Source organism: Eupeodes corollae, chromosome 1 (genome assembly GCF_945859685.1).
Source record: "Eupeodes corollae chromosome 1, idEupCoro1.1, whole genome shotgun sequence".
Taxonomy (NCBI): domain Eukaryota; kingdom Metazoa; phylum Arthropoda; class Insecta; order Diptera; family Syrphidae; genus Eupeodes; species Eupeodes corollae.
The window spans coordinates 161,322,564-161,466,742 of NC_079147.1; the positions used below are offsets into that span (position 1 = coordinate 161,322,564).

Sequence of the window (144,179 nt, forward strand, 5' to 3'; positions counted from 1 at the left end):
TTTGGTAAAATAAGTGACCTTAACATACAAGGTAGTTTATTAAATAATCTAGAAGAAGCAACAGTATAAAAATTTCGAAAAGTAGTAGTCCGGAAGTTAGGAATAGATACAAGATATTGCAAGTTGTTTCGTAGGTTATGACTGTCTAAAATTCTAAAATTTAGATTTCCTGAGCGCAAAAAAATGTTTTTAGGACTTTGAAACAATAGAGGTGACGAATTGGAAGAATTTTAGTCTCACAAATAATGGAAAACTGTGATGCAGTCGTCGTTTTCTGCTTATTATTCTAATAACATACTTTTGGAGAGTAAGAATTGGTTTAACCTTGCAAAAGTGCGTTCCGCCCCAACAGGCAATTCCATATTGTAGTTTAGAGTGGAAAATCCCATAATAAATTTTTTTAAGAAGGTCGGGTGAGCAAACTTTTTGGAGAAAGAAGAAGTGCCTGAGTGTAGTACGAAAATGTTTTTGTAAATTCTCAGTTTGATTACTAAAGGTCATCTTTGAGTCTATTAGCAGTCCTAGATATTGAAAAACATCCACTTTTTCAATTTGAAAACAAAGATCACTACAAAATAGGTGGTCACAGTAAGTGATCGTGCTTGTTTCAGAAGAGCAAGAGCAATTATGTAGTTTAAACTTTTTGCACTCAGGCTCATGAAAAAAGATTTCCGGTTAAAAAACATTCTGAGAAGAAAGGCTGAAGAACATAATTTTCGTCTTAGAGCTTATTAATAATTTATGTTCAGCAAACCACGACCTAAAAAGATTCAAATCCCAATTTATATCTGCAACAAGATCAAGGGGACTATCAGCACCATAGGCACAAACAACATCATCTGCAAAAGCGGTAATTTTCGACTTGAAAGGTAATTTAAATAAAGAGTTAATGTAAATTAAGAACAATATTGGACCAAGCACAGAGCCTTGTGGTACTCCAATATTAAGAAATTTGAAGCCACTTCTAGTATTTTTAATTTTTACTCGTAATGATCTATTAACAAGGTAGGATCCAAACTAATCTCTCATAAAGCTTCGAATACCAGCATTTTCCAATTTAGTCAACATGATATCATGATCAACCATGTCAAAAGCTGTAGTGATATCGACAAACAAGCCAGCTGAACACTTTTTACTATCTAGGTTAAAGAAAATCTCGGAGCAAAATTTTAGAAGAGCGTCTTCCGTGCATTTACCTTTCTGAAACCCAAATTGCAGGGAACTAAAGAAGTTGTTTTTATTTAAGAAATCAATTAATCTGTTCTTAATACTTTTTTCAAAAATCTTACTTACAGAAGATAGAATTGAAATTGGTCTATAATTTTTCACTTCTTTCGCTGACCCTTTTTTAAAAATAGGAACAATGTCTGCACACTTCAACGCATCCGGAAATTTTCCTGAAAAGATGCTTTGGTTAAATAAATAAGCCAAAACATCAACTAAGTAACAAGCTATAGTTTTAAGCATATTGTTTGAGATACCATCAGCTCCACAAGTCTTCGAATTTTTGAGCGAACCAATACCAATACAATACCAAGTTCAAATGCAGTTATAGGTTCGAAAAAAAAATGTGTTTTGGTTCAAAGGATCACCACAAATACTGGAAGAGCTACAGATTGCACAGGTGGGACAAAAAGAAGATTGCAAGGAAACTGAAACATTGGCAAAGTAATCAATGAATTTATTAGCAATAGCTAAAGTCTTATTAATAGACATTTCATCTTCATCAATTTCTATGTTAAAATCCTTTTTGTTAGAATTTGGTTTATTAAGAAGACTGTTTACTAATTTCCATTCCTTTTTAATAACACCTTTAGCTTGCTCAAATTGATTTCCATAGTATCTGTCTTTACACAATGGAACTTCTTTTCTAAGTTGAGAGCACATATCTTTATAACGCTTCATTAAATTTCGGTTTAGCGGATGTTTGATACATTTAGTTCTTAGTTTATTTTTCAGACGAATTTTATTTAAAATATAGTTGTTTATCCAAGGCTTAAGTTTTTTTTGTTTACTCCTTAGTTTGAAAGTAACACTGGATTGGACAATATAATTTTTAAGAATATCGAAAAAAGTATCAAAAGCTTTCGAGGCATCACTTTCTAAGTAAACCGATTGCCATTCTTCAAAACAAAGCTTGCTTTTCAATTTTAAATAGTCAATTTTAGTTACTTCAAAACTTTTATCAGTAGATAATGATTCAATGCTACCAGGGGAACTCATCAAAAGACCAGTCATGGCATGATCAGTTATACCTAAATTGAATACGCCTTTTTCAATTGTGTCAAAAGAGCAATTGGAAAAACGACCATATATGTGGTCTAAACATGTTCCGGAAACCGGTCTTGTTGGTTCGGTTATAAAAGAAGCCAAACCATGGGCTGCAAGTAAGGACAAATAAGCAGAAACAGCATCAGAATCTTCCAAAATGTCGATATTTAAATCTCCCAATATTAATAAATTTTTTGCTTTTTCGGCATACAAGAGATTAGAAAATTCATACATAAACACCGTTAAACTATATTTATGCAATCTGTAAATGCAAAGCAAAACAAAATCTCTTTTATCTAATTTAAAAGTAAGTTTTAATATATCAGCGCTCACAAAATCTAACACAGTTGATACACATTCATAATTTTCCTTAACAAAACAACCTACACCTCCAGCACAATAATCATCATTTGTTTTAGCAAAAAAGTTATAACCTGGCAAAAAGTAATCATTTTTCTCAAAATTATATATGTATCCAAATCTCCGAAACACACAAAAAGTTCTGCACGCAAACTTCTAATATTCTGGTGAATCAAGAGGAATTTGTTAGAGCAATAAGGTTTAGAAGTAAAGATCTGTTCACAATTGTTACTATTAGAAATATTAAGATTAAAGGTAGGAACATCATCATTATTTAATTCAAAATTAGGATTCATAATAACAAAAATTAAGGAATATTCTCAAGGTCTTCAAAAGACCTAATTTGGATGGGATTACTACCTTCAATCTTTCTAATAAAAATTCCATTATTTTTAATCCATACATATTTATAAGATTTCTCCTTCTTTACTGCCTTTGCTTTCATCAACAATGCATGAGAAAACTTTGTAAGTGCATCGTTAATGTAAATTTGCCTCCTTCCACTGCTGCTGTTGCCGCTGCTGCTGCTGCTGCTGCTGCTGTTTACTCCCCAAGAGTTAAGCTTCTGTTTATGTAACGATTTCTCCTTCATAATTCGATGTTTAAGAGTGAGATTAGATAGTTGCAAGAAGATTATCGGTTTGCTCTCTTTATTTATATCAGTCTTTTCACTGCCTCTTTTTTGCTTCACATAACATTTGCTTATATCACTCTCTTTTACTTCAACCCCCAAGGCATCTCGGAAGATATTAAGCGCAACACTCTTCGGGTTGTTATTGTCGACATTATTTAATCCGGTGATTTCAATACAGTTAACTAAATGACTTTGTTGCTGCCAGTGCAGTTTGTTTTCCAACAATTGAACTTTTGTTTTTAAAGTTTCGTTCTCTTTTTTTAGATCTGATAGAGAAACAAGAAACTCTTTATTTATTTCTTCCAAGTAGTAGTAGCCTTGCCTTAAAGATCACTGTTGTAATTTTGCTAAGGGAGCGCAGCTGCACCATCGCTGACAGTATGATGTTCATCTTCCAAGTCTTCACTAACTGTATCTTCAGTTATGGTAACATCACCAGTCTTCAACAGTTTCATCTTCAGTAATTGTCAGATCTTCATCACACAAGTCATCAACTAGTTGATCTTCTGTTTCATCTTGGTTATAATCAGAATCGACGAGTATTAAAAACGATTGCTTATGTTTTTCAAGCCATATCGGGATCCGTTTCCATCAATTGCACCAGCCTAACAAATTGATTTGCATTTGTACTCCTTGAAAAAATATGGAATCGGAGAAGAACCGGTTACTTACCAATTGAGTCGATTAAAAATCCATTCAAAACTAAAGCTTCAATTTTTATGAATTCTGATCTTTTTGCCAGCACAACTTTATTTTCAAATAAGACAAACTTACGACTAAAACATTAAAAACAATTGAACGATTATGAAAAGTGCTTATTTAAAAAAAACTTAACAAATACATTGCTTAAATACAGTTAACTTCCACTTTTGTACTTCCAGAGTCGTTGTTTGTGTTTAAAAAGACCATGAACAAAACAATCAATGATCGAAGTTCCAAGACAAAAGATTAATCAACAACAGCTCCTTGTACAATTTGTAAAATGATTTTTCTCTTAGGATCATATGAGAATCCGTTGTTTTTGAAAATATTCGATTGATAGAAATCCTTGATGTTTTCAACATTTAATTGCCTGGCACGATCTACAAAATCACGTTCCATTATTTCGACATGAGTGGCATTGGGTCCTTCCTTGCAACGTATATAAGCCAATTGATCCAATGTCAATTGACGTAGAATAAAGAACAAAAGTTCGGAACAATCTTTTTGGAATGACAAGAACTTTTGGAATGTGTTCTGCATTTTCTTCATGACACTGAACTTCTGTGCCTCGATGAAACTCTCAAGCATCATTCGAATTGCCATATTCACATCGCACTCTTGAACATTCTCACGCAGATGCATTCGAGCATGCGCCTCAGACATTCGTATAACACTTTCGATGTGTCGTACTGTGATTGGTAGAGAGCCTGTGGCAAAAGATTCTTGACGTAATTGCGAATACATTTTAGCGATTTTATCTTCATCGATGTTCTGAAAGAAAAGTTAAATAAATAAATTGAAGAACGGAACAAATAACATCGAACTTACAGTGAGCTTAGGGCGTACATTCTCCTTGGAATATACGATATACTGACGCAGAACATCCTGTGGAATCTCATCTATGCCACTGGGCCGAGTCTCATCGTGAATCTCTTCACTCGATGGATGATGCCTTATATGGGAGTTGACGACAAACTTAGCCAAATGCTCGTCTTTCATTGGATCGAATTCATCTTTGACGACACAAAGGACATCGAAACGTGATAGAATCGGCTCCGAAAGATTCACATTCTCGGAGAACGTCAAGCTGGGATCATAACGCCCACCAATCGGATTTGCCGCAGCAATAACTGTACAGCGAGCTTGAAGAGAAGTAACTATGCCAGCCTTGGAGATTGAGATCGATTGCTGTTCCATAGCTTCATGAATCGAAGTCCGATCCTGATCGTTCATTTTGTCGAATTCATCAATGAGACAAACACCCTGATCAGCTAGCACTAATGCTCCAGCTTCAAGAGTCCATTCTTTTGACACCGGATTCCTTCGAACGTAGGCTGTCAATCCCACAGCACTGGCACCTTGACCAGTGGTGAAGACAGCTCTGGGAGCAATTTTCTCCACATATTTTAAAAACTGCGACTTGGCCGTTCCTGGATCTCCACAAATAAGTAAATTAATGTCTCCACGGACCTTGTGCTTATCTCCAGGATTCTTCGACTCTCCTCCAAACAAAGCCAATGCAAGGGCTCTCTTGATATAGTCGTGTCCATAGATAGATGGAGCGATACTGGTTATGATGCGTTCAGCGATCTTCGGATCCTTGCTTAATTTCTGGATGGTGACAATGTCTTCGTCAGTCAACGACTGCACAACCTGTTTACTATCCTTCACCACCACATGGTTGGCAATAATTACAGTAGCGAATACTGGAAATCCTTGATCGGTGTTGAGTGAACCGTCATAATTGTTGGTGTATATACCGGTGACTTCTAGCTCGTCGCCGGGTTTGCAAAGGTCGCAAAGATCAGCCAAGAGGATCACATCCTTACTTCTTGGAATACGACCAGCTGGAATCCGGCCAGGTGACTCTTGCAACGTGATTTTTTGGTAATTGCGATAGAGTGTCTGCTCCATGTTGATGGAAAAGGGACCCATACTCTGACATTCCGGACAGGAACCTGGCTTTACCTCTGAATTTTGCGACTGCACAAACGGTCCCAGGACATAGCCACACTTGACACAATCATACTTAATGACCGACAACTGTGGCATTACTCCAGTAGTTGATGTTACAACACCCAGAGTTCGCACCAATTGGTTGAGATGAAGTTTCCTGAACGTACGAAGCTCCTCAATTAACGGCAATTCCGAGATTCTTACGTGAATCTCTGTAGTTACACGCTCGTAGGTTGGGAAAATGCTAAGTACCATCTCCTTTGCCACTTTATCGAAAATTTCCAACATCTGGAATGGGGCTTCGGGCAAAAAATAAGCCAGTACATGCTCCTTATTGGCCAGATCAGTGTACGAAACTACAAAGGAAGACTTATTTTGTTCGCACATTCGGCGAATACGATCGCGATAGGTGTAAGCTCCTCGTTCATCGACAAAAGTACGCAAGAAACTCTGAAAGCGATTGGCAATTTCTGTTCTTGGTCCCAACATAGAAACCCACTCCTTAGTTGAATGCCCCTTCGTATCTTCAAGATTTTCTATCGACTCTACCATCTCGGTATCTTCTTCAACCTCACCAATGGCTGCTTTTTCACCAGCACGACGTTTGGCTCGCGGACCTGCATCATCATCTTCCTCGTCGTCGAAGACTAAGTCACGATCATCACGATGAATTCCTTGTGCTCTGTCACGTCGGCGCATTTCCGCTTCGGCCGACAAACGTTCGCCCTGAGACAAATCGTCGTAATCTTCTTCATCGTCAAGTAAATTTGCATCATAGCGATCCAACTCGGGCATTGGACGATAGTCATTTTCCATATTGTCACCGAAAAGCTCCTCTCCATCTTCTTCCTCTTCGTCCCGAATTGTGTGATCACCCAGGATTTCATCCTCATTTTCGAATGGTTCAAAATCACCAACGGGAGAGGTCATAGCTGCTCGCAAATCACGACGCTCAATGGCATCGCTAGGAGTAGCTGGTGGTGGAGAACTCAATGGATCCTAAAAATCAAAGAGGTTCCATTCATTAAAAGATACTTTTCAAAACCTTGGGATATGAACACTCTTCTTACCGACATATTAACAGGTAACCAAGATAGTCCAAGGAATGGTTATTAAAAAACAAAGGAAACAAGATTGCAAGGTTGATGGATTGAAAAATGAGTTTGAGCTTCCAAGTATTAATGCTTACTGACAAAAATAATTATTGTTGTATTTGAATTATTAAATTCAAAGTGATCAACAAATCGTGCGGCAGATGGGATCGTTGGGGTTTGCTTTTTGTTTTGGCGGCAAAACATTTGACATTCAAAACATGAATAGGAAATTGGGGCGCTAGAAGCATTTAAGAGAATGAAAGATGGTGCCAAACTATTTATATTTGTAGATAAGTCTTCATTTTGTATGGTAAGCTTACATATTTTTTATAAAATTTTGTTTTTGAATGATTAATTAAATTTAATTTAATTTAATTCAATAATTTTAAAAATTTAATAAGAATATCAAGACATTCATTTCAGAATTAAAAAAAAAAAAAAAAAACAAATAAAAAGTTAACAAGAATAAAAGTTCAGGGAAGTATTTTCTTTAAAAGTCGATAATGTAGGAATAGAAAAATTATTGGGAATTAAGAATGTTTGAACAATGGAAATAGACACATTCAAAAAATTACAAAAGCAAACAGTCGTTCGATGTGTATTGTAATGTTATAACATCAAAATACAAATAAAAAAACTACTGTCCAATTTCCAATTAAGAAACATGTGTATATGCATAAATTGACAATTGTTTATGGAATGTCAAATCTTTTTCATCTTGTAAATTAATAAATAAACTGTCATTGGCCTACTAGATATGGACTACCAGTAGCCAACTTCACGTTAGTGTCATCTATACCTAAACGCTACTTGCTCATCTGTAGGTTAAGTGACACTATGGAGAAACTTTTGAACTAATATAAAATGTCCTTACTTTCTTTGACAAAACAAGCAAAGAAACAACAGATAGCGTTTAAAAATGAATTATAAATTTTTCCGACAAAGGTGCAAGAGGGCAAGCAAGAATCACTTTCAAGGTGAGTTTTGTGTGTGAGTCCATATCTAGTATATTTTTATGTGAACTATGCTTCTCCATATTCCTGCAAATATATTCCAAATTATTTGCATCAAACAAAGTAAACTTTCCACTTATTGCTGCTAACTACATGACGGTTATATTTTTGCGCTGTGAAAATTAGATGTTAAGTAATAGACGTGTAAACCAGCTATAAATCAAAAAAGTATGGGCTTTAAGTTGGCCCTAAGTGACGAAGACATTCGTCGTATATGGCGTGGTTCTCGAACGGTTCGTTGTTCCCAAAAAAATTCGAATTTCTTGTGTGCGTTGGCTTCAATATTCGGCGTGTAAGGCCATTTTCGCGAACAAATCTCAATTTATGTGTTTTTTTTTTCTTTCAAATAAATAAACGGCTTAAGCTTTTTTATCACACTTGTTCACTTTGTCGTGTGGGGGGATAAGTCAAACGAACTTGTTTGTATTTTAAGGCTTGCTTTACCAATAATTAAAATTAAAGCTCCTTTAAATATCTAGCTGAGTTTTAAATATATCACCATAGCAATAACCATTTTTATAGCCAGGTTAAGGGCTAACTCCCAATTAATTGTGTTGTTGGAAAACTCAATTACAAAAGAACAATTAAATTAAACGTCATGATTTGGATTGTCATTTTGACAGCACAAACACAAACATTCTTTACAGATTGCAAGAATTGAGATTTCTTTTGATTGTTATGTGCTGATTGCTGGGGCAATATTTTATACAAAATAAGTGGAATAATAATTGTTTTAATATTTAATTGTGTTTTTGGCTCAAAATCACCAAGGTTGCAAATTTCAAATTCAAAATGGGTTTTATGACAAAAAAATTGCAAGCTAAAATGATGACTTTTAGCTTATACTGTTTTAAAATATGTTTATTAACACACTTTGACAGGGCAGCGCACAGAATTCTATACTTAATTATAAATATTTTTTAGTATTAAATATCTTATAGAAACCATCAATTCGGGAACGTTTTTCTGTTTGATAAAATCAACAAGAACAAAACATAGCACATAATTTAAGCTTTGATTTATAACATGGGTGTGTAATGTATCTATATTAAATAAGCAATAATGAAAACAATACAAACAAAATCTTCTACAAGGAAAATACGTCAAATCATGTCCGGGAACGTTCCCGAAATAACCGTTCACGAAATGACGATTTCAAACAAGAGCTCTCTTTGATTTAACGGCGGCCATCTTAAATTCGATCTGACTTTGTCAATAGGAACATATTTGAGGTTTCCTTGTTATTTCTAGCCGTAAAAAAGAATTTCATCAATAATTAAATGTAATAAATACGTTCACGGAATGACGGACTATTGATGTACGCTCTACAAATAATGAATAGAAAGGAACTTAAAGCTTAGATATAATTTATTTGACAAAAATACTCTGGCGCCCTGGCTGACACTGAATGGCAGAATTTACTTAAAATTAATTTTGATCGATTACCGATATGTTCACTGAAATGACTTATGCAGTATTGGACAATTTTTTTTGCATTCTTATAGTTAAAAATAAATAATCTTTTAGTATCATCTCTAAAACTACATTTTGTATACAAAATACGGTGTATTGAGTTATGACCGGGGTTAAATACCTTACATTTTTTTTTCAATTATATTTTGGAGTTGTTGTTGAGGATTGTAAATTAGGACGCGTTACCGAAATGGTTTTCTATGCATGTATATTGATTTCATTTAAAATTCACCTTATTAATAAATTATATTGTTTAATGGACACACAAAACAGGTTAGTTTTAGTATTTAATTAATTTTTTTCAATTAAGACAAGATTTAAGGCATTTAATTGCTAGCAAAGCCAATTCTGCACCTTAGTGATTTTGAGGCTTTTGTTCTTATGAATATCCATCATTTTAGAAATGGCTCAAAAACAAAAGGAAGACGTAAAAACCAAACCTATTTACCGTTCTTAAATAGCTTTATTAATTTTTTGTTACTCAAAAATTTGATTTCTTCATATTTTTTTTCTAAAATAATTCGAACTCTTTGTAGTGCGTGTTATTTTGAAAGTTATCAAAATTTCGAATTATTGAGAGTCAGTTCTAAAAAGTCAGTTTAAATTAAAAAGCAAATTTTAAATAAAATATGGGTTTGTTTTGTTATCTATTAAAATATTTTTGAATAAATATTCTGAATATTTCTATAAAAACGCACAGTTAGTATTCGTCCTTGACGTTATCGTTGACGTTATCATCATTCTGGTATAAATCATCAGGCAAAATTGTATCTGAATTGTCTAAGAAACCCACTGTTGAAAAAATGTTGTAAATAAATATATGTTCGTTTGATTTTCTTTTACTATTTACCATTTAAAGAACCCTTTAAAATGAAAATAGTAACTATCAGAGACTTGGAAGTTTCATAAGTCAGTTGAATTCCTTTAAATGAATATCGACATTTTTGAGCTGCCCAAGGAAACATTCTTTGAGTTTCGTATATGTGATTTATTGTACCGCCGTTCTGGTTCTGAGAGAATGGCAGAAACTCTAAATGGTGTCAATAATATTTTCGATCCCGGGTATCCAGAACACCAGCACCATGAACAATTTTTTTTTACTAATGCGATTTCCGAGGGCTCATTGGGGAATTTGATGAAGATTCTTGTTTTGTAGGTCATCGTTGTAACAAATTTCTTAACACAATTACTGAAGGATTGTTGCGAAATAATATGGCAATCACCTGAAGATGAACAACTTTTTAAAATATTTAATATGTATTTCATAATTTTAACGAATCAAATTTGCAAAGCTATTTAAAGTCGTCACGGTATTGACTCTATTAACTTTCGGCATGTTTGCTGGGGTATAGAATACCATTCTCTTTGAACCGCTTCCCACAATTGGTTTCCATTACGCTTAAGCTTATTCCACAAGTTCTGAATAGGATTGAGATCAGGTGATTGACTTGGCCATGGAACAACGGATACTTGTTTCTCTCGAAACCAATCTTTCACAAGACCTGCGGAATGTTTAGGATTGTTGTCTTGGTGGAAGTGCCATCGCAGGGCAAGTTTTCCTCAGAAAACGGTAACATGACATCTTGCAAAATATCAATATATCCGTATTTGGTTAAGATGTTATTCAAACGGAATATTGGACCTACGCCGTACCAGGAAAAACTGCCCCACAACATTATATTCCCTCCTGCGTGTTTAATAATTTTCGTCGCATAGGGGGTTATTGGTCAGCTTAAATTGAGCCCAGAATCCGATAAAAACAAATATACTTTTGTTTCATCGCTCCACAAGATATTTCGCCATTTTTGCACGCCCTCTGGTTCTTCTACCTGAGCGTCGAACTTGTCGAGTTGTAGAAGCTGAGTAAGGTCAATGATTCTCGGGAATTATTTCCCCAGAAGAGCCCTGAAACTAAAGGTCGCTCGCCCCTCCCCTTCCCAATCCTTACCAACTCCTACATCGGCTTTGTGCTACTATGCTGGCTGATGGCTCCTTATTCCCTGACTGTATAGTGCATCACTGTCTGTCAATACCCTGTTTCCTTCCTGGGACGCTTATGGCTCAATTGCTGTTCGTCTCTCCTTTTCCAATACATATCCCTCCCTTCAACTTCCCAATTGGGCTGGATCTAAGGTGTTATACGACCTGTGCCGATGATCAGCCAGGCTGAGGGCCCAATTTCTAAAAATAGCTCAGTCGATAACGGAGTATCCGGATACCAGGCGACCTCCGGATTAGCTAGCCTTATCTGTGTAAGCGAATCTCTGCACAGATGGACCCCCCCTTTTACTTCGCCTACTCGTGGGAATCCAAATGTACAAACTAAAACAAAAACTAAAACAAAAACAAAAAACAAACCCAAAACAAAATCGTCAAACCGGTGCCGGTACTCCAGCTACACCGGGCGGCAGTTCGGCGGCAACGTTGGCTGTCGTTGCACCTGTGCCTAACATCGGAGAAGGGATTGTGCCTAGTCACTGCCCTTCTTCGTGTGCAGTACAGGTTCTATCCACACCGGGCGGCAGTTCGGCGGCAACGTCGGCTGTCGTTACTCCTGTGCCTGACACCGGAAAAGGGCTTGTGCCAAGTCACTGCCCTTTTTCTGGTATGGCAAAGGATGTATCAACGACTAAAACGCTTTCTCAAGTCGGTAGTGGAAAGTTCGTGAAAAATGATCCTTCCACTACCAAATAGAGTAAACCTCTCCAGAATGCTCCTAGGAGCTCCTATAAACAACGGCGCTATGCGATGAGGATTCTAAAATCCTCTGGTTCATCACTGGGGGATGGAAGTAATCCCATCCTTAGCAAGAGGCAGGAGTGGGCTAAATCCATTCTGGATAAAACCAGTCACCATGACTCCACGTCAAAACGACAAAGATCTTTGGAGGAGCCCACTCCCGTCCCTAAAAAGCCCAAAGTGCAAAACACCAGCACTCCTAACATGGCCAGAGTACCACTCACTAAACCTTTCAGTGATGTACTCAAAGAGCCTAAAAAGATCATAGTAGCGGTCATTGATAGGAGCAATATTGATGGCACGATTACTTCTGACCGTTGGCAGATGGTGAAACTGGGGCTCTCGGCTGGCTTTCTCAAAGTCATGAGAGAGCATCCGGGTCCACCACCAGTAACAAGCGATTGGGGTTGGCATCAAGGTCATGTCAAACTCATCGCTTGTAACGATCAGAGGTCGCGCGATCTATATACGCTTGCTGTCGGCATGCTGGGCGAAGTCTGGCCAGGCGCAAAACTCGAGGTCGTTGCAAAGGAAGATATTCCTTGCAGGCCGAGAGCTCGCGCATGGATCCCGATAGAACCCTCTTGTCCAGATGACATTAGCGCAATGATCAGGATCAGCAACCCAAACCTCCCTTGTCACGACTGGAAGATCGCGAAACTGGAGGAGCCAAAGGGTCTTTATAGAAGTGCGATTATCGTAATCAATAAAGACTCTGTGGCTTCTCTGGCGCGAGATAAGGGCGTGATAAGATACGGTTTCGAGTCAGTCACGCTCCGCGTATATAAAAAAGATGAGGCAGACGCTTCATGCGAGCCTCCACAACCTCCTTCGAAGGCTGTGTCGCAAGACGTAGTAAGTCCCATTGCTGCTATCACCTTCCCATCCTTGGATGTTGTTGATGATCTACCTGGGCCCTCTTCTGTCGCAGTACAGTCTTCTTCCGAAGCTGTGCAGCAAGACGTGGTGGGTCCCAGTGCTATTATCACCCTCCCATTCTTGGATGTGGATAAAAATGTGGCGGGCCCCTCTTCTGTCGCAGCACAGTCTTCTCCCAAAAACGTCAAAGGTTTATCCCTAATGGAGACCGACGACTCAATCGACAAAGCTCTTACCAGTGAGGAAGAAGATGAACTATTAGGTTCCTCTTCGTCTGATCTGGATGAGCTGGATTTAACAGTGGTGGAGGTTGATCTGCCTATTTGTAGCCAAAATGCTGCAAATACTACAGATTAACCTCCAACACTCTAAAACGGCTTCGGCCTCCCTTCTTCTCTGCCTGACAAAAACTGGAGAAGATGTCGTTCTCATCCAAGAACCTTGGATTGTGAAATCCCTAGTTCGAGGATTGAGAACTCCTGGCTACTACGTACTATATGTAACAGGAAAAGGTAACCCAAGGTCCTGCATACTAGTAAAACGTAATCTAAATGTATTTTTACTCCCCCATTTCAGTGATAAAGACGTCACCACAGCCAGTATGGTAATAGACAACCATACCTACTGGCTGGTATCAGCATATTTGGGCCACGACCACCAGGGTCCACTGCCTGGTACCATTCTTGAGAAGACGGTCGCTGAATCAACAAGACAGAAAACAAACCTAATTATCGGTTGTGATGCCAATGCGCACCATACTACATGGGGTAGTACCGATATAAATAACAGAGGTGAGTCTCTTTTTGATTATATTCTAACAAGTAATCTGGTAGTAAGTAATGTAGGTAGTGAACCAACCTTCGTCACAAAAAATCGACAAGAAGTTTTAGATCTGACTCTTGTCTCGTTAAATCTCTCAAATAAAATATTGAATTGGAGAGTATCAAAGGAGAACTCGTTCTCCGACCATAGATACATCCAATTCTCACTTATTGAAGAGACCCCAAAACCGATCCAATTCCGAAACTATAGGAAAACAGATTGGCCAAAATATAGGGCGACTTTGAAAAATCTGATTAAACCAGAACTTTCGGATCCGCCCTTGTGCGCTCCTGAACTCGATCAAAAGGTCGATGAACTTACAGCAGCCCTCAATAAAGCCATGGAAACTGCCTGCCCCCTCACAACAGTGCGAGGAAAGAAGAAACCATATTGGTGGGCTGCTGAACTAGATATACTCAGGAGAGGTTGTAGAAGGCTTTTCAATCAAGCGAAAAAGACTAGACATCCCCAAGATTGGGATTCCTATAAAGAATCTCTCAAAAAGTATAAACTAGAATTGAGAATAGCCAAAAGATCCTCATGGAGATCCTTCTGTAACTTAATAGAAGAATCCGCGGAGGCATCAAGGATAAGGAAGATTCTCTCCACAAATCCAACCATGCCTAGTTGTCTTAAAAAATCAGATGGTACATGGACTAACTCTTGCGAAGAAACGCTAAACCTGCTACTAGACACCCACTTCCCAGATAGCTCCCAATCCGTTAATACAACATACAGTCCTGGGTCGGGTATTAACTTAATTTTTCCTCAAGGTCTGGTTACAAAAGAAAAATTGACATGGGCTCTGAATAGTTTCAAACCTTACAAATCTCCAGGTCCAGATCAAATCATACCAGCTGAGCTACAATATACCATTGATATAACTTCGCCCATCATTGAGATGATCTTTAAAAGTTGTATAGATCTGGTCTATATACCTCGGCGCTGGAGAGATGTAAAGGTAGTTTTCATTCCCAAGGCGGGAAAATGCTCGCATGTCAACCCTAAGGACCTAAGACCTATTAGCCTATCATCTTTCATTCTCAAAACTCTGGAACGATTGATCGATATCCATATACGTAACAACATTGAGAAGAGACTATCAATATCTCAGCATGCTTACTGCAAAGGGAAATCGGTAGAAACAGCCTCGCACACTCTGGTAAGAACTATCGAATACTCCCTAGATAAAAAGGAATACACTATGGTGGCCTTCTTGGATATTGAGGGCGCTTTCAACAACGTTGACACATCTGCTATCACTTCTGCTATGACGACCTTAAACGTCGAATACTCAATCTGTGAGTTGATTAATCTAATGCTAAAAAGCAGGATCATCAACTCCAGTTTGGGAGATTTTTGCACAAAAAGGTCTGTCAGTAGAGGCACTCCGCAAGGAGGTGTTCTGTCCCCTCTCCTGTGGAACATAGTGGTTAACCAACTACTAATATCCCTTGAGAGGGATGGCTACAGAGTGGTTGCGTATGCCGATGATGTTGCTATCGCTGTCACAGGGGAACATCCTAATACACTGAGAGACCTCCTCCAAAATGCACTCAATATGCTCACTAGATGGGCTGATAACTGCGGACTTAGTATTAATCCTCAAAAAACAGACCTCGTCCTTTTCACACGGAAATACAAGATCCCAGTAATTGTACCTCCTTCGATAAAAGGTATACCACTAATTTTTACCAATGAAGCCAAATACCTTGGTCTGATATTGGACAAAAAATTAAGTTGGAAATCCAATATACAGGAAAGAGTTAAAAAAGCTACAGTAGCTCTTTTCCTTTGCAAGAAAGCTATAGGAAGCAAATGGGGTTTTCAACCTCGCATAACCTACTGGCTATACACATCGGTCATCCGACCAATACTTATGTACGGGGTTGCAGTATGGTGGACTGCACTGGAGAAAGTCACATACTGCGACATACTCAGCAGAGTTCAGCGCACTGCATGTCTCTGCATAAGCGGGGCATTGAGAACCACACCCTCAGCAGCGTAAGACACTCTCCTCCATCTGACACCCCTCGACATCTTCAGTAAACAAGTGGCAGCGAGTACAGCGATAAGACTCGACGCCTCATCTCAATGGACCAACAACAATGTGGGACACTCTATCATTTTGAACCTCTTTGGTTCTATACCAAAGTACATAGACTACACTATACCTAAACCCCTATTTGGAAAAAACTTCCAGGTATCCATTCCATCCAGAGATGAATGGGAGGACAAAAAACTCCTGGATAACAAAAGTATTCATTTTTATACAGATGGATCTAAGACAAATGAGGGAGTTGGTGGTGGCGTGTACTCAGAAAAGCTTAATCTAAGCATCTCATTCCGCCTCCCTAATCATTGTAGCGTTTTTCAAGCGGAAATTTTGGCGATCAAAGAGGTTCTCTCCTGGCTATGAGAAAACGTGATATCAACTTCTGATATCCGCATCTTCTCTGACAGTCAAGCTGCTATCAAATCCCTTGACGGTGTCTCGACCAAATCTTTGACGGCCCTCGATTGTCGATCGTCTCTTATGGAGATGGCGCAGCAATTTAACATTCACCTCTGTTGGGTGCCGGGCCACAGAGACATCACAGGTAATTGTAGAGCCGATGAACTCGCTAAAAATGGAACCGTCAAACCTATTCCACCTGAAAGGGAGAAGATAGGAATACCGATAGCTACATGTAAACTTATGCTAAAAGAAACAGCTTTTGCGATAGCAAATTCTAGGTGGCACAACTTACCAACATGCGCAGCCACAAAACTCATATGGCCTTCACTGGACCTAAAGCGCTCTAAAGACTTGTTATCTCAAAGCAGACTTCATATTAGCTCCCTAATAGGTGTCCTTACAGGACACTGTCTTATAGGCAGACACGCAATACGACTAGGCGTAGCCTCAAATGACTTCTGTAGGAGCTGCATGGACGAAGAAGAAGAGGAAACAATCTCTCATCTCTTATGCACCTGCCCTGCTCGTTCACTCAAACGCAAACTTCATCTGGGGGACTACTCTTTTGATAATCCCAGCGAACTAGCTAAAAAGGATATTAAATATCTTCTTCGCTTTATAAAAAGCTCAAAATGGTTCTACTAGTTAGAAGTAATTCTCTAGATTCATGTGGTATCACAATGGGCCTTTCTCTTGGCCTAAGTGTGTGGATTATAAATCCGCAGCCACGTTAACCTAACCTAACCTGGTTCGTTCCAATTAACATGGTTTAAGGCAAATCATTTTTTGGGCCTTATATTGCTAGCCCTAAGGAATGGAACTTTCCCGATGATTCTTCCTGGGATATTCGAGTTCTGTAGCCTTCTTCAGATCGAGCGTGCACTGACCGCATTATCAATTTGAGCACCTATAGTCCTTGACGAAATAAAAGGATTAGATAGTATGAGGCGGTCAGTGGTAGTTGATGTTTTTTTCGGCCGGCCTCTATTTTTACGTATTCCTCTGGGCTTGAGAGCTTTTGTTATCAAATTTTGAGATCTGCCTAGGACCTCCGCAATAAATTTGTAGGTCTTGCCCTCATCTCCGAGCCGACGAACTAATTTCCTCTGGCGAACAGTGGACTTTACGACCCATATTCAAACAGTAATGAATGAAAAACTATTGTTTGAAGCTAATAAAATGGTTTTTAAACAACCCACCTCAAGGGTTTATACCATAAAATAAAGAATATTATAAGAAGCTTACGAGCACACCTATTTTTACGGCCAACTTCTAAAACACACAATCTTATTCCAACACAAACAACTTATCTGCTTAGCTATTGATTACTTAAATGCAAAAAGTTAAGCATCCTCATAGAGATAATAACTGTTCTTTTGGTTGCATTGCTTGCATTCAAAACAACTGGTAATCAGCAACAAGTCAAGAGTGGATATCAAAAATCTTTTCACACATATATTTTTGACCAGCTGTGTATAAAGAGTGTTTTTGATCGAAATGCTCACCGAACGTGGCCAAACAAACAATTTAGTGTTGACAACATTCAAAAAATTAAAACTAAATTCGTTTATATTTTGACAGCTTTTACATTTCCACAGTCACTAGTTTGTGCAAATAAGAGCCTAAAATAATAAATAAAAATAAACAAGAAAACATTTGAATCATATTTTAGATCAAATCCACTTCTCAATCCACAAATAAAATAATTATAATAAAAATAATGCAAAATGGCCAAAGAAGTCAGTAAAACTTGTCGCACCTGCCTTGGCTGCAATTTAGAACTACTATCAATCTACAATGGCCACGACAAAACAGTTGTTAAAATGCTGGAATATATTCTTGACACTCAGGTAAGGAATATTTCTTTCAATTATTCATCTTAAAATCCATGTAATTGTTATGCATCGTTAGCTCGAGGTATCTGATGAACTGCCGCAAAAAGTTTGCCACGAGTGTTTTAACGATATTGGTCGCTGCTACTCGTTCAAAACAAAATGCATCAAATCTTTTAAAATTCTGAGGAATCAACTTGATAAAAGAAAAACTTTTGCTCAAGTTATGCAAATTAAAGTAGAGCCCGAAGTTGTTAATTCGAACGAATTGATCGATTCACTAAATGCATCACAAAAGACTCTAGACTCATCCTATCACGGGTTGTCAACAATGGAAATGGGCTCTATTAAAATCGAGGCCAATGTATGCCAAGAAGATGAGATACGAACGCAACAATTGCATTCGTATGAAAAAGAAACCCCCTCCACCCCAACAATAGCACCAAGCAGCAACAACCACGTTGATGATAGTCATTGTGAAAATTTTCAAGAACAAGATAATTCAACTAATGTTCACACAGTTCAGTATCTTATAAGAGAACTGCAAGAAGAACGAGACTCAACTGATCAAGTTTTTGAAGTTGAAGTTAACATTCGCCATTGTCCATATTGTGCCGCTGGATTTGGAAGAAAATCGGACTTCAGTAAACACTTAAAAAAATGCAAAAGAAGAAATGGAATAGAAGAAGAAGAAGACACCAACCAAAAAGACAATGTTAAAAGACACATATGTCCCATTTGCAAAAAAGGTAACTTTCCTAAAATTTTTCTACTTAAACTTAAAGTGAATTAAAGAATATTTGTTAGTGAGCAAATAAGTTTTAGAGTATACCTTCTATTGAAATTTGTTTTTAGATTTTTCATTCGTTCAAACTCCAAATAGTTTTCTTAACATTTTTATCATAAATTGTCTAAAATTGTGTTTTACAATCCCATCTTTGTAACTATGAATAATTTAGTATGAATCATATTTTTGATAATAATGAATGGAATAATAGAAGTTACTTGAACCCTAAACAATACCACTTACCCTGCTGGAAGTTGGCAGATAATGACAGACCAATATCAAATGGTTTTTTAATATTATCTCTTACTTACTTATTTACTTAAGGTGGCGCTACAGTCCGGGGCGGACCTGGGCTTCAACCAACATGCGTCTCCAGCCAGCTCGGTCCCTAGCTAGCTGTCTCCAGTTTCGCACGCCAAGTTGGTTGAGGTCCTCTCCCACCTGGGTGCGCCACCTGAGTCGCGGTCTTCCTCTGCTGCGCCGTCCCTCGGGATTGGATTCGAAGACTTTCCGGGCTGGAGCGTTGATGTCCATCCGCTCTACATTACCTAGCCATCTAAGCATTTGGACTTTAATTCTGCTAACTAGGTCAGTGTCGCTGTACAGCCCGTACAGTTCGTCGTTATATCTTCTCCTCCATTCTCTATCTATGCGTACGGGACCAAAAATCACCCGAAGAATTTTTCTCTCGAAGCATCCCAAGACGCTCTCATCTTTCTTTGACAGGGTCTAGGCCTCAGCGCCATAAATGAGAACCGGGATGATGAGTGTCTTATAGATGGTGATTTTACATGCTCGAGAGAGGACTTTACTTCTCAATTACCTTCTAAGTCCAAAGAACCAGCGATTTGGAAGAGTTATTCTTCGTTTGATTTCAGCGCTGGTGTCGTTGCCTGTGTTAATAGTGGTGCCTAAGTAGACAAAGTCCTTAACTACCTCGAAGTTATAGCTGTCCATAGTGACATTTTGTCCAAGACGTCGTTGTTCAATGTCCTTTTTTGATGACAGCATATACTTGGTCTTGCCCCCATTCAACACTAAACCCATCTTCTTCGCTTCTGTCGCAATGCTCAAAAACGCTCCCCTGACATCACGCTTTGATCTTCCAATTATGTCAATATCATCTGCGTATCCTTGTAATTGGATGGACCTTTGGAAGATTGTGCCTCTAGTGTTGACGGTTGAGTTTTGCACAATTCTTTCAAGAACGATGTTGAAGAAGTCGCATGACAGTGCATCGTCTTGTCTAAAACCTTTTTTGACACCAAATGCATCGGTAAGATCTTTTCCGACCTTGATAGAGCAGCGTGCATTCTCAATCGTCATTCTGCACAAGCGGATAAGTTTGACAGGGATGCAAAAACTAGACAATGCTCGGTAGAGCTCTTCCCTATAGATGCTGTCATTCGCGGCTTTAAAGATAAAGAGATGGTGGGTATCGATTTGAAGCTCCTGGGTTTTTTCCAAGATCTGCCATAGTGTGAATATTTGGTCGATAGTGGACTTTCCTGGTCTGAAATCACACTGATAAGGACCAATCAGGTTGTTGACGAATGGCTTCAGACGTTCACATAATACGGCAGAGAGGATCTTATACTCAATATTAAGGAGACTGATGCCTCTGTAGTTGTCGCAGTTTAGAGGGTCTCCTTTATTATATATCGGGCATTCTATGCTGAGATTCCATTCATCGGGCATGCTTTCTTTCAACCATATTTTGCAGATGAGTTGGCGCCTGCTATTTTGAACAGTTCGGCAGCGATGCCGTAAGCTCCAGAAGCTTTGTTTGACTTAAGTTTAGATATAGCTATCTTCACTTCGTCGAGGTCGGAATTGTTGATCTGTGTCGCCTAGGTTAAGTGGATCTATCTCCCTTACAGCGGAATTCGGTTCGTCATCGCCGTTATATAATTTGGAGAAGTGGTCTTTCCATATTCTCAACATCGACTACGGTTCTACTAAGATGTTCCCCTGATCGTCTTTACATGCTTCGGTTCGTGGCTGGTTTTTACCTTGGGAGGTTTTTTTACCTTTTGGTAAAATTTATGAAGCTCATTCCTGTTGTGACATCCCTCTATCTCCCCGATCGTACGCTTCTCATGCTCTCTTTTTTTTCATCTAAGAAGCCGGTGTTTCTCTCTCCCCTTTTGCTCGTAGAGCTCGCGAGTAGCTCTGGTCCTTTTGTGCAGCGCCGTTTTGTATGCCTGCTGTTTTGCTGGGTGCGCTTGTCGGCATTCGTCGTCAAAGAAAGGGTTTTCGCTATGGTGGCCGTGTCAAACCTAACACTTGAGAGGCGGCATGTCTGATGGCTGCAAGGCAATGTTGCCACTGGTTTTCAATGCTTGTGCAGGCACCATAGGACTCCTTAAGAGGTCACTAGAGACTCGATCGGAAAAGGACATGGCAGTCTCTTGCTATTGTACCCGCCTAACGTCGAAACTTCTCACAGTACTTCCTTGTTGGATCGGGATAACCGTAGCCGTACCTTGGCTACAACGAGGTAGTGGTCCGAGTCAATGTTGGCCACTCGTAATGTGTCGTGCGTCGATCGCAATGTGATCAATCTGATTGATCAGGACATTTCCATGCCCCCTTGTGAATGTTGAGATGCCTGCGTACTAGCTACCAGAACGTCTCGCCCCGCAGCGAAATCGATCAGCCTGAATCCGTTGTCGGAGGTGGTGTCGTGCAGACTGTATCTCCCGATTGTGCCACCAAAGATGTCTTTTCTTCCTAGCTTGGCATTAAAATCTCCTAAGACAATTTTAATGTCATAGCCAGGGCACTGCTCATTTGTCTTGTCCAATAGCTCGAAAAATATGTCTTTGGTGTCTTCATCTTTCTCCTCTGTTGTATGTTGGCGAGTTTAGCCTTGATGCGGATTGTCGTGATGCGCTCACTCACACTGTTGAAACTCAAGACTTTTCGTCTGAGTCTAGTTTTCAACAAAAAATACACACCCAAACACCCGTAGTATATATCGCAGTCTTTTAGTTTGCGTTTGCCCGGTCCACACCATCGCACTTTTTGCATAGCGGTACTTTCTGCCTTGCAGCAGTTTAGGGCTTCCGCTAATTGTTCGGCTGCACCTAACCTAACATTCCAGATACAGATCCGAAGTTCGTTGTCCTTATTTCGTTTGCTTGGGTTGTCAACAGTGAATCCGTCCATATCCTAGGCTTGTTGGTGCTTCGCAACTAAGTTATTTTTTAACTTGCCAGGAAGTCACCCCGACGGCAAAAAACTACACTAATATTGGGTCAATTTCGTACCCGTATCCTATATTAATAAGTCAAAAAATTTGGTTTCTCGTGGCATAATCTTTGGAATTTATCAATTTTTCAGTTTCCGATGTTATTTGGGTCCATTCAAAGAGAATTTTCTACTTAAGGTCTTTTTTGTTTTGAATGGTGCATTTCCGGATTCTGCAGTCCAGTTCGTCCCATAAATTCTCTATCGGATTAATGTCTGGTAATTGTGGGGGGTTAAAGCACACCAGCCGAAACCAACAATAACAGGTTATTTTGAGACAAGTGGCAGTAGAAGAGGCCAGTTCAACTATTTGGGAAGCTATTTGACACTCGATGGTGAAACGGACTTGAAACCAAAGTGGATGTTGACATCGCGCAGAGATAGTGGCGCTGGATTGGCTATACATTGATTAAGCCGAACGACAACATAGCAAAGCATTGCTTTCAATGGTATGGAATCAATGGAAAGAGAAACATGGAGATCATCTGTCATGAAAGAAGCTCGGTCCTAAAACTTGGAAACGTGGTCCCAGCTGAGATATCGTGCTCGGAATAGGGAGAGATGGAAGGAACTGGTTGAAACCCTATGCTCCAGGAGGAGTTAAAGTTCTGCTACTAGCAGCCGGAAATGAAGAATATTGTGGGGGGGGGTGCGTTCCAAAACTTTACTGCAATGAAAGAGAGTCGTTATCCTGATAAAAAGTAAATTTGTTTTCTTGACCCATTTGTGCAGCACTATTTTTTAAATTGGTTTTAAGCATATCGATGTACATCTTGTGGAGTTACTCCAGGTTCTGAAAAACAACCCCACAAAATCACCGACACACCACCATGTTTAACGGTTCCTCGAGTGTTTTGCGGAAGGTATTCAGTATTCGTGTTGTGCCAAACTATTTGTCTGCCATTCGAGCCATGAAAATTTAACTTTGACTCATCTGAGAATATAACCGTTTTCCAGAAGTCAAAGTCTTTTGCTTGGTATTCTTTGGCGAATTCAAGCCGTTTAAGTCTGTTGACATGACTAATCAATTGTTTCTTCGCGATACTCTTCAAAACCATGTTCCCGAATACAATTCAGTGCAAAAGTGTTTTCCAGGGATTTGCGAAGATTTGCCAATTTTGGTGCACTTATTTTTGGATTTGTGTTTATTTCACGCACAATTATCCTCGTTTTGAAAATACTTCTTACCGTATTGCGAGTTTTAATCCTTTTTTCCTTGAAAAACCGGTTAACAATACTTTGAACCGTTGATTTAGATCGATTACCTAAAGATGAAATATTTACCTTCTTGGTGGTATTCTACGATGAGTACTCGAAGTTCTTTAGAGGTTTCACTTGCTTTTCTTACGATTATTTTTAAATTCGGAGACAAATTGTACAAAACGCTTTTAAAAAATCTAAATAACCTCAGAATACTTTAAATAATAGCACATGAATTGACAAAATACATTTTTCAATCGATTCACAATTTAGATTTCATTTCACTCGATTTTGGGAACCTAGCAGATAAAAGAATTACGTTCAACGTTTTTTTTCAAAATTAAGATAGAGTAACAATTAAATTTATTACGCAATAGTTCAAAACTATACTGTGTAAACAAATAAACAAACTGATTATTTAAGTTGTTAAAAAAACTAATGGCAGTCAGTTGTTAAAGTAAAATTATTTTACTTTCTCTGCAGCTTTTCCTAGGCCATGTCGTCTCAAAAACCATCTGGAAAAACAGCACGCAGGCAAACTAAAGCAAGAAGCTAAATCCTCTAGAAAATATAAGTGTCCTCATTGCGATTTGGGTAAGTTCACCTTAAAATAATAATTTACTGCTATCAAATAATAAATTATTATGCATTTTCAGGTTTCAATTTAGAATATTATTTCAAAGATCACTTAAGATCTCACACAAATGAAAGACAGTCAAATCACACGCTACACGGTGAAGAAAACTCACAAAAGAGAAAAAAACACAAGTGTAAAGAATGTCTTAAAGAATTTGAAATGTTCTCACAACTTAACATTCATATTTTATTAGATCATAAAGCTAAAAACCATTATTTTTGTAAGTTGTGTCAAAGGCAATTTAAGCGTGAACACGATTTTAAATCACACAGTATTCTTGTACATAATGATGATAAACCCTTTAAATGTAAATTTTGTGCAACTGGTTTCAATGGAAAAAATAACCTTGTTTCTCATGAACAAACATGTATTTTGTAGACCAAATTTAGAATAAAATAAGTTAAAATATAAGTTGATAAAATATAATATAAACATTTAACTATTGAACTAAAACAGAGAAAGTGAGTGAGCTAGCAGAAAAGTTTTTCTATTAACTATGGGACGCAAAAAGATAATCGTTCAAAATAGTCCAAGAATGCTAATATTTTTTATCGATTATATATCAACTTGACGGTTAACTAACAGCAACAAGGTAAGAAAAATTCATTTGATTTGTAGTTTAATTTAAGACTTAAAGAAGGCTCAAGTATATAAGATTACATTCAAGGTTTGTCTACATCCAAGTTCTTAGCAGTTTACCCCGGTCATTCGACACTTTGGAACTAGTTGAAGCACATTTGACTAAAGAGTCGCTGAATATAGGGAATAATTAGACGAATCCATTAATTGTTTCCGTGGGCACAATAAGGGTCAAATCTAGAAAGAATGGTGCAAGATGGGAGAGATACCAAAGAGTTATATCCTTCAAGGAATTTTGTTTTAGCTTGAGCGTTATTGATTCGCAACAGAACTCAATGAATTTTTAATATTTAAAAACTCTATAAAGAATTGAAAACTTATTTAGAAATCGAAGTCGTAAACGAGAGAAATTTACGACGCGACACAATCTGCATTCCCTAAGGCGTTTTCAAATTTTCTCTCTCGTTTTGTAATCATGTGTAAACACAAACGTAAGACGAAAGGAAATGACAACAAAGACGGTAACTCTCGTTTGGAAATTTGCTAACACATCTGCAATATTCCAGTATAGGATGGGCAAGTGAACAGTAAAGGATTTTTGAAAAAATTATATTCTTTAGAAAACTTTCTGATTAATTAAAGCCGACTTCTAGCCTTACTTGTGACGAGATGAATATGTGAGTGTGTAAATTTTTGAGTTTCATTTGATTTTGCAGATACATATTTGTTACTTCTTCGTCGTTTAAAAATCTGTGGAATGTGTTTAAAAGGCGTTTTCAATTTGCTTTTGATACTTTAAAGTTATTTATACTTTGCATAACAATTTTGTGTCAAGTATATTTTATTGAAGTTTTTTCTTAAAGCTATGTGAGGTAACCTTTTGGAAGTCGGCCATACTTACGATGAAAATTATATATGCTGGTGGTAAAACAAGTAGCTATATGCCAAGATTACATTCTTCGAGTTGTTTGTTTGGTGAGAGCTTTTGGAAAACCTTTAGAAGAACATGAAGTTGCTGCAGTTTTGTTTGTGAGTTGGGCTCTGCACTGCGGTCAAGTTAAAGCCGTTTTGATGATTGAATATGTCACTGGTAAGATGTTAGACGTTTTGAATGCATTGATGTGAGTTGCTATGTTGTCTTAACAAATAAGAAAGCCGAAGCCTACAAAACCGAAGAACTCGGATGTCAAAGAAGCAAGGATGTGTTTTTAATGCAACAAACTAGGACATGTTAAAGTGGACTGCTACAAATACAAGTCAACTTTACAAAAAGGAATACATGCAAAGTCTTCTGTAACATCAACATCACATAATTACATCAGCAATACCAATAAAAAATAAATTAGTGGGTATGTATTCTCAGGAAGTAGCATGGATTTCTCAAGTCGAAAAAAACCTCAGTTCCTATGTCATCAACCGAAATGGAGTATGTAGCGGTACATTGTATAAATAAAAAATAAATTAGGGCTGTCAGGAATTGTGTTTCCCATGAACTTTTTCCCATATCCGAAAAATAGGTATAGTGAACATCTTTCGAAATTAGGGAAAAACTCCGAGAGAAAAAAATACCTATCGTGAACAATTTTTGTATGGGAAATTTGTTGCTTTTTCCCTCGGAATTTTCCCTGTCATTAAACGTGGGAATTCAAAACAATACCTCAACTACACTGTGATAATTTATGTTTGTCTTTTTAATTTATTAGCCTCTTGTTTTTAATGTTAATTTATTAAATAGTTTAAATATTTTTCTTTCATTTTCCTTTTGCAAACGAAATAAAAATAAGATTTAAAACACAAAACCAACAAAACAATGTAAAAAACAGCAACATATCATAATAAAAACCCCTGAAGAAGTCGTGAGTAGCGACGAAACGTTGGGTGAAAGATGAAATAAAGTTTTTTATTTGCATTTAAAATCAATTGACCAAAACAGCCTGCATTACCAAACATTAATCTACAAATATTCAATAAAAAATTGGTCACATAAAACATACATATATAATAAACAAAGATGTAAGTTATTCTCTGAAAAAAAAAAACCTTTTTTTAAGGTCAAATTCTTCTAATTCGAAGCAAATAGACGTTTTAATTGATTTTATGGAAAAAAAACCGAGATATCGCCAATGGATTCACTACAAATGGACTGAAGGAATGATATCCAACTGCATTGCGAATCCAATAAAATCAGTTGCCGAGTGGGAAGAAGTAAGTGGTGCGTTAATTTAATGGTGTTTTTATTTAAAAATAAAATAATTTAAGGACTGGCTTGATAAAAAAAAATATGTAAGAAAAAAAATGGCAAAAAAAAAGCGGCTGGCGGAGGCCGTTTGCAAGGAGTACAACTTTAGCTCATTGGAAGAAACCATCATTAAAGTGCATAGGGCGAATCAGTGCAAGGCTTGTCAAGCTTGTTTTCCATTTTTCTTGAGTTATTTACATCTTGATTCATAAAGACAAATTTTGTTCTGAAAGAAGTCTAATACATTTGAAAGGAACGGTCTTTTAACACTCCTGTCTGATAGCTACCTTCTGCAAAGAAACGCAAACACGCACTTATCTCGCTAATACATTTCTTTGACTGGGACAAGAAATCAGACAGCGTATCCAGTAAATGTTTAAACAATGGTTTGTTAGTTCTATAGTAACGATGGAATCTGTAGATAGAAACGGTATCAAATGTATGAGTCAATCAAATGTTTTAACTTACAGTGGTTCTGGTAGCTCTAAAGGATTTGAATGATCAATTAAATTCCGCCATATAATTCTCTACTCATTTCGTCCTCTCTGTTTTAATTTGATCGTTATGGATCAAGATGCAAATGAATCAAGAAGAAAAAACAAAAAACAAGCTTGAAGTTTTATAAAAAACATAAAATTCCTGGAGTAATAGGATCCATAGACGGCACTCATGTGAAAATAATTGCTCCACCAACAAACAAACATTTGTATTTTAACAGGAAAGGATATTACAACATGAATGTTCTACATGTTTGTAGTTTCATCTTTGCAATTAATTGTTTCAATAACTTTTTATACCAAGGGTTGCGACGATGAGCTGAGAATACGATTAGTGGATTTTACTCACCCAGGAGCATGTCATGATTCGTTAATTTGGAAAGTAAGTGAACTGTGATCGTGGATCGAAGAGCAATATAAAAATGGTGAAAGAAATTCGTGGCTATTGGGTACTGAAGTATTTTGTATTCACCTTAATCAAATTTTTCAACAGGTGATGCTGGATATCCAGTTCGTCGGAAGGCAAATTCAATGAAGCCCATAGTCGATGCCAGTTGGGTGCTGAAAGGAAGATGGAGGTGCTTGCTTGGGACTAGAGAACCTTCCAAAAAAGGCAATCTTTTTTAATTTACGAACGCTTGCTTCGAATTAGAAGAATTTGACCTTAAAAAAAAAAAGTTTTTTTTAGTTTTATTATTTTTGTTTAGAGAATAATTTACATCATTGTTTATTGTTTTATAGCATTTCTAGGGAAAAAGCAAAAAATTGTTCTCGATATTTATTTTTTTCTCTCGGAATTTTTTCCTAATTTCGAAAGATGTTCCCGATACCTATTTTTCGAAATTCTGAAAAAGTTCATGGGAAACACAATTCCCGATAGCCCCAATTAATCAGCCCACTATTATATGTATATGAAGACAATCAGAGATGCATTGACCAGTGGTCGATTAAATCCGACAGATGCTTTAATCAAACATATTGATATTTCCATCAATCATCATATAATAGACCTACGAGAGAAGAGCATTCAATTAAAATACTGTTCAATGAATGAAATGAGAGCTAACATTTTGACAAAGCCACTTTCCAAATAAGGTTTCCTTAAATTTTCAAACTTGTTGGTAATTCGAACAAATGACCATTTGAAACGAGAGTGGGTGTTGAAAAGAAAAGAAAGCCATTTAAAAAACGTCACGACGGAGAAAACAAGAGAAGTCGAAAAAACGAGCTATCGTTAATAAATTTCTATCAGATATTAAACTCCAAAAATTCTAAAAGCTAATATAAAAATGGGAAAAATCTTTTAAAACTAACCATAATTTCACCGATTTTGGGTGTGATACTTGTGCTGTAAGATAGCATCTACATAACTTTATATTTTTATTTATAAGAAAATTATTTATTGTTGGTACCAGATATGAAACGACCATTGGCAACACGGGTTGTATAGTTTATATCCTTTTATCTCTGTCACGTATTATATTCACATCTTTGTCACACAAAGATCTTTCTTATTTTTGAACTATTATTTTTCTTTTGCTCATTCTGTTTTTAATAAAGCTACTGGCTGGACGTGCCATTTTTATAACGTTCAACTTGTTATATTTTATTTACTGAAAGTTATAGACTTTAAATTAAAATCCAACAGGTTATGGGCCCAGACCCTAACTGCACAGGATAATAAAAATAATCAAAGTGAAGTTATAAAATTAAAAAAAAAACAAAAAAACAATTTCGTAAGAATAGTAGATTCGCAATCGCATTTACGTATTCTAGAAATAAAGATGGCTGGTCACATGGTTCACATTGAAAAATTATCAAAAGACAATTTCGACACATGGAAACTACAAATGTGCGCTATATTAGTTAAAAATGATCATTGGGGCTATGTGAATGGGACAACACAAAAACCAGAACCGATTTTAGTGCAAAATCAGGTAAGCAATTCACAAGAAATAAGCATTTGGGAAACAACAGATCAAAAGGCCAGAGCAGATATCATTTTGTCTATTTCACCCTCCGAATTGTGTCATATAAAACATTGCTGCACTTCAAGAGATGTTTGGGAAAAACTCGAACAAGTTTACCACTCCAAAGGTCCTGCAAGAAAAGCCACATTACTGAAGCAGTTACTTTTTTCAAAAATGAAAGAGGGAGATAGCATGATGTCGCATCTGAATAATTTCTTCGGCAACTTAGACAAACTAGCTGAGATGGACATAGGCATTACGGAAGATCTTCTCACTATACTGTTATTGTATAGCATTCCAGACAGTTACGAAAACTTTCGATGCGCAATTGAGGCGAGAGACGATTTGCCTACACCAGAAGCGTTGAAAATAAAACTACTTGAAGAATACAATGCGAGGAAAGAAAAAGAAACACAGTCGAGACAACAACAACAAGATGCAGACGCATTTTATGCCAAATATGGAGATGCAAAAAACAGACACTTTGAACGTCGTCACGAAACACAGACAAGCAACAGTTCGATAAAAAATGGTGGCACTGGAAACAACAAAAAATCTTACAAATGCAATTTTTGCAAGAAGATTGGCCATAAAGGTGCTGATTGTTGGAACAAAAACAAGAACAAAGTAAAGCAAAGTGTATCAAATGCTACAGATGACGCTTTTGTTGCTGTTGGCGATGAAGAGGTCGTATCTATCGGAATTGCTCTGCAAGCTGGTGTCAACTCAATCACAAGCTGGTGCATTGATAGTGGGGCAACATCTCACATGTGCCGAGACAGAACAAAATTTATTGAGTTTGTCAGGGTTGAAAATCAAAGCGTTCGACTTGCTGTTGATAAGACCACAGACATAATTGGAAAAGGCACAGTTCGTTTAAATGTAAATGTCAAAAACAGCACAAAGACGATTCGATTGAACAACGTCCTCTATGTTCCTGAGTTGAAAACAAATCTTTTATCCATCTCCAAGGCAGTCTCCAATGGATATACAATTGAATTTAACGAAATTGAAGCAGTTTTCAAAAACAAGATGAAAGAGACTATTGTAAGAGGAGCAAAGAAAGGAGATCTCTACTTCATCGAATGCAATACAGAGTCAACTTCAGCTGTAAATGAAAAACCAAATCAGTTTGATGAATGGCATCAGCGCTTCGGACATCTGAACGAGAGAGACTTAAAAAGAATCATCACAGATGAAATGGCAACAGGCATACCCCGCTTGCCTCCGAGTCAACTATCAGTGTGCGAAGTGTGCATATTAGGCAAGCAGAGTGCTGAATCATTTCCAAAAGAGTCACTGACAAAGACAACAACTTTGCTTGAGTTGATTCATTCTGATGTGTGTGGGCCAATGAGAACCAAAACGATTGGTGGTGCTGTTTCCTTCGCAACATTCATTGACCATAAATCACGTTTTGTTGAAGTTTTCTTTCTGAAATCAAAAAGTGACGTCAAGGAATCCTTTCTGAAATACAAAAGTTTAATAGAAAATCAAACAGAGAAGAAAATAAAAACCTTACGAACGGACAATGGCCTGGAGTACTATGGAAAAGAGTTCACGGATTTCATTGAACAAGCTGGCATTAGAAGAGAGCATACTGTTGCCTATACACCTCAGCAGAACGGAGTCGCGGAGAGGATGAACAGAACGCTAGTCGAAATGGCGAGATGTATGCTGATCCAGTCAAAACTTGCACCCAGCTTCTGGGGCGAAGCAATTGCTACAGCTGCATACATACGAAACCGATGTCCAACCAAAAAACTCGACAATATGACGCCTTTTGAAGTCCGGTACGGATACAAACCGAATGTTTCACATTTTAAAATATTTGGTTGTAAAGCATTCGCTCTAAATAAGAAACCAGGTATAGGAAAATTTGTGTCCAGATCAACAGAATGCATATTCGTAGGATACTCGACCACATCAAAAGCCTATCGTCTTTGGGATCCAGTTTCGAAAAGAATTATTGTGAGCAGAGACGTCAAATTCATAGAACAGTCGAGTTGTATTCAATCTGGTGATGTTTACGAAAAGTTTTTCGATTTCAATTTAACCACAGCAAATCCGATTGACAGCAAAATCGAAGTTCCGAAATACGAAACACAGTTTGATGAAATTAATAATGATGACAGCAAATGCAATGAAGGAAAATTATTCGGAACAAGTTTGGAAAATAAAAACAACAAGAAAGCTCATAGTAAAAGTTCAGATAGCGATGAAACTCCGCTTAAGAGGGGGCCTGGAAGACCAACTTTTGAAAGAACTGGCAGAAGGGGCAGACCAAGAAAGTTATTCAGCATGATGCAAGAAAAGGTCAAGAATGAGGCTGAACTGGCAGAAGAAGCTAATTTTGTGAGCTGTTCAATTAATCCAACGGTGAAAGAAGCGATGGAGAGTTCATGTGCCAACGAGTGGAGAGCTGCAATGGAATCAGAGTTCAATGCTTTACGAGACACGAACGCATGGGAACTTGTTGAACGTCCGAAGGATAAGAAGGTCATCGGATGCAGATGGGTTCTTAGAACTAAGTTCAACGCTGATGGAACAGTCGAACGACGCAAAGCAAGATTGGTGGCCAAAGGATGTTCACAACAACCAGGTATCGATTTCAATGAAACATTCGCACCGGTGGCAAGGCAAAGCTCAATTCGAATCCTCATGGCTTTAGCAGCAGAATTTGATTTGGATCTTTTCCAGTTGGATGTTGAAATGGCGTACATAAATGGAGACCTGGAAGAGGAAATATTTATGGAGCAGGCTGAAGGATTTGTGAAAGCAGGTGAAGAGAATTTTGTTTGTTCACTCAAAAAGGCTCTATACGGGCTGAAACAGTCTGGAAGAAGTTGGATCATCAAGTTAGAGCAAGAACTTTTGGAAATGGGACTTAAACCATTAAATACCGAAAAATGTATTTATTTAATGGAAACTGAAGAAACTTACATGGTTGTCGTCATCTATGTTGATGATCTTATAATCGGAACAAACAACTTAAATTCTTATCAAAAACTGAAGACACACATGTCACAAAAATTTAAAATGAAAGACCTTGGTAAGTTACATTTTTGTCTTGGAATTGAATTTAAACAAGATATTTCTCAAAATACTGTCACGATGAATCAATCCAAATACATCCAAAACATTTTATTTGAATACGGAATGAGTGAATCGAAGACAATGGCAACTCCGTTAGATGGAAATGTGAAGCTCAGCAAACAGATGGGACCGAAGACTGAACAAGAAAAGTCTGATATGTTAAATACACCATATACATCATTGATAGGTTCACTAATGTATCTCGCGGTATCGACGCGACCTGACATCGCACACACAGTAAGTGTTCTAAGCCAATACAACTCTGATCCTGCAAGGAACACTGGAAGGCTGCAAAACGGGTCCTCAGGTACCTACAAGGCACTCAACATCTTGGCCTTGTATACCAGAAAACCAATAAACCGGAGTTAATCGGGTATGTAGACTCAGATTGGGGAGGCAACGTGGACGACCGAAAATCATACACAGGATTTGTATTCAAATTGGCCAATGCAGCAGTGACTTGGGAATCCAGGAAGCAAAAATCTGTCGCACTGTCAAGCACGGAGGCAGAGTATATGGCGCTGACTGAAGCAGCTAAGGAAACTATTTATCTGCGAAACCTGTTAAAGGAACTTGGTTTTCTTAACAATGATGCAACACCAACCATTGTTTACTGTGACAATCAAGGAGCCCAAAAACTAATGAAAAATCCTGCATTCCATTCAAGAACGAAACATGTAGACATCCGACATCATTTCATCAGAGAAGTGTTCCAACGAGGTGAGATAGAAGTCAAATATATTCCAACAACCGAGATGATTGCTGATGTCCTAACTAAAAGCCTATTTGGACCAAGCCATCGTAAATGCATCAAAGGTTTTGGTATCCTACCTGAAGAAGGATAACCCGCGTTGAGAGGGGGTGTTGGTACCAGATATGAAACGACCATTGGCAACACGGGTTGTATAGTTTATATCCTTTTATCTCTGTCACGTATTATATTCACATCTTTGTCACACAAAGATCTTTCTTATTTTTGAACTATTATTTTTCTTTTGCTCATTCTGTTTTTAATAAAGCTACTGGCTGGACGTGCCATTTTTATAACGTTCAACTTGTTATATTTTATTTACTGAAAGTTATAGACTTTAAATTAAAATCCAACATTTATGTACATACGTAAGTAATATTAAAAACTACTTTGTTCTTTTAAAATAAATGAAAATATAAAAAAGAGCTAAGCGCATAGTTTTTCACTTATATAAATCCTTTATACAAATACATTTATAATGAATTAAACATCTTCAATAAACCAGTAATATCAAAAACAAAATGCGTCGAAATCGCTACTTCTTTATACGATGACATTGAAAAAATAGCTGTTATTTGTTGTTTGTATTTTTTTTTTTCGAAAAAAGTATAAAATGGCTAATAAAGAGTTAAGTTTAAGAGCGGCAGTTAATTATTGATTTGAACTTAAAACAAAAAATGTCCTACTGAGAAATATCAAAAATAACTTCAAGAAGCCAGTCAACGATCCAAACGACCATAAATCGCTACAAAAACAAGGGAAAAGTTAAATCAAAATTAAGATCTGGGATGGAATCGGCTAAGGTGATTGTTGATAAATGACAATCAAAATGATCGAATTTGATCTATATAAGGTGATAGTCAAATTGATACCTAAAAAGCTATCACAAAAAAATGTGATAGTCGTTTTCAAACAAATTTGTTTATTCCGAATAGAGCTACCAGACGGTTACACAAACGACTGAAAAATTTTCTTAGTTCACTTTGTTTCTTTTAAAAAACACATTCATGTGACCGACAAAGCTTACGACATTCGAAAAAAGCAAGGAAAGTAAGAATTTTATTCAAAATCAGCCAATTTGAAACTTTTATTTAGATATTTTATAAGAATCAATTTAAAATTTCACCAAGGCAACAACGAATTTTGACAATTTGAATCCGAAATTGTTCAATCGAATTGAATTGAGTTGAATCATCTTACACAGACGGAATGAAAATGATAGTCAATTTGACTATCAAAAAATTGATAGTCAACAATCACCTTAGCCGATTCCACCCCTGGCTGACCATCGAAGCTCTCTGTAAGAGATAAGTGTATTATAAAGCGGATGGTTGACCAAGATCCCTTCATAACGGCTAACTCGGTAAGCGTACAACTTGAAAAACATCAAAGTGCATCCAGAAACGGTAAGAAGAGTTAAAGTTCAAGGAGGGTTAAAGTCATGTACACCCAGAAAAAAAAAACATGTGTCAATACGATCAATAGACAAAAACGATTCTTGTTCGAAAATGAGTATGTTAACAAGTCTTCAGACTTCTGGCGAAAAGTTATATTTGCCGACGAGTTGAGATATAACATTTTTGGATCTGACGGTCGTTTGAAGTTGTGGCGAAAGCCAAACGATGCCCTTAATCCTAAGTGCACTATCAAAACTGTAAAGCACGGTGGTGGAGGTGTTATGGTATGGGGCTGTATGCCGTCATACAAGGCTAAAAGGATATGCGACGAAATACTGACACCAAAAGTAATATCTCTTGCAGCAGACGCAAACTTTTGTGGATAATTTTCAAACTTTTTTGTATGTTTCTATTTATTTATTTCTGAATAAAGAATAGTTTGTTTATTTATGTTATAAAAATCGAAACCTTGAATTTTGTTTGATACAAATATACCTTTCAAAAATTTGTATCACTCATCGTTTGTGAATAACAGCGTTTTTTTTTCAATCGTTGTACGCAGACTTTTGTAAAGTACTGGGGCCCTACTATACTATGTAACTCGATTCTACAATGAAAATGCTCGAATTCGCAAAATCGCAACTCTGTAACTCGATAGCTGAATTCGTTAAGTCATCTCTTATTTTATTTCTTATTCTTTTAGCCAAATTAGAATGTTCATTTGTTTCTAAAGGCTGTTCTTCCAAAGAAAAATGGTTCTCGTATTCTTCTAATAATGCTTTTGTTGAATTAGGCTGTTCAACTCTGAACTTTAAACAGAGATTGTGGAGAGCACAACACATGTTCATAATTTGAGTAACCTTATCGGGTGGATAATGAAGTTCTCTGGCCGCAAAAAGACATCGGAATCTTGCCTTTAGGACACCGAAAACGCGCTCAATTATTGATCTTGAAACTGAGAATTTTTCGTTGAATTTTGATTCCATAGATCCTTCAGTTGCCGTTCCGTATGGTGTCATAATCCAAGGCTCTAACGGATATCCTGAGTCTCCTCAAATAATTTTTTAATATCATTTTGCTTGAAATTTATATATTTAGAATGTAGATACATATGTACTTACCTAAGATCCAGGACGACTTAACTCCATTTTCAAAGCAACGTTTGAGGTAAGCTCTTTCCGCACTAAGAGCCCAGGCATGGGAATCATGGGATGCTCCTCCATATCGTCCGTTTACCGAAAATATTGGTCGCCAAATCAACATTTGTTTGTTTTTTTTTCTAAATTAAACTATGTCAAACATAATGCGAGACTCGTTCGAAATTAGCAAATTTGTTGGCTAAAAGATTGGCATTACTGGCATTCGATTCTACTTTCATACGTAGTACGATTTGAAATTAGAATCGGAAATGAGTTTCGAATAGAATCAAAAGTAGAATCGAGTTACACAGTAGGGCCCCTGTATTTATATTTTATTCTATGGAGAAAATGAAAAAACGTACCTTTTATAATTATTTTTCTAAATCAAAAAGTATTTGAACCAACAATTTGTGGTTGATATGAAAATTGATGTGTATCTATTCTTTTGATATCCGTAATGCCAAGTATGTCAAAAAATCATTCACAATAATGATAAGATTCACACTTCATTCACAAAGTTGATAGTTGATAGCCATAATACCAAAGCATCAAAAATATTGTTATGTACCAATTATCTAGTTGATAGTAAGTACCCTAAAAATACGGCGGAAGGATTGATGAATTATTGCTGCTTTCAATAAGATCACAGAATAAAATTGTAGTTAGACCCTTTGAAACATTTACTATTTAACTTTATTGTCGTTAGTACTAAGAACATTATAAAATAGACTTCAAAAACTAATCTAATGTACAAAGTCATACATTTCTACTCATTTTCCATTCCCATTTGTTCATTGAATTCTTCTTCAGTGATTTTTTTCTTCTTGAGCCTCTTAAACAATCGTATATCATTAGCCAGTTCCTCTAGATCAGCTTCGCTGAATTTTTGTTTCTTTTTCTTTGGCTCTGCATCTCCAGACGCTTTCTTTAATTTCCTTTTAGCACGTCTGATCTCCTTTTTAGACTTAGCATCATCCTTCATCTTCTTTGATTGCTCCCATGATTCTGTACGTTTGTGAAATTTCTTCTTTCCTGGCCATTCTCCAGTCGCTTCGTAGGTTTTCAGTTTTTCCTGACGAATTTGTTCCTTTTGTTGATTCTTGTAAGTCAACTTATTCACATCGACAGTGAATTTTGGTGCAATAAAACTATCAGCTGTAGAATTTTTCAACTCAGGCATTCGCGGCATTTGAAGGAGCCCATAGCTAGTGGCCACTTTGCCCAAGTCAAGGTCTTTTAGTCGGAGAATTGCATTGCACTCGTGTTTACTGTATGCTCTTATGTGCGATACAAAAGCTCGAATTCCCTTGTCGCTACATCCCTTGTCGGCAGCTTGCAACTTATGCATGCGATTGAGAATGGAATCGAAGTCTTGGGTCCCAAATTCAATCTGTAGAGGCGATAATTCTACTTTTTGGTTGATTTTCAAAAAGTTAACATACGCATCTTCGGTGGGAAGAAGGAACACTAACGCACTACCTTCTGTCCCTTGACGAGCAGTTCGCCCAACTCTATGGACAAAACTCGATGCACTAGCCGGTGGATCCCATTGTACAACCCAATCTATTTCAGGAACATCCAATCCTCGAGCTAGAACATCGGTGCAAAGTAGAATTGCCTTTTCTGCTAACCGAAATTTCTCTACAACACTATTCCGCTTTGCCTTCATTTTGCCATGAATGCCTAGAACTGTGGACTTTTTCAAAAATTGTGGAATAATTTCCAACCAGTATTCTACACAAGCACAGGTGGGAAAGAACAGCATAATTTTGTCATGACAATGTTGCTTTAGGAACTCAAGTAATGCTAGAAACTTAAATTCAGGTTCTACGATGTAATAGAAGTTTTTAAGAAGCACTGGAGTGCTTATTGTGGATTTTTCCTTAACTGACACCAACACTGGATTTCTTAGACCAGCGCGTATTAATTGTGTCACCTCTGTGGTTTGTGTAGCTGAAAAAAGACCAGTCCTCCTCTGTCGAGGAATATAGCTGAGAATGACATTAATGGTTGCTTTGAATCCCAGATCCAAGAGACGGTCGGCCTCATCCAGAACAAGGAATTCCTTTTAAAATAGTCTTTTTAATAATGTTCATTTACTCATTTTATCTTAAGCTTACCAAACTTTTTACTCTTGAAGCAAGATTAAGGTCACCTTTGCGTTCAAATAAGTCTTCCAGGCGTCCAGGAGTGCAGACTAATATGCAAGGTCCCTCTTTTTGTATATTAGCAATATCTTCTTCGATGTTATTCCCACCAACTAATAACTTTTGCTTCAGAAAAGATAATTGTGGATGCGATAGAAACTTTGCCAAGACTTCAGATATTTGAAATGCCAACTCCCTTGTTGGAGAAACAATGAGTGCTCCGATCTCATTTGGTTTCCATGGACTTTCAGCTTCTCGTCGCTTAAGAATCTCCAAGAGAGGTACAAGAAAAGCAAGTGTTTTACCAGAGCCAGTCACTGCTTCTGCAGAAACATCTTTACGTGCAATTAACAGAGGAATTGTCGCTGCCTTGAAAATATATCAAAAGTGTTTTATAAAATGATAAGTTTATTATTTGTACTTGCTTACTTGGACTGGGGTCATAAAATCAAACCCAAGATCCTTTATGACTTCAAGAATTGGCTCAGATAAGGGTTTTTCAAGATCCGTCCACTTTTTACGCGACATTTTTCGAATGTTTACAAAATAAAGTCACAGATTTTTGACAGGTGTTTGAGCACATGGGAGCAGGATGGAAAATGGCGAGTCCCACGAACAGAAATCTTGTCGCACTCCGAAATGTCAGTTGTAATTTTCCGTGTGTTGAGAACATCAAAATTAATTTTCAGATAACATCTGAATTTTAGATGTTTATAAATTCTAAATAAATAAAGCCGGATTCGTGATGTTTTCCAAATCATTGATAAACTATTTCTTTAAAATGTATGGCAACAACAAACACAAAAGTTTGAGAAAGCTTAAGGTAAGTTTCATGAATTGTCCACAAGTCCCAAGACCGCTGCTAAAAAATAGTACAAGTGTTGATGAGTAGTTGTCAAATATTAAGTAACTTAGAGTCATTTGCAAGTTTCTCAGAAATCGATTTTAAGGCCGCATATGACATCAACTAGTATATGATGAACTGTAAAGAACCATGTTTAGTTTTGAAGAATTCGCGCTGCTCCAAAAAGGTTGCAAGCAACTTAACCGTGTCATGTAATTGATTTAAGATCGTCCTCTTAAGAATAGTGCAGAGCTCCCACGCCAACTATAGTTTGTCCAATTACTGGCATATGCTGGGCAGGTTAAGACGACAGAAGGGACTTGAAAGTTAAGCAAGTTTCAAGTACCTGATTGGCCAGCTGTCAGAAAAATAACCTTCCGATTGAGGCAACTTTAATGGAAAGTAGACTGAAAAGTTAGTCAAGAAAAATTTCCCTAACTATTAAGTCAAGTCCACTTCTATCAAAATGACAGTTGATCATGTTTTTTCATTCAACTGAAAGCTGGACTTTATTACTCTATGATTTATTCTTTTCCTCCACAACTTCATTTAATGCTTTCTGTAAAAAGGTTCCTTGTCAATGTGGAAAAGAAATAACTAATATTTCTTTACAATACAAATCGTGATGTACTTGTGGCTTGCCTGTGGAGTATTTTATAGACAATAATTTTATTGATATTTTTTGTACTATGAACTTAAAAACTATGTAGTTGTTTTGGTCAAAATGTACTTCAGAGAATTAAGTTGACATCAAATGAAGTCCCTTGCCTGCGCCTGCCCATTGACATAATCGGGAAAACTCAGAGTGATGTCCATAGGGCTTTTGTGAGTATTGAGGCAAAGACGGGAAAAAAGGTTAAGCAGTAAAGGGGGACAAAACAACATGCTGTCATCGAGTAAGGACCTACAACTCTGACGTCTCGGTCAAAACGTTGCGACCGACAGAAAGATGAGAACGTCTTAGGGTGCTTTTAGAGAAATATTCTTTAAGTGATTTTTGGTTCCGTACGCATAGATGGAGAATGGAGGAGAAGATATAACGACGAACTGTACGGGCTGTACAGCGACACTGACCTAGTTAACAGAATTAAAGTCCAACGGCTTAGATGGCTAGGTCATGTAGAGCGAATGCACATAAACGCTCCAGCCCGGAAGGTTTTCAAATCCAAACCCGAGATACGGCGCACAGTGGTGCGAGAGCGGAAAAAAGTCTTTTTAAGAAGTTATATTTATCCTTTTAAATTTTATGTTTAAGTACTCTTATATAACCCGAGCGTATGATTTAAAAGTATTTTTCAACATATATATTGTATGTTCTGATTTACAAGCCCTCAAAGTTGAAAAATAATTTTACTCAAATCGCGAACCGTATTTTCAACAAATTTTGAGATGTTTTTTTCCGAAGTTCCTTTAAATAAATTCTCTAGCTTCTTAAATAATTTAATTGGTCTATTTTCGATTATCTAAAATAAAAAAAAAAAATGATTATTTATAAAAGATACCTTCTATAAGTAGTCTGAAGCTTAAGTACTAGGAAAAAATGTGTTTTTTTTAAACTTTTTGATTTAAAAAAAAAAGCTCCAAAAGACTCCAAGAAAGTAAGTATGCCAGCATATGCTCCATGCATTTATGTAAAAGCACAGAAAAAATCAGCTGCAGATACGTGCAGATGTGGAAGTTATGATCAAAAATGTTTCACTGAATCGGATTTCAAAAAACTGCGTTTTGACGGTGGTGTTTACCAAAAAGTTTGATTTCTTCGTTATTAATTGTCAGAATGAACTGTTTAAGCCCATTATTTTAAGAAAAAATGTCAAACTTTATTTTAAAAATAAAACAAAATTAATACATTGACACAGGTCTGAGAATTTCGATTTTTGCGAAACCATTTATTTCTGCCCGGAAAATTTTTTCAACTTCGAACTCAATTTTCTTGGAAAGAACACACGAAAAGCAATATAGTTTTATGATATTTTAAATTATATGATAGAGCTTAAAAAAAATAAAGAAGAAAAGGATTAGGGATAATCCTTTATTTTTTTGCTAAAAGTAGGGCAGGTAGAAATAAAAAAGGTGTTATTTTTAAAGTTTTATTGCTTTGTTTTTGTTGTGTATTGCGTAATTTTGTATTACCTGTCTTATTAGAATAAAATCTCTTACTTAAATCTATATATATATAAAGGATTAATTTAAAAAAAAGTCAGTATTGAGTTACTGACCATTTGTGCAAGGTGTTTAAGAAAAATGTTTACTCTGATCAATCAATAAGTGAAAGTGAAGTGAAATATAATAACAAATATACATATAGTGAATAGTGAATTCAATACATTAAAATGCATTCAATCGAAATTCCTTATTCGGTGTTGTGTAGTGAACTTATCACTAATGGACATGATGTTCAAAATCTTCTACCATATTTTGAAAGGGAATACCCCAACTTAATTTCTGAGCAAATAGAAACTGTGCTGTCAGAATTGAATAAACGTTTTGTGCCTCATTTTTTTTTTGTTTTTTCAACCTTTGTTTATAATTTTGTTTTTTCAACCAAATTTTGACCAAATATGTATAAGACTAATCTTAACATGTATGTAGAATACTATTCCCAGAAAACCAAATAAAAGATATTCCTTTAATAGGTATAATCCAATTTTAATGAAAAAAAAAGTAAATGATTAACAATTATTAATAAAAAAAGAAAAGAAATCGGTTGAATCGGTTAGTGCACAGTGCCGGTCGTTGCTTAACTCAACGGAGTGTCTCTCTCGTGTCTACTTTTGGCTTCCTCAGTGATAGTTTTTACCTTTGTGCCAGGGTTACCACCCATACGGCCATCCTGAAATTCGACTGCCCCAGTCGAAGGAATAACATCTACAGTGTATTGATCATCATCTTCCTCAGAATCGGAATCAAACGTTCGCCATCGTTTCATGTAATCTGCTGCCGTCGAAGTTTGGTTAGGTCCCTCATGTTCTCCGACTTTTTTGACCACGTAGCGATCGTTACGACCGACCTTAATTATTTCATAGGGCCCAAGATACTTAGGAAAGAGCTTTTGACCTGTCGCAAACTGCGTCTTTTGAATTGCAACTAGCTCGCCTAAACCATATGAAGGTGCTGTTTTTCTTTTTTGATTGTATGTTTTTTTGTTTTCTTCTTGTATTTTGTGTATTTGTATTTTCGCTTCCTCTCTTAACTGCTGACGGTCCTCCTCGAACGCAACCATGATCTAATCTTCAAGAAGCTGTCTTAAATTTACGTCGTCATCCGAAGCCATTTTTACGCCAAACATCAGCTCGAAAGGAGTTCTACCCGTGCTTCGTGAAACGGTTGAATTTATAACGCACTGTACCTTGGGAATGAACTGGTACCATTTCAGTGGGTTTTCTGCTTGTCCATTGCCTCTCGGGACACCAGTTGTCACTAGATGATGCTCGATATTTTTTTTTCTCCGAGCAATATGCTTCAAAGTCGTTAGACGTGAATGCAGCTCCTTTGTCAGAAACAATTCGCCGAGGGTGACCAAAAACTTGTGAGAGTAAGTTCAAACGGTTGATTACTTCGCTGGCCGTCGTGCTTTTGACTGGATAGATCCACATAAACTTGCAGAAGGCATCAACGATGACCAAGATGTAACTATAATTTTTTGCTGTGGATGGAAGGGGCCCGAGATGATCAAGATGAAAAGTGTGTAATGGCTGGTCCATCTTGGCAATGGGATGAAGAAACGACTCCTTCTTACCATTCTTTTTGGCAGCGAGTATACAGGGGATGCAATTACTGATGACTTCAGCAATCTTGCGATCCACCTGTGGAATAAAAAAATCATTTTTAATAAGTTTAAAAACCTTACCAAGACCAAAATGTCCAATTTCGTGAAACATTTGAATGATTTGCTTCTGCAGACTCTTTGGAACTACCAAAACGTAAACACCATCCACGAATTTATACAGCACATCATTCCTAAGATGATAGTCTACGTAGGTACCAAACTTGGCAAGGATTTCTTTAATAGCACGGCAAAATTCATCCTTCAGTTGAGCATTCTTGACTGCTTTCACAGACCCGTCCTCTATTGCGAAAATACTTGATGGATGACGGCTTAGGGCGTCGACGTGGCGCATAGCTGTCCCGGATCGGTGATGAACTTGGCAATAAAACTCCTCTAACTGAAGTGCCCAATTTGCAATGCGACTATTTAGATTCCTTTTCGCCATAGTGTCTTTAAACGCTTTGCAGTCGGTGAAAATATCAAATCTTAAACCCAGTAAGTAGATTCTCAATCGTTTAAGAGCTTTGACTATCGCGAGAACCTCTAGTTCATAGCTTATAAATTTTTTAAAGCTTAAAAAAAAGACTGGATGGTACTGACCGTCATCGTGTTTTTGGACGAGTACAGCCCCGAGTCCTTCCTTAGAGGCGTCGGTATGCAGCTGACTTTGTAAATCAGGATTGAAAAGTTTTAACACCGGCTCTTGGCAAAGCAACTCCTTCAATTTTTTGTAGGCATTTTCTTCGGTGGGTCCCCATATAAACGTGGCATCTTGTTTTGTTAGGTCGGTTAATGGCTTTGCGATTGTAGCGTACCCTGGGATAAATTTTCTGAAGTATCCCGTGAGCCCCAGAAACTGCATGACTGACTTAATGTTTTTCAGCACAGGAAAATGCTTAACAGCAAATGTTTTCTCTTCCGATGGTCTTATGCTGCCGTTCCTAATAATATGGCCAAGGAATTTTACTTCCGTTTGGAGAAAGGCACATTTACCCCAGTTAATTATAAGACCATTTTCTTCAGATACCTTCAAAACTTCTTTTAATTTTTGTATGCCTTCTTCTTTGGATCTGGCAGGGATAATCAAATCGTCAATGTAGGCCAAAACTACTCCTCGGCGTTTCAGATCTTGAAGAACGACGTTCACATACCTCTGGAACACAGCAGGAGAATTGCACAAACCAAAAGGGACCTTATTAAATTCAAAATGGCCGTCAGGTGTCACAAAGGCCGTGTATTTCTTGCTGCTTTCTTCTATGTCGACGTGCAAGAACCCATTCTTCAAGTCCAGAATAGAAAAAACTTTCGCATTGTATAATTGCTCCAGCACCTCCTCTATAATTGGTAAAGGGTAACGATCTTTCAAAACATGCCGATTAAGTCGTCGAAAATCAACACACAGTCGCCGCGAACCATCTTTTTTGCTAATACAATGGGACTAGCGAAGTCGGAGTTACTGTTGCGAATGATCCCGTCTTTCATCCACTCGGAAATTTGCTTGTCTACGACTTCTTTCTCAAGGGGAGCTAGCCGCCGTGCTCTCTGGTAAATTGGTGTTTCCTCATCCAGGATTATTTTCATTTGCACACTTGTTCTTTCGGGTCGCTTTGGAGAGTACTTTGCAATTGTATTTTCGACTTGACTTCTGAGTTCTGGCTCTGGGATGCTTTGAATTGCGTCTGACAGCTGTGATTCGCAAGTGGAAATTAGGTTTATTCGAAACATCGGATTATCAGAATCGGCTTGCTTTTTATAAATAACAGGTTGCCCATCTTCGATGACTAAACATATTTTTGGGAGTATATCTTTACCTAGTAAAAACTCATAAGACAACCAATTATCTGGTACAAAATGACATATCAAATCATAATACTCGCCTGAGATCTCAATATTGATTTTGGAAGCACCTAAAGTTTTAGCCGGCTGGCTTCCAAATGCAATGGTGTCAACTCCTGGATACTGCATGTTATCGAAACTCAACTTTTGTCTTAGACTCTCTCTGGCAAGAGTTAGATCGCTTCCTGTATCGATAAGTGCCTGGAATTCCTGTCCTTTGACCTTGATCGGAGTAGTTATATCTGGAACTAACAACCTGTTGACTTTAGAACTTGTTGTTGCGTTATTCTCTGAACAATTTTTGGCAATGTGCCCAAACTTGTTGCATTTGAAACAACGACAGCCTTTCTCCTTGTTAGGACATGATTGAGTACTATGAGAAAGAGCCCCACAATAATGACATCGAGACTGCTGAGTTGTTTCTTCTTTTCTGATGATACTCTTGTAAACAGATTTATTCGCCGTTGCGTTTTTGGATCGGATTCGATCAGCTTTCATTCGCTCGTACGGCTTAAGTTCTGCCTTAAGCTCCTCTAAGGTCTTCGCGTGATAAAGGATACCTTTACTTAAAACGTCGTCTGGTATGCCAGCTATGATATACTCTAATAGATGAGCTTCGTCAATAGTTCCTCTAGAAGCTATCTTTTTCATTCTATAAAAGTATTCTAGAAATGATTCGCTGTCGGATTTTGTTGTCTTCTCGAGTAATTTATGGACATTTTCATGCTCCTGTTTGCCGAACTCTTTTACCAAAAATTCCTTCAAAGCATTCCAACTGCTGATCGTCTTCTCTGACTCCAAAGCAAGTTTGGCCGCACCGAATAACAATCGCCTACAGTACAAGAATTTTTGGACGTCTCCCCATGCGCAGACCAAAGACACACTCTCAAAGTCGGAGATCCATGATTCGATGCTTTTTCCATTTTCACCACTATATTTTTCTAGAGCTTCTTCAACGTCTTTAAATTGAAAGGAATTATGGACCTCAGGTTTTTGTTCAGTCATCTTTTCGTGTTTAGAAGGTAATTCTTTGACGTTTTCTTGAAAAAAAGTACTTCACTATCTTCGCTTTTGTCTTGTCCTTTGCTTGTGGTTGAGTTTGTTTCGCCTTCAAACTCCACCTCGCTTTGCTCTTCACTCGTTTCTTCGTCTTGTCTAGTTCTCCGTTCCAAAAGATTTCGAACACGCGCTACTAATTCCGTTTTTTTATTATAGCGGATCGATAAGCGGCTTTGTCTCAAAATTGCTTGTAATTCTTTTACTGTAAGACTTTTTAAATCACGTCCGATCGGCATGAAGAAAAAAAACAATGACAAAAAAACTTTAGCTTATCGTTTACAGGCACTGTGTAGGCTGATTATATAAAAATAATATGTAGGTGAGGGAACTTCTGACACCACCTAGAATACTATTCCCAGAAAACCAAATAAAAGATATTCCTTTAATAGGTATAATCCAATTTTAATGAAAAAAAAAAGTAAATGATTAACAATTATTAATAAAAAAAAGAAAAGAAATCGGTTGAATCGGTTAGTGCACAGTGCCGGTCGTTGCTTAACTCAACGGAGTGTCTCTCTCGTGTCTACTTTTGGCTTCCTCAGTGATAGTTTTTACCTTTGTGCCAGGGTTACCACCCATATGTATGCCAAATTTTATTTAAATCCGTTGAACCGTTCAGATTTTACAGACTTTTTTCCGCTCTCCCATACAAACCGAACCACTGTGCGGCGCAGTAGAGGAAGACCGACCTCTCGGATCGTTCGATACAATTAGTACTGGATGGATTCAAGTCCATAAAATAAATGCTGGTGTGCCCCAGGGCTCTGCTCTATCTCCAACACTCTTTCTCATTTTTATTAATGATCTTCTGTCTGCAACTTCTAATCTAATAGCACTCTTAGCTTTACATAATCGTTTTCAAACTCACATCCCTTTTTCAGATGTGGAACTGCAACGACAAAATATGATAAACTCATTAAATTCCGACTTAAACAGCATTGTGCAATGGGGAATAAGAAACCGCGTAGAATTTAATGCTTCAAAAAAGCAATGCTGTCTTGTATCGTTAAAGCGAGATATACTATCATTGCCATTATCCATGTGTGTCACCAACCACCTCTTGTGGAATGATCACATACGTGATGCCGTCAAAAATGCAGCAAGGTGTGTGGGTTTCCTTAGGCGATGCAAGAAATATTCCACGCTTTCTGATCCGGCTGTTATCTACAAGACTTACATATGTCCAAAGCTTTGGTATAACTCCCATCTCTGGGCTGGTGCTCCTGCAACTTACTTAAGCCTCTTGGATAGTATTGAATGTAGACAATTTAAATCGATAGATGATAATATCATCATAAGTTCATTAAGCTTGAACATCGTCGTAAGGTCTCTTGTCTGACCCATTTAAAGGGTTTATGTTCTAGTGAAATAGCCAGTTGCATTCCTCCCCTTAAACAGTTCAACCGTAATATACGCGCTTATAGGAATGCTCATCAGTATACCCTCGAGCCCAACTTCGGCCGTACTGTCAAATACAGAGATTCGTTCTTTAACCGTACTACGCGAATGTGGAATACCTTACCACACTCTGTCTTTCCTAGTCATTGCAATATTCAGGAGTTCAAAACCAATGTGCACCGACATCTCCTTTTAAACCCTTTCTCCTCTTCAGTGCTCACACTGTGGCTCTGCATAATAAGGGTAGTAATATCCCCTTTAGTGTGTGCTTATTATACAAAAAAAGGTGTCGCACTCAGGTGGGTAATGTCTTCAACCAACTTAGCGTGCGAAACTGGAGACAGCTAGCTGGGGACCGAGCTGGCTGGAGACGCATGTTGGTTGAGGAACAGGTCCGCCCCGGACCTAAAGGCTAAATGAAAAACACAATAAACGTTTCATACGTATTATAATTTATATAAAATCTTTGAATCTTTTGAGAACTGAAGTGAAAAGAGATTTTGCTAAATGTAATTTGTCAGTGCAAGACTAAAAGTCCTTCCCAACTTCTTTTTATTTGATGTTTAGAGAAACTATGTACTTAGATAAACCTATTTCCTTAAATCCAAGAACCAAACATTTTTTTCTATCTACAATGTTTAACAACTCCAATCTGCGAGTAGGCAGATTGATAACGATAGTAAAATAAAACGTAGATTACCATTCTATCCCAACTCTCATACTCCTTCTTCCCTTGGACTCCAAGTCCAACACAACGAGTCTCCCAATAGATCGCTTAGGTTTTATAACTTCGTTGGATAGTTTCACGTCAGCCATTCGTATACTCCATCTAGTCCCGGATAAATGTCAATGACACGACCTAAATGCCAGGCTGAACGTATTTCGTTGGGTTCGATTATGATGTCACCCATATGAAGTAAAAATTTGCTTCTGAGAATATTCCAGGGGCCGTAACGTCTTGATTATCTTCCCCGAAGGGCATAAAGTTCGGAGTAAGAGGTTTGGGTTCTTCGGGATCAATCGGAATATATGTTAGCGGCCGCCGATTTTTCTGGCCCTGAGCCTCCATGAGGGCGTTCCGCACAACGCCTTCTCTAGGAACGAGACCTTTAAGGACGAAATCGATGCTCCTTTTGATAGACTGGATAAGACGTTCTAAAGCCCCTCCCATTTATGGAGAAAAGGCCGCAATACAGCGCCATAAAACACCCTCCTGCCTTGACGAATATTTACAGAGAGAGAGACTTCCATTTCTTCACCATCCTTATCCAATACATTTTTTGTACCAACAAAGTTAAGACCGTTGTCACTATAGAAACATCTGGTGACAACGCGGTTAATAAGGAAACGTCTTACAGCCATAGTACATTGTTCCAAACTTAGGTCATTCAACAACTCTATCTGCCCTGCTCTAAATGTAAGGCAGTTGAAAGGACCGAAACAATTAGAAAAAGACTCTTCTTGGATCTTCCTAAATAACCAGTCTCTGGCTTGACGAACTCACTAGGTATAACAAAAACTTCTCTATCGGTTTTCTTTTTCTGAAGGATGTGTTTTAACCGTAGCAAAAAGGCAATGGCTCCGACGGAGAAAGACCATCTGGCTTGAAATTTGGCGGATAATAAATAATATGCACCATATGGATTTGCATTTACTATCATTTCTCTAAGAATTGGACTCAGTTATGAATGAGAGTTTTAGGAAATTTGGAACTTGAAACCGTCTTGTGTTTTGATCTCCCATAGATGCCTCGAATCGTTTACTGGTGCAGTTGATCCATGCAAGCACAGTCTTCAAATCAGATAAAAACAACAACTCGTCAATTCTAATGGTATGTGACTCCTGAATGGTGGCTGTAACTCCAAACGTGGTATAGATAATTGTTTTACAGGTGCATCCTTGGCCTTCGCCATGACCTGTGCAACTTTAACTTCATCATTCCGAGCAAAACGAAAGTAGGGCACTGCGGCAAAACCCTTTTCTGACGCATCGACGAAATTCACTTTACAATCATCAGGGTTCCACATTACGTAGTGTCGAGGAATTCTGATATTTTCGATTTTCTCTAGATCATTTATAAAGCTCAACTAGAAGCTTCGCAAATGAGGTTACACTGGCTCGTCCCAATCGTACTTTCCACACTATTTAGTTATAGTTATATAAGAAACTGCAGATTTTTTTTAAGGGAATGCTAGTAGAGCAAGAGCCCGGGCCGGCCAGACATACGTTTTATCATAAAAGCTGAAAGTTTGTCTACGAGTATGTGTGCCTCTAGCACAGGTAAAAACGATCCCCACCCATGATACCTGGGTAGTGGTTCCTTTGGCAGGTAACAGGTAGCAAAGGTGCATGGTTAGGTTAGGTTAGGTTATAGTGGCTGTCCAAGATGGAAACGGACACACTTAGGCCAGTTTAATGGCCCATTGTGATACCACATGAATCTTGAGGCTTCCTCCTAAGCTCAATGGAACCAGCGTGAATCCCTTACGAAACGTAAAAGGCTGATTATACCGATATTATTTAGATCGTTTAGATGGTTAAAGAAGAATTCTCCTAGGTAATTCTTGCGTTTTCGAGCTAGAGCAGGGCATGTGCAGAGAAGATGAAGAACCGTTTCTTCCTCTTCCTCGTTCATACAGCTTCTGCAAAAGTCATTTGAGAATACGCGTAGACTCGTTGCGTGCTTTCCTATTAGACAGTGTCCGGTTATGACACCTATTATCGAGCTTATATGCGATCTGCTTAGAGAGAGCAAGCACCTTGAACGTTTCAAATCCAGTGTTGGCCAGATGTTTTTTGTGGCTTGACACGTGGTGATGTTGTTCCACTGGACTGTTATAGAGTTTGTAGAGACAGAGTCCAGAGATTTGATAGCGGCCTGGCTGTCAGAGAAAATACGGATATCAGATGTTGTTATCACGTTTTCTTTGAGCCAAGACAAGACTTCTTTAATCGCCGAAAGTTCCGCCTGGAACACGCTACAATGATTGGGAAGGCGGAATGAGAGACTTAATTTCAGTCGTTCAGAGTACACACCACCACCAACCCCTTCTTTGGGTTTTGCGCCATCTGTGTAAAAATGGATTGACTCATCCTCCAAGAATGTCCTATCCTCCCAAAAAGATCTGGTAGGTATAGAAATCTGGAAGTTTCTGTCGAATTGTAGTTGGGGGATGGTGTAGTCTGTGTGCTTTGGAATTGATTCTAAGTACCTTAGAATTACGGAGTGACCAATGTTGTTGTTAGTCCACTGCGACGAAGCATTGAGGCGAATAGCAGAGATTGGAGCTATTTGTTTGTTAAATATGTCAAGAGGTGTAAGGCAGGCAAGGTGTCCAGTGCCGCAGACGGGGTCGTGCGAAGCGATCCGCTTATACATAGGCAGACTGAACGTTGGACTTTATTTAACTTATCCCTGTTTATACCTTTCTCTAAAGCAGTCCACCATACTGCCACACCGTACGTTAAAATCGGTCTGATTACCGATGTGTATAGCCAATTTGTGATTCTGGGTTGTAAACCCCATTTATTACCAATAGCTTTTTTGCAAGAAAAAATAGCTACAGTAGCTTTTTTGACTCTTTCCTGAACGTTGCGTTTCCAATTTAGTTTTTTTGTCTAAGACAAGACCTTTATATAGGGAGGGTTGACAAATGGAATTTTGTATCTCCTCGAAATTAAGACCAGATCGGTTTTGTGTAGGTTAACACCCAGTCCACACCGATCAGCCCAAAGTATTAGTCTGTCCAAGGCATTTTGTAAGAGTTCTTTTAGGATGTTAAGATGCTTTCCTGAAACTGCTATAGCAACGTCGCCCGCATATGCTATCACTCTGAAACCCTCCGCATCCAGACTAGTTAGGATTTTATTCACCACTAGGTTCCAGAGGAGAGGTGTCCCTCTACTAACGAATCGTCTGCTAGAAGAGTTGCCCAGTTTTGAGTTAATTATTCTGCTGTGAGCATTAAATGAATTAACTCCCGAAGCGAACTCTCTACATTTAGAGATGTCAGTGCAGATGTGAACTCTTTACGAATATTCGATGGTGCGTACTAAAGTGTGTAACGCTGTTTCCACCGATTTATCTTTACAGTAGGCATGTTGAGACGAAGACAGATGTCTTGTATCGATAGGTGCCCTTAAATGGATATCAATCAATCTTTCCAGGGTCTTAAGAAGGAATGATGATAGACTTATAGGTCGTAGATCTTTAGGATTGACTTGGGAGCATTTACCTGCTTTAGGTTTAAAAACAACTTTAACTTCTCTCCATGCCGAGGAAACATGGGCCAGGTAAAGACAGCTGGTAAAAATTTCCTCAAGGATTGGTGCAATTATATCAGAAGTCTTTTGTAGTTCGGCTGGTATTATTCCATCTGGTCCTGCAGCTTTAAATGGTTTGAAGCTGTTGAGAGCCCATTGTAGCTTATCCTTTGTGAACAGACCTTGTGGATATGTTGTATTTGAACTTGAACGTATATAACTGTTGCAAGTTTCGGTAAGAGAACTACCAGGAAAGTGAGTGTCCAATAGTAAGTTCAGCGATTCATTACTTGAATTTGTCCAGCAGCTTGGCATAGCTGGATTATTTGAAAGAATTTTCCGTAACCTAGAGGCTTCAGAAGTTTCTTCTATCATGCCACAGAAGGATCGCCAAGAAGATCGCTTGGATTTCCTTAGTGCCTTCTTGTAGAACCTTTGTAGGAGTCCCAATGAGAGGCTAGTCTTGCAGCTTTGGCCCGGTTGAAAAGTTTCCTGCATTCCTTCCTGAGCGAGTCAAGCTCTGAGGCCCACCATTGTGGTTTCCTCTTTCCTCTTATGTGTATAAGGTGCATACAGTTCCATCTTAATTTCGTTATTCTATAAAACTCAATTTTTGTATACATATTTCATTCGTAACAACATCAAAATTTGCTTTACTCATTACCAGACACTTAGTATGGTTCCAACCCCCTGCCAGACACCCCTAAACTCTTCTAACCTGTACTAGAGGCACACATAGACAAACTTTTAGCTTTTATTATAAAAGGTATGTCTGGCGGGCCCGGGCTCTTGGACTATAGGTTCAAATACATTTTTAATGATCTTTAACTCGATCTCTTCTTGTAACAAAAGACAATACACGATTCAAAAGTATAGATTTCAATAGTAAATTATTTTAATATTATTTCTACGTTGTTTATAAATAGGTAACTGCATACTTAAAACGATTTGTTTATAATTTAATTTTCATAACAATTGTTAACTGTGGCCCGGATAATCAATGTTGTTGTTTCCAATATATATTCAGTAACATTCTTTTCATCAGCTAATTGTTTTTCCATACTATGCATCTCATGCTCCAAATCAGATATAGAAGTTTCATTTGACTCAGCCAACCTAGCGAAAGTTTAAATTTTAGAAAAAAAAAACATTCTATCCCTTAATTTGTTAGTTTTTGTTTTAAATTACTTACATTTTCATTTCTTTGATTTGTTTTTCACCAGACAACTTAGTATTCGATAATAGAGCGTTCTTGATTACGCAATTTTTTTCCATTTTATTCAAATCTTCAGTTAATTTTTCGTTGATTGTTTTAAAAGTTTCTTTCCTCTCACTGATTTCAGTGAACATAGAATCTAATTCTTTGTGTTTGTTAACGCAATCTCTGTACAAAATGGAAAATAAAAAAACCGAATGCTTGTTTCTGAGAAGAGTTTAATTTCTTACTTGTAAGATTGTAGGAATGAAGACGGATTTATTTCCATTGCGCTATCGATCCTAGACGTGACGTGCTGCAAATTTGCCATAGAAACAGAACGTTCTTGATTCTTTTTGAAAGTGGTCCGCTCAATATTTAACTGTTCATCAATTGCATTTTCAAGGGCACTCATGTTCCTAAGAATTGAATAAGTAAACCATCATAATATAGAAATATTTATTTTGAATCCAAATTAAAACGAACGATTCCAAACGATCTACTTCTTCTGCTGAGACTATATCCATGCCGAGACGTGCCTCTTCTTTGCGTAGTGATTCTAATACACTGTTGCATTCATTCAATTGCTCCTCCAGATAATTTATGGATTCTTTTTGAGTGGCTTCTTGGTCAATTATTTTATTGAGCTGAGCCATTGTCTCTGGGGCAAGTGGTCGCAAGTTATTGATGTGCTTTTCGATCTGAATAAAAATGATTTAAGGAATATTCAACAACATAAGATTGCAAATAATACGAACGTTCTTTGCCCTGATTGCAATCTGTTCATGTTCAAATTTATATTTTTTTATTTCATCGATAAGCTTCTGCCTCTGGCGGATTTTTCCATTGGCCAGCGGAACAACTGATTCCTTGAACATATTATAGTAGAAAAAATAGTTCAACAAGTGATTTAGCATATGGACAGTTTTCTTTGGAGCTATGGTAATGGATAATTTTAGTGTTAAAGCAGTTTTCAAGAAGAACTTCAATTACTTACAAGGATGCTTCAAGTCATAAATCAAGAAACAATGAGATTTATCCGAGATTTTGTAAATGTGATCGATATAATTACAGAAGCGAACTAGGAAAGCTCGCTTTTCAGTTGCATTTTCACATTGTTTCATCTTTAAATAAACAAAACATTACAAATGTATAAAATATCTTTCGATTCACAAACATACTTGAATCATTGGCGTTGTATCAAAATTAAACATTTTTAAATAATTTATAAGAGCATTAAAAACAAAAGTCTCTGTGGGTTTTGCCAAATCGGTTTCTTTAATTTTAAAAGAAAATATCTGGTTCCATTCTTCAACAAATTCTGCACTTGAAAACATCTTTTATTGTTTATTTATTTTGTTGTTTGCGATTTATCTTTTCGTTTTTTGGAAGAAAGCTTTGAATTTGAAAAATGAAAACAGATATGAAGTGTCAAAAAAGGGCGCGTTCATGAGTAGAATTTTGAATAGTTCTTGTTTTCCTTGAACTCATAATAACAATGGAAACAGCTCAGGGATGTTAGCTCGTAACTAACCATTTAATTTGCACGAAAATGACGTACGTTCAGAATTTTCCTTTCTCGTGGATGATGTATTAATTCTCAAATTTGAAGTGTTTTGTGGACAATAATGTTTTTGGTAGTTTTTGTACGACGAACCGCAGAAAGAGATTAGTGAAAGAAAGTTTTGAGTATGAAATATATGATAGGTTAGGTCAGGACGCAAATATCTTTTCTGAATGGCTTCGAGTCTTGGCGTCTACGGTGTAGTTAGGTGGCCATACTGTACAAACATATTCCAGGACTGGTCTTACAAATGAAACAAAAAGTAATTTAAAACATATGGATCATGGAAATCACGGCCAAATCTCTTTATAAAACCCATAACTGTATTTGCTTTTTTAACTATAAAGTTAATATGTTCATTAAATGTAAGTTTAAGATCTAAGACAACATCCAAGTCAGAAAATATATATACTCTACTTAAAGGACAAGAATCAAACATGTAACTAAAAACGATTCGAACTTTCTTGCGTGTAAAACTCATGCAGTCTTATTTAATAGAATTCGCTAAACAGATGAATAGTTATACAGTGAATAAGGATTTATGTAGGCTCTATGTAACGTTGCAAAAATTCCTATTTATAAAAAAATCTGCTATAAATTTTAGTTATACAATGCTTATATCAAAAAAAGTGCCAAAAGTACTATAAAATCTGCTAGTTGTCATAACAACTAAAATATAACAAAATAATTCCAATTATTTGTATGATATTCTCTTTCGAAAATCTATATTTTTTTTAGATTCTTCGTTTCTTCGGCTCACGAGCTAAACTCGAGAGGCATTATTGTTTTTATTTTAATTTCAAAAAGAGAGGAGAGAAATCAAAATGACATTTACAAAATAATAATAACAATAATTTCCTTATGTAGGCTCTATTCAACCTCAAAACGCGTTTAGCTTATTATGGGACTATGCAACCTTGTATAAGTTTTATAAATAGCATTTTTGCGTTTAGAGGCATTATAGAGATAACATAACTTTATGTAGGCTCTATACAGCGTTTTTAAATAAGACTGATGGTTTATATGTATTTGTCAACATTTAAAACAAGGCGATTATTATTGCACCATTCCCTAAATAATATTAAGTCTTGTTGCAAGAGAAGACAGTCAGATGTAGAATTATTTTTTTTTTTTTTAATTTGAATGTCATCAGCATATATAAGGACAGATGAATTTTGTATGATCGAGCCATATATAAATAAAACAAATAGAATAGGACCAAGGTGACTACCCTGGGGGACACCAGAATTCACAACAAATGAACTTGAACCCTCATTAAGAAATTTAAAACTATAACATCTATCAAATATGAGAAGATCCAGTTTATGAAACTGTCGTTAAAATCTGGCTGTGATAGTTTTAAATGTAATGTTTTATGACACAATTTGTCAACGGCCTTGTTGAAATAAGTAAAAATACCATCTACTTGTTCACATTTTTCAAAACCATCTATACAAGAGGACGTAAAGTGAAACAGATTAGTAACAGCTGAACGCTTTTTAACAAAACCATGCTGGGTATCACAGATATTTGAACTACAGTGAAAAGAAAAGACAATACATACGATAGACTCAAGCAGTTTAGGTATTACAGATAGTTTAGCAATAGATCGGCCTTACCAGATCGAGTGTTTTTCCAAAACGGTTCTTCACACCGATTTGTTTATTTCAAGTACTTAAAATACACACAAGGCAGTTAGTTCCGTTAACATGTCTTGCTTTTGTAGAAATAAGAATTATTTCGTCTACAAACATTAAATTGTTAAGAAATTGTCCACATATCTTCATTTCATATTTTGTTTTCAGTTAGTTTTTTGGAGTATCTTTTTCAGAACTGAACTAAATAAAGATGGTGAAAGCGAATCTTCTTGTCTAACTCCTCTTGTTATATTAAATGTGCGTTCTATATTCTCTGTTTTTATTCGTGCTATGTTACTGGTGTATATGTTTTTAAGCGTCTCTACTATATTTTGGTTTATGTTTTGATTTTTCAGGGAGGACCTTATACGTATTCGTGTTCAACGGAGTCAGAAGCTTTACTAAAGTAAAAAATAGAAAATAAACCGGTAGTCTAGTAACATTGTATTAAGGGAGTCCGAAGTTTTAACCTGTTTTATTTTTCGTTTAGCTAACTAGCTATTTGCTTATGTAGCAAATGCAGAATTCAAAGAAATATGTAGGGAAAAAAACAAAGTTTTATGAAACCGAGGCTCTTAAACTTACAAACTGCAAGGATTCCAAGGAATTCTGGATGGCGATTAACTAATTAAATGGAGCAAAACCAAAAATCAGTTTGAAATTAAATATCGATGTATTGCATAATCACTTCCTTGTGATTTTGAGCCCAGAGAGTCTTACGCTTCCTATCCAATACGCTAAACCTTCGTACTCAAATGATATTTTGGATAGTGTCATAACTCATGATGAAGTTAAAACTGTATTAATGAAATTGAAGGACGGAAATTCTTCAGGACCTGGTGGTATACCACTGGAATTCTTTAAATATGGAACAGAAAGGCTAACTTTAAACTTAACATTTGCTTTCAATACAATATTCGATACTGGAAGTATTTCAGAACAGTTTAAAAAGTCTTTAATTTTTACCATACACAAGAAAGGCAACTACCGTAGGATATCCTTTCTCAACGCCACCTGCACGATATTCACAACATTATTAAATAACCGATTGACCCGTTGGATTTATGACAATAAGTTGGTTGGAGAATTTCGGGCAGGTTTTGGAAGTGGCTACTTGACTATCAACAATATTTTTGTACTGCAAAGCTTGGCGGCAACCTCTATTGAACAAAAAAAAAAGACGCTCTGTGTATTTTTTGTCGATTTCAAGGCAGCTTTAGATACCGTTCAACACCAATCATTATTCTTCAAGCTTTACAATTATGTTATGTCAGCTTAATTTGGGCAGGTACTAGAAAGCATCTATGACGAAAATAAGGCAGCTGTATGGAATGGGGCCGAAAAGTCGGAGTGTTTCGAATCGAAGATGGGAGTCAAGCATGGTTGCAATTTAAGCCCAAATCTTTTTGCCTTGTTCATAGAGGACCTGATTGATTTTCTTCCTGGTGGAATTGAAATATCGAGGACACTAAAAGCCTTGCTGTTTGCAGATGACGTCATATTGTTTGCCCACTCGCCTGAAACCCTACAGTTGATGATTAACCGACTAAATGTGTATTGCCGGTTATGGAATCCTTTACCGAAAAACAACCCAAACTATATGATCTCAATTGAGACAGGATTACCACCGCTCTTCATCAAAACTATTAAATGTCATATTGATTATATCAAAAAAGTTTTTAATATGCCAGATGAAAGAGAAGAAAAATCTGTGGTTTAAGAAGCTAGAAGACCATGCTGCCTTCTATAGAACAGACTTTCGAATAGTTGATGAAAATGGTAATTACCGCTTTTACCAGAATCTTATTGCAAATTTAGATGAAAACTGAGAGCCGACGCTATTAATGAAGCTACATCCTCGGTACATAGATCTACGTACAACCATTTAAATCATAATTTATGCGAACGTAACTACTTTCGCAACGAGAACAACGAGGAGCTCATCTCGTCAATTTTAAAAATGAGAGTTGAATTGATAAGCCTTAATTATATACCACATCGGGAAGATCTGTTTAACTACTGCAGTCTTTGTGACTTAATAGTAAGGAAGTATGTAATCCATTCCTCAGGAAAGTGTCCAATTTTATGTGAAATACTAAGAAATTTGCTCGGCAGCAATGTAAAGTCACCAGAAGAAATAGTTGCCCTACTAAACTGTGAAGGAAACATTAATCAATTATTTAACTGTTTTCGAACTACAATGTCTTACTGCAATCAAATTATTAACGAATCCTTTTAAAACAGTAATTTATTTAATTATATTCTAAATGCTAATTCAAACAAAAAAACAAAACTTAAATTAGATAAACATTGTTAATTTTCAAACAGAAGTCAGTCGGCAGGCGGCATCCCGTGAACTTTACTTTAACAAACTCTTTTAAACTTAGTAAATTGCTAAAAATGTCTATACTTAATCGTTTAAAATTTTGCGCCATTGCATTTTTCTACTAACTGATTTATTGTGTATAAGTGGTCTGTTGTTGAGAATCCTTCTTTAAGTCCAGCTTGTTTCCTTGGTTGCTTGTTATTAAAGTCTTCTTTGATGATTCTGTAAATCAGTTTGGAGAAGGACTTGTACATTTTCGAAATTTTACTTATTGGTTTAAAGTTCAGTGGACAGGTTCAGACCACATAAGGAACTTCATTTGCAGTCAAATGCATTCTTTGAACGCACAAGCTAACAAGAAAATTAGTTAGATTCAAAAGTATCATAAACTTCAAACTAGAAACATTGCTTCACTAACATCTACCTTTTATTGATTGTGAAAAACCTAAAAAAATGTCTACAAAACACTCCTTTGTCAAGCTACAACTCCATCTTGACTTGTATTTTGTATTTTTAGTAAATATAACTTATTTTTTTTCTCAATTTAGCAAGGAACCCTTTTATATAAAACTTCAAATAGAATTTTGTAGAAAATAAATAAATCACAGAGTAAAAAAGTGCAGCTTTCAGTTGAAGAAAAAATTATGATTCCCTGTCGTTTTGACATAAGTGGAGAATTTTCTGGACTAACTTTCTAGTCAAATTTAAATAACCTCTGCCTTCAGTTGATCGTGGAAAAACACAATTGTCTACAAAACTCTCCTCAGGCAAGCTGCAAGCCCATTAGGATTTGTAATATGAATTGTAAAGAAATATTACTTTTTAAATTTGACAAGGGACTGTTCTTTTGTGTAAAAAAAAAATTAAGAAAATAAATAATTTACAGAGTAATAAAGTTCATCTTTCAAATAAATGAAAAACATGATCAGCTGTCATTTTGACATAAATGGACTTGAATTGATAGTTAGGGAGATTTTTCTTGACTAATAGTCTAGTCAACTTTCCAATAAAATTGCATTAATTGGAAAGCAATTTTTTGGCAGATGGCCAATCAGATGGTAGATACTTGCCTTACTTTCTTATGTCACTTGAACCTGTCCATTGACATCGTCCCTTTTTCCTCTTGTACGTATTAAATTCATCGTTCGTTCTTTTCATTGTCAGCAATTATGCACCGAATATTCTTTCACTGAGCTTATCTGGGCGAACAAGCTTCTTTGCATAGCCTCACAAAAATTAGTCGGGGCTCACGCTACAAGCGTAAGTGTGTACTAGAAGTTTCCTTCTCTTAATTGATTGAATTTAAGCTTCGCGCTAATCGAACCATTGTTTTGCAAATGTAATTCAGTAGTAAGTCAATTTTTTATGAAATGGAAAACCAAACTAACCATAAAAATGTGACATCTGTCAAAAGTTCCAACTCCAAAAAAAGTATTAACAGATTGAAAATCACCCAATTATAAAAAAATCACACACAACTGACATACTGCTATTGTTTCTCAATAAACAATTTGGAATATTTAAAAAATGCATTCTCAGCATTTGTACAAAAATAGAACAAAAAATTGCTGTGCTCTAAGATAAAAAACTGCCAACGCGTATTAAAAAAAAAAAAACAAACCCGAAAAAATATCGTGCTCAACCCTGGACCAGAATAAATATGAATGAACGTACCCATTGGAATTCGCATTTAATAAAATGTTGGCATCGGGAAATAAGCCGTTTTCCGTTAGATTATTCAATGTGCAAAACACAAATAAAAACGAACAAAAATCTGATTCTCATTCACAAAATAAAAATACATAAATAAATTGAACCTTTATGTAGTTTGCTTAGAAATTTAGAGCATAAATATTAATTGCTAACCAAATAATAAATACGAACAGAAGTAATTTATAACGCAATTAAAAGGTTAAACGTTATAACGTTAATTGATAAGATAACAAAACGATTATGTTATGTGCCACTTTGATCAATTAAGTAAATACAAATTTTACACATAAAAGTTAAATGAAGCTTGACTCCAGACTCTAAAAATTAAAACAAAGTTATATAATGTCGGACACTGTTGTTGAGTCGTCGTCGAAGGTACGACTGGAAGATGGGGAAATTGATGAAAGTAATGAGTTCTCAATGTTACCAGAACCAGAATCTATGACTGGAACTGGCACTGTAAAAGACCTACGTGTCATGGTAAAGAACTTTATAAAGGCCAATAAAACTCAAAATGATGATCTACTAACATCTGCAGTTTGCGGTGAGACTATACAACACGATATTTAGTTTGTTTTATGTATATATATATATCTTAGCGGTATTCTGCGTGTAGAGCTATGCATGTTTTAAAAAAGCACATACAACTAATCACAATTGTTTTGGTTTTTTGAAAATTTCCCGAACCTAAGTATACGTATGATGAGATCATTGCTGAAAAATTGCCGAAGAGTAAACCATCAACTTGATGCACTAAGTTGCATAAACTGATTTTATTTGAATAGTTTAAAAAGAGGAAAATAAAATGTATTTGTATTTTGTATCATACGTAGTCTTAGCCTATTTTAAAATATTACATATTTTCAAACATGGAACTTAGCTTTAAATGCAAATACCCCCAGTCAAAATGTTTTATATTAATTTTATATGATGCTTTGTCGACAAGATATAATAACGGTTTTTGATATACATATGTATGAGCTTAATACGAGCATTTGTTTATATCGGAAGGAGGGTCTATCTCCCCTCGTTGAGGTGGAAGGGGCAATTTTATAAAACAAATACTTAAAATCTAAAAAATGAGGTGGGGATGTGCCCCACACTGATAACTTACCATCCCGTGTCTGTTGATTTATTTTACTTGAAACTTTTTTGAATTAAATTTTTCTAAAAAATTAACTAAAAGTAAGCACCAATATTTTGCAGAAGATAAAATAAATTACATTACAAAATCTGTTTTTGTTAACCAGATTTTTAGTCGCAAAACTGATTTCTTCCAATTTTAGTAGCATTTTTCTAAAATTTTTATTTCTCATATTAAAAAATACAGATTGGATTTTTTTTGAATTCAATGCCTTCAATTTTTACAAATTTTGTGTAGAATTCTTTGTAGATTTTAATTTGTATAAAAGAACTGGATTTTTATACAAAAAAAATTAATGAATAGCGAAAATAATATTTTGTATAAGATGAAATCTAGTTTTAAAGCAAATAACTCTTTAATTTGTAAAAAGATATTTGAGTCAAAAATCCATTTTTAGCAAATTTTAGTAATGGTTTTTATTTTTTTGTAAAAAAAACTCAATTCAATTTTTTTTAATTTTTCCAGATATCAAAAACGTTATTCTTTGTTAAATACGTTTATTTTTGAGATAAAATATTGTATATAGGTGACAATTATTTTCTTAATTTTTTTTTTTAAATTTATAAATAAAACAGTTTAATAAAAAATATTTACCTCAATAAAGTTCGTTAAGTTCGTCATTGATAGTCATCTTAAATGGGTTCACTGTGAAGGTCGGAAGGGTCGAAGTTCTTTAGTTGGTGACCCACACTTTCTTTTCCATCAATCAAACGGATATACTTTTGTTACATCTAGTAACAATTTAATAATTGGAGATCTTAAGTCGTCTAAAAAATTTTCTTCATGGCAGTATTTTTTTTAAAAAGAAAAGTGCCATATTATATTAGGTCCGTAAAGCTGGAAACACCACAATCGAATTTCGAAATTCTAATGATGGGGTTATATAGGGCTCTTTTTGTGCTCTAATCCCGACTTGGTTCCAAAATCACTTCTCCCTTGAACTTGTGGTGTTCCCAGCTTGACGTCAAGCTGGAAAAACTACACCTTTAGGTTCATAATTTCAAAAAACTGATGACGAGGGAATTAAGGGCTCTTTTTGGGCTCCTAAGTTAACGAAACTCCAAATTAGTATTACCACCCCTTACCCCCTAAATTGAGTCGTAAAGCTTAAACTTTTGGAGACTTTCTTAACCAAAAACAGTTTTAAAAATCTAATGATGAGGTGATTTAGGGCTCTTTCTGTGCTAATTTAGTGCTCTAATCTCGACTTGGTTTCCCAGTTTGATGTCAAGCTGGAAACACCACACCTTTTCATAATTTCAAAAAACTCTCGGAAAAAAAAACCACCTTTACTTTTAATCATTTCGTAAATTAATTCCGACATGACTCACTAAGCGTTTAAAGATAAATAATAAAGTTCAACAAAAATACTTAATTTCAGAAATTAGGATTTTTTAGGTGCAATAACATCACCACGTGTCAGGTCACGAAAAATATCTGGCCTACGCTAGATTTCAAGCGCTCATGATACTTGCTATCTCTAAGCCGCTTTGTTTAATTTCATTGAGCTTAGAAGAAAGCCTCAAAATTCAATGGGCCATTAAACTGGCCTGAGTGTATCCTACTCCACTACGGACAGCCACTTTAACCTAACCTGACCTAGGAAAATTTCTTTACAAGATTCCCTTATGCTTCATAGAATAGCAAATATTGATAAGGTTCCTGTAAGAATATCGAAGTTACAAGACCGTTATATTTTATCGTGTAATTGTTCGGATAATAGTTTAATCTCAAACTTAGCTGCTTAAGGTGTTAGTGTAATTTTTTTTCTCTTGATTTATTTATTCATAAATTAATGCTACATTCATCTAATTAATTTTATTTATTTATATTCAGTTTTTTTATCTAATTGTTTCTTTTTATTTATTTATTTGCTTATGTATAATGTTTGTTGTTAATTTATTTATTGGTTTTAATTTATTAAAATATTTATTTGTTAATCTGTGTTTATTTTTTCAGTGGTTCATTTATTTATTAAAATTGTTTATTCGTGTTTAAATTTTTGTTATTTATTTATTTTGTATTTATTTATTTATTAATAAATTTATTATCTATTTGTTCATTTTTTCATTAAATTATTTACTTTCACGTTTGTATTTAATTATTCGTTATTCACTTATTGATTTATAAGTATATCTATTTTGTATGTATTTATTTATTTATTATTCTTTATTAATATAATTCTTTTCTGGATTCTGGTTTTATGAAAAAAGATCAACCGTTATACTAATCTCCTCACATTCTCAAACATATGTTCAAACGCTTTAGAACAAGGTTATGAAGTTGACTGTGTTTACACTGACTTTTCTAAAGCTTTCCACCAACTTAGCCACGGAATTATTTTATTTAAACTTAAGGCTCTTGGTTTTCCACCATTTTTCTTAGCTTGGATTAAGTCATACCTTGAAAACAGATCCTACGAGGTAAAATTTAGAAATTGTCATTCTGAACCTTTTGTTGCTCAATCTGGTGTTCCCCAGGGAAGCCATCTTGGCCCTTTTCTGTTCATCCTGTCTATTAACGATGTATCGTCATGTCTACGCTCAAGTGAACTTCTCATTTTTGCTGACGATATGAAGATTTTCAAAATAATAAAGTCCAGCCATGATCGTATTCTTTTACATGCCGACATTGATAGTTTCACATTTTGGTGTGGGAAAAGTAGCCTTTTACTCAACCCTTTAAAATGCCAGACTATAACTTTCAATAAAAAACTAATCAGTAACGTATTTGACTACTGTATATCACAGCAAAAACTCTGTCGTGTCTCCACATTTGAAGATTTAGGTGTACATTTCTGTTCCAACTTAGAGTTTACGCATCACATTAATTTTATTGTTAATAAAGTAGTATTCACATGAGCGCGACCAACGAACGACGAATGAATTACAAAATGTGAGTTTATGTACGTTTCAAGAAATATTTCCACACAAATTCTTAACAAAACGATAGCAATTTAGTGTCTATTTGATTTATGATACATACTTTTACTTTTGAATATCGTATATTAATAAATTTAAGAAAACAAATTTATTCGTCGCGAAAAAAATTATAGTTGATACGAACTATCAAACTTTATTCGCGTTCCACATTATCCACACTTGCAACGAATAAAATAATCGCGCGCACTTTACCTAAAAAAAATAATTCTTGTTTTTGTTTCAGTGGTGAATGGTGTTTGGCTGTGGCTCCTTGTTAAACTTCATTCGCGACGAATTAAAAACTCTCATGTGAAAGAGATGTCAAAATCGACGAATATTCGTTCATTCGTTGGTCGTTGGTCGTTCTCATGTGAATTGTGCTTAAGGCAAGTTCTATGCTTCGTTTTATAAAACGCTGGGCAAAGGAGTTCAATGATCCCGATGTTACTCTATGGACTCCCTATTACGAAATTCATAGAAAACGTATTAAATCAATTCAACATAATGTCATTCGCAATAAAGGGTCTTCCTTGGGAAGATCCTTATGATCTGCCTCCCTATGAACATCGTATTCTACTTCTTCAAATGCAATCTCCCCATCAAAGCCGTGTTAAAAATGACTTAGTATTTTTTCAAAAACTCATTAATGGTGAAATTGATGCACCTTATTTGCTTTCTTGTGTACATTTCAATTACCGAGGCGGAACTCATCACCTGCGCACATTTGATTTTATACGTATTGACTGTTCATCGATAGATTTAAATTTAAATAAGGTGGAATTAAAATCATTGTTTCAAACCAGTGCTTTACTATCGGAAACGTTCTCATTTTATTTTTTGTTCTGTGATAGTTAAATGTTAATTTTGTTTTGTATTTTGTGCGTGTGTTAGGCTATAATTGTATTATTTTTTTACTAACAACTAACTCATGCACTTATGATGAGCCTCTGATCGTTGTTTGACGCTTGCTATAAGCTTACCACTTTCTGAAATTCTGAAGTGTAGATCGATTTGTCAACATTTAAAACAAGACGATTATTATTACACCATTCCCTGAATAATATTAAGTCTTCTTAGATAGATAGATATTTTTATTCGATAATTTTAAGGTTCTTGTTACATACATTTTTTGGCTAAATGAATAAATAATAAGGCATGCCAAAAATTTTGTCTGTCCGAGTGACAATGTTATTTAATTTAATATTCAATTTCAAATTAAATTTAAATCATACAATTTTTAGTTTTTTTCAAGTAATTGTTACTTCTTGATTTGTAGCAAAATTTACTTTTATAGTTTAGTCGAAGCAAAATTACTTAATTTTCTTACTTTAAGTTTATTTACAAAATCCAAAGAAAAACATGACTTTTAGTAGTAACAATAATACAAAAAAAGGTAGTTTAAAAATTTGCATCTATGATTCTTCCTCTATAGACCAACGCCTCGGTGGTATATTTATGGATTAGCAAACAATCTTCTCCATTTAGGTTTTTTTACTGTTTCATTGTCGCTAAGATAGCTTTTTCGAAAAAATAGTCTCCTTAGCTCCTTTAATATTGAACATACACCGATGAAGTGGATAGTGTTTTCGTTCACTCCCATATTGCATAAGGAGCAAATATAAACCAAATCATTTCTTTGTGGCATACAATTTAGGTCAAGAAGTTCACCTCTTACTTTAAAAATAGTTCCAATAGTTTTTCTTGAAAAATCAAGATTATAGTTAGGTTTCGAATAAATGTCCCTTTCCGTAGATGTTCTCGCCTTTTCTATGAATGTGTTCCTTTCATTTTCATAGATCGATTGGATAACCTCGTACAGTGCTTTTTTCATCTGGAGACCAGTACATCCATTCAGATCTAGAATAATACCATAATTTGCAGCAAGATCAATCCAATCCTTGTACAATCCAGTTTGTCGACGCATGATACTTCTCAATATAATATTTGGCAATCGGTTTCGGTCCATATTAATCACTTGTATCAAATAGTCTGCGCTCAGCTTCACTGTTGATACAAAGAGTGTCGAAAGCCCTGTGTCCAAATGATACATATACTTAGGCGTACTTAGAGGGAGGAGTAATACTTTTTTAAGGAAGAATCAAAGCAAATTTTCAACAATTTCGTATTTCCGAACACCCCAGATCTGTGCTCCATAGAACAGAACTGCTTTTGAAGTTGCGTTAAGAACTTCATATTTGGCGTTTGTTGATATGTTGTTAATTTTGAAAATGTTCTTCCAGTTCGATCAAATAGCCGTTCTAGCAGCATCAGCCTTGGCTTTGAGGTGTTTGTCCATTTTCAAATTAAACGTGAGAGTCATTCCCAGATAAACATCTCCAGTTTTCTCCTCCTGCGGTCCGACCTGCACCATTTTGGAATACCATTATCTTAGATTTTGCTAAATTTACTTCCAGTCCTCATTTGTTTTCAATAATCATATAGCCTATTGATCATAAGCTGCAGTGAAGCTGGAGACAATGTCAGCAGCATACATAATTAGTTTTATTTTAAAGCTTTCAAACTCCACTCCACAAGGAAGCAAATCAACCAAGTCATCTAGAAATAATGCAAATAACAATGGGCTGAGATTGCATCCTTGACGTAGTCCTCGATTTATTTGGATCTCTTTTGATTTGCCACATCTATTATTAACGCTAGCTGTCGTTTGATTGTAAAGTTTTTCCAGTGCTTTAACAAACTTGGATGATACACCTAAGTTGTAAAGTTGTAAATGCAGCCTTCAAGTCAACGAAAAAGGTAAAAACGTTAGCATTACGATTGAGTTTCCTTCGTATTATACATCTAAGAATACAAATGTTATCGGCTGTAGAATACCCTTTCCGAAACCCTTACCCTGGTTACAAGACGTGATCGAGGAATCGAATCGAATCGAGGAATCGAATTCAAATGGAATCGAAATGAAATCTAAACACAACGACGAGCGCCAAATTAAATTCAGCTTAGAACCAATAATACTCCATTTAAATGGAGTCTTTTTGCTTAGAACAAACAAGAGAGAACAATATTATCGCACGCACACAAGCAAAACCTCACACACCAATACCTCGATTCCCTTATTCAGGTTTACAAACAAATTTTCGATTCGATTCACCTCTTTCAGTGGGATTGGATCGATTAATCCTATTTCGATCCGATCCAGGTCTATACGGTGCTAAATCCTGATTCAATTCGGATTCAATTCTTCTTGTAAACGCGGTACCTGACTGATAATCGCTCAGTTTGTTGTTTAAATGTACCCAGTTAATAATGCTTCTATTTAGTATTGAAGTGTAAATCTTCAAACTTGCATTAAGAAATGATATTCCCCTATAGTTTGCTGGGTCGTTTGGTTCACCTTTTTTAAGGTTTTGGTCATATAATAGGATGTACAACAAAACTTAAGATGATAATGAGTGCTTGCGCCAGTTTTTGCTTAAATTCGGTGGAAGTATATTTGAAGAACTCTGCGGAATCCCGTCTGTGCCATCTGCTTTGCCATCCTTAAGCGAATCTAGTACCCTTTCTACTTCCAAAACCGTTATCTGTGCATCAAGGATATTATCGGTATGTGGTGTCGCATAACTCCATACTAGTTGTTCCGAAAAAATATTTAGCAATCCTGAAAAATGTAATTTTAAATCCTCCAGAGAAATGCTGGTATTCTTAGTTTCTTCTTCATTGCCGTTTATTTTTTTTCAATTTCAAAAAATCCGTGGTGTCATTGCAATGGCTTAACTTTCTTGCCAGGTCTTCTTCGTACGTTTTCTTACTTTCACTGCACAACTTTTTAAAATGTTTTGAGTTGTCGATGTAGTCAATTCGAATTGAATCAATGTTGTACTTTCTGTTTCTAAAGAAATTAAGCAATGCAAATGCCTATTTTAAGATTTTCAAGCCTTCTTGCAAAAGAAGACAATCAGATGTAGAGTTATTTTTTTTTTAATTTTAATTTCATCAGCATAATAGAATAGAACCAAGGTGACTACCCTGGGGACATCAGAATTCACAACGAAATTTAACACTATAGCGTCTATCTGCAAATATGAGAAGATCCAGTTTATGAAACAGTCGTTAAAACCTTGCTGTGATAGTTTTAAAAGCAATGTTTTATGACACAATTTGTCAAAGGCCTTACTGAAATCAGTAAAGATACAATGTATTTGTTTAAGTTTTTCAAAAACATCTAAACGGAAAGTGAAACAGATTAGTAACAGTTGAACGCTTTTTAACAAAATTCATGCTGGGTATCACAGATAATTGGACTACAGTGAAAAGAAAGGACGATTGACTCAAACAGTTTAGGTATCACAGATAGTTTAATAATAAGTCGGTAGTTAATTATTTCATTTTTAGGACTTTTTTGTGTACTGGTATTATGAAGGAGCTCTTCCAGATAAATGGGAACAGTGAGTTACTTAAAGACGGTTGAAAAGAACACATAGCGGGTGTACTAAATACGCCGTACATTTCCTTAAAATGGATGATGGTACACCGTCGGGACGAAGACTAAAACATTCGTCAAGTTGTAGGACACTATTAAAGACGGTATCTTCACTTATAACGAAATCGATAGAATTTAAGTGGGTGAAATTTGTAACAGTGGTAGATGTGTTTGGAAAACTAATAGTATTATAATCTACAAAAGCATCTTTGAAGTAGTTTGTAAACATGTTCGCAATTATTCTCGGCTCATTACTATTTGATGGCGAATCAGTCATTAAGTTAGGGTACCCACATATTTCCTTCTTACGATTAACGAATTTCCGAATGTAGTCGTGATATAGGACGTTAGAGTTATCAGCGACAAATTGTTTATAAGATATTTTGTTTGGCTCTTTTGGTCTTTTTGTTTTTGTTCAATGAAAAAACTTATTTCATTCTTTGTTTGTTGTTGTTTTATTATAATGAACGTCCTATAATCATTATCAGTTCCTGTTTGATTATACTTTAGCCAAGCTTTGTTCCTTTAGTTTTTTAAGTATTTAACTTGACAATCAAACCTTGGTGAAACACTCAAGTTATTTCGAGTCTTTTTAAATGGAATCGTTTTGTACAAACAGTCAAAAAGAGTTAAATAAGAAATGTTACACATATCGTCAATATTAAAGTTACACAATAAGTGATCCCAATTGATCGTACCTAATAAGTTAAAAAGATTTTCAAAATTACACCTACTGAAGTTAAATTCTAGTTTGTTGTTATTACATAGCATATGAGGTGAAGCCATATTTAAATTAAGTGCTATGTCTAATGCAGGATGGAAGATATCAGCAAACTCCAAAGAAACTACCAATTTAATACTTTTTCCCAATTCTGGAAATTAAGAACTATTCCATACATAACTTTAAATAGCTCACTCTTATAAAATTTTAATTGAATGTTTGATTATTTCAGAAAGTGATAAAAACTCTTCAGAAGCTTACAATTCCGAAAAAGTTAGTTCATTACCAACTATTTGCTTTTATATCATTGTATGTAAATAATATACCTATAAATGTTTTATTTAGGATCAAGAAATTGTTTACATTGATGAAGATGAAATGCTTTGTGTTCGTGGTGCAAGTCCTGTCCCTTTTGTTGTTGAACGACTAAGTTACAGCAGAAAATCACCACTAAAAGATTGTGATACCATTGCATTTGATATAACACCACCAAAAAGAAAGAAAACTTCAAGTAAGCGACGTCGAAAACGGACAACTCCAAGAAAATTTCTGGAAAGTAAAGGCATCAAAACAGATGAGCACACAGAATTGGACAACTCAGACGTAAGTTAAAGCTAACAAATAGAAATAAATATGTACATGCGTCCTTACGACGAGTTCCCTTTAATTTATATATTTATTTTTGTTTTTTTAAGTTTAAAGATAAAGAAAGAAGTGAATCGCCACAAGAAAATCCAAACAATCTTCCTCAACTCTGTAAGTTTTATCTTCAAGACTGTTGTGTCAAAAAATCTAGATGCGAGTACATGCATTCAGAGTTTCCATGCAAATTCTATTACATGGGATTAGAGTGTCCAGATGAAACTTCTGAAAATGGTTGTAAATTATGCCACGGAGGGTCATTATCGCTTGATATGCTTACGGCCCTTGATCGGCACATCAATACTGCACCAATTGATGTTTTGGGCCAAGAGTTTGCAGACATGCGTTCTAATATGGAAGTCAATGAGATCAGTCGAATGTTACAAGAGATGCAGGAAAAACTCACATCATCCAAAAATGTTCCAGAAAATGCATCTTCAAGTCAAAACGATTCGTCTAATTTTTTCGTTACATTGAGAGAAAAATTATTTTTTTTAAGTGAAGATCAACTCAACGGTTTGAAGCAACTTAAAATCTCCAAGTCGGATGACTTGTTTAATTTAACACTGGCTCAATTAAACGCTATTGGCATTCATGCAACTCAAATTGAAGCTATACAAATGAGTTTTGTATCTGGACAAGATACGGATATGAGAAATTTAAATCTATCACAATTTGACGTTCCAATTAAACAGGATATACCAAGTTTTGAAGTTGTTTGCTACAATGAAGGGAATACCTGGAGTCAAAATTGGTATGAGAAAGAAGAAATGCCTTTGGTGATTGATGAAAATAATGTCCAGGTCGACGATGAAAATGAAGTATGAATAAAGAAAAGCAATGTTATGTTATTATATTTATGTATTTTATTTCCAGGATAAAATTCCGGAGGAAGATAACATTTTGATTGATGTAGTAGGAGATTCAAGTAGTAATTCTGATTCGAGTATGATTGAGGTTGAAATTGAGAAAGTTGAAGACAACGTGGCACTTGCTTCTTCCCCAGATAATACAAATCAGTCGCATCATTTTGTTATTGAAGAAACTCAAAAAGGAATAGAGGTGCTTCCAAATTCTATTGTTGGAATGAATAATTATTTTCCACTGATCAATTCCACAAAAACTGTTTCTGAAAATAGTCAAAATGGAGAGGAAACAGTTGAAGAATTCAAAGAGTCAGAAGGCAAAAATGGTTCTCTCGAGATCACTAATACTGAACAAGAAATTCAAAAATTTGATGAAAAATCAAACAAATTAGATACAAATCAGATATCAGAAGAATTAGACGATAAAATTGAAAGTTCAGAAATCAAAGATCAGACACAGCTTGACGAAAACATTAAACAAAGAGAATTATCTCAAGCATCGGAAGAACTATCAAAAGAAGTCGAAAGGCCAATAAGTGAAGTTCAGACTCAACTGGACAAAAATATAACTGTAAATGAGTTGTCAGCTATAGAAAATAAGATCGAGAAACAATTTGAAACTAAGACCAATGAAGAACAATACCAATCACCCTCAAAAGAAGTTAAGCAATCTAATAATTTTCAAGAAAAGGAAAAATCTCCCCCTTCTTTACCTTCTGAACCTCTTCAAAATGAAGACAAAAATGGATCACCGCATATGTCAATTAAATCGCCAATTGCACACAAACGCGAGTGTAGTCCGCAACCTGAAAATGTCGTTGCAAAAATAGATCTTACAGTTATAACACCACCAAGAAACAAATCAGATGTAGTACCTCTTCCAGTTCGGTTTAAAGTCGAACCAAACCGAGGGTACAATAATCCATTTCAAAGAAATATCTCTTCTCCGGTTAATGAAGTTAAAGACCGTTATTCATCAGCAAATCAACAAAGAACATTTTACATACCGCAATCGAATTCAACATCAGGTAAGCTTGTAAATATAAAAAGCTAAAGTTGGTAAGTTGTATTAATAAGACTCCGTCTTATTGGTATTAATTTAAATTCGAAATAGATTTGTAGCCTAAAGTCCATACAAAATGTTTATATTGTTATTTGTAACGGTTAGTAAATTTGTTTACTTACTTACTACTTTAGGTTAGTTTAGGTTAGGTTAAAGTCGTTGCGGATTCAGAATCCACCCACTTAGGCTAAAATAAAAGGTCCATTGTGATACCACATGAATCTAGAGAATTACTTATTACAAGTCGAACCAAATATTTAATATCCTTTGTAGCTAGTTCACTGCGATTATCAAAAGAGTAGTCTCCCAGATGAAGGTTGCGTCTTAGTGAAAGAGCAGGGCAAGTGCAGAGAAGGTGAGAGATTGTTTCCTCTTTTTCCTTGTCCATACAGCTCCTGCAGAAGTCATTTGAGGCTACACCAAGTCGTATTGCGTGTCTTCCTATAAGACAGTGTCCCGTAAGGACACAACTATTAGGGAGCTAATATGAAGTCTGCTTTGAGATAACAAGTCTTAAGAACGCTTTAGGTCCAGTAAAAGCCATATGAGTTTTGCGGCTGCGCATGTTGGTAAATTGTGCCACCTAGAGTTTGCTATCGCAAACGCTGTTTCTTTTAGCATAAGTTTATATGCAGCTATCGGTAAATGTACCTATTTCAGGTGAAATAGGCATGACGGTTCCATTTTTAGCGAGTTCATCGGCTCTACAATTTCCCGTGATGTCTCTGTGTCCCGGCCCCCAACATAGGTGAATGTTAAATTGCTGCGCCATCTCCATAAGAGACGATCATCAACCAAAGCCGTTTGAGATAAGATGCCTGACTGTCAGATAAGATGCGGATATCAGACGTTGATATCACGTTTTCTCTTAGCCAGGAGAGAACCTCTTAGGTTAGGTTAGGTTAACGTGGCTGCGGATTTATAATCCACACACTTAGGCCAAGAGAAAGGCCCATTGTGATACCACATGAATCTAGAGAATTACTTCTAACTAGTAGAACCATTTTGAGCTTTTTATAAAGCGAAGAAGATATTTAATATCCTTTTTAGCTAGTTCGCTGGGATTATCAAAAGAGTAGTCCCCCAGATGAAGTTTGCGTTTGAGTGAAAGAGCAGGGCAGGTGCATAAGAGATGAGAGATTGTTTCCTCTTCTTCTTCGTCCATGCAGCTCCTACAGAAGTCATTTGAGGCTACGCCTAGTCGTATTGCGTGTCTGCCTATAAGACAGTGTCCTGTAAGGACACCTATTAGGGAGCTAATATGAAGTCTGCTTTGAGATAACAAGTCTTTAGAGCGCTTTAGGTCCAGTGAAGGCCATATGAGTTTTGTGGCTGCGCATGTTGGTAAGTTGTGCCACCTAGAATTTGCTATCGCAAAAGCTGTTTCTTTTAGCATAAGTTTACATGTAGCTATCGGTATACCTATCTTCTCCCTTTCAGGTGAAATAGGTTTGACGGTTCCATTTTTAGCGAGTTCATCGGCTCTACAATTACCTGTGATGTCCCTGTGGCCCGGCACCCAACAGAGGTGAATGTTAAATTGCTGCGCCATCTCCATAAGAGACGATCGACAATCGAGGGCCGTCAAAGATTTGGTCGAGACACCGTCAAGGGATTTGATAGCAGCTTGACTGTCAGAGAAGATGCGGATATCAGAAGTTGATATCACGTTTTCTCTTAGCCAGGAGAGAACCTCTTTGATCGCCAAAATTTCCGCTTGAAAAACGCTACAATGATTAGGGAGGCGGAATGAGATGCTTAGATTAAGCTTTTCTGAGTACAAGCCACCACCAACTCCCTCATTTGTCTTAGATCCATCTGTATAAAAATGAATACTTTTGTTATCCAGGAGTTTTTTGTCCTCCCATTCATCTCTGGATGGAATGGATACCTGGAAGTTTTTTCCAAATAGGGGTTTAGGTATAGTGTAGTCTATGTACTTTGGTATAGAACCAAAGAGGTTCAAAATGATAGAGTGTCCCACATTGTTGTTGGTCCATTGAGATGAGGCGTCGAGTCTTATCGCTGTACTCGCTGCCACTTGTTTACTGAAGATGTCGAGGGGTGTCAGATGGAGGAGAGTGTCTAACGCTGCTGAGGGTGTGGTTCTCAATGCCCCGCTTATGCAGAGACATGCAGTGCGCTGAACTCTCCTGAGTATGTCGCAGTATGTGACTTTCTCCAGTGCAGTCCACCATACTGCAACCCCGTACATAAGTATTGGTCGGATGACCGATGTGTATAGCCAGTAGGTTATGCGAGGTTGAAAACCCCATTTGCTTCCTATAGCTTTCTTGCAAAGGAAAAGAGCTACTGTAGCTTTTTTAACTCTTTCCTGTATATTGGATTTCCAACTTAATTTTTTGTCCAATATCAGACCAAGGTATTTGGCTTCATTGGTAAAAATTAGTGGTATACCTTTTATCGAAGGAGGTACAATTACTGGGATCTTGTATTTCCGTGTGAAAAGGACGAGGTCTGTTTTTTGAGGATTAATACTAAGTCCGCAGTTATCAGCCCATCTAGTGAGCATATTGAGTGCATTTTGGAGGAGGTCTCTCAGTGTATTAGGATGTTCCCCTGTGACAGCGATAGCAACATCATCGGCATACGCAACCACTCTGTAGCCATCCCTCTCAAGGGATATTAGTAGTTGGTTAACCACTATGTTCCACAGGAGAGGGGACAGAACACCTCCTTGCGGAGTGCCTCTACTGACAGACCTTTTTGTGCAAAAATCTCCCAAACTGGAGTTGATGATCCTGCTTTTTAGCATTAGATTAATCAACTCACAGATTGAGTATTCGACGTTTAAGGTCGTCATAGCAGAAGTGATAGCAGATGTGTCAACGTTGTTGAAAGCGCCCTCAATATCCAAGAAGGCCACCATAGTGTATTCCTTTTTATCTAGGGAGTATTCGATAGTTCTTACCAGAGTGTGCAAGGCTGTTTCTACCGATTTCCCTTTGCAGTAAGCATGCTGAGACATTGATAGTCTCTTCTCAATGTTGTTACGTATATGGATATCGATCAATCGTTCCAGAGTTTTGAGAATGAAAGATGATAGGCTAATAGGTCTTAGGTCCTTAGGGTTGACATGCGAGCATTTTCCCGCCTTGGGAATGAAAACTACCTTTACATCTCTCCAGCGCCGAGGTATATAGACCAGATTTATACAACTTTTAAAGATCATCTCAATGATGGGCGAAGTTATATCAATGGTATATTGTAGCTCAGCTGGTATGATTTGATCTGGACCTGGAGATTTGTAAGGTTTGAAACTATTCAGAGCCCATGTCAATTTTTCTTTTGTAACCAGACCTTGAGGAAAAATTAAGTTAATACCCGACCCAGGACTGTATGTTGTATTAACGGATTGGGAGCTATCTGGGAAGTGGGTGTCTAGTAGCAGGTTTAGCGTTTCTTCGCAAGAGTTAGTCCATGTACCATCTGATTTTTTAAGACAACTAGGCATGGTTGGACTTGTGGAGAGAATCTTCCTTATCCTTGATGCCTCCGCGGATTCTTCTATTGAGTTACAGAAGGATCTCCATGAGGATCTTTTGGCTATTCTCAATTCTAGTTTATACTTTTTGAGAGATTCTTTATAGGAATCCCAATCTTGGGGATGTCTAGTCTTTTTCGCTTGATTGAAAAGCTTTCTACAACCTCTCCTGAGTATATCTAGTTCAGCAGCCCACCAATATGGTTTCTTCTTTCCTCGCACTGTTGTGAGGGGGCAGGCAGTTTCCATGGCTTTATTGAGGGCTGCTGTAAGTTCATCGACCTTTTGATCGAGTTCAAGAGCGCACAAGGGCGGATCCGAAAGTTCTGGTTTAATCAGATTTTTCAAAGTCGCCCTATATTTTGGCCAATCTGTTTTCCTATAGTTTCGGAATTGGATCGGTTTTGGGGTCCCTTCAATAAGTGAGAATTGGATGTATCTATGATCGGAGAACGAGTTCTCCTTTGATACTCTCCAATTCAATATTTTATTTGAGAGATTTAGCGAGACAAGAGTCAGATCTAAGACTTCTTGTCGATTTTTTGTGACGAAGGTTGGTTCACTACCTACATTACTTACTACCAGATTACTTGCTAGAATATAATCAAAAAGAGACTCACCTCTGTTATTTATATCGGTACTACCCCATGTAGTATGGTGCGCATTGGCATCACAACCGATAATTAGGTTTGTTTTCTGTCTTGTTGATTCAGCGACCGTCGAGAGAGAGAGAACCTCTTTGATCGCTAAAATTTCTGCTTGGAAGACGCTACAATGATTATGGAGGCGGAATGAGATGCTTAGATTAAGCTTTTCTGAGTACACACCACTACCAACTCCCTCATTTGTCTTGGATCCATCTGTATAAAAACGAATTCTTTTTTCATCCAGGAGTTTTTTTTGTCTTCCCATTCATCTCTGGGTGGAATGGATACCTGGAAGTTTTTTCCAAATAGGGGTTTAGGAATAGTGTAGTCTATGTACTTTGGTATAGAACCAATGAGGTGCAAAATGATGGAGTGCCCCACATTGTTGTTGATCCATTGAGATGACGAGTTAAGTCTTATAGCTGTACTCGCTGCCACTTGTTTGCTGAAGATGTTGAGGGGTGTCAGATGGAGGAGAGTGTCTTACGCTGCTGAGGGTGTGGTTCTTAATGCCCCGCTTATGCAGAGACATGCAGTGCGTAAGACCCTGCTGAGTTTGTCGTAGTATGTGAATTTCTCCAGTGCAGTCCACTATACTGCAAACCCGTACATAAGTATTGGTCGGATGACCGATCTGTATAGTCAGGAGGTTGAAAACCCCATTTTCTTTCTGTGGCTTTCTTGCAAAGGAAAAGAGCTGCTGTAGCTTTTTTAACTCTTTCCTGAATATTAGATTTCCAACTTAATTTTTTGTCCAAAATCAATGCAAGATATTTGGCTTCATTGGTAAAAATTAGTGGTACACCTATTATTGAAGGAGGTACAATTACTGGGATCTTGTATTTCCGTTTAAAAAGGACGAGATCTGTTTTTTTGAGGATTAATACTAAGTCCGCAGTAATCAGCCCATCTAGTGAGCATATTGAGTGCGTTTTAAAGGAGGTCTATCAGTGTATTAGGATGTCCTCTGTGACGACATTATCAACATCATCGGCATACGCATCCAATCTATATATTAGTAGTTCTGTAACCACTAAGTTCGAGGAGAGGGGACAGAACATCACCTTGCGGAGAGCCTCTACCGATAGACCTTTTAGAGTTGATGATCCTGCTTTTTAGCATTAGATTAATCAACTCAAAGATTGAGTATTCGACGTTTAGGGTCGTCATAGCAGTAGTGATAGCGGATGTGTTAACGTTGTTGAAAGCGGCCTCAATATCCAGGAAGGCCCCCATAGTATATTCCTTTTGCTCTGGGGAGTATTCGATAGTTCTTACCAGAGTGTGCAAGGTTGTTTCTCCCGATTTCTCTTTGCAGTAAGCATGCTGAGACTTCGATAGTCTCTTATCATCATCAATGGGCATCAATCAATCGTTCCAGAGTTTTGAAAATGAATGATGATAGGTTAATAGGTCTTAGATCTTTAGGGTTGACATGCAAACATTTGCCCGCCTTGGGAATGAAAATCTTCCGGGCCGGAGCGTTGATGTTCATTCGGTGTAATGACCCAGCTAGCTAAGTCGTTGAACTTTTATTATGTTAATTAGGTCAGTGTCGCTTCTCAGCCCGTACAGTTTGTCGTTGTATCTTCTTCTCCCCTATCCATCACCTGAAGAATTTTTCTTTTCAAGCATCCGTAGATCCCTCATTATTTTTTGTTAGGGTCCAAGACTCTAAGACCGCTCATCATTGCTCGCAAGAAGACTTTACTGCTCAATTGTCCAAAGATGCAGCGATTTGCAAAGGTTATTCTTCATTTGATTTCTGCGCTGGTGTAGTTGTCTGAATTTGTGCCTTGGCTGACAAATTTCTTAACTAACTCAAAGTTATAGCTGTCCATGATGACGTTTTGTCCAAAAAAACGTCGATCAATGTACTTTTTTGATGACACAATATACTTGCTCTTGCTTTCATTGACCACTAAACCCATCTTTTTCGCTTCCGTCGCATTCCCAAAAACGCTCCACGGACATGAGGCTCTGAGCTTCCAATAAAGGACATAAGGGACTTGAAAGTAAGGCAAGTTCCTAGCATCTGATTGGCCAATTGCCAAAAAATTGGCTTCTAATTTCTAACTTTCTAACTTTGTTAGAAAGATCTCCCTAACTATCAAGTCAAGTCTTCTCATGTCAATTTCACAGTTTATCATGTTTTTTTCATTCAACTGAAAGTTGAACTTTATTACTCATTATATAAATATATATATAATATACATAAGTCATATGTTTTTTATCTCTTTTTTTATATCATCCAATCGCTTTTGTATTTCTACTCTTTTTAAATAAATCGTTTCAATACTATCACTACCACCGCCTGCCAAATAAAAATTCTTACTCTGGTTTATATTTGGATTCTGATTATTGCCACTTCGGTTATCATCAGATATATTTTCTGGAGAAGTCTGAACCATAACTACAGGAGATGACGGTGGTTGAGGATTGTAAGCCGGCCTCGAGGTAACCTGTTTTAGCAGAACCTCGGGAATATCTTCCTTACGACCATTAGAACCGGCTAAGATACGTCGAATACTGGGTAGATGTTCTTGCCTGGGATTATTGAATGGTATAGCTTATCTCAGACAATGGAACTGTATTTACCGCACCATCTCCATAGATCTCAATTCCGCTGTCAAATCGATTATTTCCAACTTTCTTTAACTTTCTTGATCTAATGGTAGATGTTGTGACTAGTGGCTGGAAAATCACGACTAACTGGATTACTTGGAATGGCAATCGAACAACCTTCCAAATCAGGTGGCCTTAATAATATCCGTTCATGTCCAGGGGTCCAAGATTTTGATATTCGAATTTAACGTAGATGCACGGATTGTACATCTGATACGAAAGATATCCAATTTATGAAAAATGTTTCGTACCAGGAGGCAATTGGTTGCCTCATGTGTTTAGCTCAATGCTCGCGACCCGATATATGCTTCGCTATGTAAAACCGATTCAATTCCAACCCTAGACCTCGATATTGTAAAGCTGTTGAGCATTTGCTCCGACATCTGCGTTGAACATCTACAATGAAACTTGAATTCAAGAAAACGGCCCACAACAACATAATTGTTTATAGTGATGCTGATTGGTAGTCAACGCCAATGATCGAAGATCTACCACTGGATTTATTTGTATTGCCCAAGGAGGAACCATATTTTGGAGTTCCAAGAAACAGCACACGGTAGCTCTATCTTCCTGCGAAGCGGAATATATGGCGCTATCAGCCACTTTTCAAGAGGCACTATGGTGGAACGGACTCGTCAATTTTCATGGACAACAGAACCCTCCATTGCAAATCTTTTGCGATAATAAGAGGGTTCCTTGTCAAGTCAGAAAAGAAATAAATAATATTGTTTTACAATATTAAATACAAATACTGATAGACTTGTAGCTTGCCTGAGGAGGGTTAATGTTACTGATAGTTTTTGTACAATGAACTGAAGGTAAAGATTAGTGAAGTAAAGTTCCAAGTTTGAAATTTATGACACTTGGAAAACTAACTATTTGCCTAGGTCAAAATGTACGCTCAAAGAAAGAAGTCCCTTAAGTTGTCTGAACCTACCCAATATCATCGGCGTATCCGTGTAATTGGTTGGAACTTTTTGTGTTGACAGTTGAGTTTTGCACAATTCTTTTCAGAATGATGTTGGAAAAGTTGCATGACAGTGCGTCACCTTGTCTAAAACCTTTTTTGACATCTTTTCAGATTAAAATCGATAAAGAGATGGTAGGTATTTAAAATCGATAAAGAGATGGTAGGTATCAATTTGAAGTTCCCGGATTTTTTCGAAGGTCTGCCGTAATGTGAATAGTTAATAGTGGACTTTTTTGGTCTTTCGGGTTGTTGACGAACGGCTTCAGACCTTTCATAATACGGCAAAAAGGATCTTATATGCGATGTTCATGAGATTGATGCCTCTTGTAGTCCTACACACTTGAATTTATTATTTTCACTAACAAAAAAAACATATAATTCTTTGACTTAATCTTCAATTGATTGTATTGTTTATTTATAATTTCTTATTTAAATCATAATCACAATATTCTATTTATCGTTACCAGATCATCAAATGCAGGGCGATAATTCTTCAGAAGATTGGGATGCAGATGAACGAAGTGATATACAAAGCCCACCTAAAGAAATTGGTAATTAAATCTAAATTATTTATGTATATTTAAAAATTCTCATGTATGTACATACACTCATTATAATAGCGTCTCCCGATCAATCTGATGATGAGTCGACACCTTTTGTAGCAGATGGCTCATGTCCTGAATTACCTCTAAGAACCAAGAATTTAGATAATTACCAGCCTGCATTGGAAATTAATGCTCACCTTACTTACCCTCCAATGAAATATAAGGTAAAATATCAAATTAAACAAACTTAACTTATCATTGATAAAACAAACGTTAAAGCTTACATATTGCAAAGTGTATGCATTGTTAAGTGCGTTGGACTGTCATGCCAGAGGTCTTGGGTTCGATCACTGCCTATGCCATATAAAGTCCTTTCACGGGTACTGCCTCTTGCGAGGAATTGAAAAATTCTCCACAAAAAGTTCTTTCTCAAATTAGTCGTTCGGATTCGGCATATAAAACTGTAGATCACTCCATTCCTGACAACATTACTCGCACCCAGGAATGATTGAGAGTTGTAAGTCACTAGGCCCTGGTTCTTCATATACTGTTGCGCCACACAATTTATTTATTTTAAAGATATCCTTATTGGTATTGAAAATGTCTAAAAATTCACAAATTTTCACATAAAATAATAGATAAATCCTGTATTTATTCAAACTTAAAAATCAAATGGTGTCCATATTCTTTTTGAACATTATTAGAATTTGTGCGACTCAAAATAGTTAAACAATAACTTAATAAAATACAAACAAAAATATTTAAATGTTGTGGAGTTCAAAGCTATCATGTTTATAGTAGTTGCAAAAATCTAAAATGCCTTATTTATAATGAAAGTACAGATATTTCAGTTGCCGTGTGCAGCAAAACTAAAGCTGGGAATAAGAACTTTTTTGGGCTCAAACTAAATTTTCATAGCTCCCTAACTTGTTTTTGCATCCAATTTCTTTATTCATATTTTCTAAGTCAAAATGCTTCGGTATTTATTTATTTATATATGTACATATATGTATGTGATAGCAATTTATAATTAAAGAAACATGTTTTTAAGGAATCAGGAATTTCAAAATTTCGCGATTTCCGGTATGGATTATAACAACATTGAGCAGAAAAGTAACAAACAAATTTTCAATATTTTAAATCAACTATTTATTCAAAAAATTCTGTAGTATGGAGTATCGTGAAACAGTTTCTTTTCTCATTCAAGGATTTAGCAACAGGTCCTTTCAATTTCTTCAATTGTAGATTATTCTCCATGACATAAGAGCGTCTTTCACTTTTGTTAGTTGTGCTTAGTTTGCTGGCATGGCATAGATCTTCGGCTACCGCGCACTTGAAAACTGCTAGTGTCAGCCACGCCTCAGAGCCATCGAGCGTTCTTCTGTACAATAGCCACTCATTCACGGCTGTCATGTCGGGGAAGAATATAATGTGGGAAATTTTTTTTGATCTAATTTGTAGTCTATAATTTCCAAGAAGAGCATCTAAAGGATCAACTCCACCCATAGGTTAGGTTAGGTTAACTTGGCTGCGGATTTATAATCCACACACTTAGGCCAAGAGAAAGGCCCATTGTGATACCACATGAATCTAGAGAATTACTTCTAACTAGTAGACCCTTTGGCTCCTCCAGTTTCGCGATCTTCCAGTCGTGACAAGGGAGGTTCTGGTTGCTGATCCTTATCATTGCGCTAATGTCATCTGGACAAGAGGGTTCTATCGGGATCCATGCGCGAGCTCTCGGCCTGCAAGGAATATCTTCCTTTGCAACGACCTCGAGTTTTGCGCCTGGCCAGACTTCGCCCAGCATGCCGACAGCAAGCGTATATAGATCGCGCGACCTCTGATCGTTACAAGCGATGAGTTTGACATGACCTTCATGCCAACCCCAATCGCTTGTTACTGGTGGTGGACCCGGATGCTCTCTCATGACTTTGAGAAAGCCAGCCGAGAGCCCCAGTTTCACCATCTGCCAACGGTCAGAAGTAATCGTGCCATCAATATTGCTCCTATCAATGAACGCTACTATGATCTTTTTAGGCTCTTTGAGTACATCACTGAAAGGTTTAGTGAGTGGTACTCTGGCCATGTTAGGAGTGCTGGTGTTTTGCACTTTGGGCTTTTTAGGGACGGGAGTGGGCTCCTCCAAAGATCTTTGTCGTTTTGACGTGGAGTCATGGTGACTGGTTTTATCCAAAATGGATTTAGCCCACTCCTGCCTCTTGCTAAGGATGGGATTACTTCCATCCCCCAGTGATAAACCAGAGGATTTTAGAATCCTCATCGCATAGCGCCGTTGTTTATAGGAGCTCCTAGGAGCATTCTGGAGAGGTTTACTCTCTTTGGTAGTAGAAGGATCATTTTTCACGAACTTTCCACTACCGACTTGAGAAAGCGTTTTAGTCGTTGATACATCCTTTGCCATACCGGAAAAAGGGCAGTGACTTGGCACAAGCCCTTTTCCGGTGTTTGGCACAGGAGTAACGACAGCCGACGTTGCCGCAGAACTGCCGCCCGGTGTGGATAGAACCTGTACTGCACACGAAGAAGGGCAGTGACTAGGCACAATCCCTTCTCCGATGTTAGGCACAGGTGTAACGATAGCCAACGTTGCCGCCGAACTGCCGCCCGGTGTAGCTGGAGTACCGGCACCGGTTTGACGATTTTTTTTTGGGTTTGTTTTTTGTTTTTGTTTTAGTTTTTGTTTTAGTTTGTTCATTTGGATTCCCACGAGTAGGCGAAGTAAAAAGGGGGGTCCATCTGTGCAGAGATTCGCTTACACAGATAAGGCTAGCTAATCCGGAGGTCGCCTGGTATCCGGATACTCCGTTATCGACTGAGCTATTTTTAGAAATTGGGCTCTCAGCCTGGCTGATCATCGGCACGGGTCGTATAACACCTTAGATCCAGCCCAATTGGGAAGTTGAAGGGAGGGATATGTATTGGAAAAGGAGAGACGAACAGCAATTGAGCCATAAGCGTCCCAGGAAGGAAACAGGGTATTGACAGACAGTGATGCACTATACAGTCAGGGAATAAGAAGCCATCAGCCAGCATAGTAGCACAAATCCGATGTAGGAGTTGGTAAAGGATTGGGAAGGGGAGGGGCGAGCGACCTTTAGTTTCAGGGCTCTTCTGGGGAAATAATTCCCGAGAATCATTGACCTTACTCAGCTTCTACAACTCGACAAGTTCGACGCTCAGGTAGAACCCATATGCCGAATATATGTCATGACTGCCTTTGAACATGATACATTTTGTTAGCTTTTTTGTTTTGCTGAAGCGTTGGACTTTAGAAGACTGTTTGCTGCCGTCTGTTGCAAACCATGTTACCACAGAAATATCTAGGTCATCAATTGTCGCCAGTTTGTCCACAGTTGCACCTCTTTCCTTTTTTTCAATTCCTTTTCGGTAGGAACTTTATAACTTGTATTACACACTATATTGCACTGCGCTAACTCGCCAAGCGCCCTTACAGGTCAGATACGAAAAGCGAACTCAACTCAATGCGCCTGCCTCACTTGACGAGCTGCTTTGTGCAGTCCTACTCTAAACTGTTATACCTTTGAGCAAGAGGGATTTCCCTGCTCAATAAGTTATACTGATCCTAAGGATGATTTACACTATGGGTTACACCCGGAATCCGATTGGCTTTTATTGTTCATTCATTATTGTAAAATAGATTTCTTTGCCAGATAAGGCAACATAGGTAAGAACGTGTACCAGTTGTCAAAAAATAATTTGTCACTGGATGTACTAATCTTTGGCCAATCGGTTAACAACTGTACATGTCCTTGGGCTCCAGTATAAAGTTCAAAGTCGTAGCTGAACCCAGAGCTACCACTGAGAACAAAATTTGTATTTTCCCATTTGAGTGTTTTTTTTGGGTTGTATTGCCGCATAGATGATCTGCTTTTGGTTGGTATAATTTATGGCAGTATATGCCATATATTCTTCCCTAGGGACAGTAAACAGTCTCTGCCTTGTTTGGTCCAAGAATGGTCTTATTTTATGAAGGGGATCATGTCCTGGTTGTCCTTTGGTTACTTGCGTCGAGTTGGTGTTGAAATGTTTGAACCTTTTTACTTCTTCGAAGAGGTTAAATGTCATTACAGAGTTAATTTTTGGGTAACCTAGGCTTTCATTCCAATAAAACCTAGTTGATGGGAACTGCACGATCCCAATCGGATTCATCGGACTCTGGAATATGTAGAGGCGGAAGATTTTTGCATCTGTTCACCTCGTGTTGATCATCTGATAGATCTCCGTCAATGCTGTTGTCGGGAAATTTTTTTATAGTAGTATGGATACCTCCGTAAAACCGGTGTGGGTCCATATCTGAATTCTTTAATGTTAGTATAAATAACTACGAAATCGAAATGTGAACATTTTTTTAACTCTTTACCTTACTTTCACTTAACAACAGAATTTGTTGAAAACTGGAAAATATCGACAAAAATACGGTTTGGCTCATATATGAGCCACCTTGCAATAAAGGGTTAACTAGGAAGGATGTGATCGCTTACGGGTGAACGAAATATCGACAAATATCAAAGGACCAAGGTCTCTCTCTTGTGGAACTCCTGAGTTTGCATAAGTGGGATCAGAGATTGAGAATTTGAAAACAATTCTAAATTAGTAGTCCTCTGAGTATGATCTGAGATATGATATAAAAAAGGATGGAAAATCAAGGGCTTTAATTTTAAGATAAATAATTTGATAACAGGTTTTATCAAAAGCTTTACAAAAAGTCTGTCGATAAAGTCCAGTTCATTTGCTTTTACTTATTTTTAAGGGTTTTAGAAATAATCAGTAAGATTGTTTAAATTAGATGTACGTTTTAAAAGGCTATGTTGTTGTGAAGAAAAAATAAGTCTACAATAAAAATAAAGGAATGCCATAGTAGACAATGTTTTTGAAAAGCTATGGGCATGTAGTTCATAACTTCATTTTTGCTCCTTTTTTCCGAACAGGAAAAATAGAGGAATCTTTCCAAATAGGTTGAGAAACGACGAAACAGTTCTGAGAGAGATTAGCATAGAGAGTTTGCACACTTTTCTAACAAAATTGCAGGCCAACTATCCGGACACCAGGAGAGAAGTCATCTTGAAGTAGACTTTATTTTTTTGTCGACAAAATCTTCACCTATTTTTATTTGGTAAAGGTGGACCATGTAATTATTGTAGGATTGGGTAAAGAATGAGGCAAAAAGGTTGTAATTATTGTAGGGTCGTCAGATGTCATATCGAGTATTTATAATGGCTGCGTTCAATCTCGTGTTGGATAGGGTACCTTGGATAGGTGGATTTTTAGTTACCTTGTTGAATGAGTTAGGTAGCTCTATTGAGATAACAGTCAAAAAATAAAAACAACTTTCAGCTGTTCACAAAAAGTAGAGAAACATTTAAGGTTCGAAGTCAAAATTGTTGTAAGATTAAACATTTAATTGATAATTCAACTGATTCATCGGACGATGATAAATTGAAAGGTGCGTAACAATTTAATAAATAAGAGATGACCTTAATCTGTAATCTATGTTAAATTTCCTCTTAGCTCAATTGGAATTCTATACGATTAATAATTTACTTGCGAAATCTCCGGTTTTAAACGATTTACGTTAAACAGAAAACTATCCTAACTGAAACGAGGACTATTATGAAGTGACAATACCTAGATATAGTTTGGAAGAACTTCGATCTCATTTCCGAATGAGCAGCAGTTGCTTTGCGGTAAGATTTTAAGTTGGTTTGTTCACAGTAGATAAAGTTTTAGCTTAATGGTGGGACCAATGCAAGAACTTTTGTTACATGATATATCCGTTTGGTTATCCAAAGCTTCTTTAAAAACCATTCAATGGGCACGATCAACTAGAATAGCCAACAAAATGTGAACAAACTAGTCTTGATATCTATAATGAATTGCTTATTAACGATTTCAAATTATTAGGAATCAAAAATTAGGTAAATTCGGAGGCAAATAGCTTCTTCATCGTCTATTATGTACAGACCATCCTCAAATACAACTTCAACTTACATTTTGTATATTTTTGTTTACTAAAAAAAACTGAAATCAATTTAAAAGTTTCTTGAAATTCGACCATGTGATGAATCAGCTGTTCTGTCAGATACCTACATACCCCAGAAATTCTTGGATACCTTTGGATTCCTTTTTTGACATCTCAGCTGTTTTTGATCTGCTGTTATTTTACACGTAAAACACTAACAAAAAGGTAGGCGGATATCCTATCTGTATGAGATTGAACGCAGCCAATGTTAAATGAAGCCATATCGGTTTTACGTTTAATTTTAATAAATTTGTAGAAAAATCTGTCATCTGTTATCAGACTATCGTCTGTAGGGTAGTTGAATTTACGTACATATTATTACAATTATTAATTTCAAATCAAAATTTGGTGATAATTTTAAAACCATTTTTTACTCTTCTTTTGGATTTTTCAAAAGCTTTATACACTATCGAACACTCGATTCTCATACGTAAGCTTATTCATCAATTTAATTTTTCATCTTCTGCTGCTAATTTGCTTCATTCTTATCTAAGTGATAGAAAACAGGCTGTAAGTCTCTCCAAAAGGTTGTCTTCTTGTTTGCCGGTCTTGAAAGGTGTTCCTCAAGGATCGATATTGGGCCCGATTCTCTTCTCGCTTTATATAAATGAGTTGCCATCGATATTGAAGTTTTCGCTTATACAAATGTATGCTGATGACGTGCAACTTTACTTGAGTAGTCCACTTGGTCTTATTGAAAATTGCGTTCATAACATAAATCAGGACCTTTTAAGTATCCATATTTGGTCCGAAAAAAAAAATGGCCTGTTCTTAAATCCGTAGAAAACTAAATGCTTAGTTATCTCTAAAAAGTCTCTTGATCTTTCTTATTTCCCTCGCTTAATGCTCAATGATATAGTTATTGACTACGTGGAAACAGCTTAAAATCTTGGTGTCATTTTCAACAGATCTTTAACTTGGGAAAACCACATAAATTCAACTGTTGGTAAAGTGCTCCTAGGGTTCTTCAAGATTCCCAATACTTAACTCCCATTGAAACTCGAAAAATGTTAGCTAAGACTTTGATTATTCCACTCCTTACATATGGTTGTGAAATCTATTGTAACTGTGATGCTGAGAGTAGACGAAAGCTTACGGTTGCCTTCAACAACACAGTAAGATACATCTACGGTCTTAAAAGATATGACCATATCTCCGAGTTTGCTTCTCTAGTCAACATGCAGTTTAAGTATTTTCTACCATATCGAACACTTCTTCTTCTCTTCAGTATTAAAAAGACGCATCAACCACATAACCTTTATTACAGATTACAATTTCCTACTTCAAATAGATCAAACAAGCTTAACATCCCACGACATACATGCCTAACATCTGAGCGGCAATTCTTTGTCAACGCCATTCGCTTATGGAACTCTTTGCCAAGTGATATAAGAAGGCTTGGAAATGTTAAAATATTCCAGAGCAAACTCATTAACTACTTTTCTTTGCTTTAAATGTGCGGTTTTACCTTTAATAAATTTATAATTTAAACTTTGCAGTTAACTTAATTTCTATAGCGTCATTAATTTGTAAATACTCAGTTTTGCCTTTTAACTTAATTTTTATTATTGTTTTATTATTTTGATCTTGCTTTTGTATTCCAACTAATGTTAGCTTTTTTCTTACTCATGTATACATTATAAAGCTATCACTTTTTTAATAAGATATTATATCTTAATGTGTATAGCATATCGATAAATTTAATGAACTAAACTAAACTACTTCATTTCGGTATGGTAAGGCTATAGCGATAAAATTCGCAAGTCCTTCAAAACTGGTGCTGATTTTTCCATTAAGCACCTGGATTATTTCCGCTTCTGTTAACCAAACTTTACCAAAGAAGGCTACCCTAAATTACTTTAAATCCGGACATCTGCCTAAGAACAGCTGGATGTTTTCTTCCTCCCTTAAGTTGCACACAGAACATAATGATGATTCGTTCTGGCCGAAACCGTTTCTATTTAGCTTGATTAAATCACATCTTGACTTAAAAATCCAGGTGATCTAGTTCAGTTCGAAACCTTCGTTAATGTAAATCTGTCCTCTTAAATGATCCAGATGTTTGTAGATGCGCGTACAGCTCTCAGATGCCCCTCCTAAGTTTTCTTGTTGACCCTCTGATTTCAACAGCCGCAATAGATAATTGCCTTTTTGGATCCAATCAATTTGAGAAACAGATCTCTGATCCAAACGCAGTCCAAAACAATATCCAAGATTGTTCAATTCCTTTACCCAGAACAATTTTTCCCTCAAAAGTATTTTTGCTAGCCGATGCGGTGGTCTTGTTGCACTGTATTCGAATATTGTTTTTGATATTTATCTGAGGTGAAGATCAAGGGTAAAGTAATGTCCGTCTTCCGCCCAGTTTCCATTGCTACGTAGTTTTGGAGTAAATGTAGGAAATTTTGAAGTTCGTTTTAAAAAATAGCATTGAAGTTTATCCACTTCTTAGAACATTCCAAAGCCCCAGATCTGAGCACCGTAGTTTTGAATAGCTCTACAAACCGCCTGAAATAGTTTCTATTTGGTTTTAAAGTTGATATTTCTTTTTGCTAGAAAACATTGCCACGTCGAGTTTATGCTGTTCTTGGCTGCAGTGTTTCTCCTTTCTACGTGCTTTGAAAACGACATCTTTGGTGAAAGTAAAACTCCTAAGTAAGTATAGTTGAAGGCAATTCGAATTCTTTCTCCATTTAATGTCCAATTTTCTTGACTAGATAACCTTCCACAATTTCTGAACACCATTATCTCGGATTTAGATAGATTTACTTTTAGGTTCCATTTAATGCAGCAACATTCCAGTTGCGTTATCATCTGCTGCAAGACTGTGACATCATCCGCCAGTATAACCATATCGTGTGCATAAAGCAGCAACCTTATGTTGAACAAGTCAATAAAGAGTCCTCCTCCCAAAGTTTCATGCAAATCGTTTATATACAGTGCGAAAAGCAACGGTGATAGTAAGCATCCCTGTTTGACTCCAAAAAGTGTCTCAAAATATCCGGAGAGATTTTCCTTCCAAACAGCTGATTGTGTGTTGGAATATATGGCTTCTATCAAGTTTACAAATTTTGTCGAAACTCATATTGTGTGTAGTTTGCAGATAAGCTATTTTATTGAGATCTTATCAAACTTTTAGATCGCCAAAAAATGCATACACCTTCTTTTTTGTGCCAACTTCAGATGAACGATTGATGAGAGATTATAAATATTACCTAATGTCGAATATTTTTTCCTAAAGCCCGCCTGAAATTCTGTTAGTATATCATTTGCCTCCACCCATGAGTACAGCATTTCGTTGAGAATTCCCATCATAATATTGACCACACAATTTATAAAGGAGATTCTCCTGTAATCACTCGGCTGATTTGTATCCCCTTTTTTAAATATGGGAAAAATAATTGTTTTCACAAAGGCTTCTTCTAGTTTGTAGAAGTTCAACATCCTATTAAATCCTGCTGCCAGTTGCACCAAGAAGTCATCTGTTGCATGTATGAAGAATTCATAGGTAATCCTGTCTCTCCTGGTGCTTTGTTTAGTTTAACTTTTTTTTAGAAAACTTATAATTTCATCTACAGTTATAGGCACATCATGATCCCGATCCTGAATTAAGTTAGGTGCATACAAAATCTGATTTGCCGTTTGATTTGGGTTAAGAAGTGAACTATAATAAATTCTAAACTCAGGAGTATTTCCTTTTCCAAATTCCAATACTCTTTATTGTCTTTTACGCTGCTTATTTTAAGGTCAAGCTGATTGTTGTTAACAAATATTTATTCTACTTAATTTGCTTACAGCTCTATGAAATTTACATGCCACAATACGAAGTTAATAAACCAACTCTTATGGACAAACTTATCAAAGCCAATAGCACAGATCCTCGATTGAAAAAATTTATTGAAAAAGAAAAGGTTTGGATTCCAACAAATAAAAATTAATTAATAATAACTAAATTTATTTTTTGGAAAATTTAGAACCATGGAATATTTCCACAAGCCGAATATAGTTTTTTCCCAACGAATATTTCACAATGCGATCCACGGCTTCGTCCAGGAACTGGAACTAATTGCCAAGACCAGAATTTTAATGCGAGTCGTGTGCTTTATAGTTACTTGCAGCGATCACAATGGTACCAAGAACTAAAGTCGAATTTAAAAATTCAAATCAATCACTCTGTATCGGACTTAGTGCGTGCCCTGAATTATTTCCATAAGGATCCTTCGCCTCAGAAAATTTTCGATTTATTTCAAATTGAATGTGCCGGTGTTCTGCTGGAGGTGATGCGAAATGTTGGAATATTCATTGATGTAAATGGCAATATAACAGAAGAAGCCAATTATAACCAGCTCTGTGCCCCATCGCAGCAACATCAACAACAACAACAACATCAACAGCAACAGCAACCGCCATCGCAACCATCTCAATCACCTTTTGTCGGTGTCGGTTGTCTGGGTCCCAATGCCAAGCCCGGACTGTTGGGTTTTGCACCGCCTGGTCACCCTCATCCACATCATAATAATTCATCAATGAGCAACGAGAACAGTTTTGCGAGGCAAGCATTTGGACACGATTGTGTTTGCAGCAGTAACAACAATGATTTTCAACCGACTGGACCTACCTTCTATGTTGGAGGCCGATATGGAATAAATCGCAATCAGGAACCAGGTTTTGAACCACCGCCATATCAAAGACAAAACCAGAAGCGGAATTTTAAAAGACGTTGAATCAATTTTTACCGTTTGAATTATTGTTTTAAGTTTGTTACTTTTTTGTTTTGTTTTGTATGAAAGTTACGAAACATCATATCATCTGTTTAAACGTTAAATTATGATTTTGTTTATGTGGAGCATAATACAATTAATTTTTACATTCAGTAAAGACTATTGTTTAATATTTAAGAATTATTTTGGAGTAACGACTTGCAAGAGGCTCAATGGTCTAGGGGTATGATTCTCGCTTTGGGTGCGAGAGGTCCCGGGTTCAAATCCCGGTTGAGCCCAGTTTTTTTGCTAAACATTTTTCATAGTGAAGTTGAAAAAAGAAGTAATTTAATTGTTTTTAGAAAATGCATTTATTAAAAACGAATTCGTTATGTGTATACCAAATCGAACTCAGGTGTATATAAAATGCATGTATTTATGTATCGTACTGTACAAACTTGCGATTCGATGTTGAAATATGAAATTTCTCCAGGTTTAAGTTGTGAATTTCTGAGTTGTTTCTAGTAAATTGGCATAAGTGCCTCAAAAACTGCTCCTGCACATCTATTATACAATATATAATCCTAAATTTTAGGATTCTCATAAAAGAAACATAACCTGTGTAAAATGAACAATACAAAAATGGCCTTAATATTTTATGTATGATTAACTAGGTTATCTAAGAACTTCTCTAAATGCATGGGGGTTTAAAAATCGAAGAACAAACGTGTCTTTTATGGCGTATGTCTGCCTCCGTGGCGCAATTGGCTAGCGCGTTCGGCTGTTAACCGAAAGGTTGGTGGTTCGAGCCCACCCGGGGGCGCTTCATTTTTATTCATACAAATAGACAGGCAGTTATAGAGGAATTGAATGAAAATACGTTTATAAATTTATTATAAGTGTAACAGAATAACAAAAGAGTTTATTCAATAGGGAAACTTATTACCATAAGAAGTTCTATGATTGTTGTTTTGTTTTGTATAGGTACATATAGGCCCTTGACTTGAAGCATCATTATCAACAGAATTGGGAGTTTAAAGATTTCACTATGCTATGGATAATTATTCTTTAAACTACTGTCCACGATCTTGAATTTGAGAATTTACATGAACAGAAGTGGTTACCAGATACTGATAAAAACCTATAGTTTTTCATCTAAGAAATATTTGGTTCCTAAACCAACAGAATATGTCGATCATACTTAAGAACACACATAATTAACAATAACTTGATTAATAAAATTCAATTACATTATTATGATTACTTACAGTGATGGACAAAACAATATGACCACTTTTAATATGTTAAGATATTTAAACAAAACTCAAGTATGCAAATTTGTATCTATAAATAATTTGCCTTTAAAACAGTCAACATAATAATAGGTTAGATTAGGTTCAAGTGGGTGCCTGTGATGGAGTAGGACGCATTAAGGCCAAATTAATTGCCCATTTTGATACCACATGAATCTTGGGGCTTTCTTCTTAGCTCAATAAAACCAGTTTTAATCGTGAAAGACTGATTCTGTTCATATAATTGAGATCGTTATAGAACAATTCTCTTAGTAACTTCTTGCTTGAGCTAGAGCAGGGCATGTACAGAGGAGGTGAAGAACTGTTTTTCCCTCTTCCTGATCCATATAGCTTCTACAAGTCATTTCTACTTCCAGCCGCGTGCCGAGCTTTCCTATTAGACAGTGCCCAGTTATGACACCGATTATCGAGCTTATATACAATCTGCTTAGAGATAGCAAGCACCTTGAGCGCCTCAAATCTAGTGTAGGCCAGATGTTTTTTGTGACCTGGCACGTGGTGATGTTATTCCACCTGATGTTTGCCCTTTTTATATCGTCTTACATTAGAAATAGTTTACATGTATCGATTGGTATGCCAGCGTTAGCCAAACGTAGTAGAATGGGTTGTACTGTACCATTTTTGGCGAGTTATTAGAATTAGAAATACATTTTAATCATTCATTTTCATTTTACAACTAGTTAATAAAATTTTAACAATAAATAAAAAATAATAAAATATTACATACAAAATAGAATTGGAACATATTCATATAAATTAAGAGAAAAAGAAATACAATAAAAAGTAGATACTTAGTTTCTATACATCAAATTTTTTTTAACAAATATTATCTATACAATTTAAGTCAATTGTGAAAAGCCAGTCTTTTACTTTTTTTTTTCAGAAAAGAGTTTAAATTTTGAAAAGTTGTGATAGATGTTGGTAAGTTATTAAATTACCTGGGTGCTGCGACAGTATTAAAGTTAGAGAAATGGGTTTTATGAGCAGTGGGAATATTGACCAGATGCATATTATTTATGTGTAGATTGTATAATTGCGAGTTCCTGCTTGGAATTTTACCACTTTGCTTGAAAAATTTTTTCAGTACTTTAAAAATGTATAGGTGTCTCAAAGGTAGAATTCCCAAATCCTTGAATAAGGACCAACATTCAGTTAATCGATTTTTGTTGCAAGAGATTCCAATTAGATGTTTTTGAGCAACAAGCTAGATAAACCATATTGTATTTTGGAGTGTGCAAGCCCTTAATAAATTGAAGTTAAAACTCTGTTTGAGCAGAATGGTTTTAACAGATACATTTTACTAGTAATGAGCATCAAATAATTTTTTATATTGATAATATCATCTTTCCAGTTAAGATTAAAATCAATTGTAACTCCTAGATATTTAAAACTGTGCACTGAATTAATTTTAAAACAAGAATCGGAACAAGAACCAGCTGGTTAAAAAATTAAGTCTACCACAAGGGAAAGGTCTACTCTTGACCCATGAAATACAAAATTGTATTTGCAAAGCTGATGACTAGAAGTTTTGAACAACATTATTTTAGTTTTTTCACTAAGGATTAACTTATGAACAGAGAACCAAGTTCTTAGAAATTCGAGATCTTCTTCAATGATGTTACAATTATGTTCTGAGTTTGACTGGTAGGTAAACGAAAAGCCGTAGGAAGACCATTCAACTGTAACCTAAGGAGAGAGTTAATATAAACCAGAAAAAACAAGGGCCGAGTACAGAGCCCTGAGGTACTCCAGATTTTAGATATCGAGCATCACTCATAACACCATTAACTACTACTTTTTGAACTCTTTCTTTTAAATATGCCTTCAGCCATTGAAAAATAACTCCTCTAAATCCTGCATTATATAATTTACTTAGCAGTAAATCATAATCAAGCATATCAAAGGCTTCAGTCATATCAATAAAAAGAGCCAAAGTAGGTTTATTATGACTCAAACTGCCATAGAATTGACTGCAAAGTCGAAGAATTGCATCTTCGGTTGACTTTCCAGACCGAAATCCAAATTGATTTTCGCTAAAAAAACAATTTTTAATAAAGGAAGAAGTAATTCTTTTTTTTATTAGTTTTTCAAAAAAATGATAAAAAGGTGGGAAGAAGAGAAATTGGTCTATAGTTTGACATATTTGTCCTATCTTCTTTTTTATAAAGAGGAATCACCTCCGCACATTTAAATTTTTGAGGAAAACAGTCTTGTTCAACACTTAAGTTAAATATACAAGGTGTCTCAAAAGTAAGTTCACATTTGCTTATCTTATTTCGCGAAAGCAACTATTCTGAGGGGCGTGGGGGTATGTCAGTCGGTAGTCTAGCTCTTGGGAATTTAGTCGCTTTGGAGCGTTTCTCTGGTGTAGGGCCGTGCGTTGTGCGTACGTGAGTTTTACAAAAACGGTAATTTGGCGACTGTAGCGCGTAGAAAATTCTGCAGTATTCGACATATTCGTCACTTAAATGATGCGCCTAGCACTCGACTCAATGCAAAATGGGTTGAGAAGTTTGAAGAGACTGGATCAACTCTGGAGAAACCAAAATCTGGGCGGCCAAGAACATCAAGAACAGCCGAAAACGTGGACAGTGTTACTCAGTCTATTCGAGATGATCCAAACCTCTCGATTCGAAGTGTGCTGTTGCTTTAAATGTGCACAGATCTTCATTATGCCGCATTTTACACAAAGATTTAAAGCTGCACCCCTACAAAATTCAGTAAGTGCAAGAACTGAAGCCTCAAGATAAATCAGATGATTGAGCGCTTTCCAACGTTCACAAACATCTTGTTTTCCGATGAATCCCATTTTCACCAGGATGGGCATGTAAATGAATGTCGAGAGCGCAACGGTTTACATTTGGACGATGTTATTTTTAAAAAATAAATTCCCAAACAGTGTTTTTTTTTTTTTTATAATTAACAAACACTAAAAGTGTTTTTAATACCTTTAATATGCCAAAGACACAGTGTGAGCATTAGGAAAAGAGGGAAGGGTTGGATAGGAGGTGTCGGTGCACATTGGTTTTAAATTTCTGAACATTGCAATGACAGGGAAAGATAGAGCGTGGCAAGGCGTTCCACATTCGCGTAGTACGGCTAAAAAAAGAATCTCTGTACTTCATAGTACGTCCGAAGTTGGGCTCAAGGGTAAACTGATGGGCATTCCTAGAAGCGCGGGTATTACGGTTAAATTGTTTAAGGGGAGGAATGCAACTGGCTATTTCACTAGAGCATAGTCCGTTAAAATAACGGTAAAAAAGGATGAGGCAAGAAACCTTGCGTCGATGTTCGAGTGATGTAAACGAGTTGATGATGTTAATGTCACCAATCATTTTAAAAGCTCTTTTTTGAATACCAGCCCAGAGATGAGAGTTATATTCAAGTTTCGGACGTATATAGGTTTTGTAGATTGTAGCCAGATCAGACGGAGAAAAAAATTTCTTGCAACGTCTCAAAAAACCTAGACATCTTGCGGCATTTTTGGCAACATCGCGTATGTGATCGCTCCACAATAGGTGGTTGCTGATGCACATTCCGAGGATGTCAAGATTTTCTGTTTCGTTGATGCAAGTGCCACTCATAGATAGTGGCAAAGACGGTTTATCTCGCTTTAACGATGCAAGACAGCATTGCGTTTTCGAAGCATTAAATTCCACACGATTTTTTATTCCCCATTGTACAATGCTGTGTAAGTCGGAATTTAATGAGCTAATCATATTTTGCCGTTGCAGTTCCACATCCGAAGAGGAGGGTTGTGAGTCTGGAAACGGATATGAAAAGCTAAGAGTGCTATCGTCAGCGAAACAATGTATTGGATTAGAAGTAGCAGACAGGAGATCATTTATAAAAATGAGGAAGAAGGTCGGAGACAAAACGGAGCCCTGGGGCACACCAGCGTTTATTTTATGAGTTTCAGACTTGAATCCGTCCAAAACAACTTGTATTGAACGGTTCGAAAGAAAATTTCTAATCCAACGAAGAAGAGATTCGTCGATACCGAAAGCACGCATTTTCGATAAGAGAGCAAGATGCCAAACTTTATCAAATGCCTTTGAAATATCAAGTGCAATAATCTTACTTTCTACAAAACGATGTAAAGATCTGTTCCACTGTTCGGTGAGATGAACCATGAGATCACCAGTGGACCTATTGCTACGAAAGCCGTATTGCCGGTCATTAAGAAGCTTACGTTCCTCAAGATATTTCTTAAGCTGATAATTAATCAGCGTTTCCATGACCTTAGAAAGAAGGGACGTTAGTGCTATCGGTCGGTAATTTGTGGGAGAAGAAGATTCGCCTTTTTTTGGAATTGGCTGAACAAATGCAGTTTTCCAACTACTCGGAACGAGCCCAGAAGAATAGGATAGATGGAAAAGCTTACGCAGTGGTTTTGCTAGCGTGGAAGAACACCTCTTCAGAATAATAGCGGGGATACCATATGGGCCAGCGGATTTATGAATGTTGAGATCTTTAAGAACTCTCGCCACAGTTCGAGTACGAAAAAAGATTGGTCCCATAGAATCATTTACACGTTCAAGAACTGGGGGAGTCATGACACTATCTGGTAAGATGGAATTTTCGGCGAACTGCCTTGCAAATAAGTTGGCTTTATCAATAGAGCTAACTAAAGGAGTGTCATTGACAACAAGCGTAAGAACCGAGGAAGAGGAAGAATTCCTCATGTTTTTTACAAATGACCAAAAATTCTTACTGCCTTTGGGACATTGCAGTATTTTTCGCCGTAATTTTTGGTCATGTAAAAATTTGGTCCTTCGAATATAGGCGTTGCAGGCCTTCCTGGCTTGCTTAAACTTTTTCCGGTTTTCCTCAGTTGGGTTGGCTTTAAAACACCGGAAGCTCACCTCTTTCTCCTTGATAACCTCTTTGCAGCTCGAATCGAACCATGATTTAACCTTGGGTTTAATACTTTTAACCCTATTCGGGATAAACGTTTCCATTCCCAAATGAATCATACTAGAAATCATATCTGCACTGGAGTCTACGTCGCTACCGAGGAAGCATAGCGACCAGTTAAAGATCCTGAAAAAATTATTGAGACCGTCCCAGTTGGCTTTCTCGTACTGCCAAACGGTTCTCTTTGGAGCTCTTTCTTTAACTGGATTTGTTTGACACGAGAAATTAGCAGATATAACACTATGGTCCGATGTGCCTAGAGGCGTCAATACACTGATTGTGTACTTATCAGGATCAGAAGTGAGAAACAAGTCAAGGGTATTTTCTGCTCGGCCGTTAACGTCTGATATTCGAGTAGGCTCATTGACAAGCTGAGTAAGATGGTTAAACTCAGCAAAGTGTACTTCAATATAAAATAAACATTTTTTCAATAAAGCTAAGGCTTTTCTTTTAAAAAAAGATTTAAATGTGAACTTTCTTTTGAGACACCTTGTATAACTTAACACATCTGATAAATATAAAGCAATTTTTTGAGTAAGTTACTAGATATTCCATATGAAGTACAAGAGTTCATCTGACAAGCAGTTTCCAAAGGCAAATGTTAAACTGTTGTTCCATCCCAATTCAAATCCCATAAAATGCATACTATTTCGTATTAATATTTTTTTTCTCTGGGTGTATTTAATTTATATTTATTACAAAACTATAGTTTTGTAATTGTGAGCTGTATCTATGGAAACATGCCAATAACGAATGGGCTCTATGCCAAAAAGATGTAAAGCGGTTCTAAAGAACAAGGGCCAAGAATTGATGTCTTCAGGTTATTTATTTACTCATTTTTCTTAAAACTAAGTTTTAGTTAAAATCAAGTTCCACATTAACAATTGAAAATAATATGAACTCACAATACATGTGATCATTTTAGGGTTTTTTCTTCTCCAATAACGACTTTTTTGATAAAGTTGTAGTAAGAGAAATTCACTCTTATTATTTTGGCCACTACTGTATATGTAAGTATCATAATTAGTTATGTATCGCCAACGGCTTCACTTAAATCTGAGTTTTTGAATTAAGAAACTTAAATCAAATTTTATTGAATTGCAGTCAATGTCGTAGTTTTTTAATTAAAAAAAAACAAACTTATCACAAGAAAAGTCCAATTCGAAACATATGTACATATAGCTTGAACCCTGTAATGGATGTCCAGTGAGTTTAAAATGTGTCATCGTTTTCTTCACCAGCAGCAGTTACCTATTGCAAGCTTATTTCTAAGAAATACCTATCTTTGTTGTCTCAAGTTCTGTAACATCTTCTTTCCAAGAACTAATGCTCTAAATTCAAAAAAAAAAAATTAATAAACAAAATGTTAGTGGTATTCTTAAGCACCATCCCAAACCCTCAAAGTAAGCAAAAAATGTCACATGCAATAAGCTGAGCATCTCCCAAAACAAAGACTAAGGTCGACGACAGCTTATGGCTGTAGCAATACATACATAGTTAGGTATTGTTCAATTAAAAGTGTTCCAATAATTACCATTACCTTCGATGAAGTTCCATCCAACAAAAACAATATTAAATAGTCACATCATCAAAAAAGATTCAAACACACAAATAAAACAAAAAGAGGCCATTCGATGAACGACGAAACACCTAATTTCGCAATTGTTAAAAAACAAAAAAAAAAACTATTAACAATTAAACCAATATACAAACGTCTTGCTATGTCAGCAAAATAATTCTTCACGTAAAGACCCAAATTAAAATCTGACGAAAGCAATTGTGCATATCACGAAACAATGCGTTTTGGCTAAGCTTCACTTCAGAATATACTATTTTCTGATTGTCCACCAAGCCATTTGAGACATTCGAGTTTTGGCAGTGAACGTGAATAGTTCTCTCACCTCTTGACCGAAGCTGGTGGAATAAAAGAAGTTATAGTGTAGATAGAGTTTCAAGACGATGGCAAGAGTAAGTGTCCATTGCTTTATTGGTTGACAGTAGCAATTCGGAAAGGACTATAATAATTTTGGGAATTTTTTGTGTGTAGATAACGAAGTATTTATTGCTTGCGTTGATCGTGGCAGTAGCCTTCAATCATGCAGTCAAAGCCCAGGAAGAAGAAGCACCAGCGCCAGAAGCAGAGCCCGCAGCAGAACCAGCAGCAGAAGAGCCAGCTGCTCCTGCTGAGGAAGCACCAGCAGCGCCGCCGGCAGAAGAAGAACCTGCAGCCGAACCCGAAGTAGGGGCCCCTCTCGAAGCAGCAGAAGAAGATAATGTGAGTATAAAGGATTTGTGGTCTTTTTTTCTTTTTTTAGTTTTCGGAAGTTTCATGAGGTATTTTAAAATTTATAGTACTCACTTGGTTCGATTAAGAAAGTCGGATCATGGTTGTCGAAATTCGGTTGGTGGAATATCTGGAAAGGAATTGGATTAAAAAAAGCTGGCGATTGGTGGAAATGGGATAAGATTTTCAAGGAAGACTGGTGGAAGAAGAAGTGGTTCCTGTTAGGTTCACCTCTTGAAGAAGAATCTAAAATGATGTTGGTTTTAGCTGATCCTGAGGCACGATCATCGATGGGAATCAATGGAGAAGAGGATGCCACGTACTTCTTAGCCCCTCCAGGCTTTGAAAATGAACTTGCTAAGAGGGGAATCGCAGTCAATCCATCGGTTGTTCCAGTTAGAAAAACACAAAAAAATCAATATCAACAAACTCAAACACAAACCGAAAAACAAAGGACAACCCATCAATATCAAGAGCAACGTCCCCTGCAATATCCACAACAGCAAATCCGCCACATTCCAAATACACAATATCCTCAATCTTGGCTTCAAAGGGCTTTTCCAAGTTTGGACGTATATGATCGTGAAGGTGGTCAGGGATCAGAAATCGATTCCGTTCGTATGAGACCAAATAAACAAAGTCTATCGAGGAGCATGGTCGCATCGCTGAGGGAACAAATACCAGATATAATCCCTCTGGGATCATCGATACCTAATACTCCGATGTATGCCTACGACAAAAACGGAGTTATGCAACTTATTCAACAGCAGACACCGACAACAACACAACAACAACAACAACAGTATCAGATGATGAATGAAGATACTCAAAACCCAGCTGTTCTCGAGGAGTACCAACAAGCTCGACATGGATTCCAAGAAATCCTGGCAAGAACTAAAAACCCTCAACCAATGAAAAATACTCGTATCAATTTAAGAACTGAACCAGAAGAACTGCTTGTGCCAATGCCGTTTCCTAGATCCAATTCTATAACAACCAAGGAGGAGCTCGAGAGAGCTCTTAACGACGAACAAACCCAGAAGATGCTTGAGCAGTATGCTAGAAAGAATTGGAAGACTATTAGGAAAGATGCCATTATCTTGAAGTTTCTTCCCAAGACCGACATGGAAGCACGTCCATCTGTAAAGAGGCAAGCTTGTGCTATGATGCAGGAACAAATGCCTGTGCAGACACCCGTCCAGCGACAGATGACAATTGATCCTCCAACTGAACAAGTTAATTCAGCTCATGCTAGGGATATGCAACAATGGGCTCAAAATCAGCAGAGAGCTATGCAAATGCATGAGCAGGATCAGATACTGCGCCAGATGAGCTTACCTCAAATGCAGGAGCCCAGAGAGGAACTTCCACAACCAATAATGCAACAAAGACCAATGACACCTCAGGAACCTCGTCAAATGATGACTCAAACCCTACAGCAAAATCCAATTTTACATCAAGAACCACGTCAAGCTGTTCTTGATCAGACCCCTGCCATGCACCAACAACCAGCCATGCAACAAGAAACTCCAGTCGACCATAATCAACAGCATACAATGGTCCAACAAGAGCCCCGCCAATGGATCCAGGAACAACCAATCACCCAACAAATGCCACGTCAATGGATTCAACAACAACCCCCCCAACAGCCAATGATGATGGTCCAACAAGAAACCGTTCCACAAAACGAGCCTAGGCAATGGATCCAAGAACAACCCCATCAGCCGCAGAATATGATGATTCCACAAGAAACCATGCCACAAAATGAGCCAAGGCAGTGGGTTCAAGAACAACAATGGACTCCTGTCGATCCGTCAGTTCTAGAGGAAATGAAGCCTCGTCAAATGACACATCAGACTCTCGATCAAACTCAGAATACTCAAACCCAACAGGGACAGGGTTTGACTATTACCAATGGAGACAAACTAGAAAATAGAGACGACCAGCACCCAATTGTGTCAGAGATGGGACCACAAACAGAAGATAATGCTCGCTTCTTTAAGAAAGGTAATTTATTTGGAGTTAATGTGAAAATTCATAGTCCTAATTCGTTTTCCCATCATGGACGAGCAGTTCTTTTGAAGAAAAGACCCAGCACCAGTGCCCATTATGTGACCCATAACTATAACATCTACAACTCTGATGCTGGTCATGGATCTGGAGGATATGGAAGCAGTTATGGTGGATCTGGGGGCTATGGAGGTGGTTATGGTGTAGGTTCTAGTTATGGTAGCAGTGGTTATGGGGGTCACGGTTCAAGCGGTCATAGCAGTAGCTATGGTGCTGGTCATAGCAGTAGCTATGGTGGAGGCCATAGCAGTAGTTATGGTTCTGGCCATAGTGGTTATGGTTCTGGTTATGGTTCGTCTCCCTCCGGAAGCTATGGTGGACACAGTTACAGCAGCCCAAGTTCAGGCTATGGCTCAGGACACGGTAGCAGTTATGGCTCAGGTCATGGCAGTCAGTACGGTGGCGGCCATAGTGGCGGTTATCGCACCGCAGAAATGGCAGACAACCCAATGGTAAGTTCACAATTTGTATCTTAAAAAACTTCACCAGCATCCCATACAGAATTCCTTGCCTCACCACTAAAATTTAATCCCATCCAAAATCGCACACATTCATCGGACTAATATCCATCCATTTTGTTGTGCTTACACAACATGCCTCCATATCATTAACAGGCGACGATTTTTTAGACACAATACCAGCTTCAAGACCCCAACCCTTACCGTAGCCGAAATCCTGTTCACAACCATCCAATATCGCACGTAGACGAAGAAAGTGTGTTGTCCCACTCAACTGAACCAACTCAGAATCAACAAGAAGACCAATTGAATAAAAATGAAAGAACAACATCACCAACTGCAAAACAACTTCATGAAGCAGATGAAACGTCGAGGTTAGCAAGTAAGCCTAATTTAAGCCATTTACGTTCTTATTCTGATCATAGGGCCAAAACATATCCATCAAAGAATCAGGTTTCTTTAGAACTTTCAGAATTAGGTAATAAAAAAGTCCATCGGGCTAGACGTAGCACTCAGTCTTCTTCGAGAAATCTTAGCCGATCAAGACGGCAGGTATCGTATGGTGGAGGTCAGGGCTATTCAGCTCTTGAGAGTATAGCTCCGTCTTCCCTTCAAAAGCTAAGAGAAGGCTATAAAGAGAATCTGAAAGAGATAACTTTGCAGCCAAATGAAGACCCTGCTGAAGCATTGATGCGTTTAAATTCTCAATCCATTCAAGAAGCTCTATATCGAGCTAGTTCAGAGCCAATAGAGGTTGATGGTGTTCCAGGTCAAACAGTTGTGCACAATGAAGGTTCTGGCCATACACCACTTGTGAGACAGCCAGCGTATCCATCCCAATGGGCTTCGCAAGCTCCAATTTATTCTACTGATAATGTTCGATCTCCCATGGTGTACAACAATGGAAACTTTTATCCAGATTCAGCTCAAAATGAAACTGTTCAGACCGTTTCAAGTGTTCCATTTGTGAGACATGATATTTCAAATGCAAGAACTTATGGCGTACCACATTATGGCAATCAAGATCAAGACTATGGGAATCGTGATCAACAATCTGCTGGTATGACAATGTCACAAGGAAGGGCAGCTGAGGACGAAAGGTCAAACATCCATCAGTCTACAAGATATGAAACACAGTACCAAAATCAGGGTTTTCAACCAAATACACAAGTTCTAAATAATCCCTCTTATTTCTATCAACAACCAAACATTCCGCAAGTTCAATACCAATACCCATCTGCACCAGTTGAAAACTACCATAACCAATTTTCCAGTCCACGAACAGAAGTCCCATCGGCACCAATTGTCAATTACAACCAATTTTCCGTTCCACGATCCGAAGTTCAACAATCGGCTCCAATTACTGCTTACAATCAATTTTCTGCTTCTTCAAGACCAGAAATGCCATCAGCACCAATTGGAAACTATAATCAATTTACTGGGCCAACGCGATCAGAAGTTCCACAAACACCATTTGGAAATTACAATCAAATGTCTGTGCCAATACGTCCAGAAGTTCAATCAGCCCCAATAGGAAATTACAATCAGTTCTCGTCTCCACAATCAGAACTTCAATCACCACTAATCGGAAATTACAATCAACTTTCTACTCCACGATTAGAAATTCCATCACCACCAATCTCAGGTTACAATCAATTTTCCGCTCTAAGACCCGATAATGTAGCTCCCATCCAATATTCCGATCATTTCAAAAATATCGCTGATGCAACCCTTCGAGATTACATAGGAAACCAGTTGATCAATCCCTCAACAAATTCCCTAAACGATTTGATGGAAGCAATAAAGAAACGCCTCACTACTTGCTGCCACAAGTGCAAGAATCAAATCCTCAAGAGAATCACATCCGAAATCACCTCCAAAACCAATCATGGAATCAGTGACGATGATAATGAGGAGCAAGAGCAGGAGGAAGAAGAATGTTTATCATGTAAGGCTTCTGCAGATTTTTTGTCTGATCTTAAAAACTTACAAAATGATTTTCTCAAAAACTCCAAACCAAAAATGAACAAAAATATGGACAAGAGTGAGAATACTTTTCGGTATTACCGAGATCCCAATGCCATGAATAGACAAAAAGCCACACAAGCCATGTGGGTAAAGAAGACAACAACAAAACCAACTGAAGATAATAAAGAGAATGTTCGTGATCGTTTGAATGACAGACATTTTCAAGACATTGACTACGATTACAATGAAGAATTAGAGTACGTTCGTGATCAAAAGCCACAATCACACCGATCAAATCAGGAGAGAAATATTAAACGATTGACCACAAGTCCTCAACCACGCCGCTCAGATCGCCTAGAGAACGATCGTCTACAACAAAATGACCATTCCCACAATAGTAGGACAGAGTCTTCAAAAATTGAATCTAGAAATCCATCTCACAGGGTTGGATCTTCTCCAACAAACTCCATACAACAAAACAGTGGAGACTATGAAAAAAGAAGAACTCAAGGAAATACCGGATACAGACGTGTAAGCGATTCTCAAGGTCAAAGACGTCAAATCAGTCGATCGGGCCACAATGCAAACAAATCCACTAACTATGATTATGGAAGACAAGTTAAACACGAAAACTCAAATAAAAATATGGCATACACCGTCAATTCTGTGCGTCTTCGAAAACCAAAAACCAAACAAGAAGAAACCAATAACGATTCCCCAACAAACAAACTCCAAAAACAGCTTAAAGAACTCGAAACCGCTACAAAATCTGAAAGCCTAGAAAATAATGAAGACAATAAATCCGATATATTAGTTGAGAAGAAAGCTAAACTTATTGAATTGTTATATTTTCTCTATGAAATGAGCAAATCCAGTATGGGCGAACAGTGTCAAAAAACAGCTGTGGCAAATGATGAAGTTCCATCTACAAGTACAATGTCTCCACCTCCAATGGATGCTCAAGCAGACTCTTCTGCACCTGAAGCCCATCAGAGTAGACACGTTAAGATACCTAGAAAAAAAGAAGTCAAAATATTAGATTATTCGACTGTAAGACAATTGGAAAATGACAACAAAAATGCTTCTGAAGGGAAGAAAGTTAGAAGTATTCCAAGGAATTACAATTATTCGGGAGAAGATTGGTGAAAAGAAATAATTGTTTATTTAGGAAAAATAATATTGTGTCTTTTTATTTTTATTTATTTATATTATTAATTTTATTTTATTTATAAGTGTTTTTAACTCGAACTTTTTTATCTACCTAAATATGATGTTTTTCTCGATATTTTATCGGTTTTTGAGGTTCCAAAATGGAAAAAGTAGTAGTTAAACAAATTTTGCATTATTATTCTTCAAAACATAGAACAAGTCAAGAAAAATTAGAAGGTATCAAACATGCTTCTGGTATCCGTTTCCATCAGGAAAAAATCACTTGGTTTTGTTTATTTATTTTTATTTTGCACTTCATGAACTTGAACTCAAATATTTTTGGATCAGATTTCAAGATATTTTTCTTCTGATTGACCGTCAACGTGTTCATTCATTCGTTTGCTTTTGCTCAAGTTTTTGTTTTTCTTTTCAATATGTTGTCTGTTGATATTTTTGAAATATGAAACTAAGCTTTTTTTCAATGGAGTTACAACAATCTTCTGAATAGAAATATTTTATTCGACCTTCGAAATTAAAGAAGTTATTGTAAAAAACATTCCTATATTAGGGTGCTTCTATTTGAAAACTGGTATTAGTTTTATGATTTCTTATAGAGCTTTTTATTTTAATTAAATAGTCGGATCGTGATTAAAAATCAATTCTAAATCATAGAAAATATGAAATATTTCAATATTAGAATGGTCGACAATATTTACTGTCATTGAAATTTCTTTTCCAAGAAGTTTTGGTGACCTTAATTCAAATACGACTTTAAACTTAATGTTTCACTTCAAGTTTTTGAGATATCACTTTTTAAAACTAAAAAAAGCTTTTTGAGGCTATCTAAATTTGTGAAGTGGCTTTTTTTCAATCAAATCCGTGATGGTTTTCCGAATCTAGAATTCTCCTCTTCAACATTCCGTTGGAATAATTTTATTATTTCATATAAAGTTCGAAAAAAACTTTAAAAGTTGTTAGATTCCAATTGTCCTACAAAAATCTTAAAGAAACGATAAACCATTTATGCTAAAACGGTTTTCAACAGAAAAAGGCGAAACAACGAATCTATTTTCTTAACAATTCAATTATACCAAGTTTTTGAAATATTAAAAAAAAAATAAAGAAATTATGACGGATATTTTTAGTGGTACCCGTGGCATGATGGTTAGTGCGTTGGACTGTCATGCTAGAGGTCTTGGGTTCGATCCCTGCCTCTGCCATCTAAAGTCTTTTCACGGGTACTGCCTCTTGCGAGGAATTGACAAATTCTCCAAGAGTAACTATTGTCATGAAAAAGTGCTTTCTCAAAATTAGCCGTTCGGAGTCGGCATATAAACTGTAGGTCCCCTCCATTCCTGACAACATTACTCGCACACAGGAATGGTTGAGAGTTGTAAGTCACTAGGCCTTGGTTCTCAACGGACTGTCGCGCCACCCAATTTATTTTTTATGACGGATATTTTAAAACTTAAAAAAATAGTTAAAATTAGAGTTCGGATTCGAAATAAGCACTCAAAATTTAGTCCAAAACTATTGAAGTATTAAATTCAAGTTTTTCTTGAAAAAATAGTTAAAACTAGAGTTTTGATTCGCAATCAGCACTAAAAATTTAGTCCAAAACTATTAAAGTGACAAATTCAAGGTTTTCTTGAAAAAAAAAATAGTTAAAATAAGAGCTTGGATTCGAAATCAGCACTAAAAATTTAGTCCAAAACATATTTTCCAAAACTATTAAAGTATCAAATTCAAGTTTTTCTTGACAGAATAGTTAAAATTAGAGTTTGGATTCGAAGTCAGCGCTAAAAATTTTGTCAAAAACATATTTTCCAAAACTATTAAATTCAAGTTGTTCTTGAAAAAATAGTTAAAACTAGAGCTTGGTTTCGAAATCGGTAAAACATATTTTCCAAACTTATTGAAGTATTGAATTCAAGTTTTTCTTGACAAAATAGTTAAAATTAGAGTTTGGATTCGAAATTAGCACTAAAATTGTTGTCCAAAACATATTTTCCAAAACTATTAAAGTATTAAATTCAAGTTTTTTGTTGAAAAAATAGTAAAAATTAGAGTTTGGATTCGAAATCAGCGCTAAAATTTAGTCCAAAACTATTAAAGTGCTTAATTCAAGTGTTTCTTGAAATATTATTGTAGATTCAAAAAAGGCACTTTCAAAAACTAAGAAAGTAAAGATTGTTTGAGTTTTAACTTCAAAGCTCAAAACCCCCGTTTTAGTTCGTTTTTAGCAATTTTAAGGTGGTATATTTTTTAAAAGCTAATGTGATTGAAAAATGCAAATGTGGTATTCGAATTTTGTACATCTTTATCCTTTTAAAAAAGTATTGTTTTGTTTGATGTACAACAGAAAGAAAAAACTCAATTTTGGAGACCAGTCTTATCCAAGTCTGCTTGTTCATTTAGGTATTGTTAAAAATATTGTAAGTTATGCCTTGTGATATCATTTTTTATACACATTAATTTAATATTGTTAAAAATAATGATGTAAATTTTTTAAAATAAAATGTTCTTATGTATAATTTTTTGTATAAAAATATACTCATAATGTTTATACTTTTTCTTTTAATTTGCTTTCATGTCATACCATTTGATATCATCTCCATTCAACATTAACTTCATCAACCATTATGTTCAAAAACATTCAAAACTCTATCATATTCCATCATCAAAATGATCATCAATGAAACATCATGCTTTGTATTGTATTCACACCTCGGGAAGATTTAGATTCTTGGGTAATCAAGAGCTCCAACAACAAGCGCCATCACCAGTTGTAGGTGAAATCAATTTGTTTTCATTTACACCCGAACTTTTCCAACCATTTATGGGATTACGTGATGTTGATCGTCCAGATGATCCATGGCATCGACCTCATAGTTATCACGATGGTAATCGTTTTCATTATTCAACTGGACGGAATCGAGTTCGACGTGAAAATCCATCGTCATCGTTTGGTTCTACTAAGAAAATGTATTTGTACGAAATCGGAGACTATTCAACATGGAAAGCAAAGAAACAATTGGAGCAGATTATTAGCGCTTTGAGGGAACCATTTAATTTTAATTCATACAATGGTTATAATGGTTATCGAATTATGTTTCCAGCATTTCGCTCAAATTCAGGAACGACGATTAAAATGACAATAAAACCACCAGTTGTTAATTATAGCAAAAAAGAAGATGACGATGGTTTTGATGATACAATAAGTTTAGATTCTGGAGTGCGACAACAAAATCTACAATAAATTTTAATTTAAAATTAAATCTACTAGTTGTTTTATTTGAATCGGACTTTAGAAAAGTTTAGGGTAATTTTGACAATTGAGTTAAGCCTCAGTGTCATAAATGGCTCCGTTGAATCTCGTGGTGGATAGGGTATCTTGGATAGGTGGATTTTTAGATACCTTGTTGAACGAGTTGGATAGCTGTATTAAGATAGCTGTCGAAAAATAAAAATAACTTTCAGCTGTTCACAAAATGCAGTGAAACATTTAAGCTTCGAAATCAAAATTGTTATTTACTTGCGAAGTCTCTGATTTTAAATGATTTACGTTTAACAGAAAACTATCCAGAACGAAACGAGGAATGAAGTGACAATACCCAGATATAGTTTGGAAGAACTTCGATCTCATTTACGAATGAGCAGGAGTTGCTTTGCGGTAAGAACTTTTGTTGCATGATATATCCGTTTGGTTATCTAACGCTTCTTTAAAACCCATTCAAGGGGCACCAACAACTAGAATAGCCAACAAAATGTGAACAAACTAGTCTTGATAATGAATTGCTTATTAACGGTTTCAAATTATTAGGAATCAAAAATTAGGTAAATTCGAAGGCAAATAGCTTCTTCATCGTCTATTATGAAAAGAACATTCTCAAAAACAACTTTAACTAACATTTTTTATCTTTTTGTTTACCAACAAATACAAAAAGATGAAATCAATTTTCAAGTTTCTTGAAATTCAACCATGTGTTGAATCAGCTGTTCTGTTAGATACCTACAGCTGTGTTCAAAATAATAGGAGTGCTCAAGTGGTTTTTTTACCATGTGTATACTGGTAATCTGCCCATTTCTCTACCGGTAAGTATATCGGGACATTAAAGATGATAAAACAATGAACTGGTTTGGAATTCATAACCGTTTATATTTGTAACCAGAGATCAAATGATCTTTACTCTCAATCAAGCTATTCGAAATAATAGGAGTGTTAGTTATATTGTACGTAAACAAAAAAAATCAAAAACTTAAAAAAATAAACAGTAAGTAACTAAATTAAAATAGAAATATTAAATAGTTGGAATATCGAATATCTAAACAAGTTTGGTTATTAAGTGGGCCGAGGAAAGCACTGCACCGACGAAAAACGGGAAATCATAAAAAAGTTGCGAAATAAAGGATGTAAAGTTGATGTTGGGATGCTCTGACCAAATGATCGCCAATGCTGTAAAATATGAAAAAAAGTCGAAACCCGGGGACGGAAACGAGAAACGAGTGAAAATGACGATCGTCGTATTGTTCGCTACAGCCGAAAGGATCCTTTTGCGTCCTCTAAGATGATCCAGGAAGATCTACTACTGGCTGTAAGTAGCGTAACAATAAGAAGGCGATTGTTGGTGTTGGAGCCAATCAAATAATCAAAAAATATATTACTATTAATAACTATCTTAATTTGTATGTACTTAAACTATTCAATTACTATTAAACTTGCTTTTATTTTCATTCAAATTAAGCGCCTAAATTATACCAATCGCCATAATTTTTACATTTGAATTCGCCCTAAAATTGTAGTTTTAAAATTAACGTAACTTCTCTCTCTTGAACTACTAGAAAAATATGTGTATAAATAGAAGCTTATAAATGAAATAAAAGCTTCTTCTTGTATTAAACCCTACTGGGAAATCACTGTCTTTTTCTTTTGAACGTCGCTCGCTATAAAGACTTGTCAATTTCGCATATTTCGCTACCGTTAATTAGTTAACGCATCAACCAGGATCTAATTTATCTTTTGTATAGAAAAGAACACATATAGAGATCCCGGGTTGACGGTCAGCTTCATTTGATCGTTCAGTTGGAACACAATCTTGCCGCTCGCAGCCCACGAAAAGTGCCGATGATTAAAAAAAAACATGTAGCCGCTCGTTTGAAATTTGCAAGAAGACATGCTAATTGGCCTGCAGAGAAATGGCGAAACATTTTGTGGGCTGACGAGACCAAAATTGTTGTATTCGGTGGAACTGGCTCTAGGCAATACGTCCGACGTCCAGAAAATTCCGAGTTTAAGCCTCGGTACACCATTAAAACGGTAAAGCATGGAGGTGCTAAAGTGATGGCATGGGGCAGTTTCTCTTATGCTGGTGTTGGCCACATACATCAAATCATTGGCACGATGGACCACCGCGTTTATGTGGCAGTGTGATGCTGCCTTATGCGAGTTGGAATATGCCGGTTAAATGGGTATTTCAACAAGACAACGACCCGAAACACACCAGTTAGTTTACCAAGGAATTGTTTCGGGTCAATGCGGTTGAGGTCATGGACTGGCCAGCTCAGTCGCCTGACCTCAATCCCATAGAAAATTTATGGGCAGATGTGAAAAAGGGTGTTTCTCGACGAAAACCCTTGAATTCGAGGCAGTTGTGGGACGCAGTCGAGGAAACATGGAACCAAATTCCAGTTGAGCGTTGTCAGGCCCTTGTGAACTCTATGCCACGCAGATGTGCAGCAATTATAAAAAACAAAGGAATTTCCACAAAATACTGACAAAAAATCTTAATATTGAATATTTTTTTTTAGTGTTTTATACTTTATTTTGTTTACTCCTATTAATTTGAACAATTCGTTTTGGCTTTATTCTGACAAAATTCATGCTTTTACTACCTTATTTGTTTTAAACAAAGTAGTCTTTAAACATAATAATAAAAGACTGGATTACATATTTTGTACAAAAGAAAAAATAAATTTAAAAAAATTATACAACTTTTGAGTCACGACTTAATCTAAAAAGAACAGGCACTCCTATTTTTTTGAACATAACTGTACATACCCCAGAAATTCTTAGATACCTTTCTTTGGATTCCTTTTTTAACATCTCAGCTGTTTTGATCAGCTGTTATTTTAGACGTAAGACACTAATAAAAAGGTATCGATGTTCGAGAGAGGACTTTACTACTCAATTGCTTTCAAGTCAAAGGAAGCAGCCATTTGGTTAAATATGCTTTTACTCTGAATGTCTGTAAATAGTCCAGTTAATAAAGGTTTTCACCTAAAAAAATCCAAGCTTTGAAACTTGGCACACTTACTAAGGGATGTTTGGTAATTACTCGAAAAATAGTCCCCAAGAATCCGACGGAGCTCTAGCGGCAGTTAAGAGAAACATGGAGTTTGTTTCAGTTTTTCACGTTTATCTCGAAAATTATTTGCCGTATAAAAAAATGTTGTTCCAAAAAATTAAAGCTCAATAAATTTTATAAAAAAAAGTCTTTTGTAATTTTTTTCGTATCTGTTATAGTCTATAAAATAACTCTAGCGGTAATGAAGAGAAATATAAGTTTTTTTTTAGGTTTTTCGGGTTTATCTTAAAAACTATTAGTCGTATCAAAAAATAATCTAATCCTACAAAATAAAAGTTTATTAAATTTCCTAAAATATGTTAATATGTTATTAATTTGTTTCTACTTGTTTTAATTTGTTAAATAACTCTATAGGCATGTAAGGAAAACATGTGATGACTTTTCCAAACACGTTGATGACGATAGTGTACCTAACACCTTAAAAACGTTTTAAGAAACTCTTATAATACAGAAAACGAACTTTGAAAATAGAAAAGGATGTGCATCGAAATACCGCATAGTATTATATCAACTGGCGTCCCAGATCATTCATGTCTCCAATACTAAGCAATCTTGCCTTATCTATATACAGAAAGTTTGGTTCTAAGAAGTTGGTGAACCAAGCTTAGGGTTTTGTTCTCCATGCTATGAAGTTCAGTTGCTGGAGATATCAGTTATTTGCCACACGCGACCAGATTCCAACGGTTCATTTAACCAATTTGTGATTGATAATGCAAACTTTAATGTGATAACGTTAGATGGACTAAATACATTACATTTTTTGGGCGGAATAAGATGCATCGCTGCATCTACTTCCATAGGAAAAGACACCGACACACAAAAGCAAAAGCTGAAAAAAATTACCGTGTGTTAAATCAATTGGAGAACTTGGAAATATTTCAGAAAACAGATGGCGGATTAAAAAATTTAGTTTTTGAGAATGTGAAAGCGTGTTCCGAAGAAATGTTACAGCCAACACCATATGACACTCTTTGGTTGGCATCAAACTTTATTGGCATTTACGATGTTCCAATATGGAAAGGGTACATGCACTCAATAAAAATGCAAAAACTAAAATCATTCCTCTTCCTTCTATAAACTCTGCACCGTCCGAAAATAATACACCCTACACTGCATTGCACTATGCTGGCAGTTTGTGTTGCAAAATTTGACCAACAATTCCTGGTGGCAAGATTGGACGGGACCTGAGTCCCGTCCATCAAAATGCGTAGTCATTGTTAAAATAGGTTTTCTTATGAGTGGAAGTGGCCTGCAAGAGTTAATGAGTACTATATACCTACGCTCCGTTTTCAGTTGAAAAGATTCTGCAAGGAAAAGCTAGAGCTAGAGTTCGTGCTTCAATAGTAATACACATCTTTAGCTAATGTAATAATGGAACAAGTCGACATAAACCAACATGTAATAGAGGAAATCTAAAATCTCATGAAAAATTTTCTTGATGATCCAATAGTGAGAAAGTACAAACAAATCTTAACAAACTTAAATCTAATGGACTAACAGCAGTCTTATGGATTCAGTTGTTTAATATGATCAAGTTGCTCAAAGATTTTATTCACGCTTAGCGGTCTGGCGATTGGAATGCCCATATTAACTATATGTGACGAATATTATTTCACATTTCCATGCCGCCGGACACTTTTCGTACGCCAAATCATGTCACCTGTATTTGCAGGACATGATAATAATCACTGATAGTGTACTTAGCAAATGGGTTCTAGGGCTAACTGCTACTCATCAAATTTTCTCAGCACTTGAAGAATTCACTGGCGTTCTTTTTTCTAGTAGTGAGCAACATGAAGATTTTGGGGAGGCACGTAAAATTAGAGATGATACAGATATGTCAATAGCGAGTGGCATCGTTGGAGATGATAAAGTAACTTGCTACAATGCTTATTCTCTAGACGTGCAGGCAATGGAATGTCTCTATCCCCTGACTCCCAGCAATGTGTGATTTAAACTGTCTTGCCATCTTTATTAGATATGGTCGGCAGTTATGGACTGTTATAGAGTTTGTAGAGACGGAGTCCAGAAATTTGATAGTGGCTATCCGACTATCTGAGAGAATATACTGATATCAGATGTACATAGATATCCCGTTTTCTTTTAGTTGAAACCCGACTTGTTATTATCGCCAGAAGCTCCGCTTGGACCACGCTACAATAATTGGGAAGGTGGAATTAGAGACTTAATTTTAGTCGTTCAGCGAGTACACGCCTTCACCAACCGCTATATCTGCTTTTGATCCATCTGTGTAAAAGTGGATTGACTCGTATTGCAGGAATGTCCTATCCTCTTAGAAAGATCTGGAAGGTATGGAAATCTAGAAGCTTCTGTTGAATTGCAGTTGGGGGATGGTGTATTAAGATACTTAATAATTATGAAGTGGTCAATGTTGTTGTTAACCTACTGCGAAGAAGCTTTGAGGCGAATAGCAGAGCTATTTTGTTGCTAGCATATCAAGTGGTCTTAGGTAGAGTAGGGTATCAATGAGAAATTCACTTTTATTGGAAAACTAAACTTAAACGGTGATTTTTTAAGAGCTTGAAAACTTTTTTTTAAAAAAAAAACGCATAAAATTTGCAAAATCTCATCGATTTTTTATTTGAAACGTTAGATTGGTCCATGACATTTACTTTTTGAAGATAATTTCATTTAAATGTTGACCGCGGCTGCGTCTTAGGTGGTCCAATCGGAAAGTCCAATTTTGGGTAACTTTTTCGAGCATTTCGGCCGGAATAGCCCGAATTTCTTCGGAAATGTTGTCTTCCAAAGCTGGAATAGTTGCTGGCTTATTTGTGTAGACTTTTGACTTGACGTAGCCCCACAAAAAATAGTCTAAAGGCGTCAAATTGCATGATCTTGGTGGCCAACTTACCGGTCCATTCCTTGAGATGAATTGTTCTCCGAAGTTTTCCCTCAAAATGGCCATAGAATCGCGAGCTGTGTGGCATGTAGCGCCATCTTGTTGAAACCACATGTCAACCAAGTTGAGTTCTTCCATTTTTGGCAACAAAAATTTTGTTAGCATTGAACGATAGCGATCGCCATTCACCGTAACGTTGCGTCCAACAGCATCTCAGCGTACAAACCACACCAAACAGTGCATTTTTCGGGATGCATGGGCAGTTCTTGAACGGCTTCTGGTTGCTCTTCACTTCAAATGCGGCAATTTTGCTTATTTACGTAGCCATTCAACCAGAAATGAGCCACATCTCTGAACAAAATTTGTCGATAAAAAAGCGGATTTTCTGCCAACTTTTCTAGGGCCCATTCACTGAAAATTCGACGTTGTGGCAGATCGTTCGGCTTCAGTTCTTGCACGAGCTGTATTTTATACGGTTTTACACCAAGATCTTTGCGCAAAATCTTCCATGTGGTCGAATAACACAAACCCAATTGCTGCGAACGGCGACGAATCGACATTTCACGGTCTTCAGCAACACTCTCAGAAACAGACGCAATATTCTCTTCTGTACGCACTGTACGCATTCGTGTGGTTGGTTTAATGTCCAATAAAGTAAACTGAGTGCGAAACTTGGTCACAATCGCATTAATTGTTTGCTCACTTGGTCGATTATGTAGACCATAAATCGGACGTAAAGCGCGAAACACATTTCGAACCGAACACTGATTTTGGTAATAAAATTCAATGATTTGCAAGCGTTGCTCGTTAGTAAGTCTATTTATGATGAAATGTCAAAGCATACTGAGCATCTTTCTCTTTTACACCATGTCTGAAATCCAGCGTGATCTGTCAAATACTAATGCATGAAAATCCTAACATAAAAAAAATCACCCTTTATAATAGAATATAGTACAATAGGTATTAAATTAATTTTTACTTGGTCGGACTTGTTCAAATACTGAAAAGGTAATGACAAAATGTTAGAAATATAAGGCGATATGTAGCACATAGTAATATATATATGTAAGTGAGCGGGTGATTAGTGACGTGTGTATCTCCCCACTCGTTAAACGTCTTAGGGTAAGTATCTCAATGGGCCTCTTCGAATTCTTCCGGATCATCGAGATATGACTATTAGAGACCTTGCCTGTACGTTTCGTATTTGTTTTGTCTGTTGACTAATTGTGACTGCAGGTGGAGTAGATGGCACTGGAGCTGAATCTGGACTTGGCGAATCTTCGTAGAAACTGACTCGCCTTTCTAAATTAACATCGGGATTTAAATTTCAAATTGTTGAAGAATATTCTTTGAGCTTGTCGATATGCCTCTTATGTCGAATTCCCTTGTATTCAACTTCATAGTGTAGGCTTCCACGTTTAGCAACTATTGTACCCGGTAACCAAGGAGAATTTGAAGAACTATATGAACGGAACATCACTTGTTGATTTGGCTCGAAAGATCTTGGTTGATGAAGATTTTTAGGTTGCTGCTTTCCTAAGACTTTAAGTTTTAGTTCCAGTCGTAAACAGTCTAAACGTGATCTTATTACTCGACCTAAAAAGAGAATTGATGGAGGTTGTCCAGTCGTCTGATGAGGTGCTTTATAGAATTGAATGAGAAATTTGTTGATGCAATAGTAGAAGAGATCTTTTAACAGTTTGAACATATCTCTCATCTTGGCCGTTGGTCGAAGGATGATAGGGTGCCGTTCGCTTGTGAAAGCGTACGCCTTGTATTTTCAAGAACTCTTGAAATGTCTCCGAACAAAATTGAAGACCGTTGTCCGAAACTGGTAGTATGAACCCCAAACGTTGAGAAGAGTTATTCTAGAACTTTACATGTTGTTTCGGCAATAATAGACGTAGTAAGTTTCAAATGAGTCCATTTGGAATAAGAGTCGACTATGATAAGCAAGTATTAACCCTGCACTGGGCCAGCATAATCGATACGAACCCTCTTCGAAGAAGTGGATGGATACTCCCAAATATGAGTGTTGTATTTCGGTGTTTGGAGTATTTAAGGCATTCAGAACATGATTTCGCTAGTTTCTCTATGTCTTTATCTTTAGAAGGCAAGTAAATTAGGGATCTTGCAATACCTTTTATTTTTGCGATTCCGATGTGGGCAGTATGAAGCTCTTCAAGAAGTGTATGACGGAATTTCTTAGGAATGACTACCCTCTGTCCAAGTAAAAGGAATCCACAAGATTGAGTGTAATTAAGCTGGTTGCCAGTGTAACCAAGTAATGATAGACTCCTGCCATCCTGAATAGCAGAAAGCATTGGAGATATCTTGGTATCCTTCCTTGTCTCGGAAGCTATGTTATCGGCGGCGGTGACTGGTATCTGACGTATTTGCTGTAATAAGAACTGTTCGAAATCATCATTGTCTTTGGGATAGCACTGCACCCAAACCAACATGATTAGCATCAACAGCAAGTAAAAGAGGCAAGTTGGGATGATACGAAATCAGAACATTATCAGAAACAAGTTCTTTTTTTTTTAAACTCGAATACTTTTCTTCCTTCTGAAGTTCAGGAGAATTTACGTTGCCTAATCATTTCGCGAAGAGGTGCAGAAATCGTAGACAAATGGTAATAAGTAATCTTACCTAGAAAAGTTTGAAGTTCTGCTGCTGTTGTAGGCTGGGGGGCGTCTCGTTTTGCGGAAACATGCTTGTCCAGTTTGTGAATCTAGAGGGAATAAAACACCAACTTGCCTTGTCCCTCTATACTAACGAATCTTCTAGCAGAAGAGTTGCCTAGTTTTATGTTTATTTTTCTGCTACTCAGCATTAAATGAAATAACTACCCAAGCGAACCCTCTACGTTCAGAGGTGTTAGTGCAAATGTGTCCGAAGCGCCTTAGATGTCAAGAAAAGCAACCATAGTGTGTAAGATGATGGAGGGAGTATTTGATGGTGCTTACTAAGGTGCGTAACGCCGCGCCGGTCGTTTCCAACGATTTGCCTTTAGAGAAGTCTTGTATCAATACTTGCCCTTAAATGGATATCAATACATCTTTCTAAGGTCTTAAGAAGGATGATAGACTTACATATAAGTCGTAGATCTCTATCTAACAAGTAATGACCTTTACGTAATTATAAAAGAATAATTACCCTACAAGCCAAGCCAACTTCATGAACGGAATTAGTATCGCATATCATTGCAACTTATTTACATACAAGTTTGATTTTAATGCACGCTAGAGGGAGTTAGTGAGCAAAATGAAGGATGGGTATTTAAAGTGATAAAAGAATATCGCTTGTCCAAAAGTGATGTCATTTGTGTTAACAGGGATTTTTACTACATTGTGGATTGTGGTGGTGTGTTGAATGGTGCGGGTTCGGGTGTTGTTGTTGGTATTAGTGTGTGATGGTCATAAGGAACATAAAACCTCACATTTGCCTTGATGAGCTGTATTTACAACCTTCTATGTGAAAGTAGCCTAAGGGTGGTGGGATGGTGTGCTTTACATCATTCTGATTTAGAGGTGTTTTGTGTGTTATTTAGAGTGTACGAGTAGGTATAAGGTGTGATGAGTTTGTTCGTTTATAAATAGCACAAATAAATGCAATAGAAATACATATTATGTGTTTATTGTTAAAGATATAACTTATTGCCGTAGCATAAATAACTCTCAACGATTGGGAAGAAAATCTTTTGTAATGAAATAACTTTTATGACCAAAGATCTTATTTCTCCATTTCAACATGGATTTGCCTCTGGAAGATCGACAGCAAGTAATCTTAGTATTCTTTGCAGAGAAAACATTAGTAAAGTTAAAGCTGGTTTTTGGTCTGATGTTATCTTCACCGCTTTCTACAGAAGTAATCACCATAATCTTAGTCGGTAACAGCTAGCAGCTTTATGTGTCATTCTCAACATTCCTTTGTCAAGTTAAAAGTTCACATTCGAATGAAGGTATTATTCTATGCAACGAAACGTTTTCTTTCGAACTTATTTATATTAAGTTAACCCTTTGTTTACCAAGCTATGAAAACATTATAAAAAAAACTGTTTTTTTAGATTATATCTTATTTTTGGGTGTTTAGAAGGATTACTCATTTTTGAATTTTTCAAGACTTCCAAGGACTAAACGTATTGGTGGTACTTAAAAGTACCGTTTGGCTTTGAAATGTACAAAAAACATAAGACATATTCTATTTTATTTGAATGAGAATATGAATATGTCCATTAATTTGTATTTATTAAAAATGTATTTCATGGTACAGAGAAAAGCAGATTTTTTGTCATTGCAGCAAAGGTATACATTACAATGAACAACGACTGCATTTAAAAAAGGGCTTTGACTGTATTTTGTTAATACTGCAAACCTCACACCTTCCGCGAGATTCCACGAACTTTGGCCAGCGAACAATCAGATTAGCCAGTCGAACGTCCTTGGAAACAGATTCTTATTTGCCTCTTCGTTTTTTGTTACATTGTGGAGATTCGTCACTCTGTGATGCTCTTTTCAGACCACGTCTGAACATGCGAATCCTTATGTGATAAGAGTCCCAGTGTAACACATCTTTTATATTCCAGAAGAGGAACTTTTTCATTCATTTGGCAGTAAATGACAAATAAATTTACGAAAGAAATTTCGAGCATTCCCCAAAAAAGACGATGTTTCCACTTCTTTGACCTTCGGTGTAGCCAATAAGCGTCCCGAAGTTGATCAGCATGGTCCACTCCTCCCATGAATGTGTTGTAGTCTTTCACGACTTTAGGGCAGCTGACTTCGTGTTGCGCTCTCATCTGGTAACAGTTGAAACGTCGTTGCCATGGTAGTTTGAAGCCAACAATAACGTTCTGGTATATTTCCATTTATAAAAACTGGTCTCATCATTCGAAGATCGTTAATCGAAGTCTCCTCTTTTAATTTTTGTATCTTCTTTTAAATTTGTCGGGTTACTTACTTACTTACTTTCAGGGGCCGACCTGGGCCTCAAGCAACATGCGTCTTCAGCCAGCTCGGTCCCTAGCTAGCTGTCTCCAGTTTGGCACACCAAGTTGGTTGAGGTCCTCTCCCACCTAGGTGTGCCACCTGAGTCACGGTCTTCCTCTACTGCACCGTCCCTCGGGATTGGATTCGAAGACCTTCCGGGCTGGAGCGTTGATGTCCATTCGCTCTACATGACCCAGCCATCTAAGTCGTTGGGCATTAATTCTGCAGTTTCGCTGTACAGTCCGTATAGTTCGTCGTTATATGTTCTCCTCCATTTTCCATCTATGCGTACGGGACCAAAAATCACCCGAAGAATTTTTTTCTCGAAGCATCTTAAGACGCTCTCATCTTTCTTTGACAGGGTCCAGGCCTCAGCGCCATAAATGAGAACCGGGATGATGAGTGTCTTATAGATGGTGATTTTACATGCTCGAGAGAGGACTTTACTTCTCAATTGCCTTCTAAGTCCAAGAAGCAGCGATTTGCAAGAGTTATTCTTCGTTTGATTTCAGCGCTGGTCCTTAACTACCTCAAAGTTATAGCTGTCCATGGTGACGTTTTGTCCAAGACGTCGTTGTTAAATGTCCTTTTTTGATGATAGCATGTAGTTGGTCTTGTCCTTATTGGCCACCAACCCCATCTTCTCCGCTTCCGTCGCAATGCTCAAAACCGCTCCACTGACATCACGCTTTGATCTTCCAATTATGTCAATATCATAGGCGTATCCGAGTAATTGGATGGACCTTTAGAAGATTGTTCCTCTAGTGTTGACAGTTGAGTTTTGCACAATTCTTTCCAAAATGATGTTGCAGAAGTCGCATAACAATACATCGCCTTGTCTAAGACCTTTTTTGACATCAAATGTATCGGTAAGACCTTTTCCGACCTTGATATAGCAGCGTGCATTCTCCATGGTCATTCTGCACGAAAGGATAAGTTTGACAACAAAACTAGACATTGCTCTGTAGAGCTCTTCCCTATAGATGCTGTCATACGCGGCTTTAAAATCGATAAAGAGATGGTGGTCTGAAGCCACACTGATAAGGACCTATCAGGTTGTTGACGGACGGCCTCAGACATACATAATAAGGCAGAGAGGATCTTATATGCAATGTTAAGGAGACTGACTCTGTAGTTGGCGCAGTTTAGAGGGTCTCCTTTCTTATGTATCGGGCACACTATGCTGAGATTCCACCCATCGGGCATGCTATCTTCCGACCATATTTTGCAGATGAGTTGGTGCATGCTCCGTACCAAGTCATCGCCTGCTGCTTTCGGGCGCGATGCCGTCAGCTCCAGCAGCTTTGTTTGACTTAAGTTTAGATATAGCTATCTTCACTTCGTCAAGGTCGGGTAGGCGGAATTGTTGATCTGCGTCGCCGAGGTTGAGTAGTTCTATCTCCCTCACAATGGAATTCGGTTCGTCATTTGTTATATTATTTGGAGAAGTGGTCTTTCCTTATTGTCAACATAGACTGCGGCTCTACTACGATGTTCCCCTGATCGTCTTTACAGGCTTTGATTCGTGCCTGGTACCCTTGGGATGTTTTTTTTACCTTTTGGTAAAACTTACGAACCTCATTCCTGTTGTGACATCCCTTTATCTCCTCGATCACGCGCTTCTCGTGCTCTCTTTTTTTTCATCTAAGAAGCCGGTGTTTTTCTCTCCTCTTCTGCTCGTAGAGCTCTCGAGCAGCTCAGGCCCGGCATTCGTCGTCAAACCAGGGGTTTCGATGTTGTAGCTGTGTGAAACGTAGCACTTCAGAGGCGGCATCTTAATGCAGGCAGCATAGGACTCCTTACGAGGTTACTAGAGACTCGATCGAAAAAGGAAATGGCAGTCTCTTGCCATTGTAGCCGTCTAACGTCGAGACTTCTCACAGTACTTCCTTGTGTTGGCTTTGATCGGGATATACGTAGCCGTATCTTGGCTACAACGAGGAAGTGGTCCGAGTCAATGTTGGCCCCTGAGAATGTTCGGATATCCTGTATACTGGAGAAGTGTCGTGCTTCGATCGCAATGTGGTCAATCTGATTAATCAGGAGATTTCCATGTCCCCTTGTGGATATTAAAATATGTGAACTGCGTACTAGCTACCAGAACGTCTCGCCCCGCAGCGAAATCGATCAGCCTGAATCCGTTGTCGGAGGTGGTGTCGTGCAGGCTGTATCTCCCGATTGTGCCACCAAAGATGTCTTCTCTTCCTATCTTGGCATTAAAATCTCCAAAGACAATTTTAATGTCATAGCCAGGGCACTGCTCATATGTCTTGTCCAAGAGCTCGAAGAATATGTCTTTGGTGTCTTCATCTTTCTCCTCTGTTAGGGCATGCGCGCATATTAGGCTTATGTTGTGGAATTTATCCTTGATGCGGATTGTCGTGACGCGCTCGCTCACACTGTTGAAACTCAAGACTTTTTGCCTGAGTCTAGTTCCAACAAAAAATCCACACCCAAATAGACGCTGTCTTTGCTCTCGGTAGCAGTCGCCGCAGTCGAAGTCTTTTAGTTTGCGTTTGCCCGGTCCATCCCATCGCACTTCTTGGATGGCTGTAACATCTGCCTTGCAGCAGTTTAGGGCTTCCGCTAATTGTTCGGCTGCACGTGGTCTGTTAAGGGACTTAACATTCCACGTACATATCCGAAGTTCGTTGGCCTTATTTCGTTTGCGTGGGTTGTCAACAGTGAATCAGTGCGTATCTGAGGCTTGTTGTGCTTAGCAACTAAAGTTATTTTTTACGTGGCCAGTAAGTCACCCCGACGTTACAACCCCCAACCTGGAGGGCCAGATCCTTAGTATAACTCCAAAGACGGGGAGCCGGATAAACCGCTCCTTACTGGGCTCCGAATATGTCGAAGAAGCCCTATAAGGTGTTCACTAAGTAGTTCAACCTTACTGGAACTGTAGACGCCAGTCCGCTGCCGCCTGGATAAGGAGAGGTGTCTTAGTGGAAACACCTCTCCCCCTCTCTCGTTTGCTGCCCCAACAACTTTCCACTGGGGTTGGAACCCAATCTCCAGTTGATGAACTAGGCACCCGATGTTCACCGCGGGGAGGTGAGAGTAGGAGTTGATAGACAGAGGTTGGTTTTGAGAAAAACCTGTGGACGCTTGTGTCCTCTTGAATGCACATGTCTACCATTTGAACATCGGTAAAAATTGAATATAGATTCAAATATCTTTTCAAAAACTTGAAATTTAGACTTCAAACTTATGTTATCTTATAAGAAATATTGTTTTCAACATTAGGACAAATTTTGAGAAAAATCGAATTGACAGTTTTCTTTACAAAAAATAAAACTCTAAAAAAACAACAATACTAAAACTTGGTAAAAATTTACTTTTGACTCAAATAACTTTTCAAAAATTTAAAATATTGGCTTCAAACTTATTTAATTTCACAGGAAATATTGTTTTCGATATTCAGTAATTTTTATATAAAAATCCAATAATCTGTTTTTTTCATAAAAATAAAATCTTCAAAAAATAGTACGCAAATTTGGTAAAAATTGATACGAGAACATATAGACAAACTTTTAAGCAAAACAAATCGACAGACGAGATGGGAAGTTATCAGTGTGGGTCGCATCCCAGACTCTTTTTTTCAGTAGGTTAGGTTAGAGATGTTGGAGATGTCATTGACGCACGTAGACCTCAAGGGTCCATTGTGATACCACTAATGAGGTTACTCATGGGAGAGCAATGAATTTAAACAAACCATTTTGTACCTTTAATAAAAAGAGACGTTTTGTGTCAATCGTTGTCACTGGTGTTATCGAAAAAGGGATTACCGAGAAAGTAATTCCTTCTAATGGAGAGTGCTGGAAATGTACATAGAAGGTGTTGGATTGTTTCCTCTTCCTCCTCGTCCATGCAGCTTCTACAGAAGTCATTTGTGTAGACCCCTAGCCTCAGAGCATGTCTTCCTATAAGGCAGTGTCCCGTTATTACTCCAATTGTAGAGTTTATACTTTGTCTGCTCAGTGATATCAAGCTTTTTGACCGTTTTAAGTCAATACTTGGCCATATTTGCTTGGTTGCTAGGCAGGTGGTACTCTGTGACCATCTAGCATTTGTTGTTTCTAGAGCATATTGCTTGAGAAGATATTTGCATGTAGCAAGTGGTGTTCCTATGTTATGTTTTTGTCTAACATTAGGCGGAAGTGTTCCGTTTTTGGCGAGCTCATCGGCTTTGCAATTTCCCGGAATGTCTCTGTGGCCCGTCACCCAAATAAGGTATATGTTAAACTGTTCCGCCATCTCATTCAGAGATGATCGACAATCGTGGACTGTTTGAGAGTTTGTGGAGACAAACGCGAGAGATTTAAGACCGGCTTGGCTGTCTGAGAAGATTCGTACATCCTTACAAGATATAACGTTTTTTTTAAAACCAGGATAGTGCTTCATTAATCGCCATTACTTCTGCCTGGAATACACTACATTGATTGGGAAGCCTATAGGATAGACTGAGATTCAGTTGTTCTGAATAGATACCACTTCCAACTCCGTGATCGGTCTTTGAACCGTCAGTATAGAAGTGTACCGCATTGTCTTCCAGGGGTCACTCTTCTTCCCAGGAGGATCTTGAAGGGATGGACACATAGAAGCTTTTACCGAATACCATTTTTAGGGTGGTATAGTCTAAGCGATCTGGGATAGATCTGAAACTGTCTAGAATAGTAGTATGTCCAGTATTGTTAGTGGTCCTTTGAGAGGGTGCTCTGAGCCCCACACTTGAGTTGGCTGCCACCATTTTGGAGAACATGTCAAGAGGTGTTAGGTTTAAAAGCACTTCCAGTGCTGCGGTTGGTGTTGAGCGAAGTGCTCCTGTGATGCACATACCTGCTGACCGCTGGACTTTGATGAGCTTATTTAGATTTACCATCTTGTCCAGTGCGGTCCACCATTCGACAGCTCCATAAATGAGTATCGGTCCGATTACCGAAGTGTATAGCCAGTGGGTTATTTTTGGGGAGAAGCCCCATTTTGATCCTATGGCCTTTTTACAAGTAAAAAGCGCTACAGTAGCCTTTTTTACTCTTTCATCAATATTTGAGAGAACTTGGGGGTCCATCCCAGATACGGATATTGCAACGTCGTCAGCATAGGCAATCACCTTGAAACCCTCTGCTTCCAATGATGTAAGTAAGTTTACTACCATATTCCATAAAAGAGGCGAAAGGACAACATCTTGGGGAGTGCCTCGATTCACCGATCTGGTAGTAGTAAAACTTCCCATGCTAGAAGTTTTTGTCCTGCTTTTGAGCATGAGACTTATGAGTGATTTCTCTAATTTCAGCTTATCCATTGCTGTTGTGATCGCCTGGTAACTGAAGTCGTTGTAAGCTCCTTGAATATCTAGGAACGCTACTAAGTTATATTCTTTGTATTCTAGGGAATGTTCAATAATACGTACCAGCGAGTGAAGAGCTGATTCTACTGATTTTACCTTAGAGTAAGCATGTTCAGCTGTGAAAATGAGACATGGTTTTAAGTTATGTCTGATGTAAATTTCAATCAATGTTTCCAAGGTTTTAAGAAGAAAGGATGATAGGCTGATTGGTCGTAGATCTTTTTTTTTCAGTTATAAAATACAAAATTTGATATCATATCTCTATGCTGTGCAATGACTTAAAAATATTGTAATACATATCTGTAATTTTCTAATGCCGGGTACACAATAAGGTATCATACATTTGATACCAAACAAAATGTAGTTTTTCTTAACTATCTATTTATTTGCCTTGTTAAGGTCCTTAGATCCAGAGTCAAAAGTATTTAGCACAATTCGCTTCCACTGGTCAACAACATACGGACGAGGTTTCATTAACGTGATGAACATTGTACCTACAGTATTCAGAGAGTCCTTTAGAAATTATTAATTGTGCAATGCATAAGGTATGATTCCTGCATAAACGAGAAGAAGCTTCATTAATAATAGGCACCTTCATCACTAACAAAATTTCATTCGCAAATCATATAAGGTGTGAATTTAAATTTAAAGTTCACCCAACTCGAGATGGTATTTAGTAAATTTTTAATATTTTTAAGGAAAAGAAAACATATGTAAACATATATCTAGGTTCAGGAATGAACAATATAATGAGGAAAAACTTTTTATCTCAAACTTTTAAATGTTTAAAAAAGATATTCAAAAACTGTTCGAACGAAGTGTCTGCATATGAACATGAGTTTGCCTACATACCTTCCCTACATGAGCGATAAAGTTATCAATTCATTTGGGGAACTACCTTTTAAAATGTTTATTTTTAATTAAAAAGCTTAAATTAAAGCCTGTTAATATTAACGAGGAGAACTTTTTAGGTAGTGTAAAATTGTGTAATCTGTGTAATAATTATTTCATGCTTTATGGTCATGTGGTAATTAAACTTTAACAACAACAAAAAATTGGATTTAGTTGTTATTTTTGTCAATGTTTTTTAAATTAAGTGAAGTGAAGTTGTTATATTTGATGCATACGCATTTACGTATCGGTGGTACCTTAACATTTCAAGTGATCTTGGAAAATAATTGGCACAGGAACTTTATTTTGAAACACGAAAGAAATTTGTTAAAAATATTTGTATTTATTTTTGAAGTTCCGAAAACACAGATAAGTTTCCTAATTCCAATGATTTTAATGAATAAATGGACGACCGAAAGTTACATTTTTAACTTCCCATAGGAAATTTTTGTAATGGGTCCAATTTGGTCAATTCTCGACGTTTCAAGGACCTTAGAGTCGAAATAAAATATTTTTAGAAAGATGTGTGTGCGGGCGGGAAAACCAACAGCGCTTATTTGGATGCGGCTTCGTCATTGGAGCCAGACTTAGGCAAGAAGTCTTGAGCTATAGGTGCATCAATGAGCGCCTCATGACCATACGCATCAAGGCTAAATTCGGCAACATTAGCCTGATATGCGCGCACGCCCCCACAGAAGAGAAAGACGACAACACCAAAGATATGTTCTTCGAGCTCCTACACAAAACATATGAGCAGTGCCCTAGATACGATATTAAAATCGTCCTGGGCGATTTTAAAGCCAAGCTAGGAAGGGAAGACATCTCTGGTGGAATAATCGGGAAGAACAGCCTGCACGACAACACTTCCGACAACGGATTCAGGCTCATAGATTTTGCTGCGGGGCCAAACGTCATGGTAGCCAGTACGCGTTTTCCACACCTCAACATCCACAAAGGAACTTGGACTTCTCCAGATCAATCTTCCTTCAACCAGATTGACTACGATCGACGCCAGACACGCTTCCAGCATTGTGGATGTACGAACTTTCCGAGGCGCTAACATCGACTCATACCACTAACTCGTTGTTGCCAATGTAGCACTTCGGATTTCCAGACCCAAGGCAAAACAGGGAGGTGCTGGGAGAAGGTACAACGTCGAACGGCTACAATCAGGCAAATGCAGCCAAACAACAGGCACGCAAAGCGGCGCTGCATAAAAGGACGAGAGCTGCTCATGAGCTCTATGAGCAGAAGAGGCGAGAGGAACGCTGACTTCTCAGAAGGAAAAAGAGAGGGCATGAGAAGCGTGCGTTCAAAGATGTTGAGGAATGAAGTTCGAAAAATTTATGAACAGGTGAAACGAAATTCACAGATACATAAACCTAGAACCTAAGGCTGCAAAGACGAAAATGGAAGCATCATAGTGGAACCGCCTTCAATGCTAAGGATATGGAAGGACCACTTTTGCAGACTGTATAACGGCGACGACGAACTGAATTTCGCTGTCAGGCAGGATGATCAATTCAACATAGACGACGAAAGCCAACAATCCCGTCCTTCCGACTTAGACGAAGTAAAGATTGCCATATTGCCGTTTGTGCAGGATGACCATGGAGAATTCACGCTGCTCCATAAAAGTTGGAAACAACTTAACAGAATCATTCGATGTCAAAAAAGGTGATTCGCTGTCATGTGATTTTTTTAACATCGTGCTTGAAAGCATAGTGCAGAGGTCACACGTCACCACTAGAGGCACTATCTTTCAAAAGTCTGTCCAATTACTGGCGCATGCTGATGACATTGACATAATCGGAAGAACTCAGCGTGATGTCAATGGGGCTTTTGTGAGTGTTGAGGCAGAGGCGGCAAAAATGGGTTTAACGGTTAATGAGGGCAAAACAAAGTACATGCTGTCGTCAAGAAAGGACATACAACAACGACATCTAGGTTAAAACATCACCATCGACAGACGTAACTTTGAGGTATTCAAGGAGAAAACAACACCAGCGATGAGATCAAGCGCAGAATGACTCTTGCTAACCGCTGTTTCTTTGGACTAAGAAAGCAATTGAGTGGTAAAGTCCTCTCTCGAGGGACAAAGGTGTTGCTATATAAGACCCTTAACATCCCCGTCCTGCTATACGGTCCAGAAGCATGGACTATGACAAAAGCGGATTAAAGCACCTTGGGTCGCTTTGAGAGAAAAGTTCTTCGTGTGATCTACGGTCCCGTATGCATCGAAGGGGAGTGGAGGAGAAGATGGAACGACGAGCTGTACGGGATGTACAGCGACGTAGACTTAGCCAGAAAGGTAAAAGTCCAACGACTTAGATGGCTGGGTCACGTAGAGCGCATGGAAACCAATGCTCCAGCCCGGAAAGTCTTCGATTCCGCACCCACATATCTCGATTCCGCTGGACTAGCTTTGTGGGGTTTTTGAAGTGTGTAATTTTGAGTAATGTTTTTTTTTAGATTTTTATTTTTTATAAAAAAAACTGTCAATTCGATTTTTATCAAAATTTCATCAGGTGTCAAAAACATTATTCTTTGTTGGGCCAATTCGAATTCCTGACGTTACAGGTCAATCCGCCAACACCCTAGACTTGTTTCTTACCTCTGATCCTAATAAATACATAATCAGTGTATTACCGCCTATAGGCACATTAGACCATTGTATCGTATCTGCAAAATTCTCATGTCAAAAAAACACAGTTAAAGAAAAAACTCCTATGAGAACTGTTTGGCAATATGACCAAAGCCAACTGGGCCGGTCTCAATGAATTCTTCAGGAACTTTAACTGGTCACTATGCTTCATCGATAGTGACGTGGATTCCAGCGCAGAAATGGTAACAAATTTAATTCTTTGGGGAATGAGAAATTTTATCCTGAATAGGGTGAAATCGAGCTTTAAAGAGGTTATTAGGCTCAGAGATGTGAGTTTTCGTTGTTACAAAGCCAACCCGACTGAGGAAAACCGGAATAAGTTTAAACAAGCTAGAAAGACCTGTAATGGTCATATTCGACGAACCAAATTTTTGCATGATCAGAAATGAATTAATGTCCCAAAGGTAGTAAAAATTTCTGGTCATTTGTAAAAAACATACGAAACACCACGTCATCCTCGGTCCCAACGCTCGTCCACAATGACACTCCCTATGTAAGTTCGATTGATAAAGCCAATTTGCTTGTAGCACATTTTGGTGTTAATTCGACGCTACCGGATAGTGTCATGAGTCCTCCTGTTCTTCTTTCGCACTCGTGCAGTCGAAAGAGTACTGAAAGACCTTGACATACACAAATCCGCTGGCCCGAATAGTATTCCCCCTATTGTTCTGAAGAGGTGTTCTTCAACGTTGGCAAAACCACTGCGTAAGCTTTTCCATCTGACCTATTCTACAGGTCTCTTCCCGAGTGGATGGAAAACCGCATTTGTCCAACTTATTCCCAAAAAAGGCGAATCTTCCTCACCCTCCAACTACCGACCGATTGCACTTACGTCCGTTCTTTCCAAGGTCATGGAAACGCTGATTAATTATCAGCTCAAGAAATATCTTGAAGATCGAAAGCTTCTTAATGACCGGCAATACGGCTTTCGTAGCAATAGGTCCACTGGTGATCTCATGGTTCATCTCACCGAACAGTGGAACAAATCTTTACATCGTTTTAGAGAAAGTAAGATTATTGCACTTGATATTTCAAAAGCATTTGATAGGGTTTGGCATCAGGCTCTCTTACCGAAAATGCGTGCTTTCGGTTTTCATGAATCCCTGCTTCATTGGATTAGTAATTACCTTTCGAATCGTTCAATACAAGTAGTATTGGATGGATTCAAGTCTGAAATTCATAAAATAAATGCTGGTGTGCCCCAGGGCTCTGTTTTATCTCCAACACTCTTTCTCATTTTTATTAATGAGAAAAGTGTCTGCAATATCTAATCCAATACAATATTTCGCTGACGATAGTACTCTTTGCTTTTCATATTCGTTTTCAGACTCCCATCCCTCTTCTTCGGATGTGGAACTGCAACGACAAAATATGATAAGTTCATTAAATTCCGATCTAAATGGGGATTAAAAAACCGCGTGGAATTTAATGCTTCGAAAACACAATGCTGTCTTGTATCGTTAAAGCGAGATATACCCCCATTGCCATTATCCATGGATGGCACTTGCATCAATGAGGTTAGCGAAGCTTTCTGCACACACTCCATCGGGTGTTGTCTGGCCTGAATGTTGAAGCCATGAAGAATTGTGTACATTGAAATCGCCCGTAACAACGATTTCAGTGCGAGAATAGGACGAAACAATTCTTTGGATGAAATCAGACAAAACATCAAATTCACGAGAAGTTGATACTCTGTCTAAATTTGGGCTTCGATAAAGAAGCAGTAGTGAATGATTTGCTTATTCACGGAGAATTTAAACCACATATAATTAAAAACGGAATTGGTGCAAAGAACATATTGTGGTAAGAGCTGATAACGAACATCATCCTAATGTATATGGCGAGGCCATGGTGGGAAAGGAATAAAGCCAGCAAGCTATACCCATGAATACAAAATTCAGCAGGATCGGAATCCTCACCTAATTGGGTTTCACTTAGTTCCAAAACAGCTGGCCTGTATGAAACAGTATGGCGGTATGCCAACAAAAAATTTGCCCTTAGCCCACGAATATTACAATAATCTACTCTGAATTGTTCAGTCATGGCAAAATAAAAAAAATGTCTAAAACCAATACAGATAGAGATGAGAAATAAAATTTACTGAATTGAAACACAGAATAATTATCAATTTGAAAAGCCTATAAAATTATAATCTTGAGATGTGATTATTTTGAGAAGTACAGACATCTGCCAATAAATTGTGAAATGAATGCATTCAGCGTGTGTATTCAATGATCGTGAATTTGTTATGGGGTGCGTTCAATTAAATACATTTATGTACCGTTTACAAATAAAAAGTACTTTAGGCTATAGAGTCGAGTTATTTTTTTGTTGTCAATTTCTTAAAAAAGGGACCAAATGGACTAAGAAATGACCATGCGACCAAGTAAGAAAATTATGACGAAATTTTGTCGCAAACGACCAAACTGGAAACCGTGGTTATAATACCCGTTGTTAAAGTTTGCGTGAGTCCAAAAAGAGACAGTCTAAAAATTCTATTTAAATCCATCTGGCTGTTTTCGCGTGTTATAAGTAAATACATTAAAAAGGACACACTTTGCTTATATAATCATCAATCTTTTCGCATGGGTAAGTGCACCTTTATTGGGAGAGTGCGGATATGTAAGTCAATTTTCTGCTATGAAACAATACATTTTACGTCTTAAAAATGCCAGCAGTACGTCTTAAAAAAAATCTTCAAAAGTCTTTGTACCTAAGTAAAAATGTATTGTCAGCATAAGAAGAAAAGTTTAAAATTTTGGATGATGGTGCTATATGTTGTTGTGAGAAATACCACAATTATTTTTCTAACGTGAATCCTGTGCGAACAATGTTTATAGTTGTAGATGTCTATGTAGGTAGTGTTAGAATTGTATCCCCTATCACTCAGTGTCAGGCGTAAGCGTAATACATGCAAAATTCCTACAAATAAATTCCATTCATACTCGTATAATCGCTTAAGGTGAAAATTCCAAAGAAGAAGATAAAAAGAAAATATGTAGAATCGCTGAAAATAATACGCGGAAAAGGAAAAGTTCATCGTTCATGCAGGATTCTCGTAATATTTCCATTCTCATCATATTCATTTTTACCATCACACTATATAGAATGACAGGAAGAACCAACGAAATACAGTTATATAGAGATGTCACTTCATGAATGTCAGTTTTCTATATGCACATATGTAGGTAAAACCTGGAATGAAAAACTATATCCTTTTGATATTTACCTACCTCTATGCAGGCATATGGCACGTATTGGATATTTTATTCCCAGAGGGACAGTTCTTTTTGTTTTGTTAAATGCTTTCGAGTGCGAACGGAGCTTTAATTAGCCGCACTGAAACGAACGCGACGTAAAAAGAACACACTGCCACTATTCCACTTGGTTCGACACAATGCGCCATCTAGAGCTCGCACGTTCTATTTGCACATTATACACCATCACATCACATCACCATCCGCCTGGCCCATATCATTGTTACTTCCATATACATCGTATATCGGTCCTACCATATTATAGACGTAGTTAAAGGTCCCATTCAAAGACTCTATCTGTCATCATAATAATATCTCTATTGAAATTCAAGCTTCAAGTAGGAAATCGCGTGACGTTTGCTCATGAGAAACAAAATGCTAACACAGTTTAACTGCCGAACGCATAAATTATTCATAGACATGTCCTGATGGTGTATAAGGACAAATTAAAATTATTTGCATAGCGTCGTTTATAGGACCCTCGATTGAAGTAGGTACATATACTCCTATACATATTTTTTCTTGTTTAGCTTAGCGCGCGAATACTTTAACTATGAGAAAAGTTATATGGATCTTGATTAAAAAGTACCAATTAAAAACAGTGATGACTGGATGCTAATTTGAATTACTTCCTTTACTAAACGATAACCATTTTCGAGATATTGAATTTGCAAAAAAGAAATAAATTCCTTGAGAAATTTGTTGGCAGCACGCAATGTACAATGTAAGTTATGTTATTAGCAGCCGTCTATAAATTAAAATTAAAATGAGAAAATCACATGATGCAGTATATTGAGGGTTGGAGATTGGATTTAAAGAATAGATTCTCAACATAACTTTTCAATACTATGGTGACGTAAGATGACAATATTCAAATTTGACTCCATAACCCTATTACAATGGGCTATTAAACTGACCTAATTGTGTGCTACTATATCGTGGACAGCCACTTTAACCTGTCCTTTCCAAGTTATAATTAACGTCAGTTAGATTTATTTTCATTGCAATACTGAGATAAAAACAACAATTAGGCCGAGTTTAACATTTGGTGTCAAGTAACTCCAAAGGTTTGAGTTAAATTTTCTATTATTCTCTGGTTCCAAGTATCTAACTCTATGGGTCCTCTATAACTCTTACAAGATTTTTTTGCTCCGTTTAGATTATGTTATTTCGGGATAACGTGTGTTATTTTTAAACGTGTGCTTTTCAATCCATAAATTAGCGGTTCCCAATCTTTTTTAGCCGCGGAGCACTTTCGTTATTTTATTTTATAACTATAAGGAATTACATAGTTATATTATATGCATTATAATTATATACTTACTTACTTACTTAAGGTGGCGCTACAGTCCTGTGTGAACTAGGGCCTGACCCAACAAACTTCTCCATCTAGCTTGGTCTCTAGCTAGAAGTCTCCAGTTTAACGCTCCAAGTTGAGTGACATCTTCCACTTGTGCCCGCCACCTGATCCGCGGTCTTCCTCTACTTTGTTGTCATGTGGGTATGGATTCAAAGACTTTCCGGCCGGAGCATTTGTTAGTCGTTGGACTTTTACCCTTCTGGCTAAGTCTACGTCACTGTACAGCCCGTACAGCTCGTCGTTTCATCTTCTCCTCCACTCTCCTTCGATGCATACGGGACCGTAGATCACATGAAGAACTTTTCTCTCGAACCGACCCAAGGTGCTTTCATCCGCTTTTGTCATAGTCCATGCTTCTGCACCGTATAGCAAGACGGGGATGATAAGGGTCTTATATAGCAACACTTTGGTCCCTCGAGAGAGGACTTTACCACTCAATTGCTTTCTTTGTCCAAAGAAACAGCGGTTAGCAAGAGTTATTCTGCGTTTGATCTCAGCGCTGGTGTTGTTTTCTGCGTTTATAGCGGAGCATAGGTAGACGAAGTCCTTGACTACCTCAAAGTTACGTCTGTCGATGGTGACGTTCTGAGCAAGACGTCGGTGTTGTAGGTCCTTTCTTCACGACAGCATATACCTAACCTTATGGAGAATCGGGCAAACAATACTGAGGTTCCATTCATCGGGCATGCTTTCTTCCGACCATATCTTACAGATAAGTTGGTGCATGCTCCAACTCTTATCTCCAGCTGCTTTAAAGAGCTCGGCATGCAAGCCATCCGCTCCAGATGCTTAACCAGACTTAAGCTAAGATATGGCAATCCTTACTTCGTCTAATTTGGGAGGACTTGATTGTTGGCTTTCGTTGTCTATTTTGAATGGATCATCATCCTGCCTGACAGCGAATACGGTTCGTCTTCGCCGTTACAGAGTCTGAAGAAGTGCTCCTTATACATCCTCAGAACTTACTGCGGTTCCACTATGATGTTTCCAATTCCTCCTTCGGTGCTAGGTTTATATGTACCTGTGAATTTCGTTTCACCTGTTCATAAAACTTTCGAACTTCATTCCTGCTTTTAAAACTCTCAACATCTTCGACTGCACGCTTCTCATGCCCTCTCTTTTTCCTTCTGAGAATTTGGCCTCTTCTGCTCATAGAGCTCATGAGCAGCTCTCGTCCTTTAATGTAGCGCCGCTTTGCGTGCCTGTTGTTTGGCTGCATTTGTCTGCCGACATTCCTCATGAAACCAGGGGTTCTTTGTTGTTGGCTGTTTTAAACCCAGCACATCAGAGGCGGCTTCTCTGATTGCATCTTGGCAATGTTGCCACTGGTTTTCGATACATTGTGTTGGCGGCAGAGAACTTCGAGAGAGGTTACTTGTAACTCGGCCGGAAAAAGATTTGGCGATCTCTGGCGATTGTAGCCGTTCGACATTGTACCTTCTCCCAGCACCTTCCTGTTTTGCCTTGGGTCTGGAAATCCGAAGTGCTACCTTGGCTACAACGAGGTAGTGGTCCGAGTCGATGTTAGCTCCTCAGAAAGTTCGGACATCCATAATGCTGGAAGCGTGTCTGGCGTCGATCGCAATATGGTCAATCTGGTTGACGGTAGATTGATCTGGGGAAGTCCAAGTTCCTTTGTGGATGTTGAGGTGCGGAAAACGCGTACTGGCTACCATGACGTTTCGCCCGCAGCAAAATCCATGAGCCTGAATTCATTGTCGGAAGATTTGTCGTGCAGGCTGTTTTTAACGATTATTTCACCAAAGAAGTGTTTCCTTCTTTCCTTGGTATTAAGATCGCCCTGGACAATTTTAATATCGTAGCTAGAACACTGCTCATATGTTTTGCCTAATAGCGGATGGTCATGAGATGCTCGTTGATGCACCTATAGCTCAAGACTTCTTGCCTAAGCCTGGCTCCAACGAAAAAGCCGCATCCAAATAAGCGCTGTTGGTTTTCTCGGTAAATATCGCAGTTTTTCATCCTCTTTTTGCCCTGCCCTTCCCATTGTATTTAATGGATGGCGGTGGTGTCTGCTTTAAAGTTAGGTAAGGTTAGGTTATAGTGGCTGTCCAAGATGGAAACGGTCACACTTAGGCCAGTTTAATGGCCAATTGTGATACCACATGAATCTTGAGGCTTCCTCCTAAGCTCAATGGAACCAGTTAGAGTCCCTTACGAAACGTGAGAGGCTGATTATACCGATATGATTTAGATCGGTTAGATCGTTAAAGAAGAATTCTCCTAGGTAATTCTTGCGTTTTCGAGCTAGAGCAGGGCATGTGCAGAGAAGATGAAGAACCGTTTCTTCCTCTTCCTCGTCCATACAGCTTCTGCAAAAGTCATTTGAGAATACGCCTAGTCTCGTGGCGTGCTTTCCTGTTAGACAGTGTCCGGTTATGACACCTATTATTGTGTTTACAAGTAGCGATTGGTATGCCAGTACTTGCCAAACGTGGTAGCATGGGCTGTACTGTACCGTTCCTGGCGAGTTCATCTGCCTTACAGTTACCTGGAATGTCTCTATGGCCCGGCACCCAGCAAAGGTGAATTTTAAACTGTTGCGCCATCTCTATTAGAGATGATCGACAGTTATGGACTGTTATAGAGTTTGTAGAGACAGAGTCCAGAGGTTTGATAGCGGCCTGTCTGTCAGAGAAAACATGGATATCAGATGTTGATATCACGTTTTCTTTGAGCCAAGACAAGACTTCCTTAATCGCCAAAAGTTCCGCCTGGAACACGCTACAATGATTGAGAAGGCGGAATGAGAGACTTAATTTCAGTCGTTCAGAGTACACACCACCACCAACCCCTTCTTTGGTTTTTGAGCCATCTGTGTAAAAGTGGATTGACTCATCCTCCAAGAATGTCCTATCCTCCCAAAAAGATCTGGTAGGTATACAAATCTGGAAATTCCTGTCGAATTGTAGTTGGGGGATGGTGTAGTCTGTGCGCTTTGGAATTGATTCTAAGTACCTTAGAATTACGGAGTGGCCAATGTTGTTGTTAGTCCACTGCGACGAAGCATTGAGGCGAATAGCCGAGCTTGCAGCTATTTGTTTGCTAAATATGTCAAGAGGTGTAAGGTAGAGCAAGGTGTCTAGTGCTGCAGACGCGGTCGTGCGAAGCGATCCGCTTATACATAGGCAGGCTGAACGTTGGACTTTATTTAACTTATCCTTGTTTATACCTTTCTCTAAAGCAGTTCACCATAATTGTTTGCAAGAAAAGAGAGCTACAGTAGCTTTTTTGACTCTTTCCTGTACGTTGCGTTTCCAATTTAGTTTTGTGTCTAAGACAAGACCTAGGTATTTAGCCTCGTCTGAGAATTTTAATTGTATTCCTTTAATATAAGAAGGGTTGACAAATGGAATTTTGTATCTCCTCAAAAATAAGACCAGATCGATTTTGTGTGGGTTAACACCCAGTCCACACCGATCAGCCCAGAGTATTAGTCTGTCCAAGGAATTTTGTAAGAGTTCTTTTAGGATATTAAGATGCTTTCCTGAAACTGCTATAGCAACGTCGTCCGCATAAGCTATCACTCTGAAACCCTCCGCATCCAGACTAGTTAGGATTTCATTCACCACTAGGTTCCAGAGGAGAGGGAATAGAACACCACCTTGCGGTGTCCCTCTACTAACGAATCGTCTGCAAGAAGAGTTGCCCAGTTTTGAGTTAATTATTCTGCTAGTAAGCATTAAATGAATTAACTCCCGAAGCGAACTCTCTACATTTAGAGATGTCAGTGCAGATGTGATTACAGATGTGTCCACGTTGTTAAAGGTACATTCGATGTCAAGGAAAGCAACCAAAGTGAACTCTTTATGATGGAGGGAATATTCGATGGTGCGTACTAAAGTGTGTAACGCTGTTTCCATCGATTTACCCTTACAGTAGGCATGTTGAGACGAAGACAGAAGTCTTGTATCGATACGTGCCCTTAAATGGATATCAATCAATCTTTCCAGGGTCTTAAGAAGGAATGATGATAGACTTATAGGTCGTAGATCTTTAGGATTGACTTGGGAGCATTTACCTGCTTTAGGTATAAAAACAACTTTAACTTCTCTCCATGCCGAGGGAACATGGACCAGGTAAGGACAGCTGGTAAAAATTGCCTCAAGGATTGGTGCAATTATATCAGAAGTCTTTTGTAGTTCGGCTGGTATTATTCCATCTGGTCATGCAGCTTTAAATGGTTTGAAGCTGTTGAGAGCCCATTGTAGCTTATCCCTTGTGATCAGACCTTGAGGCTATGTTGTATTTGAACTTGAACGTATATAACTGTTGCAAGTTTCGGTAAGAGAACTACCAGGAAAGTGAGTGTCCAATAGTAGGTTGAGCGATTCATTACTTGAATTAGTCCAGGAGCCGTCTGCATTTTTGAAGCAGCTTGGCATAGCTGGATTAGTTGAAAGAATTTTCCGTAACCTAGAGGCTTCAGAAGATTCTTCTATCATGCCACAGAAGGATCGCCAAGAAGATCGCTTGGATTTCCTTAGTGCCTTCTTGTAGATTCTTAGGGATTCTTTGTAGGAGTCCCAATGAGAGGCTAGTCTTGCAGCTTTGGCCCGGTTGAAAAGTTTCCTGCATTCCTTCCTGAGCGAGTCAAGCTCTGAGGCCCACCATTGTGGCTTCCTCTTTCCTCTTATGTGTATAAGTGGACAAGCAATTTCTAGCGACCTGTTCATTGACTTTTTTGTCAAGTTCATTAGCGTTAGAGGAAGGACTAGATAGTCCAGGTTCTAGTAAACTCTGTAATGAGTTCCTGTATGAAGCCCAGTCAGTTTTCCGATAGTTTCGAAAAGTCAATGGACTCGGGTTATCATCCACATTTATATTGAACTGGGTATATCTATGATCAGAGAACGAGTGTTCTTTGGATACTTTCCAGTACAAAATCATATGGTGTATACTATCAGAGACAAGAGTTATGTCTACGACTTCTTGTCGAGTTTTATTTATGAAGGTTGGTTCATTTCCAACATTACTTACTAAGAGGTCAGTACCAAAAATATAATCAAAAAGAGACTCACCTCTGTCGTTGATATTCGTACTGCCCCATGCAGTATGATGAGCGTTAGCATCGCTCCCAATAATTAGGCGGATCCTTTGCCTTTCCGCAAAGCTCATTTTTTTTGTAAATTCGAATTTTAATGGATTCGAAGCCATAGTTTATGGAGCCCTCGTTTAGGGCTAGAGGAGCCAAAGATTCTTTATTGAGTACCACAATGGCGCTCCTATAAAGACCCTTCACTTCCTCTAGCTTGGCTATTTTCCAGTTATGCGTCGGAAGGGACGGGTTGCACACTTTGACCATCTCGAGAATGTCCTCGATACCAGCAGGTTCGATCGGTATCCAAATGCGGGCTCTAGGTCTGCTAGAAATGTCTTCCACAGCAACAACCTCGAGCTTCGCACCTGGCCAAACTTCACCTAACCGGTTAAAATGCTCAAAAAGCCAGCCGAAAGCATAACCTTGACCAACTGCCAACGATCAGCCGATATTGTGCCATCATCATCGCTCCTGTCAATGACCGCAACCACGACTTTGCCCTACGCGACGTCACTGAAACTGGATTGTTTCCTGATGGGATTGAGGGGGGTGCTGGTGTTGTGCACCCGAGGCCGTTTTGGTGTTTGACACCAAGCTGCATGCCGCCCGGTCCTGAAGAGAGAGCTGCGAAGAAAAGAGGTCCATCTGCACAGAGATTCGCATGTACAGATAAGGCTAGTTAATCCAGAAGTCGCCAGGTATCCGGATACTCCGTTAGAGACTGGGCTATTTTTGAATTGGGCCCCCAGCCAGGCTGATCATCGGCACGGATCGTTTAACACCTTAGATCCAGCCCAATAAAGATGAGAGGTAGTTGGGGAGGAAGAGAAAGGGTGAGGAGTCAGTTGATGTAAATGCATCATTCCGATGTGTAAGGAAAAGATTGGGATTCGGTAACAGCAATGCAGATATTACCTAGAGTGAGAAGGAGTATAGGAGATGGACCGCTGCTAGCTTTTTCGTCATTACAACGTGGGAGGTGGGATGGGAGTTGGTGACATAACGTAGGCTGGTATGCCTTGTTTATGTGGGAATGGATGATGATTTCGGGAAGGTAGAGGGATAAGAACGTCCTTTAGTTTCAGGACTCATCTGGAGAAAATTCTCGAGAATCATTGACCTTACTCAGCCTTTAGTAACCAAATCTAAGATGGGTGAAAATTTTACAAACGTAGATTTTTTGCAATTGATAAAGGTCGATTTTTGGCCCCTATTTCACATTTTGTGGGTCATAGTCGGAATTTAAAAATAACGTTTTGTATTGAGTGCAACGAGCTTTACAAAACATGATAGGTCCCAGGTCTTCAAGTAATAATTACGTAATTATAATTAAGAAAAAACCCATCTTCACTTTTTTACAATATAATATTTTAATTTCTATGTATATTTTTACTTTTCGGAAAATTCCAAAGCGGAAATGTTTATCCTTGTGGTTTTATAATTTTACAATTTATTAGTTTCTCCTAATTTTGTATACTCCTTGTTTTACTATAATACACAATAATTTTCGTAAAAAATAAGTCAAATTCAACTATGAAGGTATCTATATATATGTATGTATTTATTTTTGCTGTTTTGTGACCTCCAGACAAAAATATTTTCATCGATTGTGCACAAGCTCAAGCTGCCAAGTCAACTTTAAAAGTTCCTCAAACCAGCAGCTATCAGAAGACGCTTCATCACTTTTATATGCTTGTTTTATAAGGCAAGTACCTACATTTATGTACATACATAAATTTATATGTACATTGTATATGTACATATGTATGCAATTTAGTAAAGTATGTAGGAGGATTCCAATGTTAACAACAATGCCATCCAATTCCCATCAGTTGCCACTAGTTGTACCATACTCCATTGATTTTGAAAAAATGCTATACTGAAGCACAAATGACACCATTCCATGTGACATTACCATGAGTCTCTGATGTACACACATAGATACTCTCTTCTCTATAAAATAGAATGGCAACCCCCCCGAAAAATAAGCGCATACAAATCCCGCCGCCCGGCCCGCCGCAACAGCATGCCAGCCAATGTATAGAAATGAAAAATGGAAAACACTACTAACACTACCACATATGGATAAAATGGATGCACATAAAATGTTACACTATTGAACCAGGGTTGCCAGATGTCAATATTATAAAAGGATCTAAAGGCAAAATATAGATAAATATATAAGACTCTTCATGAAGTAGTCGGTACTATTGAAAAATCAATTCACTTCAAAGAATACACCTAAGGTGCATTCTTCAACAATACTACTTTTATTTTTTTTTTTGCCAAGCCCTAAACTCCTTCAACAAAGAACCAATTCTTCAACATATTTATCACAAATAACCCATCGCGCTTCACTCAACCTTTTACTATTAATGATCTGGACTCAAACTAGTTGCCTGTGTGCACAGAGTTAATATCGAACTGTTTATTAAACACTACACATGCAATACACATCAATCCTACAAGCTTGTCGATTAAAGATGTTCAATCTCTTGAAGATGTGGACCGCGCTATTGAAAAGTTTAAGCAAACTATCAATAACGCTGCTCAAATATCTGTACCAAAAACCAGTAATCCTAGTTCCATTTCAAACCTTCAACCTATGCCGGGTAACATATTGTCTTTGATCCGTTTAAGAAATATGGATTCATAAAGGAAAAGAACGTATTTAAAGTAATGTGTCTTAAAACGGAAGCCCTGGTTCAATTATCTGAATATTTGCTTTGTCTGACAGCTTAACAGCTGTAAAAAAATGTCAACAAACAAAATATTTGCTCTTTGAAGGGATGAAATAATAGAATTGTCATTCAAAGCAACCTCGGCCCACCGTAACGCAGACGAAGCCGAAGCTGAAGCGTGTTTGTGATTTAGCCATTAAGTGATAAACTTTTTGAAAAGGTGTTTAAGGACCGACTCCTATATCGAACTGAACCATTCGGATTTAGAGCAGGTCACTCCACCTCCCACCAAGTCCTTAAAATTACAAAATATGTCAAAAACAACCTTGTTTTAAAAAAATCGACGGGTCTAGTTTTGTTAGACATAGAAAAAGCCTTAGACACTGTTTGGCACAATGGATTAATCTTTAAGCTTATTTTGTTGAATTTTCCACGGTATCTTATCCAAATTATTACGAATTTTTTGAAAAACCGAAAGTTTTTTGTTAGCGCTGGACTTGCGAAATCTTCTTTATTTGATATTTCACTTAGCTTTCCTCAAGGATCTGTTTTGGGTTCCATTCTTTTTAACGTTTTCTTATCCGATCTTCCTAGGTTTGAAAATACTGAAATTGCCATGTTCGCGGACGACACTGCCCTTTTTGCATCAAATTTTTTGCTCAAGACGCACTTAACTACTTTCAGCGTTCCCTTGATAAACTTCTTAGTTACTTAAATAAGTTTACAATTAGGACGCAGAAAACAATGTTTTCTCCCAGAAACCACACTTAATATTAATGCAACTATTATCGTATGTAAAAAAATTGTAAATATCTGTCAAAATAAAGTCTTTAAACTAATACTTAATTTGCCTCGTTGGTATTCTACTATAAGACACACAAAAGAGCTAATGTCAACCTTATAAAATATACTCTTTACAAATTACAAGACAACTTTTTCGAGAGATGTTGATAATGTAGATAATGATCTCATTCAAAACTTACAATACCTGTGTTTTGTTGGAAAATCTATCAATAGTATAGTAGGATTTTTTACGCATAACAAAAACAATATCCGTAGTATGGATACTACCGATAAAAAGTTAAAGTAAAATCTTACTACGATGGGGTTTTTGACTTTTATAGAAATGGATCTTATGTAATTTCGTTCTCAAATATTGGTGCGATTGATATTGCATTTGTATCTCGATGGCTGTGTATGTTGAGTAGTTGTGCATTTGGAATCATGTATTTTCCATTGGGGAACAAATCAATCTGTTACTGTTGATATTATTTAGTTTTGTTAATGAAAATGGACTTACTGACCTTATTTGGCAAGCGAAAACAAAAGAAAAGATAGTTATTTTTTGCAATGTTTCCAATAAAGGTTTATCTCAGTTTAGATTAGATAAATCTTTTTGGTGTTTCCACCACACAAGAAGATTTAAAAATGATTAAGTTTGACAGCACTTTTTCTTTTTTTTTTACAGGTTTTTCTTCACAGATTTTGACTCGATTCCGATCGGGGAATCAAGCTCATTTGAACTCGATTCAGATGTATAAAGAATTGAGGCGAGCTTTAAGATCGCTTCAAAACAACCCGTTGCTCTAGGAATGGTCATCAGTTTACCCTTGAGCCCAATTTCGGACGTACTGTAAAGTACAGAGATTCTTTCTTCAGTCGCACCACACGAATGTGGAATGCTTTACCAGACTCAATGTTTCCCAATTATTACAATATGCAACCATTCAAAACCAATGTGCATCGGTATCTCCTTTCTAATCCTATCCTCCCTTCTTAACTGCTCGCACTGTGATTTATCATGATTAGGGTATTCATATCCCCTTGAGTGCGTGTATAATATATACAAAAAAAAAAATCACCTTACACAGACGTATTTTCTTAATTTTGATAGTCTACTATTACTTACCCGATTTCACCTCTGGTCTGAATTTCTCTATTTTTTTGGAATTTTTTGATAAATTATTCTGGCAATGAAATATTCAATTGTATCAATTTTCAAATACAATAATCTGGCTACTGCTGATGTCTTTTCTTAGGAATATATACTATATATGGAATACCAAAAAAACACGGCTAATAAAAAGTCATTTCCTAATAATTTTGGATTTATGTGCAATACTAGTTTTTAAGTTTATTCTGAAGGTTTTTTTCTTGTAGTGTTTTCCCAAAGAAATGTTTTTATCATTTTTCTTTTCCCAAAATCTGACTATAAATTTGTCAAATTTGAAATAATGTAAAAATTGTGCTACAAAAAAAACGAAACTGAACTAAAACTAATGTTGTCAAAATGGGTTGGAACTATGCTCAAAACGCAGAGACAGCAAGTTACTGACTTTAAGGAAATTTACTTCTACAATTAGGTCTTAATATGTTCAGTAATTGGGTAAGTAAATGTGGACTTAACGTTAACCCATTTAAGACAGAATTAGTTCTATTAACGAGAAAACAAAAGATTTCAATTATGGAATGAGAGAAAACTCTCAATTGTCTTCTATATTTGCAGCAGAATTTTTGGTAGAAGATGGGGTCCAAGTCCTAAAATCTATCTGTGGATGTACCCTGTCATTGTGAGGCCAATATATTAACATACACATGTTTGGTATGGTGGCCAGCCTTGAAAGGGTTACCAATCTTAAAAATATTACAAAAAATCAAAGAATTTAAATCACAAGTGCCATAACTACTATACCAACTGCAGCTGTAGATACATTGCTTTTGCTAGTCGTGAAGATACTGACGTGGCGGCCAAAAGCGTTTTACATCTAATACAATATAATAACTGGAAAAGGTCACGGGAACATTAAGAACAAAATTAACATAGACATTGGCACTCAGGCAGGCTATTCAAAGCCGTAGATAGATTATAACCCAGAAGCACTAAGAGGAATTCCCACAAAGAAGGTTAGGTTGAAGTGGTTGTCCGTGATGGAGTACGAAACACTTAGGCCAGTTAAATGATCCAAAGTGATAATACATGACTCTTGAGGCTTTCTTGTAAGCTACAGTTTAAGTGCCTTACGAAATGTGAAAAACACTGATGTTAATATAATTGAAATCGTTTAGAAGAATTCTCCTAGGGTCTTACGTTTTTAAGCTGCATCGAGCAGTACAGAGGAGGTCAAAAACAGTTTTCTCTTCTTCCTCATCCATACAGCTTCTGGAGAAGTTATTTCAGAATCAGCCTAGTCGCGTGGCGTGCTTTTCTATTAGATAGTGCCCGGTTATGACACCGATCATCGAGCTTATATGCGATCTGCTAAGAGATAGCAAGCATCTTGATCACTTTAAATCTAGTGTAGGCCAGACGTTTGCCTTCTTATAGCGTCTTGCATAAGCAATAGCTTACATGTAGCGATTGGTTTGCATTTCGCAAACGTGGTAGAATGGCGAGTTCATCTGCCTTATAATTATCTGGAATGTCTCTATGACCTGGCACTCAGCAAAGGAAAATATTTAACGGTTGTGCCACCCTCATTAGAGATGATCGACAGTTATAGACTGTTATAGAGTTTGTAGAGACAAAGTCCAAAGATTTGATAGCGACTTGACTATCTGAGAAAAAACGGATATCAGATGTTGTTATCAAGTTTTCTATAAGCCAAGACAAGACTTATTTTATCGCCAAAAGTTCCACCTAGAACACACTTCAATGATTCGTTCAGAGTACAAACCTCTACCAACCCCTTTATTTGTTTTTGATCCATCTTTTACTCGTGTTCCAGGAATGCCTTATTCTTCATGAAAATCTGGAAGGTACAAAAATCTTGAAGTTTCTGTCGAGTTGCAGTTTTTTGTGGGTTGAAACCCAGTCAACCCAGTTCATTTAGGGTGTTGATCCTAAATGAATCCTCCTCATCCAGACCAGTTGGGATTTCATTTATCACCAGGTTGCATAGAATTCGCGATAGAAGACCGCCTTGCCATGTCCCTCTACTAACGAATCTTTTAGGAGAAGAGTTTCCCAGTTTAGAGTTAATTATTCAGGTAATCCCCATCGAACCCTCTAATTTCAAAAATGTTAGTGCAAATGTGTCCAAAGCTAATTCGATGTCAAGGAAAGCAACCATAGTCAACTCTCTATGATGGAGAGAGTATTAGTTGGTGCGTCCTTAAGTGTGTAACGCCGTTTCCACCGATTTGCCTTAAC

At 37.2% G+C, this 144,179-nt stretch overlaps 8 protein-coding genes and 2 non-coding genes across 10 annotated transcripts; 6 read left to right on the top strand and 4 right to left on the bottom strand.

Moving 5' to 3' along the window:
• Window positions 1–3,974: 3,974 nt before the first annotated feature.
• Window positions 3,975–7,213, bottom strand: LOC129940993 (DNA replication licensing factor Mcm2). Its single transcript, XM_056049530.1, has 3 exons — window positions 6,994–7,213; window positions 4,796–6,922; window positions 3,975–4,738 (listed from the first exon to the last, which is right to left on the bottom strand). The coding sequence occupies exons 1-3, from the start codon at window positions 6,997–6,999 to the stop codon at window positions 4,214–4,216; spliced, it is 2,658 nt and encodes an 885-aa protein (XP_055905505.1). The 5' UTR covers window positions 7,000–7,213; the 3' UTR covers window positions 3,975–4,213.
• Window positions 7,214–12,251: 5,038 nt separating this feature from the next.
• On the top strand, window positions 12,252–18,006 carry LOC129946445 (uncharacterized). Its single transcript, XM_056056631.1, has 2 exons — window positions 12,252–13,097; window positions 17,983–18,006. Exons 1-2 carry the CDS (start codon window positions 12,252–12,254, stop codon window positions 18,004–18,006), a joined length of 870 nt encoding a protein of 289 aa, XP_055912606.1.
• On the top strand, window positions 17,986–24,569 carry LOC129939672 (zinc finger protein 670-like). The gene is made up of 4 exons (XM_056047773.1): window positions 17,986–18,251; window positions 18,313–18,982; window positions 23,956–24,066; window positions 24,129–24,569. The coding sequence occupies exons 1-4, from the start codon at window positions 18,129–18,131 to the stop codon at window positions 24,485–24,487; spliced, it is 1,263 nt and encodes a 420-aa protein (XP_055903748.1). The 5' UTR covers window positions 17,986–18,128; the 3' UTR covers window positions 24,488–24,569.
• A 10,656-nt stretch (window positions 24,570–35,225) lies between these two features.
• LOC129946463 (putative nuclease HARBI1) lies at window positions 35,226–35,901 on the bottom strand. The gene is made up of 2 exons (XM_056056651.1): window positions 35,760–35,901; window positions 35,226–35,689 (listed from the first exon to the last, which is right to left on the bottom strand). Exons 1-2 carry the CDS (start codon window positions 35,899–35,901, stop codon window positions 35,226–35,228), a joined length of 606 nt encoding a protein of 201 aa, XP_055912626.1.
• A 538-nt stretch (window positions 35,902–36,439) lies between these two features.
• Window positions 36,440–38,508, bottom strand: LOC129941759 (probable ATP-dependent RNA helicase DDX55 homolog). Its single transcript, XM_056050476.1, has 3 exons — window positions 38,354–38,508; window positions 37,898–38,293; window positions 36,440–37,842 (listed from the first exon to the last, which is right to left on the bottom strand). The coding sequence occupies exons 1-3, from the start codon at window positions 38,450–38,452 to the stop codon at window positions 36,544–36,546; spliced, it is 1,794 nt and encodes a 597-aa protein (XP_055906451.1). The 5' UTR covers window positions 38,453–38,508; the 3' UTR covers window positions 36,440–36,543.
• A 13,502-nt stretch (window positions 38,509–52,010) lies between these two features.
• LOC129941413 (uncharacterized) lies at window positions 52,011–53,699 on the bottom strand. Its single transcript, XM_056050035.1, has 7 exons — window positions 53,470–53,699; window positions 53,286–53,412; window positions 53,047–53,225; window positions 52,775–52,989; window positions 52,540–52,707; window positions 52,286–52,477; window positions 52,011–52,209 (listed from the first exon to the last, which is right to left on the bottom strand). Exons 1-7 carry the CDS (start codon window positions 53,623–53,625, stop codon window positions 52,053–52,055), a joined length of 1,194 nt encoding a protein of 397 aa, XP_055906010.1. The 5' UTR covers window positions 53,626–53,699; the 3' UTR covers window positions 52,011–52,052.
• Window positions 53,700–59,594: 5,895 nt separating this feature from the next.
• Window positions 59,595–90,554, top strand: LOC129942602 (uncharacterized). Its single transcript, XM_056051618.1, has 9 exons — window positions 59,595–60,072; window positions 68,988–69,028; window positions 69,101–69,358; window positions 69,451–70,218; window positions 70,274–71,291; window positions 79,541–79,624; window positions 79,694–79,842; window positions 89,480–89,593; window positions 89,657–90,554. The coding sequence occupies exons 1-9, from the start codon at window positions 59,871–59,873 to the stop codon at window positions 90,404–90,406; spliced, it is 3,384 nt and encodes a 1,127-aa protein (XP_055907593.1). The 5' UTR covers window positions 59,595–59,870; the 3' UTR covers window positions 90,407–90,554.
• A 55-nt stretch (window positions 90,555–90,609) lies between these two features.
• On the top strand, window positions 90,610–90,681 carry Trnap-ugg (transfer RNA proline (anticodon UGG)). The gene has a single exon. It is a non-coding gene; the product is annotated as a tRNA-Pro (tRNA).
• Window positions 90,682–91,131: 450 nt separating this feature from the next.
• On the top strand, window positions 91,132–91,205 carry Trnan-guu (transfer RNA asparagine (anticodon GUU)). Its single transcript has one exon. It is a non-coding gene; the product is annotated as a tRNA-Asn (tRNA).
• Window positions 91,206–98,478: 7,273 nt separating this feature from the next.
• Window positions 98,479–107,800, top strand: LOC129946476 (defective chorion protein, FC125 isoform-like). Its single transcript, XM_056056676.1, has 6 exons — window positions 98,479–98,580; window positions 98,660–98,887; window positions 98,965–100,903; window positions 100,970–101,418; window positions 101,596–101,798; window positions 107,278–107,800. Exons 1-6 carry the CDS (start codon window positions 98,572–98,574, stop codon window positions 107,798–107,800), a joined length of 3,351 nt encoding a protein of 1,116 aa, XP_055912651.1. The 5' UTR covers window positions 98,479–98,571.
• Window positions 107,801–144,179: the final 36,379 nt, after the last annotated feature.

Bases quoted from the DNA above. Each gene is read 5' to 3' on its own strand.
- LOC129946476 (XM_056056676.1), top strand. The intron at 101,419-101,595 runs GTAAGTTCACAA...ACGATTTTTTAG, and splicing joins AAATGGCAGACAACCCAATG to ACACAATACCAGCTTCAAGA. The intron at 101,799-107,277 runs GTTAGCAAGTAA...CACCTCGGGAAG, and splicing joins GAAGCAGATGAAACGTCGAG to ATTTAGATTCTTGGGTAATC.
- LOC129942602 (XM_056051618.1), top strand. From the start codon at position 59,871: ATGTCGGACACTGTTGTTGAGTCGTCGTCGAAGGTACGACTGGAAGAT. The intron at 69,029-69,100 runs GTTAGTTCATTA...TGTTTTATTTAG, and splicing joins AAGCTTACAATTCCGAAAAA to GATCAAGAAATTGTTTACAT. The intron at 79,625-79,693 runs GTAATTAAATCT...TCATTATAATAG, and splicing joins AAGCCCACCTAAAGAAATTG to CGTCTCCCGATCAATCTGAT.
- LOC129940993 (XM_056049530.1), bottom strand. The intron at 4,739-4,795 runs GTAAGTTCGATG...CTTTTCTTTCAG, and splicing joins ATGTACGCCCTAAGCTCACT to AACATCGATGAAGATAAAAT.
- LOC129946463 (XM_056056651.1), bottom strand. From the start codon at position 35,901: ATGTTGATTTGGCGACCAATATTTTCGGTAAACGGACGATATGGAGGA. The intron at 35,690-35,759 runs GTAAGTACATAT...AAATTATTTGAG, and splicing joins TAAGTCGTCCTGGATCTTAG to GAGACTCAGGATATCCGTTA.
- LOC129941759 (XM_056050476.1), bottom strand. From the start codon at position 38,452: ATGTCGCGTAAAAAGTGGACGGATCTTGAAAAACCCTTATCTGAGCCA. The intron at 38,294-38,353 runs GTAAGCAAGTAC...TATATTTTCAAG, and splicing joins ATTTTATGACCCCAGTCCAA to GCAGCGACAATTCCTCTGTT. The intron at 37,843-37,897 runs GTAAGCTTAAGA...CTATTTTAAAAG, and splicing joins CTTCAAGAGTAAAAAGTTTG to GAATTCCTTGTTCTGGATGA.
- LOC129946445 (XM_056056631.1), top strand. From the start codon at position 12,252: ATGAGGATTCTAAAATCCTCTGGTTCATCACTGGGGGATGGAAGTAAT. The intron at 13,098-17,982 runs GTAAGTCCCATT...ATATTTTGACAG, and splicing joins AGGCTGTGTCGCAAGACGTA to CTTTTACATTTCCACAGTCA.
- LOC129939672 (XM_056047773.1), top strand. From the start codon at position 18,129: ATGGCCAAAGAAGTCAGTAAAACTTGTCGCACCTGCCTTGGCTGCAAT. The intron at 18,252-18,312 runs GTAAGGAATATT...ATGCATCGTTAG, and splicing joins AATATATTCTTGACACTCAG to CTCGAGGTATCTGATGAACT. The intron at 24,067-24,128 runs GTAAGTTCACCT...ATGCATTTTCAG, and splicing joins GTGTCCTCATTGCGATTTGG to GTTTCAATTTAGAATATTAT.
- LOC129941413 (XM_056050035.1), bottom strand. From the start codon at position 53,625: ATGTTTTCAAGTGCAGAATTTGTTGAAGAATGGAACCAGATATTTTCT. The intron at 53,413-53,469 runs GTATGTTTGTGA...GTTTATTTAAAG, and splicing joins ATACAACGCCAATGATTCAA to ATGAAACAATGTGAAAATGC. The intron at 53,226-53,285 runs GTAAGTAATTGA...CCATTACCATAG, and splicing joins TTATGACTTGAAGCATCCTT to CTCCAAAGAAAACTGTCCAT.